The 113,603-nt window shown below is 43.4% G+C and overlaps 1 protein-coding gene and 1 long non-coding RNA gene across 7 annotated transcripts; both read left to right on the top strand.

Moving 5' to 3' along the window:
* The first annotated feature begins 11,046 nt into the window (after positions 1-11,046).
* Positions 11,047-91,116, top strand: AKAP10 (A-kinase anchoring protein 10). Of its 6 annotated transcripts, none has more exons than XM_065532885.2 (15): positions 11,047-11,196; positions 21,811-21,858; positions 27,534-27,685; positions 33,098-33,655; positions 47,496-47,594; positions 53,882-53,966; positions 54,779-54,902; positions 55,912-56,048; positions 59,401-59,545; positions 64,125-64,298; positions 69,507-69,616; positions 74,196-74,278; positions 85,575-85,627; positions 86,279-86,374; positions 89,354-90,156. In XM_065532885.2, exons 3-15 carry the CDS (start codon positions 27,604-27,606, stop codon positions 89,357-89,359), a joined length of 1,752 nt encoding a protein of 583 aa, XP_065388957.1. In that variant the 5' UTR covers positions 11,047-11,196; positions 21,811-21,858; positions 27,534-27,603; the 3' UTR covers positions 89,360-90,156. The 6 variants fall into 6 exon arrangements, 4 of the variants coding, with proteins under 4 accessions (XP_065388957.1, XP_065388956.1, XP_045231157.1 ...); XM_065532884.2 differs by having other exon boundaries at positions 27,503-27,685; XR_012425369.1 differs by lacking the exon at positions 11,047-11,196 and adding an exon at positions 11,844-12,082 and having other exon boundaries at positions 27,503-27,685; positions 54,779-54,873.
* Positions 23,226-24,794, top strand: LOC141408763 (uncharacterized). The gene is made up of 2 exons (XR_012425371.1): positions 23,226-23,689; positions 24,036-24,794. It is a non-coding gene; the product is annotated as an uncharacterized lncRNA (long non-coding RNA).
* Positions 91,117-113,603: the final 22,487 nt, after the last annotated feature.

Here is a 113,603-nt window from a genome sequence, read left to right as displayed (position 1 = left end):
TTCTGTCAAAGATAGAGCCCAAAAACTTACCAACCAAGCAAGTAATTACGCTGAACCCCCTTGGGCACTCTCTAATTGGATGTCCTGGGTCCTCCCAATTCTTAGTCCTTTAATACCTATTTTTCTTTTTTTTTTTTTTTTTTTTTTTTTGAGACGGAGTCTCACTCTGTCGCCCGGGCTGGAGTACAGTGGCCGGATCTCAGCTCACTGCAAGCTCCGCCTCCCGGGTTTATGTCATTCTCCTGCCTCAGCCTCCCGAGTAGCTGGGACTATAGGCGCCCGCCACCTCGCCCGGCTAGTTTTTTGTATTTTTTTAGTAGAGACGGGGCTTCACTGTGTTAGCCAGGATGGTCTCGATCTCCTGGCCTCGTGATCCGCCCGTCTCGGCCTCCCAAAGTGCTGGGATTACAGGCTTGAGCCACCGCGCCCGGCCTAATACCTATTTTTCTTATTCAGACCTTGTGTCTTCCATTTAGTTTCTCAATTCATCCAAAACTGTATCCAGGCCATCACTAATCATTCTAGTTGACAAACACTCCTTCTTTTTTTTTTTTTTTTTTTTTTGAGACGGAGTCTCACGCTGTTGCCCAGGCTGGAGTGCAGTGGCGCGATCTCGGCTCACTGCAAGCTCCGCCTCCCGGGTTCCCGCCATTCTCCTGCCTCAGCCTCCTGAGTAGCTGGGACTACAGGCGCCCGCCACCGCGCCCGGCTAATTTTTTGTATTTTTAGTAGAGACGGGGTTTCACTGTGGTCTCGATCTCCTGACCTTGTGATCCGCCCGCCTCGGCCTCCCAAAGTGCTGGGATTACAGGCTTGAGCCACCGCGCCCGGCCGACAAACACTCCTTCTAACAACCCCACAGAATCACCCCTTACCACAAAATCTTCCTTCAGCTTAATCTCTCCTACTGTAGGTTCCCATGCCACCCCTAAATCCGCTCAAAGCAGCCCCGAGAAACATCGCCCATTATCTCTCCATACCACCCCCAGAAATTTTTGCTGCCTCAACACTTTACCACTATTTCGTTTTATTTTTCTTATTAATATAAGAAGACAGGAATGTCAGGCCTCTAAGCCCAAGCTAAGCCATCATGTCCCCTGTGACCTGCACGTATACATCCAGATCGCCTGAAGCAACTGAAGATCCACAAAAGAAGTGAAAATAGCCTTAACTGATGACATTCCACCATTGTGATTTGTTTCTGCCCCACCCTAACCGATCAATGTACTTTGTAATCTCCCCCACCCTCAAGAAGGTTCTTTGTAATTCTCCCCACCCTTCAGAATGTACTGTGTGAGAGTGTGAGATCCACCCTCTACCCGCAAATCATTGCTCCTAACTCCACTGCCTATCCCCAAACCTTTAAGAACTAATGATAACCCCACCACCCTTTGCTGACTCTCTTTTCGGACTCAGCCCACCTGCACCCGGGTGAAACAAACAGCCTTGTTGCTCACACAAAGCTTGTTTGGTGGTCTCTTCACAAAGAGACATGAGACATCCAGAGTTTCCTAGGACTGTGCAATACGGGATCTGGGATATAAAATGATTAAAACCAGAGGACTCAAAATGTCATGTGCTCTTGTGCTTAAAATGAAGTCATGTGGAGTCTGGACCCGAGTCCAGCCTGCAGTGGGCCCAGTGAGTCTTCAGATCCACTCTGTGGTGATTGCTTCATCCCCAAAGCAGGAACTGGGATAATGTAACAGACACTGTATAATCAATATGAAAATACTAATGTGGTATTCCACATTCTTTTTTCATACCAAGTCTTTGAAATCTGAACCGTGGTTGTTAGTTCTCTGGCACTTCCAGCCTCCTTGGTGCACAGGCCAGGAGCACACCAGCTGCTAAAGAAAGCACAGACAGTCCACGCACCGTGGCTCACGCCTGTAATCCCAGCACTTTGGGAGGCTGAGGTACGCAGATCACAAGGTCAAGAGATTGAGACCATCCTGGCCAACATGGTGAAATCCCATCTCTACTAAAAATACAACATTATCCGGGTTTGGTGGTGTGCACCTGTAGTCCCAGCTACTCGGGAGGCTGAGGCATGAGAATCACTTGAACCTTGGAAGTGGAGGTTGTAGTGAGCGGAGATTGCACTACTGCACTCCAGCCTGGTGACAGAGTGAAACTCTGTCTAAAAAAAAAAAATATCACGCCTGTAATCCCAGCACTTTGGGAGGCCGAGACAGGTGGATCACAAGGTCAGGAGATCAAGACCATCCTGACTAACACGGTGAAACCCCGTCTCTACTAAAAATACAAAAATTAGCCGGGTGTGGTGGTGGGCGCCTGTAGTCCCAGCTACTCGGGAGGCTGAGGCAGGAGAATGGCGTGAACCCAGGAGGCAGAGCTTGCAGTGAGTGGAGATCACGCCACTGCACTCCAGCCTGGGCGACAGAGCGAGACTCCATCTGAAAAAAAAAAAATAATAATAATAATAATAATAATTAGCTGGGCGAGGTGGCGTGTGCCTGTAATACCAACTACTAAGGAGGCTGAGGCACAAGATTTGCTTGAACCCAGGAGGTGGAGGTTGCAGTGAGCTGAGATCTCGACACTGCACTCCAGCCTGGTGACACAGTGAGAATCTGTCTCAAAAAAAAAAAAAAAAAGAGCACAGACAGAGTCACAGGTATTTGCAGTAGAAAGCTGTCAGGTTAGAGTGCATGGAAATAGAAAGTATATTTTACACTCACAGCACATCTTTGTTTGATTAGCCACATTTAAAATACTGAATAGCAACATGTGGCTATTTAGTATTCACCAAAATTTTGGACAGTGCAAGTCTAAAGAATCGTTGATCGGCCAGGCATAGTGGCTCACACCTGTAATCCCAGCACTTTGGGAGGCCAAGGCGGACAGATCATTTGAGGTCAGGAGTTCAAGACCAGCCTGGCCAACATGGTGAAACCTCTACTAATAATACAAAAAAAATTAGCCAGGCATGGTGGCGCATGCCTGTAATCCCAGGTACTTGGGAGGCTGAGGCAGGAGAATAGCTTGAATCCAGGAGGCATTGCAGTGACCCAAGATCATGCCACACCACTACTGCACTCTAACCTGGGCGACAGAGTGAGACTGTCTCAAAAATAAATAAATAAATAAATGCCGAGTGCGGTGGCTTACGCCTGTAATCCCAGCACTTTGGGAGGCCAAGAGGGGGTGGATCACCTGGAGTCAGAGTTCGAGACCAGCCTGACCAACATAGTGAAACCCCATCTCTACTAAAAATAGAAAAATTAGCTGGGCGTGGTGTTGGGCACCTGTAATCCCAGCTACTCAGGAGACTGAGGCAGGAGAATTGCTTGAACCCAGGAGGCAGAGGTTGCAGTGAGCCAAGATCACGCCACTGCACTCCAGCCTGGGTGGCAGAGCAAGACTCCATCTCAAAAAAAAAGAATGCTTGATTGTCTGGACATTCTGCAGAACATCACACTGAGACACTATATTGATGACATCATGCCGATTGTAAGCAAGAAATGGCAAGTGTTCCAGAAACACAAGCAAGACACATACATGCCAGAAGGTGAGATGTAAACTGTACCAAGATTCAGTGGCCTGCCACACTGGTGACATTTTTAAACCTGCTAGATGTTTGTGTAGAAAAGAACTTAACCTTGCCCAGAGAGGGGTCTGGCCTTTGTCCCCAGCTACTGGGAGGTAATCTCTTTAAACTCTTGAAATAGCATTCCTGATAAAAGTATTTTTGTTTTGACTGGGGGCCTTGATAGCAACAATGTGATCTAGGCTGGGGGCTTTGGGTCAGGTGGCATCAGTGTGACCTCCTGAGTGGCTAGAGACTGGAATCAACCACACGGGCAGTCAACCCAGCTTACATGATGGAATCCCAATAAAGACTTTGGACAGGTCAGGCATGGTAGCTCACGCCTGTAATCCCAGCACTTTGGGAGGCCGAGGTGGGCGGATCAGGAGGTCAGGAGATTGAGACCATCTTGCCTAACACGGTGAAACCTCATCTCTACTAAAAATACAAAAAATTAGCTGGGCATGGTGGCGGGCTCCCACAGTCGCAGCTATTTGGGAGGCTGAGGCAGGAGAATGGCGTGAACCCGGGAGGCGGAGCTTGCAGTGAGCCAAAATCACGCCACTGCCCTCCAGCCTGGGTGACAGAGCAAGACTCCATCTCAAAAAAAAAAGACTTTGGACACAAGGGCTTGGGTAAGCTTTCCTGGTTGGCAATGCTCTATACTGGGAAACTAACCCCATCCTGACTCCACAGGGAGAGGACAACTGGATATTCTCATTTGGTACCTCCCTGGGCTTTGCCCTGCACACTTTTTCCTTGGCTGATTATTATTATTATTATGAGATGGAATCTCACTCTGTCACCCAGGCTGGAGTGCAGTGGAACGATCTCGGCTCACTGCAACCTCCACCTCCCCAGTTCAAGAGATTTACCTGTCTCAGCCTCCCGAGTAGCTGAGACTACAGTCGCATAGCACCACACCTGGCTAATTTTTGTATTTTTAGTAGAGACGGGGTTTCATCATGTTAGCCAGGAAGGTCACGATCTCCTGACCTCATGATCTGCCCACCTCAATCTCCCAAAGTGCTGGGAATACATGTGTGACTCACAGCGCCCAGCCCCCTTGGCTGATTCTTAAAGTGTATCCTTGAGCTGTAGTAAATTATAACTGTGAATATAACAGCTTTCAATGAGTTTTGTGAGCACTTCTAGCAAATTATCGAACCTAAGGATAGCCTTGGGGACCCCTGAACTTGCAACTGGTGTCAGAAGTAAGGGTGCTCATGTGTGGACCATGCCCTCTAACTTTGTAGTTGATTAACTTTCACACCTTTATCATTACTGCTTACACTCAATGTTTATTCACATTTATCCACATACCACTTAACTTTCTTATTTCTAGTGCCTTGCATCAAAGACTTTCTATCTCATGTACTTTATTCTGCTTGAAGTAAATCCTTTAGGATCTTTTTTTTTTTAACTTTGTACATACTTAATTTTATTTTTTATTTATTTTTAATTTTGTTATTTTTGTGGGTATATAGTAGGTATATGTATTTATGGAGTACATGAGGTGTTTTGATACAGGCATGCAATGTGAAATAAGCACTTCATGGAGAATGGGGTACAAACAATCCAATTACACTCTTTAAGTTATTTTAAATGTACAATTAATTTTTTATTGACTAGAGTCACTCTGTTGTGCTATCAAATATATATATATATATATATATATATATATATATATATATTTTTGAGACAGAGTCTCACTCTGTGGCCCAGGCTGAAGTGCAGTGGCGCAAGCTCAGCTCACTTCAACCTCTGCCTCCCTGGTTCAAGCGAATCTCCTGCCTCAGTCTCCCACGTAGCTGGGATTACAGGCACGCACCACCACGCCCAGCTAACTTTTGTAATTTTTTGGTAGAGACCAGTTTTCACCATGTTGGCCAGGTTGGTCTTAAACTCCTGGCCTCAAGTGATCTGACCACCTCAGCCTCCGAAAGTGCTGGGATTACAAGCATGAGCCACCGCACCTGGCCAAAACAGAATATTCTTTAGTGAGGTCTGCTGGTGCCTTTTTTTTTTTTTTTTTTTTTTAGACTGAGTCTCGCTGTTGTTGGTTCAGGCTGGAGTGCAATGGCGCAATCTCGCCTCACTGCAACCTCCTACCTCCCGGATTCCAGCAATGCTCCTGCCTCAGCCTCCTGAGTAGCTAAGATTACAGGCACCCACCACCACATCTGGCTAATTTTTCTATTTTTAGTAGAGACGGGGTTTCACTATGTTGGCCAGGCTGGTCTCGAACTCCTGACCTCAGGTGATCCACACACCTTGGCCTCCCAAAGTATTGGGATTACAGACATGAGCCACCATGCCCGGCCAATTTTTTCTGTTTTTGTCTGAAAATCTTATTTAGTGTCATCTTCGAAATATATTTTTGATGGGTACAGAATTGTAGGTTGATAGTTATTATCATTATTGTTATTATTTTGAGACAGGGTCTCATTCTGTTGCCTATGCTGGAGTGCAGTAACGTGATCTTGGTTCACTGCAGCCTTGACCTCCCAGGGCTCAGGTGATCCTCCCACCTCAGCCTCCCCAGTAGCTGGGACTACAGATGCATGCCACCATGCTCAACTAATTTTTTCTACTTATTGTAGAGATGGGGCTTCACCAGGTTGCCCAGGCTGGTCTCTAACTCCTGAGCTCTAGCAATCCACCCACCTTGGCCTTCCAAAGTGCTGGGCCATGCCCAGCCAGTAGTTACTTTTTATAGCATATTGAAGATTTAATATCAATCTCCTGGCATCCATTGTAACTGTTAAAAAATCAGCTATTTACTTGGCACTCCTTTTTTTAGATGGAGTCTCACTCTGTCATCTAGGCTGGTGTGCAGTGACGCGATCTCAGCTCAGTGCAACCTCTGTCTCCCAGGTTCAAGCAATTCTGCCTCAGCCTCCCAAGTAGCTGGGATCACAGGTGTGTACCATCACATCTGGCTAATTTTTGTATTTTTGGCAGAGACAGGGTTTCACCATGTTGGACAGGCTGGTCTTGAACTCCTGACCTCAGGTGATTCCCCCACCCCGGCCTCCCAATCCATGCCGGGATTACAGGCATGAGCCACCACACCCAGCCAAGTGGCACTCCTTTGAATGAAATCTACTTCCTCTACCCCTAGCAATTTTTAATACTTTTTCTTCATTTTTATTTCCTGAAGTTTTGTTATTAATAATCTGTGTGCAGATTTCCTTGTATTTCTTTTGCTTGCAGTTCATAGTGATTCTTGAATTAGTGTGTTGGTTTCTGTTATCACCACAGGAAAATTGTCAGCCAGTAGCTTTTCAAATACTTCCTTGCTAAATTCTCTCTTCTCCCCTTTTGGTACAATTGATTTGATTAAAATGAAAACCAGGGCCGGGTGCAGTGACTCACGCCTGTAATCCCAACACCTTGAGAGGCCTAGGCAGGTGGATCACCTGAGGTCAGGAGTTCAAGACCAGCCTCGCCAATATGGTGAAACCTTGTCTCTACTAAAAATACAAAAATTAGCTAGGCATGGTGGCCCACATCTGTAGCCCCAGCTACTCAGGAGGCTGAGGCAGGAGAATTGCTTGAACCCAGGAGGTGGAGGTTGCAGTGAGCCGAGATCCCACCACTGCAATCTGGCCTGGGCAACAGAGTGAGATTAGAATCTGTCTCAAAAAAAAGGTTATGAATGTTTGATAAACTATATTTGTTGGAATATTTGTTGTAGAATACTATTCATTGATTTTTAAACAATGTTAGATTAAATCATTCACTGGATTTGTGATAATTAACTTACTGATTTTACCTCACTGGTTTGTTGTAATTAATACAACTGGTATAAAAAGACTGTGAGGAGGCCAGGCGCGGTGGCTCACGCCTGTAATCCCAGCCCTTTGGGAGGCTGAGGTGGGCGGATCACCTGAGGTCAGGAGTTCAAGACCAGCCTGACTAACATGGTGAAACCCCATCTTTACTAAAAACACAAAATTAGCTGGGCATGGTGATGCATGCCTGTAATCCCAACTCCTCGGAAGGCTGTGGCAGGAGATTCGCTTGAACCCGGGAGGCAGAGGTTGCGGTGAGCCGAGATCGCGCCATTGCACTCCAGCCTGGGCAACAAGAGCAAAACTCCGTCTAAAAAATATATATATATATATACTGTAACGATTCCCAAAAATTAGGAGCACAATTAAAGGAACTCCTGATAAAAATTAATTTTATCTTACATGTAAACTAAAATGACTGTATCAAGTTTATTCAGAAATATAATGCAAGGTATTAACTTGCCACAACTGCGTATTTAGGCTAATGTAATATTGTTATTATTTTTAAATTATTCTTTTAACTTTACTCATATGTGGATCATCAAATTTCAAAAGATTAAATGACAATACTCTTAGCAGCAAGCTTCCCTAAGCATATAAACATTTTAATGGGTGATGATTCAGTAGGTACCCGAATAATCTGTACTGCCAGATATCATTCATCCCCATATACCTGCCCGACAGATACCCCTTTTTGGGACACTGGATGAATGGGTGGGTGGACAGATAGGAGAAAGTGGTATAAGCAAATGGCTTTGGAGTCTGATTGACAGCGATTAAAATCCTGTCTCTACCTCTTACCAGCCTCATGATCCTGCATAAGTTACCCTAAGCCTCAGGGCCACATCTGTAAATTGGGGGTTGTGATGTGATCTCACAGGGTCTTTTTTCGGGGAATGGCAGGAATTATGGATTAAGTGAGCTAGTAATTGTAAAGCACTTAACACAAGGAAGGCGCATAATAAGTACTCCATAAAGAATGACGGCCATTATCATGACTGAGGTGTATGCGGCTGTCGGGGAATTTCTGGTGGGCGGGGCTCAAAGGCAGCAAATCACACTGGAAGTGGAGATGAGGCACTGCTTCTGCATTGACTGCTTAGCAGGAGAGAATGAGGAAGGGTTAGAGGAGATTAAGAGGAATTTAAGAGTCCTCCGCCTCCAACTCTGTCGGATCTGCCCCCGTGCCAAAGATATTCAGGGGATTTCTCGCACTCTCCCTTCCCCTGCGTCCCTCCCGTCCCATCCGATTAATCACACAACACATACAAAATAGGCCCTGCGAGGTTCTGCACGCTGGAAGGGAACGAGAGAAAGGCGCTGCGCTTTCTTGCTGACGCCCTGTACTTGGGCCCCTGGTAGACAGTCACGTGCCCCTCAGCCTGCAGGGAAATCCCACCTAGACCGCGCCCGGGTCCTTGGCTTAGGCCAATCTCCCTTTCGTGGGGGTAGGATGCAGGATCCACAGTTTTATTGGCTACAGACAGCGGGGTGTGGTCCGCCCAGAACACAGACTGGCTTCCGAGGGCATCTCGGATCCCTGGGTGGGGCGCCGCTCAGACTCCCGGTGCAGGCCCCGCCAAGGCCAGCAGGAAGCGGCCAGACCGCGTCCGTTCGGCGCCAGCTCACTCCGGACGTCCGGAGCCGTAGCCAGCGCTGCTTCCGTCCAGTGCGCCTGGACGCACTCTCCTTACCTGGAGAGAGGCTTGACCTTGAAATCTAGGCTTCATCCCTAGTGTGTGACCTTGAGCAGTTGACTTTATTTTTCAGTGCCTAGTTTTCCAGATACCAGGACTGACTCCAAGGACTGTTACTCATCTGGAGGGTTTAGCACAGTACTGGCGCATAGTAAATTTTCCATGTCAGTTTTGGTTATCTTTCGTGCACTTGCAAACATGCCATGCTCCGAAACGAAATAGGCGAATCTTTTTTTTTTTTTTTTTGAGGCGTCTTCCTCTCGCCCAGGCTGGAGTGCAGTGGCGCGATCTCGGCTCACTGTGACCTTTACCTCCCGTGTACGAGATTCTCCTGCCTCAGCCTCCTGATTAGCTGGGACTATAGGCGCGCCACACGCCCCGCTAATTTTTGTATTTTTAGTAGAGATGGGGTTTCGCCATCTTGGCCAGGCTGGTCTAACTCCTAACCTCAGGTGATCTGACCGCCTCGGCCTCTCAAAGTGTTGGGATTACAGGCATGAGCCACCGCGCCTGGCCAGAAATGAAATAAGCAAATTTTTTTTTTTTTTTTTTTTTTTTTTTTTTAGACAGAGTCTTGCTCTGTCGCCCAGGCTGGAGCGCAGTGGCCAGATCTCGGCTCACTGCAAGCTCCGCCTCCCGGGTTTACGCCATTCTCCTGCCTCAGCCTCCCGAGTAGCTGGGACTACAGGCGCCCGCCACCTCGCCCGGCTAGTTTTTTGTATTTTTTAGTAGAGACGGGGTTTCACTGTGTTAGCCAGGATGGTCTCGATCTCCTGACCTCGTGATCCGCCCGTCTCGGCCTCCCAAAGTGCTGGGATTACAGGCTTGAGCCACCGCGCCCGGCCAGCAAATCTTTTAACCTGCTCTAATAATATAGTGAAAAGACCATATTAGAGCAGGTTAAGGGATTTTCCTTTTTCGGGTTCTAGTTATAGTCTTTTTTTTTTTTTTTTTTTTTTTTGAGACGGAGTCTCGCTCTGTCACCCAGGCTGGAGTGCAGTGGCCGGATCTCAGCTCACTGCAAGCTCCGCCTCCCGGGTTTACGCCATTCTCCTGCCTCAGCCTCCTGAGTAGCTGGGACTACAGGCACCCACCACCTGGCCCAGCTAGTTCTTTGTATTTTTTTTAGTAGAGACGGGGTTTCACCGTGTTAGCCAGGGTGGTCTTGATCTCCTGACCTCGTGATCTGCCCATCTCGGCCTCCCAAAGTGCTGGGATTACAGGCTTGAGCCACCGCACCCGGCCTCTAGTTATAGTCTTAAACTTGGACATTCTTGTAGAATATAAAGTTTCCTCTTCAAAGTTCCCCTTCCTGTTAAAGACTACATCATAAGTGTAATAAGTAATAGTTTCTCTTAAAGACTTTCTTCAAACCTCCTTGCTTTGTGCTAATAACTCTTTGTTAAGCCCTATCCTATGTAACTGTTGGACATGCTCATAGGCACATTCCAGCTCACAGCCTATCCCCCTTCCTTATTTGGAAATGTTATTGCTTCCTTAAACCTTTCGGTAAGCAACTTCCTTTCTTTCTTCGTTCTTCGTTGCACTTACCTATTTAGGAAAGTTTTACGCTATTAGCAAACAGGGTATCAGTTTAAGAGTGTGAGGTCCCGCTCCAGCCAATGGATGCAGGACACAGCAGTGAGGACGACCCAAATGTGTAAGGGATAAATATGTCTGCTTTTCCGTTGTTCAGGTGTGCTCTCGACATTGTCCCATCTGCAATTGACCACACTTTCTGCAGAAACTAACGATTGCCTTGCTGAGAGATCTTTTGTCTCCGTGCTGACTTTTCTTCACGGCACTGATTATCTATTTCTAACAATTTTGGTATTTCTAACATTCTGAACCATCTTGGGCTAGTTGTCTCTTCTGGGCCTGTTTTCCCATCCGTCACATGATAAAATTCATTGGTTAAAAAACCCCAGCGAACATTTATTGAGTTACTATTACCTTCCTGCCCTCCCCAACCCCAACCCCAGGGAGCAGTTACAACCTCAGCCGCTGAGCGCACTCGCGGGGTGTAAGAAGCACCAAAGACAGGGAGGCTTGATTCATTTTGCTTTGGGAGTAGAGGAAGGGTCAGAAGATTCACAGGAAAATGGCATTTGAGCAAGGATGATTCACTGGAGCTTGCTTTTAAATACTGGTGAGGTTTTATGTTTCAGTCCCTTACAAAGTTGAGCATTCGCAGGGATTGCACTCCGAAATAAGCCCGCTTCCCCTTTTCCTTCGCGAATGACCGAGGGAGCTGCTGGTTCCCATGCAGCAGGTTGTGCCCTTTCCTTATCAGGGTTCTGCATCGCCTCGAACCCGCAGGCCGTGGTGGGCTGCTCTCCTGGGGAAGCAGGGGCTGGGGTGCAGGGTGAAGCTGCTCGTGTCGGCCAGCGCCTGTGAGCAAACCTCAAACGGAGGAGCAGGAGAGGTCGAGCCGGAGCGTGGCAGGGTTGGCCCTGCCTTTTAGAAGGGCACAATTTGAAGGGTGCCCAGGGGCCGGAAGCCGGGGACCTAAGGCCCGCCCCGTCCCAGCTGCTGGGAAGGCTCCCGCTCCACGGAGGTTAGTTTTGCAGAGACTGGGTCTGCAGCGCTCCACCGGGGGCCGGCGGCAGACGCCACAAAACAGCTGCAGGAACGGTGGCTTGCTCCAGGCACCCAGGGCCCGGGAAACAGGCGCGGGTCGCACGCGCGGATCACGCGGGCGATGCGGGCGTGCGCCCCTGCACCCGCGGGAGGCGGTGGGGGAAAGGGGCGGGGCCGGCGCTTGACCTCCCGTGAAGCCTAGCGCGGGGAAGGACCGGAACTCCGGGCGGGCGGCTTGTTGATAATATGGCGGCTGGAGCTGCCTGGGCATCCCGAGGAGGCGGTGGGGCCCACTCCCGGAAGAAGGGTCCCTTTTCGCGCTAGTGCGGCTGGCCCTCTGGACCCGGAAGTCCGGGCCGGTTGCTGAATGAGGGGAGCCGGGCCCTCCCCGCGCCAGTCCCCCCGCACCCTCCGCCCCGACCCGGGCCCCGCCATGTCCTTCTTCCGGCGGAAAGGTAGCTGAGGGGGCGCCGGCGGGGAGTCAGGCCGGGCCTTAGGGGCGGCGGTGGGGCAGGTGGGCCTGCGAGGGCTTTCTCCAGGGCGGCAGCAAGGCCTTCAGCGAGCTTCGGCCTCGGCGCAGATGCCCTCTGAGTGCCTTGCTGTGCTCCGAGACTCTTCTGGGAGGGAGAAGGTGGTCTTCTTGCGCGAGGTCAGAGGAGAATTGTCGCGCTGGTTCAGAAGCGATTGCTAAAGCCCACAGAAGTTCCTGCTTGTTTGGTTAAGAACAGTTCTTAGGTGGTGGTTAGTTTTTTTGTGTTTCTTTGAGGACCGTGGATCAAGATCAAGGAAATCTCTTTAGAACCTTATTATGGAAGTCTGAATTTTCCAAATAGTGAGGATTTTATGTCTAAAAGCAACACGTGAAAAAATTGTTTTCTTCACCCAGTGCTGTCTTACAATTTCCTCTTGGGGGGAGGGGTAGTTACTGCTGTTACTAAAATAAAATTACTTACTGCTAAAGTTCCCCAAGAGGAAGACCACTACTTTTGATGACTTTGCAAGTTTACTAGCTACTGGAAGCCTAACTTTATAAACGAACTACTTACATTTTTGATTTTCAGTTGTATTACCTGCCCAATATTTACGTAGAAGCAGCTTGGTTTTGATTTTGGGTAAGGTTGTTGTACTTCATTAAAAATACATATCCGAAGTGAGCAAGTGTGGATCTGTGGACAGCAGCGATATTTCCTGTCAATTCCTGTTGCTTCAGATAAAATGTACCAGACAGAGGCCGGGCGCGGTGGCTCACGCCTGTAATCCCAGCACTTTGGGAGGCCGAGGTGGGTGGATCACCTGAGGTCAGAGTTCAAGACCAGCCTGACCAACATGGGGAAACCCCGTCTCTACTAAAAATACAAAATTAGCCAGAGTGGTGGCGCATGCCTGTAATCCCAGCTACTCGAGGCTGAGGCAGGAGAATTGCTTGAACCTGGGAGGCGGACGTTGCGGTGAGCCGAGATTGCACCGTTGCACTCCAGCCTGGGCAAAAAGGGCTAAACTCCGTCTCAAAAAAAAAAAAAAAAAAAAACAGTACCAAACAATAATGAGTTTTGTTTTCTTTTTTTGTTTTGAGACGGAGTTTCGCTCTTGTCGCCCGGGCTGGAGTGCGATAGCGCGATCTCGATCTCGGCTCACTGCAACCTCCACCTCCCAGGTTCAATCGATTCTCCTGCCTCAGCCTCCCAAGTAGCTGGGATTACCCATGCCCCACCATGCCTGGCTAATTTTTGTATTTTTAGTGAAAACGGGGTTTTACCATGTTGGTCAGGCTGGTCTTGAACCCCTGACTTCAAGTGAGCCTCCCACCGCGGCTGGCCAGAAATGGGTTTTGGAAAAAGCACTAAACAAAAATCAGGACCTTGGATTCATATGACAGCTCTGCTACTAACTGTAACGGGGGACAGACCAGTTAACCTACTTTTCTGTCTTCTATCAGCTGAGAATTAGATGATTCCCAAAGGCCCATTGAACTCTGAATGACATTAAATACTTCTTAAGTAGGTACACGGTTTTGGTAACTGATGCTAGGTGATGAATGAATGAAAGTGCTGAATGAATGAAACAGGTAAAATAGGAGGAGGAATCTTTATTGGTAAGGCAGGGGTATACTTAATAGGTCTCTAATTTGTTGGCATTGCAGTGGTTACCTTTTGTTTTATTAAGGGGGGAAAAGCATTCTAAGAATAATGAGGCAAACTGCTTATTGCACAAGAGACTGTTGTCTCTATTCAACGAATATCTTAACGAATATCTTTTGAGTGTCCACAGTCTGCCAGGCACTGTGCTAGGTCCTCACGATTGGGTAGTGAACCAGACAATGTCCCTGCACCCATGGAGTTTATTGTCTCCTGGGGTAGACAGATAATAAATAAGCAAACAAATCTCTTCCTCTCTTCTCCCACCCGCTCCATGTAAGTGTGTGTGTATAGGTGTATACTTAACAAATTGAGTAAAGTGTTTTGAAAGATTAAGAGGAGAAACACATTTTGGTTAGATGTTAGAGAGAGGACTCAGCAGGTGACCTTGAAGCTTAGAGCTGAAGGATCAGTAGGAGGTAACTAGAGAGGCCAGGGAATAGCATGTTCAAAGGTCAGGAGGCAAGAAAGAGCATGGTGCCCTTCAAGAGAGGAAAGAAGGCCACTGTGACTGGGGCATAGATGTAGGCAAGTGTCAGGTGATTGAGAGCTTTACAGGCCATGGTTAGGTTTTATTCCTAATGCCGAGATGCCAAACATGGTGGGTTCATATCTGTAATCCCAGTACTTTAGGAGGCTGAGGCAGAAGTATAGCTTGAACCCAGGAGTTCAAGACCAACCTGAGCAAGGTGAGACCTGTACAAAACAAAAAATTTGCTGGGTGTGATGGTGCTCACCTGTGGTCCCAGCTACTCAGGGGGCTGAGGCAGAAGGATCACTTGAGCCTAGGAGGTGGAAGCTACAGTGAGCCATATTTGAGTCACTACACTCCAGCCTGGATGACAAAGTGAGACCCTGTGTCAAACAAAATACAGAGAGAACGTTAATTTAAAATTTTGAAAGAGGAGTGATCTGAACTTATATCTTAAAAAGATCATTTTAGGGCACGGTGGCTCATGCCTGTAATCAAGTGCTTTGGGAGGCTGAGACAGGAGGATCACCTCAGGCCAGTTCGAGATCAACCTGTACAACATAGAGAGACTTCATCTCTATAAAAAGAAAAAGTAAATAGCTGGGCATTGTGAGCTATTCAGGATGCTGAAGCAGAAACATCACTTGAGCCCAGGAGTTTGAGGCTGCAGTAAGCTGTGATCCCACCACTGCAATACAGTGAGATCCTGTCTCAAAGAAAAAAAAAAATCATTTTAGAAGCTTTTTGGAGACTGGATGTGGTAAGAGTAGAAGCTGGAGATGTTCTGTTAGGGATTCGATTCAGACTTTAAATACCACCAATGCGTTGAGTCCCAAATTGACATCGCTACCTTGGATCCTTGCCCCTGAATCCAGATTGGTATATCCAACTTTAGGTTCACTTTATATCTCTACCTGACTAATACAGAGGTGTCCATTATTTTGGCTTCCTAGGCCACATTGGAAGAAGAATTGTCTTGAGCCACACATAAAATACACTAATGCTAACAATAGCTGATGAGCTTAAAAAAAAAAATTGCAAAACTCATAATGTTTGAAGAAAGTTTACGAATGTTGGGCTCATTCAAAGCCGTCCTGGGCCACATGAGGCCCATAGGCTGCAGGTTGGACAAGCTTAATCCAGTAGATACTTTCAACTTACGCTATCTAAAATTTTATGCCAGATTTAGTCCTTTTAAACCCGCTCATCAGTTTTTCTCAGTAAGTAGTATTTTTGGCTTTTTTTTTTTTCTTTTTTTTGTGATGGAGTTTCGCTCTTATTGTTCAGGCTGGAATGCAGTGGCGGATCTTGGCTCACTGCAACCTCCGCCTCCTGGGTTCAAGTGATTCTCCTGCCTCAGCCTCCCAAGTAGCTGGAATTACAGGCATGCGCCACCAAGACCAGCTAATTTTTGGAGACAGGGTTTCACCATGTTGGTCAGGCTGGTTTTGTACTCCTGACCTGAGGTGATCCACCCGCCTCGGCCTCCCAAAGTGCTGGGGTTACAGGCGTGAGCCACCGCTCGTGGCTGCACTTTTGGATTTTTAATTGCTCAGCCCAAAACTTTAGTACATCCTTGAACCTCTTCTTTCCTCCTACTCTGTATCTTATCCATCAGCAAATCTGTTAGGTCTACCTCACACATATCTAAATCCTACCACTTCTCACCATCTGTGACAATTAACACCCTGGTCTAAGCAGTCATCTCTGTTAAGATTGAGTGGTTAAAGATGTCCTCTAAGGAGATGACATTCAAATCTGAGCTTAAATGTCAAGAGGGAGCTGGTTTTATAAAGATTGAGGAGGCAGCATTATTTTGCTATAGGCTTCCACTTGGTTTCCATTCCATTCTTGATACTTATGGTATATGTTCAAAACAAATGCACAGAAACAGACGCAGGTATATATGGGAATTTTGGATATAAAAAGAGTTCCTAGTTGGGAAAAGATAGACTGATCTGTAAATGATGCCAATTATCCATCATCTGGCAAAAAATAATTTCCTGCCTCCTCTCATACATATCAGATCAATAGACTTTTTCTGTTAAGGGCCAAATAGTAAATATTTTAGGCTTTCCAGACCATATGGTTTCTGTCACACTCCTCTATCCTTGAAGCCACAGATAATATGTAAACAAATGGGCATGGCTGTGCTACAATAAAACTTTACTTCCAAAAACCTGTAGTGGGCCAGTTTAGGCATGGCCAGCACTTTGGGAGGCTGAGGCGGATGGATCACTTGGGGTCAGGAGTTTGAGACCAGCCTGGCCAACATGGTGAAACCCCGTCTCTACTAAAAATACAAAACTTAGCTGGGCGTGGTGGTGCGTGTCTATAATTCTAGCTACTCTGGAGGATGAGACACAAGAATCACTTGAACCCAGAAGGCAGAGGTTGCAGTGAGCCAAGATAGCGCCACTGCACTCCAGCCAGGGTGATGGAATCTTAAAGCAAAACGAAACAAAAGGTAGTGGGTTGGATTTGGCCCATGGGCTGTAGTTTGCCAATCCCTGATACAGAAACAAATTCCAGGTAGATAGGAGCCCAGAATGTTAAAAAAACAAAACTTAAAATCGTATAGAAGAACAGGTAGGGGGAAAAATCCTGATCTCGGGATAGGAAGGGATATTGTTTAACATAAGACACAGGAAAATATGTTGTGTAAATTTGACTACATTAAAACTTAAAATTTTCACCGGGCACGGTGGCTCACGCCTGTAATCCCAGTACTTTGGGAGGCCGAGGTGGGAGGATCATGAGGTCAAGAGATCGAGACCATCCTGGCTAACATGGTGAAACCCTGTCTGTACTAAAAATACAAAAAATTAGCTGGGTATGGTGGTGGGTGCCTGTAGTCCCAGCTACTCGGGAGGCTGAGGCAGGAGAATGGCGTGAACCCAGGAGGTGAAGCTTGCAGTGAGCTGAGATTGCGCCACTACACTCCAGCCTAAGCGACAGAGCAAGACTCCGTCTCAAAAAAACAAAACAAAACAAAAAACCTAAAACTTTCACACAATAAAATACACCTAAGATACTTACAGAAGAGAAGATTTGCATCTAGGACATGTATGGAATTTCTACAATTTCTATAAGTAATAAGTAAAAGACAAAGGACATGAAGAGGCAGTTATAAAAGAGGAAACCAAAATGACCAATAAACATGAAAGGATGTTTTAACCTCAGAGGAAACAAGGAAATGAATTTAAAACATCAAATGCCATTTCAAAACTAATAAGTTGGCAAAATTAAAAATACCAAGGATGAGACTATGAAGCGTGGCTATCTGAGTGCATGGAACTGGTACAGTCACTTTCATTTAAAATGCACATAATTTGTTTTTTATTTATTTTTTTGAAACAGAGTCTCTGTCGCCCAGGCTGAAATGCAGTGGCATGATCTCGGCTCACTACAACCTCTGCCTCCTGGGCTCAAGCAATTCTCCTGCCTCAGCTTCCTGAGTAGCTGGGATTACAGGCGTGTGCCACCATGCCCATCTAATTTTTTTATTTTTAGTAGAGACAGGGTTTTGCCATGTTGGCCAGGCTGGTCTCGAACTCCTGACCTCAGATGAGCTGCTTCCCAAAGTGCTAGGATTACAGGTGTGATCCAACGCTCCTGGCCAAAAAAAAATGCACATAATTTGTTACCTAGCAATTCTGTTTCTAGAGATTTATTCTAGAGAAATTCTTGCTCATGTGCATAGGAACACGTGTACTAGAATGTTCATCAGTTGAATAATTAAGTGATTATTAGGAAATAAAGTAAATGTTCACTAACAGGAAAATGAGTAAATAAAGGTATATTTATAAAAGAATTAAGTAGCTAAAATGAATAAACTAGAGCTGCATGAATGAACTAGAACTGCATCAATAGTCATGTCAGATTATTGAATGAATACAGGTCAGATATGTATGGAATGCCATTTGTGTAATTAATTTTTTTTTTTTTTTTTGAGACAGTCTTACTCTGTCGCCCCAGGGTGGAGTGCAGTGGTGTGATGTCACTTACTGCAACCTCCACTTCCTGGGTTAAAGTGATTCTCCTGCCTCAGCCTCCCGAGTAGTTGGGGTTACGGGCATGCGCTACCATGCCCAGCTCATTTTTATATTTTTAGTAGACACGGGGTTTCACCGTGTTGGCCAGGCTGGTCTTGAACTCCTGACCTCAAGTGATCCACACAACTCGGCCTCCCAAAGTGCTAGGATTACAGGCGTGAGCCACTGTGCTTAGCCATTCACGTAATTTTTAAAGATGTGCAGAATAATGCTATTAAAAAATATATATACATTTGGCTGGGTGTGATGGCTCACACCTGTAATCCCAGCACTTTGGGAGGCTGAGGCAGGAGGATCACTTGAGCCCAGGAGTACAAGACTAGCCTGGGCAAGATAGCAAAACCCCATCTCAACAACAGAAAGGATAATTAGGCATGGTGGCATGAGAGAATCACTTGAGCCCAGGAGTTCAAGTATTATGAGGCCACTGCACTCTAGCCTGGACAACAGAGCAAGACCCTGTCTCAAAAAAATAAAAATTAAAAAAAGTATTTGGATGCAGTCATAGTCAAAAAACAGACATGGAAGGAAAACATCTAATTTATTTATTTATTTTTTAAGACAGAGTCTTGCTCTGTCGCCCAGGCTGGGGTACAGTGGTGTAATCTCAGCTCACCGCAATCTCCGTCTCCTGGGTTCAAGCGATTCTCCCGCCTTAGCCTTCTAAGTAACTGGGACTACAGATACCGGCCACCACACCCTGCTAATTTTTGTGTTTTCAGTAGAGATGGGGTTTCACCATGTTGGCAAGGCTGGTCTTGAACTCCTGACCTCAAGTAAGCCACCCGCCTTGGCCTCCCAAAGTCCTGGGATTACAGGCGTGAGCCACCGCTCCCAGCCAGAAAATATCTAATTTAGTATAGTATTTATATCTGGGAAAGGAAGGGTCAGGTGGTGATTCATGGGAACTCTATGTATAATACTTAGGGGGACAGAAGGAAATGAAGCAAAATGCTGATATTTGATTGTTGAGTTGTGTGTATGTTAGAAGTATAACATAGGAGATCTGATTGTTAGTAGGAGAATGTTTTTAGGGTGGTAAAAGTGGAACCGTGGCGGTTTATTTTAGCAGTGGAATCAGTTGGTCATAGTTTGTATGTGGAAGGTAATAAACAGACCGTGTTAAGGATGACTTCCAGAATTTTGGTCTGAGTAGTGGGTGGATGACAGTGTCATTCATGAGGGAAGATGAAGACTGAGATAGGAACAGTTTTGAGAGAAGATGACATGTTCCCTTTTAGACAAGTGGAATTATGGAAGATGGCAGGTAGGTGGTTAGCTATATGAGTTTGAGATAAAAGATTTAGGATGGAGATACAAATTTAGGAGTAACAGCATATCTATGGTATTGTAAGCCTTAAGAATGGGTAGAAACAGCCAGGGAATACAGATGTATATGCAGAAGAGAGGAGTCAAGGAAGCCAAGACACGTTAATGTTTCAAGTGAGTGATGTAGTCCATGGGCAGATGCTGCTGAGAGGGCTGCAAACACCAGTCACCCTACAACATTTTTAAATGTTGTCTTCCTGATAGCAGTGATGAGTACCTGCAACGATCTTATTTATTTTTTTCATGTTAGTCTCCACACACTTGAATGTAGACTTTTTGAAGGCAAAATCACTGCCTTTTCTGAGCTGGGAGCGTGTCTGGCACATACTAAGCACTCAACAGTTGATGTATCGACTTCAACCAGATACTCTGGGGGCGAGTTATTTCCTGCTACTAGCCTTTCACCTTTCAGTGTTTAAGAGCACAAATAAAGAGATGGGCACGTTTTGGCATTTCTTATTTTGATAACCTTTTCCTAGTAAGATTTTTTAAAGTTTAATGTTAAAAAAAAAGAAGGGGGTTTAAAATAGTCTTATGTCAGATCCTATAATAGAATTCACACTTGGCTTAAGCTGCTGGGCACCTTCTTATCTTGGATGTCATATTAGCTTATCTACAGCAGAATTTTTTTTTTTTTTTTTTTTTTGAGACGGAGTCTCGCTCTGTAGCCCAGGCTGGAGTGCAGTGGCCGGATCTCAGCTCACTGCAAGCTCCGCCTCCCGGGTTCACGCCATTCTCCGGCCTCAGCCTCCAGAGTAGCTGGGACTATAGGCGCCCGCCACCTCGCCCGGCTAGTTTTTTGTATTTTTTAGTAGAGACGGGGTTTCACCGTGTTAGCCAGGATGGTCTCGATCTCCTGACCTCGTGATCCGCCCGTCTCGGCCTCCCAGAGTGCTGGGATTACAGGCTTGAGCCACTGCGCCCGGCCTACAGCAGAATTTTTACTGTTTTATGTAATAAAGAAGCAATTATATGATTATTTTACAGACAAATTTTTTTTATCTTTTTTTTTTTAGATGGAGCCTCCCTTTGTCACTCAGGCTGGAGTACAGTGGCGTGATCTTGGCGCACTGCAACCTCCGCCTCCCGGGTTCAAGCAGTTCTCTGCCTCAGCCTCCCAAGTAGCTGGGCTTACAGGTGCCCGCCACCATGCCCAACTCATTTTTTTGTATTTGTAGTAGAGATGGTGTTTCACCATGTTGGCCAGGCTGATCTTGAACTACTGACCTCAGGTGATCCACCCGCCTTGGCCTCCCAAAGTGCTGGGATTACAGGCGTGAGCCACCGTGCCTGGCCCAGACAAATTATTATACTTTGAGTGTTAGAGGTTTAGGATGTTTTTACTTGATGCTATGGGAAGAATAAGAAGTAATATGTGATACACTACCAGAGAACTTTCTTCACTATGCTTCTAGTAGCTAGTACTCTGGATGACGCGTGGTAATAATATTGGTTAACATTTGTCCTAAATTTACTGTGCTAGTCACCCTTCTAAGCCCCTTACAGGTATTTTTTTTTTTCATCAATAACCCTCTAAGGTAGTTTTTATTATTGACCTAATTTTATAAATCAAGAAAATTAAGACCCAGAGAAGTAAAGTAACTTGTCCAAGATCATGTGGCTTATAAGTGGTAGAGCCCGGCCGGGCGCGGTGGCTCAAGCCTGTAATCCCAGCACTTTGGGAGGCCGAGACGGGCGGATCACGAGGTCAGGAGATCGAGACCATCCTGGCTAACACGGTGAAACCCCGTCTCTGCTAAAAAAATACAAAAATCTAGCTGGGCGCGGTGGCGGGCGCCTGTAGTCCCAACTACTCGGGAGGCTGAGGCAGGAGAATGGCGTGAACCCGGGAGGCGGAGCGTGCAGTGAGCTGAGATCTGGCCACTGCACTCCAGCCTGGGCGGCAGAGCCAGACTCTGTCTCAAAAAAAAAAAAAAAAAAAAAGTGGTAGAGCCCGTGACTACATTGTTTCTCCATAAGCAGGTTCAACTCTTTTGACTGGATGCTGTTTCAAGGTCACTTCCTTAGAGAAGCTTTTGCTGACAACTGCCCTCCTGTGCTGTCCTCCAAGGCTGTCCATTGTTGTAGAACTTTGAATACTCATCTTAGAATAAAGCTGGTCTAATTTTTACAATATTATTGAGTGGATCTCTGACTGCAAAATTGGTCATAATTATCTTTTTATATTCTAGTGAAAGGCAAAGAACAAGAGAAGACCTCAGATGTCAAGTCTATTAAAGGTAAGTTCTGCCCTTTGCAATCCACTGCGTTAGAAAGTGATGTGCTTTGCATTTGTGGACTCTTTAATCCTGTTATCTTCTCTCTTTTGGCATTAATCATTTCTGCCTTATTTTATAATTAGTTATGATTTTGATTTATTTCCCTCTTTAACCTGTATAACGCTTTAACACCTAGCATATAATAAGTAGGTTTTTTTACTTTAATTATTTTTTTGAGATAGAGTTTTGCTCTTATCGCCCAGGCTGGAGTACGGTGGTGCCATCTCGGCTCACTACAACATCCACCTCCCGGGTTCAAGCGATTCTTCTGCCTCAGCCTCCCGAGTAGCTGGGATTACAGGTGCCCACCACCATGCCCAGCTAATTTTTGTATTTTTAGTGGAGACAGGGTTTTACCATGTTGACCAGGCCAGTCTCGAACTGCTGACCTCAAGTGATCCACTCACCTCGGCCTCCCAAACTCCTGGGATTACAGGTGTGAGCCACCACGCTCAGCCATAAGTAGGCTTTTACTGAGCCTTCTGTGTATTGGCTATCCTAGTGATTACAGTGAACCAGTGCCCTTCTTATTAATCACACATTTAATTGTTCCCTAAAAGTGATTAGTTGACTTTAGTAAGACGAAAAATGAAGAATACTCTTAACTGAGCAGTCTGTTAACTGCAGGAAAGCACTGGCGCTATTTATCCAGAAGTATGGTAGATTACAGTTTTTGCTTTTTTATTTGAATGAACAAACTTAATTTAAAATATATTAGTTTTGTTTATTTTTTGTTGGGATTGATACATTGTCGTTGTTTATAGATTAGAGCATACTTTTTAAAGATGCTATATTATTCACTGATTTTATTTGTCCAGTGTACAGAGATTGAAATGGGAAAATTATAATGGAAATTGTTTCCATAGTCATTACATATTAATTTCATCAGTTTATTTCTGTAAAATCTGTAGATTGGTGCTTATTTAGATTTTTCTTTCAAATATGTTTATGTTGCATTGCTCGCATTGAGTATTCTATATGCTCAATTTGCTGGAGAAGAAGACTAATTATAACCTAGGAAAGTTGTAAAATTAGGGGAAAAAAATAAGGTACTTTACAGCCTACTTTACTTATTTCTCATTTAAAGCCAGTTGGATTCCACATTAGTTCAAACTGCCTTCTTTGAGCAAAATTTGATTGGCAGTGATAAAGGCTTAAAGCCCTTCTCAAGCAGAGACCTGTAAAGACCAGATCTGATTGTAGTAGAAGGAAGGAACTTAGACGTCTCAGGCAGTGAGAACACCAGTCTTTCACTCTAAATTTTGCCACTAACAGTATGACCTTGGGAAGTTGTAGCTTTCTTCAGATTCTTTATTTGTTGAATGAGGGAATTGGCCTAGTTAATTTCTAAATCTCTACCGGGCTAAAAAATTCTATGCTCATACTCTGATTATGATAGTACATAACGTGTGCTTAACATTCACTGACTTAACCTTAGGATAATACAGAAGCAGTACAAGAAACAGCCCCTCAAGACGTTTGCAGTCTCATTAGAAAGACAAACTTATATACAGAACAGTAGCAAATAAACCAAAATAATAATAGCTGCCATTTATAGAACACTTCTTCTATGCTGGGCATTAGACAAAAACTGACTGTAACGGTGAACAAAAAAGACTTAGGTCCTGCCCTCATTGAACTTCCAGATTAGTAGGGGAGAGGAACATTAATCAAGTAATTCCACAGATGGCTTGGCCTAGATTGGTAGTGATGGAAGTAAAGAGATCTGAACGGACTTGAAAAAACATTAGGAGGCAAAATGGATAGAAGTTTATTATTGATTAAATATGAGGTGTGAGAGAGAGGAATATTTAAGGCCGGGCGCGGTGGCTCAAGCCTGTAATCCCAGCACTTTGGGAGGCCGAGACGGGCGGATCACGAGGTCAGGAGTTCGAGACCATCCTGGCTAACACGGTGAAACCCCGTCTCTACTAAAAAATACAAAAAACTAGCCGGGCGAGGTGGCGGGCGCCTGTAGTCCCGGCTACTCGGGAGGCTGAGGCAGGAGAATGGCGTAAAAACCCGGGAGGCAGAGCTTGCAGTGAGCTGAGATCCGGCCACTGCACTCCAGCCTGGGCGACAGAGCAAGACTCCATCTCAAAAAAAAAAAAATAAATAAATAAATAAATAAATATGAGGTGTGAGAGAGAGGAATATTTAAGATTGATACCTACCTTCTGACTTGCCTGACAGAACCAAGCCAGGAAATTATATGTTCAGTTTTGTTATGTTGGGTGGGAGGTGCTTTTGAGTCATTCATTTACATATGTTACATATGTTATTTTATATGCACAGTAATTTTAAGGTCTGAATTTTAAACCACAGGTTAGAGAGTGATTTTTTTAGAGTCTAGCAAACCTAGGTTGAAATCCTGCCTGTTGAAATGGCTGTTTACTAGCTCATTAACCTAGGGCAAAGTATTCAACTTGTTTTCATTTTTGTCTTCACCTCTAAAATAAGGAAAATATGGTTTTACAAGATTGTCATGAGAGATAGATGAAATAATACCCAAAAAAAAAGATACATAGAGAAACTAGTATAGTGCCTGGTATATAATAGGTCCTCCATTGGTAGCTATCATTATCTAGTTTTAACATAGCCTTCAATTTGTTGAATTCGTCAAACTAAGTGAAGCATTACAAGGAGTTCAGAGGAATTTGAGGTCAGCAAATGATTTCTGAAGTTTAGGGAAGACTTCATGGAAATGACACTTACCTTGTATAAAAGTTGAAGATTAAGAAAGATTTGAATGAGAGATTCTTTCTCTTTTCTCCCTACCAGCCCAACTTCTTATTTGAGGATATATTGGGCAGAGGGGCCTTCAGACAAGTAAAGGGAGATTTTTACAGAAAGATTGAGATGAAGGTATAGAAGGCTGTAAAGACCAGAAAAGAGAATTGAGACAGGAAGCAGGAAGCCACTGTAGGTTTTTGAGCAAGATACTGATGCTGTAAGTGTGGTGTTTATGAAAGGTTAGTCTGGAAGAGATTTGCAGGATGGAGACCCCAGACAGACTTGCACTGAGGGTGTGGTGTTAAAAATAAACAGGTAAGTAATGTTTAAACATCTTGAAGGAAAAGTCAACAAATCTTGGCAAGTAAACAGATACAGTGAAAAACAATGGGACCAAGATTTTGAGTTTTGGAGACTGGTGGATTGAACAGACAGGGAAATTGAGAGGAGAATCAGACGATGATGTTTTAAGTTGATATATTTTTTTTTTTTTTTTTTGAGACGGAGTCTTGCTCTGTGCCCCAGGCTGGAGTGCAGTGGCGCAATCTCGGCTCACTGCAAGCTCCGCCCCCCCGGGTTCACGCCATTCTCCTGCCTCAGCCTCCCGAGTAGCTGGGACTACAGGCGCCTGCCACCTCGCCCGGCTAATTTTCTTGTATTTTTTTAGTAGAGACGGGGTTTCACCGTGTTAGCCAGGATGGTCTCGATCTCCTGACCTCGTGATCCGCCCGTCTCGGCCTCCCAAAGTGCTAGGATTAAAGGCTTGAGCCACCGCGCCCGGCCTTAAGTTGATATTTAGATAGATTGTGCTGAAGATGGTAAAGTCAGCGTGGGTGGGAATGCCTAGTAGCGGTAATCAGTGATACAAGACCAAAGTCCAGGTCAAAGACAATTCACAGATAGAGATCAGGGATTTCTCATCTGCTCTACAGAGGTGTACCCCAGGAGCTGTTGCAAAGAGTCCATGTGGAGGGTGTGAGTAAGATGTTCCCCTTGAATTTGCCAGAATTACTTTTTTTTTTTTTCCTGAGACAGATTCTCGCTCTGTCGCCCAGGCTGGAGGGCAGTGGTGAGATCTTGGCTCACTGCAACCTCCGCCTCCCGGGTTCAAGCGATTCTCCTGCCTCAGCCTCCCAAGTAGCTGGGATTGCAGGCACGTGCCACCATGCCCAGCTAATTTTTTTTTGTATTTTTAGTAGAGATGGGGTTCCACCATGTTGGCCAGGCTGGTCTCAAACTCCTGACCTCGTGATCGCCCGCCTCGGCCTCCAAAGGTTCTGGGATTACAGGCATGAACCACTGTGCCCGACCCCTTGTTAAGTTTATTTTGGGGGTAAGCAAAGGAGGTTGCAGCTTTAAAAAAGTTTGAAAAGTATTGCTCTAGTAATAAAGATTTGAGAGTAAATACGCTTTCTAGCAGAAAGAATAAAAAAAGAGCAGATAGCCTCAAGAAGAGGAGCCAAAGAAGCAGGCCATATCTGACACACTGGGCATTGATAAATGGGTATTAAAAGAATGAGAGGAATGAGCAGATAGAAGAGGAAATTAGGAGAGTATAATACCATGGAGACCAAGAAAGACAGACTATGAGGAAGGAGTGGTAAAAATAAGTTACTAGTTCTAACAGAGATGTTAAGAGGGACCAGGGAAAGCCTTGTACAAATGAGTTAATAGCATTTTATATTATATACATCTAATTAAGAAACAATGCAAGAGTCTCACCATTCCTATAGATTCATACTTGTCTGAACACGAAAACTGGCTTTTGTTTATAAATAAGCTAAAAATTATTTTGCTCCTTCCAATTTCTCATGAAAATAAAAATAAACCTTCCTTTAAAATTGAAAAAATAGTTTGAAGACAGTCACTCTTCATTTTGTAATTCCCACAACTATTATTGAATGACTGAAATTATCTTTATTCTGAAGCCAAATGAGTGATATTGATATTTCTTCAGACTACTAAAAATATATTTTATGAATTTTGAGTGTGCTTTATCTTCTTTTTTTTTTTGATATGGAATTTCACTCTTGTTGCTCAGGCTAGAGTGCGGTGGTGCGATCTCAGCTCACTGCAACCTCCGCCTCCCAGGTTCAAGCAATTCTTCTGCCTCGGCCTCCCAAATAGCTGGGATTACAGGCACCTGCCCCCACACCCGGCTAATTTTTTGTATTTTTAGTAGAGACAGGGTGTCACCATGTTGGTCAGGCTGGTCTCAAACTCCTGACCTCAGGTGACCCACCTTCCTTGGCCTCCCAAAGTACTGCCATTACAGGCAGAGCCACCACGCCCGGCCTAAGGAATGTTTTTCTAGGTTTCCTCCCACCCTAAGCATTTATTCTGCAATTTTAATTTTGTTCCTAAAGCAAGCAAGGTTTAAGGATTTTAAAATAATCCATATTTTAGAATGCTTTCTGGCTTTGTTACTCTTTATACACAATAGAAGTTCTCAGAGAAAGATCTCGCTCTTTTAACTTTTTGGCACAGTATTTTGAGAATTACAAATAATACTAGAATGTTTTCTGGCTGGGTGTGGTGGCTCATGCCTGTAATCCCAGCCACTTGGGAGGCTGAGGCAGGAGAATCACTTGAACCTGGGAGGCGGAGGTTGTCGTGAGCCGAGATCGTGCCACTGCACTTCAGCCTGGGTGACAGAGCAACTGTCTGAAAAGAAAAAAAGAAAGAGTGTTTTCTTCCCAATTTTCTGCCACTTGATTAAGTTACTTTTCCTGTAAAGTATTTTTTGCTGAGTATGCTGACTTAAGAGTAATGTTACAAAATTTAATTTTTAAAGTTCTCTGAAAGCCCCCTTATGAGAATTTTAGGCTATCAAATTGTGTTTAATTCTTAACAATTTTTTGAAAAATTATAGCTTCAATATCCGTACATTCCCCACAAAAAAGCACTAAAAATCATGCCTTGCTGGAGGCTGCAGGACCAAGTCATGTTGCAATCAATGCCATTTCTGCCAACATGGACTCCTTTTCAAGTAGCAGGACAGCCACACTTAAGAAGCAGCCAAGCCACATGGAGGCCGCTCATTTTGGTGACCTGGGTAAGTAACTATCATTTTTTGTTAACTTGCAATAGAAGGATTTGAGTACAATATGTGAAACTTCTGTCATAGGATACAGAACTATATAACTGGAAGATGCTTTGGAAAAAATGTATTTAAAATAACAACTACAAGTATAATGGTTAGCACTGTGTTGTGTTCCTGTAAGTATGGAATATAAAGCATGCCCAGTAGAAAAACAAGCATTTCCAGAAGAAATATATCGGACCACTAAATATAAATATATGAAAAAGATGCCTCACTTTATTACTGAGGGAAGTGCAAATTAAAATAATCAGTTAATGTTCCCTAACATATTAGCATATATATATATATGCTCTGTCGCCCAGGCTGGAATGCAGTGGCGGCATCTCGGCTCACTGCAAGCTCCGCCTCCCAGGTTCACGCCATTCTCCTGCCTCAGCCTTCTGAGTAACTGGGACTACAGGCGCCCTCCACAATACAAACAATACAATTGTTTGTATTTTTAGTGGAGATGGGCTGAGTTAGTCAGGATGGTCTCAATCTGACCTCATGATCCTCCCGCCTCGGCCTCCCAAAGTACTGGGATTAGCCTGACCCACATTAGCATATCTTTAAAGTTTGACAATTTGAATGTTAGTGAAGATGCAGGGAAATACCCCTCCTATTTAGTGATAATGTAATTCATTGAAGACTCTTTGGAAAGCAATTTGGAAATCAGTATAAAATATGCATGTCATTTAGGCCACTCTTTCTAAGACCTAGCCCTCAGATATGCTTATTCATATGTAAATGTATGTATGTATGTTTAAAGCTATTCATTGTAGTATTGTTTGTGATAGCAAAAAATTATGGACAACATAAATATATCTGTTAGAGGGAAATAACCAAACTGTGGTATACGCATTGCTCTGGCTTATAGTGTAGCCATTTGTTTCTATTTATTTATTTTTTGGGGACAGGATCTTACTCTGTTGCCCAGGCTGGAGTGCAGTGGTATGATCATGGTTCACTGCAGCCTTCACCTCCTAGGCACAAGCTATTCTCTTGCCTCAGCCTCCAGAGTTACTAGGACTACAGGCATGTGTCACCACACCCAGATAATTTTTTTTTTTTTTTTTTTTTTTTTTTTTTTGAGACAGAGTCTCGCTGTGTCGCCCAGGCTGGAGTGCAGTGGCCGGATCTCAGCTCACTGCAAGCTCTGCCTCCCGGGTTTTTACGCCATTCTCCTGCCTCAGCCTCCCGAGTAGCCGGGACTACAGGCGCCCGCCACCTCGCCTGGCTAGTTTTTTGTATTTTTTAGTAGAGACGGGGTTTCACCGTGTTCGCCAGGATGGTCTCGAACTCCTGACCTCGTGATCCGCCCGTCTCGGCCTCCCAAAGTGCTGGGATTACAGGCTTGAGCCACCGCGCCTGGCCTAATTTTTTAATTTTTTCGTAGAGATGGGGTCTCACTGTGTTGCCCAGGCTGGTCTCAAACTTCTGGCCTCAAGCAATTCTCCCACGTAGGCCTTCCAAAGTGCTTGGATTACAGACGTGAGCCACCACACCTGGCTCAGTGTAGCCATTTAGAAGTCTAAAAAAGACGTGGGAAGGCCGGGCGTGGTGGCTCACGCCTGTAATCCCAGCACTTTGGGAGGCCGAGACGGGTGGATCACGAGGTCAGGAGATCGAGACCATCCTGGCTAACACGGTGAAACCCCATCTCTACTAAAAAATACAAAAAACTAGCCGGGCGAGGTGGCGGGCGCCTGTAGTCCCAGCTACTCTGGAGGCTGAGGCAGGAGAATGGCGTGAACCCGGGAGGCGGAGCTTGCAGTGAGCTGAGATCCGGCCACTGCACTCCAGCCTGGGCGACACAGCGAGACTCCGTCTCAAAAAAAAAAAAAAAAAAGACGTGGGAAAATGTCTAAGGCATGTTTGAAAGTGAGAAGCAAACCACAGTATGTATGGTAAAATCCTTTATATTAAAATAAGTTCTTCCAAAACAAAAACATATGCAGGATACCTTTATTTTCTCAGTATTTGTTAACCAAAAATTTTCACTTAGAAAATTGCATGTCATGTTGTCATAAGTTGCAAAAAGGTCCATGAACAAATAGACTTCTAATAAAATCAGTCCTTCTTTTGACATCTCTCTCTACTTTTGTGTATATTCAAACCAGTGTCAATGTGTTTGTGGGTCACACTTAGCAATAATACATAGCAAACAAAATGCACATAGCTCACAGAGTAAAATTGTAAGTTTTGCTGGATCACTCATAAGTTGCTGATGAGAATTTGAAATGGTACAGACACTCTGGAAAACGGCAGTTTCTTTCTTTTTCTTTTCTTTTTTTTTTTTTGAGACAGGGTCTCACTCTGTTGCCCAGGCTGGAGTACAGTGGCGTGATTACAACTCACTGCAGCCTCAGCCTCCTCAGGTTCAGGTGATCCTCCCACCTCACTCTCCTGAGTAGCTGGAACTACAGGCATATACCACCACGCCTGGCTAATTTTTGTATTTTTGTAGAGACAGGGTTTCGCCATGTTTCACAAGCTGGTCTCAAACTCCTGGACTCAAACGATCCACTCGTGTGGGCCTCCCAAAGTGCTGGGATTACAGGCGTGAGCTACTATGCCTGACCTAGGCAGGTTTTTTTTGTTTGTTTGTTTGTTTTAATTTATTTGTAGACGAGTCTCTCAGACTGGAGTGCAGTGGCCCAATTTTGTCTCACTGCATCCTCCGCCTTCCGGGTTCAAGTGATTCTCCTGCCTCAGCCTCCTGAGTAGCTGGGATGACAGGTGCCTGCCATCATGCCAGGCTGATTTTTTATTTTTAGTAGAGATGGAGTTTCACCATGTTGGTCAGGCTGGTTTTGAACTCCTGACCTCAGGTGATCAGCCTGCCCCAGCCTCCCAAAGTGCTGGGATTACAGGTGTGAACTATCATGCTTGGCTGGTGGTTTCTTATGAGGTGAAACATGCAATTACCAAATGACCTAGCAGTTGCACTCTGCATTTTTCCTAGAGAAATGAAAACTTACCTTCCTACAAAAACCTGTGCACAAATGTTCATAGCAGCTTAATATCAAAAAACTGGATGTTCTTCAGCAGGTGAATGAACTGGTTCATTCATACCATGGAATACCACTCAGCAATAAAAAGGAACAAACTGTTGATACATGCAACCACTTGGATGAATATCAAGGGAATTTTGCTGTCAGACAAAAGCCAATCCCTAAAGGCTACATACAGTATGATTCCATTTGGATACTATTCTTGAAATAGAGAAATTAGAGAAATGAAAAGATGAGTGTTTGCCAGATGTTAGAGACAGGGAGGTGAGAGGGGTAAGTGGGTGTAGTTATAAAAGTGCAACATGAGAGATCCTTGTGATGTTGAAATTGTATCTTGGCAGTGGATGCAGAAATCTCAATGTGATAAAATTACAAAGAACTAAAAACAGGAATGAGTACAGGTAAAACTGCAGAAATCTGAATAAGTTAGAGTGTTGTATCACTGTCAGTATCTTAGAGTGATATTGTACAATAGCTTTGCAAGATGTTACCGTGGGAGAAACTAAAGTGTACAAGGGATCTCCAGGTATTATTATTTTTTTAGAGATGGGGTTTCACCATGTTGCCCAGGCTGGTCTCGAACTCCTGGGCTCAAGTGATCCACCCACCCCAGCCTCCCAAAGTACTGGGATTACAGGCATGAGCAACCACGCCTGGCCCTTTCAGTATTTTATCTTACAACTTCATGTGAATCTAGCATTATCTCATAGAATTTAATTAAAAGAAATTGTAAATCTTGCAAAAGATCAGAATTTCCTCAAGTTGTGATGTTGACAAAGATGAACTAGTTGACATTGACAGTAAGATGGATGATGATGACACGACGTACTTCAACAAAATGATTTGAGTATCAATGGATTAAGAAAAGCTCTTTTGACAAATGGATGAAACCCTCAGTCAGTTTTATAAGAATAACCATCTTTATGATCTTGCTATGAAAGCCAATTAAAAAAAAATTTTTTTGTTTTTCCTAACAATTAGCTTGTGGTTATAATTATAACTTAAATTTAGTTAAATATAAGATAAATGATTTTTTATTAAGTTTAGTTTTGTTTTTCAGGGTACAATCTCAAAGCTACTCTTTAACCTACTATGAATGAATAATGCTGAGTTCATAACATCTTTGTAGATATATCCACAATTTTCCCTCAGGATAAGTGCCTACAAGTATAATTACTGAATTGAAAATCATGCAGTTTGCTAAGACTTTGCTATCTATTCCTGAATGCTCCTCCAAAATGGTTTTGCCAGTTACATCCCCATGACCAGTGAATGAGAGTGTTGCCTGTTTTCCTGTGCCCTTGTTACTGCTTAATAATTTTTGAAAAAAATCTAATTTGACAGCAAAAATGCATTTTATGTTAATTTGCTTTTCTGGAATTTTTAATGAGGTTGAGTATAGTTTTTAATATTTTTTTTTTTTTTTTTTTTTTTTTGAGACGGAGTCTCACTGTGTCTCCCAGGCTGGAGTGCAGTGGCGTGATCTCGGCTCACTGCGAGCTCCGCCTCCCGGGTTCACGCCATTCTCCCACCTCAGCCTCCCAAGTAGCTGAGACTACAGGCGCCCGCCACCATGCCCGGCTAGTTTTTTGTATTTTTAGTAGAGACGGAGTTTCACCATGTTAGCCAGGATGGTCTCGATCTCCTGACCTCGTGATCCACCCGCCTCGGCCTCCCAAAGTGCTGGGATTACAGGCTTGAGCCACCGCGCCCGGCCAGTTTTTAATATTTTTATTGGCCCCTTTTCTTTGGAACTAGTATCATAAGTTTTTTTTCTTAAGAATTTATGTGGTCTGGGCTGGGTGCGGTGGCTCACGCCTGCAATCCCGGCACTTAGGGAGGCTGAGGCGGATGGATTGCCGAAGGTCAGGAGTTTGAGACCAGCCTGACCAGCATGGTGAAACCCCGTCTCTATTGAAAGTACAAAAACTAGCTGGGCGTGGTGGCGGGTGCCTGTAATCCCAGCTACTCAGGAGGCTGAGTCAAGAGAATCGCTTGAACCCGGGAGGTGGAGGTTGCATTGAGCCGAGATTGTGCTATTGCACTCCAGCCTAGGCAACAAAAGTGAAGAGTCTCAAAAAAAAAAAAAAAAAAAAAATTTTTTTGCATGATCTGAATTGCCATTAAAAGAGATATGAGAATTATTGAGTTACAAAGAACTTTTTAATAATTTAGGCAAGTTTTGGAGGATTGTACTTTGTTTAGAATCCAAAAGCATAGTATTTGTAGTTTTTTAAATTTATTTTAGTTGGTAGGAAGTAAACTTTATTCAAGGTCTCTGGTACCAGTTATTGCTAAAAGTGATTGACTAATCTGTCAATCTGAAATTATTTGTTGCCGAACTGCTAATTCTTTTGCTTCTATCTTTTAGGCAGATCTTGTCTGGACTACCAGACTCAAGAGACCAAATCAAGCCTTTCTAAGACCCTTGAACAAGTCTTGCACGACACTGTTGTCCTCCCTTACTTCATTCAATTCATGGAACTTCGGCGAATGGAGCATTTGGTGAAATTTTGGTTAGAGGCTGAAAGTTTTCACTCAACAACTTGGTCGCGAATAAGAGCACACAGTCTAAACACAGTGAAGCAGAGCTCACTGGCTGAGCCTGTCTCTCCATCTAAACAGCACGAAACTACAGCAGCTTTTTTAACTGATTCTCTTGACAAGAGATTGGAGGATTCCGGCTCAGCACAGTTGTTTATGACTCATTCAGAAGGAATTGAACTGAATAATAGAACTAACAGTACTCAGAATCACTTGCTGCTTTCCCAGGAATATGACAGTGCCCATTCTCTCCATCTTGAAAGGGCCAGAGCAGGAACTCATCAAGTTTCCATGGAAACCCAAGAATCTTCCTCTACACTTACAGTAGCCAGTAGAAATAGTCCTGCTTCTCCGCTAAAAGAATTGTCAGGAAAACTAATGAAAAGTGAGTATGTGATTTTCTTGTGTGTACGTGTGTGTCTCACTTTCTTTTTTTAATTTACAAAGCAGAACTTCAGATGAGGAATAAAATGATTGGAATCTTTTTTTTCCTCCTCTAACTACTTGTAAATTTGGGAGAATTTGGAGAGTGTAGTAGAGTCAGATCAGTGTATGGAAAAGGAGCAGGAGGGATATCTGGAGTGACTGGACCTTCTAAGAAGTGTGTTACCAGAATTAGTAAATGAAGAAGGGTCAAATGTCCTACTTTTCTCCTCCACTGATTTTGAAATCAAACCATTATCCACATAGCCTTATTTCCTCCCTCAGTCTTAATTTTATTAATATTTTACTGCAATTTGCAGATAAAATTTTTAAAAATTATTTTTAAAATGGCCAATAAATGACATTTATTAAGTTCTGTGCTTAGGGCTGGGCGCGGTGGCTCAGGCCTGTAATCCCAGCACTTTGGGAGGCTGAGGCAGGTGTATCACAAGGTCAGGAGATCGAGACCATCCTGGCTAACACGGTGAAACCCCATCTCTACTAAAAATACAAAAAACTTAGCCGGGCGTGGTGGCGGGCGTCTGTAGTCCCAGCTACTTGGGAGACGAGGCAGGAGAATGGCATGAACCCAGGAGGCAGAGCTTGCAGTGAGCCGAGATCGCGCCACTGCACTCCAGCCTGGGTAACAGCAAGACTGCGTCTCAAAAGAAAAAAAAAAGTTCTGTGCTTAGTGTATATTTGGATTTTATTTATTAGTCACAAGACCTCTGTGCAGGTAATAGGCATGATTATCTTATTTACACATGAGAAAACCAGGGCTTAGAAAGGTTTGATAACTTTCCCCTAGGTTGTACAGTAAATGTGGACCTAGAAGCATTTTGACAAGAGCACCTGTTTTTTTTCTTCTCTATTAGTTTAGAAATTCTATACTCTTAATTATTACCTGGGATTTTGATTAGACAGCCTTCATGTTCTTCTTTTTCATCTTAAGGGTTCTTTGTGTCTCAAAGGGCTAAGTGATTTCAGATGTTTAGTTCGCTCATTCTCAGTGAACTAAAATGAGGTCTAATCTGCTACTGAATCAAGTTTTCAGTGTGTTATTTCCTGCCTCCCTCCCTCCATCCTTCCTTCCCTCCCTCCCTCCCTCCTTCCTTCCCTCAACCAGGCTCCTGAGGAGCCGGGATTACAGGCGCCCACCACCACACCTGGCTAATTTTTATATTTTTAGTAGAGATGGGGTTTCACCATGTTGGTCAGGCTGGTCTTGAACTCCTGACCTCAAGTGATCCACCTGCCTCGGCCTCCCAAAGTGCTGGGATTACAGGTATCAGTCACTACACCTGGCCGCATGTTATTTTCATCACAAAGTTATTGTAAACTGGGTGAAGCGGCACACACTTGTACTCCCAGCTACTCAGGAAGCTTAAGGTGAGAAGATTGCTTGAGCCCAGGAGTTTTGAGACCAGCCTGGGCAACAAGCAAGACCCCAGCTCAAACAAAGAAAAAAAAGTTGGCCGGGCGCGGTGGCTCAAGCCTGTAATCCCAGCACTTTGGGAGGCCGAGACAGGTGGATCATGAGGTCAGGAGATCGAGACCATCCTGGCTAATATGGTGAAACCCCGTCTCTACTAAAAATACAAAAAACTAGCCGGGCGAGGTGGTGGGCGCCTGTAGTCCCAGCTACTCGGGAGGCTGAGGCAGGAGAATGGCGTAAACCCGGGAGGCGGAGCTTGCAGTGAGCTGAGATCCGGCCACTGCACTCCAGCCTGGGCAACAAAGCGAGACTCCGTCTCAAAAAAAAAAAAAAAGAAAAAAAGTTACTGAATTTTTTATTTCTATGGATCATTTTTTGTAGTTTCTTTTTCCTTTCACACTTCATCCCACTTTTGATCCTATCTTTTATTTCCTTAGTTTTATTAAATGTGTATTTATTGTCTGATAATTCTACTGTCTACAGTTTTTGTGGACCTGATTCAGCATTTCTTTGTTTCCTCAGATTCAGACTCTTGGTGGCTTGTGATTTTAGTGATTTTTGGCCGTGAACATGTTTCTTGGACTTTTATCTGTGGGAATTCTCTATGTACTCTGTATAAATTAGGTTATTTCAGGTGTTTTGCATTCTCTTTTGCCATGCAGCTGGGGCCTGTGTCACTACCCTTCTGGTACCACTTAAAACTGAATTTTTGTCTTGGGTGCTCGTACTAATCCTATATGAGTGCAAGTTTGTACTTATTGCAGAAATATGATGGTTTTTGATTATGGGGTATTGTCCCAGGTAGGTGCTAGAGTGTTAATTAATATGCTTTCTGTTAATGTGTTGTCCCTGTAAAACCTTCCAAAATTCTGAATTCCAGAATACTACTGGCCCCAAATGTTTCAGATAAGGGAACTGCCTGTATTTGTTTCTGGCTCCCACTGTTTTCCTTACTTTAACACAAACTCATCTTTTTAAAAAACATTTTGAGGGAATTCAGTATTGGAAAACGTTTCTTTTTTTTTTTTTTTTTTTTTGAGACGGAGTCTCGCTCTGTCGCCCAGGCTGGAGCGCAGTGGCTGGATCTCAGCTCACTGCAAGCTCCGCCTCCTGGGTTCACGCCATTCTCCTGCCTCAGCCTCCGGAGTAGCTGGGACTGCAGGCGCCCGCCATCTCTCTCGGCTAGTTTTTTATATTTTTTTTAGTAGAGACGGGGTTTCACCGTGTTAGCCAGGCTGGTCTCGATCTCCTGACCTCGTGATCCGCCCGTCTCGGCCTCCCAAAGTGCTGGGATTACAGGCTTGAGCCACCGCGCCCGGCCTGGAAAACGTTTCTAACCTGTTTCTGGAAATGGAAGTCCAAAGTCTGTTTCTGTAATTGTTATTTTTTTGAGATGGAGTCTCACTTTGTTACCCAGGCTGGAGTGCAGTGGTGTACTCTCGGCTCACTTCAACCTCCACCTCCTGGGTTCAAGCGATTCTCTTGCCTTAGCCCCTTAAGTAGCTGATATTACAGGTGCCCACCTCCATGCCTGGCTGATTTTTGTGTTTTTAGAAGAGATGGGGTTTCGTCATGTTGGCCAGGCCAGTCTTGAACCCCTGACCTCATGATCTGCCCATCTCGACCTCCCAAAGTGCTGGGATTATGTTTCTGTTTGTAATATATTTATTGTTTTTGGAAACGGTCTTTGCTTTGGTGGTAATTTTCAATAAAAATAGAAATAGCAGTGGAGTTATTGAAAGACCATTAGTTACATTTGGCCCTTTTTCATTATCTTCACATGTTATATATAGTAAGTTTGACCTTTTTAAAACATATACTTGTGTCAGTTTTAACACATAGATTCCTGTAACTGTCACCACTATAAGGGTAAAGAACAGTTAGTTCCTTCACCTTTCAAGTCAAACCCCACCTCTGTCCCAACACTTGGCAACCACTGATCTGTTCTCCATCTCAATAGCTTGCCTTTTCTCTTTTTTTTTTCTTTTTATTTATTTATTTATTTATTTTTTGAGACAGCTTCTTGGTCTGTCGCCCAGGCTGGAGTGCAGTGTGGCAATCTCGGCTCACTGCAACCTCCGCCTCCTGGGTTCAAGCAATTCTCCTGCCTTAGCCTCCCTCGTAGCTGGGATTATAGGCATGCACCATCATGCCTGGCTAATTTTTTTGTACTTTTAGTAGAAACGGGGTTTCACCCTGTTGGCCAGGCTGATCTCGAACTCTTGACCTCAAGTGATCCACCGGCCTCGGCCTCCCAAAGTGCTGGGATTACAGGCATGAGCCACTGCGCACGGTCAGGACTTTTTTTTTTTTAATTTACATTCAACTTGTCATTTTTTTCCTTGTATGGATTGTGCCTTCGGAGTCATACCTGATCAAGGGTCATGAAGATTTTCTCATATGTTTCCTTATAAAAGTATTGTGGTTGGCCTGGCGCGGTGGTTCATGCCTGTAATCCCAGCACTTTGAGAGGCCCAGGCGGGCAGATTACGAGGTCAGGAGACCAAGACCATCTTGGCTAATGCGGTGAAACCCCGTCTCTACTAAAAATACAAAAATAAATAAATAAATTAGCTGGCTTGGTGGCAGTCACCTGTAGTCCCAGCTACTCTGGAGGCTGAGGCAGGAGAATAGCGTGAACCCGGGAGGCGGAGCTTGCAGTGAGCTAAGTGAGCTAAGATCGCACCACTGCACTCCAGCCTGGGCGACAAAGCTAGACTCCACTTCGAAAAAAAATATATTATGGTTTCACACTTTACATTTAGATATATATCTTCTTTGAGTTAATGTAAGTGTGAGGGCTAGGCCAAGTTTTTTGTTTATTTTTACATAAAAATATAGTCGTATAGTCGTTCTAATACCATTTGTTGAAAAGACAACCTTTACTCCTTTGAATTGCCTTTGTACTTTAGCCATATTTTCTAGGCCTGTTTTTGGACTCCTTTTTCTGTTTCAAGATGTGTGTGTCTATTCCTTGGTTAATACCACATGGTCTTTTTTTTTTTTTTTTTTTTGAGACGGAGTCTCGCTGTGTCTCCCAGGCTGGAGTGCAGTGGCCTGATCTCGGCTCACTGCAAACTCCGCCTCCCGGGTTCACGCCATTCTCCTGCCTCAGCCTCCCAAGTAGCTGAGACTACAGGCGCCCGCCACCACGCCCGGCTAGTTTTTTGTATTTTTAGTAGAGACGGGGTTTCACCATGTTAGCCAGGATGGTCTCGATCTCCTGACCTCGTGATCCACCTGCCTTGGCCTCCCAAAGTGCTGGGATTACAGGCTTGAGCCACCGCGCCCGGCCCCACATGGTCTTAATTACTGTATAGTAAGTCTTTTTTTTTTTTTTTTTTTTTTTGAGACAGAGTCTCGCTCTGTCGCCCAGGCTGGAGTGCAGTGCCCGGATCTCAGCTCACTGCAAGCTCCGCCTCCCGGGTTTACGCCATTCTCCTGCCTCAGCCTCCCGAGTAGCTGGGACTACAGGCGCCCGCCACCTCGCCCGGCTAGTTGTTTTTTTTTTTTGTTTTTTTTTTTTTTTTTTAGTGGAGACGGGGTTTCACCGTGTTAGCCAGGATGGTCTCGATCTCCTGACCTCGTGATCCTCCCGTCTCGGCCTCCCAAAGTGCTGGGATCACAGGCTTGAGAGTAAGTCTTAAAACTGGGTAATGGTGGCCTTATAAAATGAATTGGTAAGTTTTTATTTTTACTCTTATTTCCATTTTCTAGAAGAGATTGTATAGAATTGGTGTCATTTCTTCTTTAGATATTTGGTTGAATTGGGAAGTGATGCCATCTGGGCCTAGGGTTTTGTTTTTTGTGTGTGAGACAGAGTCTCACTCTGTCACCCAGGCTGGAGTGCAGTGGTGAGATCTTGGCTTACTGCAACCTCTGCCTCCTAGGTTCAAGTTACCCTCCCGCCTCAGCCTCCCAAGTACCTGGGATTACAAGCGTGTGCCACTATGCCCGACTAATTTTTGTATTTTCAGTGCAGACAGGGTTTCACCATGTTGACCAAGCTGCTCTTGAACTTGTGACCTCAAGTGATTCGCCTACCTTGGCCTCCCAAAGTGTTAGGATTATAGATGTGGGCTACGGTACCTGGCAGGGACCTAGGGTTTTCTTTCTCAGAGTATTTTAAACTATGAATTCAGGTTATTTAATAGATATAGGAGCCGGGCGCAGTGGCTCACGCCTGTAATCCCAGCACTTTGGGAGGCCTAGGCTGGCGGATCACGAGGTCAGGAGATCGAGACCATCCTGGCTAACACGGTGAAACCCCTTCTCTACTAAAAATACAAAAACTTAGCCGGGCGTGGTGGCGGGAGCCTGTAGTCCCAGCTACTCGGGAGGCTGAGGCAAGAGAATGGCGTGAACCCGGGAGGCAGAGCTTGCAGTGAGCCGAGATTGCGCCACTGCACTCCAGCCTGGGCGACAGAGCGAGACTCCATCTCAAAAAAAAAAAAAAAAAAAAAAAGATATAGGAATATTTAAGTTATCTACTTCTTCTTGAGTGAATTTTTACTGTACTTTATGGCCTTTGAGCAATTAATTGTATTGAATTGTTGAATTTATGGGCATGTAGTTATTTATAGCATTTTGGGTTTGTAGTGGTATCCCTCTTTTATTCCTAGTGTTGGCTATTGTGTCTTGTTTTTCTTTGTCAGATTGTATAGGGATTTATTAGTGTTTTCAAAGAACTAGTTTTGTTTTCATTTTTCTGTTGTTTTTGTTTTCAATTTCATTGATTTTCTGCTCTTTATTATTTCTTTTTCTCCTGCTTGCTTTGGGTTTATTTTACTCTTTTTTTTTTTTTCTCCCAAGTTACTTAAAGTAGAAACTTAGATTTCTGGTTTGAGACCTTTCTTTTCTAAGATAAGCATTTAATACTGTAAATTTCCTTCTAACCACTGCTTTAGCTATACCCCCACAAATTCTGTTATTTTGAACTGAGCACAAATGAAATGTTCTAATTTCCCTTGAGTCTTCTTCTTTTACCCATGAATTATTTAGAAATATGTTATTTAGTTTGCAAGCAATTGGAGACTTTTTTCCTGTTATTTTTCTACCATTTATTTCTCATTTCACTATATTATGGTCAGAGAACATATTTTGAATGATTTCATTTATTAAGTTTTAAAAATAACATTAAAAAAATGTTAATGGGAGTGTACCACATACAGTATGAAGAATGTACATTCTGTTTTTGGACAGTTTTCTGTAAATGTCAAGTTGATTTAGTTGGTTAATGATGGTATTCAGTTTGTCTTTATACTTGCTGATATTTTGTATGCGATTATATTACTTTATTACTCAGAAGAGTGTTGAACTTTCCAACTACAATTGTTTTTCCAATTTTACTTTCAGCTCTATCTGGTTTTGCTTCACGTATTTTGAGGCTCTGTTGTTAGGTGTGTACATATTTAGGATCGTATCTTCTGGGTGAATTGCATGTTTTATCGTTATGTAATTCCCTCTTTATGGTAATTTTCCTTGTTCTGAGATCAGACATATCTGTTGTCCAATTTATGTAGACACTGAAGCTTTCATTTGATTAGTGCTTGCATGGCATATCTTTTTCCATATTTTTCCTTTTGACCTACCTTTATAATTCTATTTAAAGGGGGCTTCTTGTAGGCAGCATATAGTTGGGTTGCGTTGTTTATTTATTTATTTTTTGAGACGGAATTTTGCTCTTGTTGCTCAAGATGGAGTGCAGTGGTGCAATCCTGGCTCACCGCAACCTCCACCTCCTGGGTTGAAGCGATTTTCCTGCCTCAGTCTCCCGAGTAGCTGGGATTACAGGCACGTGCACTACCCCTGGCTAATTTTTTGTATTTTTAGTAGAAACAGGTTTTCACCATGTTAGCCAGGCTGGTCTTGAACTCCTGACCTCAGGTGATCCACCTGCTTTGACCTCCCAAAGTGCTGGGATTACAGGCGTGAGCCACTGCACCCGGCCGAGTCATGTTATTTTTAATCTTTTCTCACAATATGGGGGTTTTGTTGGTAAATTTAATTATTTTAATATACATTTTAGTATAATTATTTACATTAAATGTAACTGTTGCAATGGGAGTATTTATAATGTGTAAATATAATTATTGGTATTAATATAATTTATATTACCCATAATAATATTAATGTCTTTGGATTTAGATTACCAGTTTAGTATATGTTTTATGTTTATTTTCTCTGTTTCCCCCTCCTTGATTTCCCCTTTTTTGCTTTCTTTTGGATTATTTGAATTTTTCCTTAAATTTATTTATTTTACTTATTTGTTTTTCTGAGTGATTCTCCTGCCACAGCTCCCAAGTAGCTGGGACTGCAGGCATGTGCCACTACACCCAGCTAATTTTTTTGTATTTTTAGTCCAGACAGGGTTTCGCCATATTGGCCAGGCTGGTCTTGAACTCTTGACCTCAGGTGATCCACCTGCCTCGGCCTCCCAAAGTGCTGGGATTGCAGGCATGAGCCACCATGCCCTGCCTTTTTCCAGAATTTATATGTTGAGTTATTGATTGTATCTTTATGTAGGCTTTTTAGTGGCTTCTCTTTTTTTTTTTTTTTGAGACGGAGTCTCGCTCTGTCGCCCAGGCTGGAGTGCAGTGGCCGGATCTCAGCTCACTGCAAGCTCCGCCTCCCGGGTTCACGCCATTCTCCTGCCTCAGCCTCCCGAGTAGCTGGGACTACAGGCGCCTGCCACCTCGCCCGGCTAGTTTTTTGTATTTTTTAAGTAGAGACGGGGTTTCACCGTGTTAGCCAGGATGGTCTCGATATCCCGACCTCGTGATCCGCCCGTCTCGGCCTCCCAAAGTGCTGGGATTACAGGCTTGAGCCACCGCGCCCGGCCCTTTAGTGGCTTCTCTAGGAATTACAATATACATATTTTTCACGGTGTACTCACATTTACTATTTTATAACTTCAAGTGGAATGTAGAAAACTTCACCACCATAAAAATAGAGCTAGGGATGAGGTTAAAAAAGAGAGAGAAAAGAAATATAATAAAAATATTTAATAATACTTTTTTTTTTTTTTTTTTGAGATGGAATCTCTCGTTCTGTTACCAGGCTGGAGTGCAGTGGCGTGATCTTGGCTCGCTGCAGCCTCCACCCCCTGAGTTCAAGCAGTTCTGCCTCAGCCTCCTGACTTGCTGGGATTACAGGTGTGCACCAATACAAAATAAGCCCAGCTAATTTTTGTATTTTTAGTAGAGATGGAGTTTCATTATGTTGGCCAGTCTGGTCTCGATCTCTTGACCTCATGATCCCCCCTCCTCGGCCTCCCAAAGTGCTGGGATTACAGGCGTGATCCACCGCGCCCGGCTAAGTCTTTAAATATTTTTTTTTGACATTGCACTTTTTCTCTTTTCCTTCTAGGATTTTAGTAACCCAAATGTTAGTTTTGTTATTGTTTGGCAGGTTCTTTTGGCCTTATTTACTTCTTTAAATTCTTTTTTCCTGTTGTTCAACTTTGAAAGTTTCTATTCATCTGTCTTCAAAGTCACTGGTTCTTTCCCCTGTCATTTCCATTCTGTTATTGAGTCTTTGTAGTGAATTTTAAATTTTGTTTATTATGTTTTTTAGTTCTAAAATTTCTTTTTTTGTGTATGTCTTTTACTCTCCTCTTGAAACTCTTATCATTTGTTTCAAGAGTGACTTTATTTCTTAGAGCATGGTTTTAGTAGCTACTTAAAATTTGTTTTATAATCCCACCATATGTGTCCTCTTGATTGTCTTTTCTCTTGTGAGATAATGGGATTTTCTGGTTCTTTGTATGACAATTAATTTTGGTTTGTATCTTGGACAGTTTGACTTATGTTACATGATTCTGAATCTTATTTAAATCCTGTGGAAAATACTGAAGTTTTTGCTTTAACAAGCAGTTGACTTACTTAGGTTCAGGCCACAAATTCCAACCAGCATTCTGTAGGCTCTGGTTCCATCATCAGTTCAGTTTTGTATCTTATCTGCTTATATGCCTTTTTGTGTCCAGTCTGGGACCTGGCCAATGGGCAGGTCCCAAAGCCTTTGTATACTCTTAGAAGCAGGGCCATGCACACCCAGCTCACGAGTGGCCCCAGGAGTGCACATACAACTATACGTTTTCACGGGCTCCTTCTTTTCTGTAATGTCCCTGACACTTTCTGCCTCCTGAGAACCTCCCTTTATCCCTTTCCTGTTGTCTGGCTAGAAAGTCAGGGCTTTAGATTCCCTGTACTTCAGCACACTTCCTGTAGTTATGTCACCCTCTGTGGCCAAGACTTCTCTTCTTCCTCTTGGGACTGCAGTTTCTCTTGTCAGAAAGTAGGGTTCTTGGAGCTGCTGTCATTGCTGCTATGGCTGCTCTGATACTGCCTGGGAGTCAAAGGAGAAAGGAACAAAACACAACCACCCAGGGGATTTCCTCCACTCTCTTTAATCCGTGAGAACCCTCTTTCCTGTTCCTCAGACCAGAAATAGAGGGCCTCTCTTGGAACTTCTTCTTTGTGCATCTAGTATGCAGTTACAGCTTTTGAGTCCAGGCCAGGAGGTGCTGGACAAACTTGTCAGGAGTATGGAGGTACTGCGAGTTCTGGTTACTTTTCTCAGTCCACCTGATTCCAAGTCCTTGGATACATTTGTCCACTGTTGTTAGTTGCATTCCATGGGAGAGACAGAAGAGTGTGCTTATTTCGTCTTGACCTACTTATTAGGATTTCAAATCAAATCAAAGGATGATATTCTCTATATTAATTTACTGTTTTCCCTTTAGCAAGCACATTAGGAAGATAATACTTTTAACACCGCCTGTGGTGGTTTCTGTCGTAATTGTTAATACTTACTTTTTTTTTTTGGAGACGGAGTCTCGCACTGTCGCCCAGGCTGGAGTACAGTGATGCCATCTCGGCTGACTGCAAGCTCTGCCTCCCGGGTTCATGCCATTCTCCTGGCCTCAGCCTCCCAAGTAGCTGGGACTGCAGGCTCCTGCCACCACGCCCAGCTAATGTTTTTTAGCAGAGGTGGGGTTTCACCGTGTTAGCCAGGATGGTCTCGATCTCCTGACCTCATGATCCACCCGTCTCGGCCTCCCAAAGTGCTGGGATTACAGGTGTGAGCCACCGCGCCCAGCCAATTATTAATACTTTCATTGTATTAAAACCTCTTGAACTCCAGAAGATAGCTTTATAGTAACATCTCTTATATTTGCATATAAAATTTGTCTGGAGCCTAGAAATTCTTACTCTCTCTTCTCCTGGTAGTTCTAGCTCCCGTTTTTCATAGAGAATAGATAATCTCTTTCTTGAATAAACCTTTTCATATTTGCATATATCACTACTCTTGGATGGCCTAGAATTTCTTGAATATGTCCTTGTTACTCCTTTTACCAATGAACAGATTTGTAATGGCCTACTACTTTTGTAACTGAAAATCAATACAAAGAACTCAAAAGCAGTGTATAATTTCTTTTGACTAAATTCTTTAGGATACAGTGATGCTTTGTACTTGGTATTTGAATAGATACTAAGCTTAATTTTAGGGTCTTGCTTTATGCAGAGATGTGGAAGTTAACAAAATAATTTCTTCTGTACTGACTTTGATAAATTTACTAATCTTGCATTTTGCCTAGAACACATACTCCTTCATAGCCCCTTACCTGACTGCCTGATGGTCTTTTAGGAATAGGCCTGCCCATTGTGTCTTCAGGTGGAGCCCCACTCCCATTGCTTATCTTCTCTGCTTTAAGCTGTCTTTATCTTCAGACATCTTCCCTCTGCCTAAGGAGAATTCCTGACCTCAAAATTTTTCATAAAGATATTGCTAACAATTTAAGATAACAGGAAAACATGTGGTAATATATGTAGTAAATTCATTCTTTCAACAGGTCTTTGTGGTAAGTTCATTCTTTTAGCAAATGTTTATTAAGCACTTTTTTTATATGCCGAGACACCAGCGGTACAGTAATAAATGGAATAATCACAAGCTGAGCATTCAGCAAAATTTTTGTCCATTGCATGAATTTATAGTCTAAAGAATTTTTTACCTTCAATACTTTAATTGTTCTGACAGATTTATACTTCAAACTGTTACTTCCTGTGCCCTGAAATTGTCATACCACGGCTTGACAAATCGGTGATCTAAAATATATCCATTTTGGGCCGGGCACAGTGGCTCCTGCCTGTAATCCCCAGCACTTTGGGAGGCCGAGGCAGGCAGATCACTTGAGGTCAAGAGTTCCAGACCAGCCTGGCCAAAATGGCAAAACCTGGTCTCTGCTAAAAATACAAAAAAATTAGCCAGTCATTGTGGTGCATGCCTGTAATTCCAGGTACTTCGGAGGCTAAGGCAGGAGAATTGCTTGAACCTGGGAGACCAGGTTGCAGTGAGTCGGGATCGCGCCACTGTACTTCAGCCTGGCTGACAGAGCGAGATTCTGTCTCAAAAAATAACATAGATCCATTCAAATAGATCATTCTAGTTGTCTGACCTCACAGTTTCCTAAAAGGCACTTTTTTTTTTTTTTTTTTTTTAACAGGATGTTTTAAGCAATTTCTCTATAGAGTATTGTAGGAATTGGGCTGGGCACAGTGGCTCATGCCTGTAATCCCAGCACTTTGGGAGGCCGAGGCGGGCGGATCACGAGGTCAGGAGATCGAGACCATCCTGGCTAACGTGGTGAAACCCCGTCTCTACTAAAAGTACAAAAAAATTAGCCTGGTGTGGTGGCGGGCACCTGTAATCCCAGCTATTCGGGAGGCTGAGGCAGGAGAATGGCGTGACCCCAGGAGGCAGAGCTGGCAGTGAGTCGAGATTGTGCCACTGCACTCCAGCCTGGGCAACAGAGCAAGACTCCATCTCAAAAAAAAAAAAAAGAAAAAGAGTATTGTAGGAAGTGGACCCAAAGCATTTATTTTAATCTAGTATTTATTGAGTTAATTTTTAAAATGTATTTTATTATTTTTAAAATGTTTTAAAATGTTTTAATGTTCTTTTATTCTTAAACAAATGAAAACTTTCTATATCTGAAAGAAGGATGTGACCTAGTTCTGTTTCTGAAATATAGTTAATGTGTTATTTAAGAGTATTAATACTTCTTCCAATGGTTTTAATCCCCAGAAAATAAATATGCATTAATATCTAGATAAATTCTTACTGCATTTATCTGGGATTGGCAGGTGTTTTTGACTAAATGGGAAAGCAAGCATTTACAAACAACCAGGTTCTGATTTTAAAGCTTTTGGGCAGACATTTTTTGCTTAGTAATTTGCTCATAATAGCCATACAATAAATATTTGTGGCCGGGCATGGGGGCTCACTCCTGAAATCCCTTCCCTTTGGGAGGCCAAGGTGGGCAGATCACTTGTGGCTAGGAGTTTGAGGCCAGCCTGGCCAACGTGATGAAACCCCGTCTCTACTAAAAATATAAAAATTAGCAAGTGTGTGTCGTCTCAGCTACTCGGGAGACAGAGGCAGGAATATTGAGATATCTGTGGTGTTATCTATTTCTGCTGATAATTGTTGATCCTCTTCAAATAGGACACAAACAAGATCAATTTTTTTTACTCGTAAATTGATGTGGATAGTCTGCTGCTGCCGACTTCATGTACCTTATCCCTCTTAAACCGCTGATTCCTTTGAGGCATTGTCCCCATAAACTTTTGGTAAAGCATCAATAATTTTATCATTCATCCACCCAAGCTTCACTGTAAATTTGATGTTTATTCTTCTATTTTAGCAGAATTCATGTTGCTCCAATAGGGGCTGTCTTCAAACTGGTGTTTTCTCCTTCTTAGTGCCTCAAAGTAGATCCTGTTCAGATATAACAGGTTAATATGAGTTTATTTTGGTGTAAAAGTACTTTGAAATTCATGCATAGTTTTTTCATCATATGCATTTTCCATAGCTTTGAACATCCCCATGTAACTCTCCTCTTCCACAAACCAAACAATGAAAAAGCACCTCCGTGATGGAAGTTCATTTTGCAATAGGAACTCACAGTGATCTAAGCCCTGCTATTCATGAATATAATTCATTACTGGAGGCCGGGCGCGGTGGCTCATGCCTGTAATCCCAGCACTTTGGGAGACTGAGGCGGGTGAATCACGAGGTCAGGAGATCGAGACCATCCTGGCTAATACGGTGAAAACCCATCTCTACTAAAAGATACAAAAAATTAGCTGGGCCTGGTGGCGGGCACCTGTAGTCCCAGCTACTCAGGAGGCTGAGGCAGGAGAATGGCGTGAACCCGGGAGGCGGCGCTTACAGTGAGTCCAGATCGCGCCACTGTACTCCAACCTGGGTGACAGAGCGAGACTCTGTCTCAAAAAAAAAAAAAAAAATTTCATTACTGGAGTCTAAGTGGCTTTTTGATTTTTGAAATTCTCTTCTCCCCTTGCAGGTATAGAACAAGATGCAGTGAATACTTTTACCAAATATATATCTCCAGATGCTGCTAAACCAATACCAATTACAGAAGCAATGAGAAATGACATCATAGGTAAGCAATGCTTGAAACTGTGGCAAGAAAAAAAAAAACAAAAAAAACAAAAAATGCACAGAACTGACAATTTTGGTTACTAATTTTTTCTTAACATGGAATTTAACGGTTCCCTTCCTAATTTGTTTTCTGAGTATTTTTTATGTCAGATTATAGCTCACTTTAAAAGTTTCTCGGCTGCAGTTGGCGCCAGGGTTTTTGCCTGGGCCAGGAGGGCTGCAGTGTAGTGGGTGCTCTGGCCTGGCCACTGCTGAGCAGCCGGGCCGGCGGGCGGCTACGCACACTGGCACAGACCACCAGACGGACTGGCTGGCAGCCCCACACCCGTGCACAAAGCGGGCGGGACAGAAACTTCCGGGGTTGGAAGTCCAGTGAGGCTAAAGGCCAGTGCCAAAGTCTCCAGGCATCAGGGCTGCAGCCCAGGAGTCTCAAGACCAGCGGACAACTGGATGGCCAGACAGTTGTCTCAGTGGTGGCCTCTCTGTCTCAGGGCTTCATCCCACTCCTCAGTGGGCCTGACCTCCTGTCTACCTGCGTTAGCCAGAGCCATCACATGGCCCGTGACTTGCCATTTTTTGCCAGTTGATTGTGCCACACACAATGTCATTTCTGTGTCATTTGGCACAGCTGGAGGTGCAAGGAGGAGGGCAGCCTCATGTCCAGTCCCAGTTTCAAGTAACTTTATTCTTCTGAATAAAGACAATTTGCTAACTTTACAAAAAAAAAAAAAAAAGTTTTTCTTGTATGTTGGACCCAAATTCTTAGACTTTGACCTAAATAACAATGACAGCAAGAACAATAAATAGTACACATTTATTGAACACTCACTGTGTCCCAGACAATATTCCAAGCACTTTCTGTGGATAAACTCTTTAACTTCTAAAGAACTTTGTGGGATAAATACAGTTATTTTATAGATGAAGAAACTGAAGCACAGAGAAGTTAAGTACTCTGTCCAAGGTAACAGCTCAGACATGGCGGAGTCAGGGTTTGAAACTAGACCCTCACATACCTTAACTGCTGTGCTGTGGCAGTGTTTTTCACACTGTAGGTTGGGACCGACCTTCTCCTATGCCCTCACCCCCTACCAAAATAAACATATATATATATGTTAGTGTATATAGATATGTTAGTGTATATATATGTTAGTATATATATATGTTAGTGTGTATATATGTGTATATACACACTAGAATAAAAAAATCAAAGTGTCTCAGAGTAGTAAGGACAAACATCATTTCAGAAAAATGTTTTCATTATATATACATGTATGTATGTGTATGCTGATTCAACAAATATATTTCTGTATAAGTTATAGCAAAATAGTTTGAAAGCTTTTACTGTGTTTTATCAGGAAGACCTTAGGCGAACATATATTCACAGATAAAAGAGGTTTATTTATTCGTTCAATAAATATTACATTCTCATAAGTCCTAATATTATGTATTTTTATTTTTCAAAAGAGTTAGTATTTGTGATTTATGTAACAAAACTTGTTCTTGCACTTCTAGCAGGTCTGTCCCAATGTGGGGCTTCTTTAATCTTACTGTGGGTACTTTGCACTCACTCACTACTGGAGACAGCAAGACCCCTGTTAGTCTCAGCTGTGTTTCTTAAATTGGCCCACTGTACCTTCCAGTTAGCTATTGTGGGGTCCATCTCATGTTGCCTCCATTTTCCTTTTCTTTCTCCCAGACAGATACCTATAACAGCTGTAACATAGGCCTGGTGGCTGTTGGTGGCTTATCCCTATCTGCTTGTATTTAAGGGGTGGTGTTTCACTGAGTTTTGCTGACAGATGTTGTCATGAGATTTGAGTTTTTCTGTGTTGTTGCTCTGTTTTTATGTGAGAATTTGCTGCTACCATTGTCGCTAGACCAGCTTTTCTTAGTAATACAACAGGGATGTTCTGACTGATTAGAGTTTGCCTGTTTGAAGAATTGGTTGGCTAGTGACTTTTTTGAGGGGAGTCTGTACCAGTTAATAGCCTCACTGGTGTGAGGATGAAAAGGAAAGAGTTTCAAGTCAAATAAAACACTTAAAAATGAAACCACACTGCAACTCTCTTTCTTTTACTTAAGCTTAATCAGATTAATGATGATGTAATCCCATGAAGGAAAAGTCTGCTTAAGGATCAAGTTGATAACATTTTGTGATCAAGGGATTTGAGAAAACCTCTATCCCAGTGTCTATCATTATATATTTTAGGATGTTAATTACCTGTATGGCTTTAGGCAAGTCATTTTTCCTCCTTGAGCCTCATTCTTAATCCTGTCCAAATTATTGGTCTCCTCTTGCTGCAGTTGTACTATTTGAATATAGCTGTCCTTCAAGTGAGTTTTATTCAAAGGAGCCTTCACTTCAGCACTTACTGTGTATCCAACTTGCATAGTCTTTTTTAAAATGTTATCCTTGGGTTTTTGGCTTTGCTTTCTAATTACTGTTTTTATGTGAGGATTTAGAGTGATCCAGAAGCTATACTTCCACTACCTCCTTCATCTTCCACAAATCTTTAAAGTGGCAGAATTTTAAAAAACTTTGAAGGTACAGCTGACAGAATTTGCTAATGGTTTGGAAGTGAGTAGTATGAGAGGGAAAAAAAGGAATAAAGCATGACTGCATTTTTTTTGTTTGTTTAAGCGATTCCCCTGCCTCAGCCTCCCAAGTAGCTGGGACTATAGGCTCTTGCCACCACCCCCAGCTAATTTTTTTTTTTTTTTTTTTGTATTTTAGTAGAAACGGAGTTTCACCGTGTTGGCCAGGATGGTCTCCATCTCGTGACCTCGTAATCCACCCACCTGGGCCTCCCAAAGTGCTGAGGTTACAGGCATGAGCCACCCCACCTGACTGCCTGACTCCATTTTTTAAAAAACTGAATACCTGGAATTGTAGGGTTGTCATTTATAAGATGAAAAGACTGTAGGAGTAATGGCTTATGAGGAAAATCAGGAGTTTGGTTTTAGACATCCAAATGGTGAATGTCAAGTAGGTAATTGGACACCTACATTAGGATTTTATGGCAGTGGCCCGGGTTGGAGACACGTGTTTGGAAGTCATTAGCATATAGATGGATTTAGAGCTGCAATACTAGATAACATTACCATGGGAGTAAGTGTAATGAGGGAAGATGAGGTCTAAGGACTGAGCCCTGACATTCTGTCAGATGGAGAAGAACTAGCAAAGGACACTTAGGCCCTCTTATGACAATGGTATATCAAGAAGTAGTTTTCTTCAGGAAGCCAAGTAAGAAAACTGTTTCTGGGAGGAAATGAAGCTGAGATAAGTAAGACGAATACTGGAATTGAATGGATTTGACAACCCATTGTACACTAGTTATCTTAATTACAGTGGGCCATTTTAGACGAAACTTAATTGGAGGAGTCTTAAGAGAGAATAGGAGGAGTGGAACCAGCGAGTATTGACAACTCTTATGTGGCATGTTCCTCTAAAGTTGAGCTGGAAGGTGATGTTAATCAAGTGTGCATTGGGGGCAGTGGTGCACACCTGTAATTTCAGCACTTTGGCAGGCCAGGGAGGTTGAATCACTTGAACCCAGGAGTTTGAGACTAGCCTGGGCAACATAGTGAAACCCCATCTCTACCAAAAAAATAATAATACTACAAAAATTTTTCAGGCATGGTGGTGCATACCTGTAGTCTAAGCTATTAGGAAGGCTGAGGTGGCAGGATCACTTGAGCCCCAGGAGGTCATGGCTGCAGTGAGCCAAGATCATGCCACTGCACTTCAGCCTGGGTGACAGAGCCAGACCCTGTCTCAAAAAAAAAGGCGGGGGGGGGGCAATGGTTTTTAATTTTGTTTTTAAGGTAAGATGTATTATAAGCATGTAAGGTGTGTTACAGCATACGAACAGGTATACATGTATAACATGCAGTCCACACAGCTGATAGGAATGAGGCAGTAGTGAAGGAGAAGTTGATGTAGGAGAGGGGACAGTTGTTACAGGAAAGAAGTCTGGAGGCAAAAGGGATGAATTCTAGTGCTCACATAAAATATTACTTAGATGGGAGCAAGGACAGTTTATCTGGAGTCACAGGAAAGAATGCAGTACATGGGTAGAGATGCAGGTGAGTTGAAAGATGTGAGAGATGATGGAAATAATTTTCTGATTGCTTCTATATTCTCACTGAAGCAGGAAGCAAAGTTCTCAGCAAAGAGAACAGGAGAAAGAGGTGTTGAATATTTGAGAAAGGAGATGTACTGTAGAAAAACAAAACAAAACAAAACTCCTGAACTCTCACAAAACAGAACCTTTCCATGACCCTAGTTGTGTGGGGGTTTTCCCCGTCAACTATCAATTCTGCAGATGATTCTCCAGTGACCCCTCCAACTGGGTGTCCTCTAAGTCAGTTCAGTTCTCACACGATCTACCTGGAGATAGCATCAGATCCCACAGATTGAGGACTCTGTCCCACAAGACTGCCCCCACTTCAGATGCCAGTCTGAAGCCCAAGTTGTGGCCTGTGCTTCTGACCGGCCTTCTATAAATTGGAGTTCCCACAGTCCCCTCCTTGGGTTCAATAAATTTGCTAGAGCAGCTGTCAGAACTCAGGGAAATGCTTCACTTATATTTACCCGTTTATTATAAAGGATATTACAAAGGATACAGATTGAACAGGCAGATGGAAGAGATGCATGGGCAAGGTATGGGAGAGGGGGCACAGCTTCCATGCCCTCTCCAGGTCATACCACCCTCCAAGAACCTCTACAGATTTAGCTATTCAGAAGCCCCCCTCCCCATTCTGTCCTTTTGGTTTTTTTGTGGAGACTTCATTATATAGGCATAATTGATCGTTGGCTATTGGTGATCAGCTCAACCTTCAGTCCCCTCCTTCTGGGAGGTTGGTGGGTAGGGCTGAAAGTCCCAACCCTGTAATTCTGCCTTGGTCTTTCTGGTGATTAGCCCTCATCCTAAAGCTCTTTAGAGGCCACCTGCCATTAGTCATCTCATTAGCATTCAAAAGAATCCAGAGATTTCATGAATTTTAGGAGCTGTATGCTAAGAAACTGGCTAAAAAGGCCAGTTGCAATGGCTCAGGCCTGTAATCCCAGCACTTTGGGAGGCTGAGGTAGGGGGATCATTTGAGGCCATGAGATCAAAACCAGCCTGGTCAACATAGTGAGACCCCCTTACAAAATACTTAAAAATTGGCCAGGCGTGGTAGCTCTTGTCTGTAGTCCCAGCTACTCAGAAGGCTGAGGATCACTGAGCCCGGGAGTTCAAGGCAGCAGTGAGCCATGATCGTGCCACTGACTCCAGCTTGTCTCAGAAGAAAAGGGGGAGAAAAAAAAAACTGGGCAAAGAGTAAATAACATATTTCACAATATCACAGATTTGTATTGTCTAGGAAAGTGCATGTGAACAGACCATGACACTAGTATGATCCCTGGGTTTCATGAAGGTCCCACTAAAGTCATGAACACACAGTGAGACTAGGCATCATGTTATATGGTTTTTCCAGCCATGTTTAACAGTTAGCCAAACAGCTTATTGTTTTGCTGCAGTTTATTTAGGCAGTTCCTTATTTTAGCACATTTCATGTTTTAAAATTTCTACCAATAACATTTTGATAAACTTTTTTACAGATGACTTCACAAATACATAATTTTTTAAGCTACAATCCTAGAAATAGAATTGCTCATTGAAAGGGTATGTTCGTTTTTAAAGCTATGCTAGAAACTGCCAAATTGCCTTCAGAAAAAGGTGTTTATATCCCCACTAACACTAGTGTCAGTTTTCCTGTGCCCTTGCTCAAGTATGCATATTATTAAAAACAATGTTGTACCAGTTTACTAGACAAAAGGTGCAGTGCCTCCTTATTCTGATCTGATTACTAGTGAGTATGTGTATCTTTTCACGTTGATCATTTTATGTTTGTTCCTTTGTGGGTTGTCGTGTCCTTTGCTCATTTTTCTTTTGGGACATTTCTTAGTAGTTTATAAGAGCTCTTGGTATTTTAATGATAGTAATCTTTTAACTGTCATGCATGCTGCAAATCTTTTTTCTGTTTGTTTGCCTTTGTATTTTGTTTTTGGAGTGTTTCAATGTCTAGGAAATAATTTTATGTTGTTAAATCTTTTGATCTCTGCTTTTGCATATGTACTTCAAAAGACTTTCTACTTCAAGGTCAAGTGTTACCTGTATTTTCTATTAGTTCTATTTAAAACCTCTTAATTTACATGCCTATGCTGTTAACTCCCAAGTTGATTCACAAGTGTGTATAGTTTGAATTTAGTGGCAATTTAATTATTTACGACTTCTTTTACAGCAAAGATTTGTGGAGAAGATGGACAGGTGGATCCCAACTGTTTCGTTTTGGCACAGTCCATAGTCTTTAGTGCAATGGAGCAAGAGTAAGTTAGTTCATATTTTCACATTGTGCATCCTAGGGAATTTGGGTTCATTGTTAGGAATGGGCTTCACTTAGCTAAAAACGAAGTATTTTTGAGGATTTAAATATTTTGGATATTTACGGGAACATATAAGGCATACTCTATCTTGATTAATAGTTTCTTTTAAATATAAATTATGTGAACTCTTAAAATTTTAATTTTCATTTTCAATGTTAGTATTTCCTAAGTTAAAATAATTTGTTTTCAGTTATGAAATCATTTGGGGAGTGATTGAGGCCGTAGTGATTATGACTGTTAGAATTGGTTTATTTATTGAAATAATGCATGTCTTCAGATGGCTCTCCTAATTTGTTAGGCTTTAAGCTAAATCGATGCTATATAACTAAATCCACATAGATTTGTTGAAATGGCTCCAGAGGTTTTTTAGATTTATTACTGCTGTGTGCCCTTAAAAAAAAATCTATTCATTCTTTCACTTAACATTTATCAAAAGAGTGCTCTGTGTAAGACATGGTTAGGCATAGTACCAGTCTTGAAGGAAGTTACAACCTAATAAAAGACATAGGGCATGTTCTTTGGTTACTGTAATATGAAGTGGCATGTGTTAAATGTCAGGGGAGAACTACAAAGTCATAAAAAGGTGGGAGAGATTACATACAGGTAAAGGAATCAGGAATGACACCGTGGGGAGTGAGATAGTGTTGACCTAGGCCTTTAAGATACAATGGGGACAGTATGGAAAGAGTATATTTTTCCCACTTAAACTCTTTCCTTGGTCGTTCCCTCAAATTTTCCCTTTTGTCCATGTGCAGGCACTTTAGTGAGTTTCTGCGAAGTCACCATTTCTGTAAATACCAGATTGAAGTGCTGACCAGTGGAACTGTTTACCTGGCTGACATTCTCTTCTGTGAGTCAGCCCTCTTTTATTTCTCTGAGGTAAAGTCTGCATTTCCTTTCACACTCTGTTCGAGCATTCCAGCCTCTAACTATCAATGCTGGGGCCCTGTCTATAGGAAATAACCCAGAAGAGCCAAGTCATTTCCAAAAAGATTTATCGTTGTTTCAAGTTGTTTCTGATAGCAAGAGTAATTTAATAACATATTAGAGAGAACATGAAAACTCAATGTGTTAAATAACTCTAATTTTGAAAAACCTGATTAAGCTACTGCATGCCAGAGAGTGCATGTTTTTAATTGTTTGGAGCTATTTTAAAACCACAGAATTTGAAACTTCCAGGGCATAAATTGCAGACCAGACTTCAGAAGAGAAAAAGAAAAGTAGTAAATTTTTTCTTATGCTCATCATGTTTACTTTAGCCAGTTGATAGGATTGCCCAGTGAAGAAGCATTTGCAACAGACAATGAGTGTATTAATCTTTTTGAGGCATACAGTTTAGTATAATGCTCTTTGTTAGGCTTCAACAAGTGAAATTATTTTGTCAGAAAGCAGAAAGAGGATTCCTGGTCTCACAAAGCAGTAATTTAGACACTTGATTCCGCCTCTTTGCAAGAATACAGGTACTCAGTTGATCTGTTTTTCCACTGCCTTTCTTTGCTATAAGTTTAAACCAACAATTTGTTTAGGCTAATATGTCCTCATGGAATGGTGGAAATGATCAGATATAAAATATTTGGTTAGTTTACTTTTTATATGTTTGCTGGTAAGGAACCACAAATCCAATTTAGTATAATTTTTACTCTAGTTCACTAAAAGTTTGCATCCAGTTGTGTAGTGTTTGTTTCTTGTTAATTTTTTTTTTCCTCTAAATACTTTAAAACTTTTTAATCTCAAATGACTGTAACTTGCTGACAGGTGTTAACTGAAGAAGTCGATCTTTTTGTTTTTTGCTTATGACCTGTATTTTAATATTTGAGCTTATAGATTAGAGATGGTGAGAGAAATCTGTTTATAGTCTTATTTTCCCTTGTGTATTATTTCTTCCTAGTACATGGAAAAAGAGGATGCAGTGAATATCTTACAATTCTGGTTGGCAGCAGATAACTTCCAGTCTCAGCTTGCTGCCAAAAAGGGCCAATACGATGGACAGGAGGCACAGAATGATGCCATGATTTTATATGACAAGTGAGTTATATTGATAGATGCATTCAGCAGATACTTATTGAGCATGTGATATGTTTTGTGGAAATAAAGATGCAAAAACTCAGTCTCTGTTGTCAAGGAGTTCACAGGAGGCAGCATAAAAGCTACTTTTTGTATGGTGTTTGTAAAGCTTTGGGGGTTCTTAGAACAAAAGTTTCTGCTGGGAAAGGGGAGGTGTGTGTGGGGCAAACAGGATGGCAGTGGTAGTGTTCAAGCAGTGTTTCCCAGAAGAGAGATTTTGTTTGGATCCTAAAGAATGAATTGAATTTTGCTACCCAGAGAAGGCAGGAAACAACATTCTAGGCAAAGGCATTGGCACAGAAGCCATGGAGACTTGGCGGAAGGTGGCACTTTCAAGAAACTTGAGTTGAGATAATCAAAGGGTTGGGGAATACATGTGAGGATGCTGGTACTAATTGGAATAGATTGTAAGGGACCTTGAATGCCTCTTTATGGGTATAGTATACTTTCTGTATAAATCTGCCTTGCCACGTTATTAAATGAATTAGTTTTTTTATTAGTTTTCACTGAAAATGAGAGGATAGAAAAATCATACAGTGAACAAGATTGAAAATATCTGATCAGGCAAGTGATGAGCTTGTGGCCAGCTCTGTAACGTATGGTATTCTTTTCATTTAACTTTTCTTACTCTGTAAAAAAAATAATTTGTGGTTGGGCACGGTGGCTCACACCTGTAATCCCAACACTTTGAGAGGCAGAAGCGGATGAATTGCTTGAGCCCAGGAATTTGAGACCAGCCTGGGCAACATGGCAAAACCCCGCCTTTACTAAAAATACAAAAATTAGCTGAGCGTGGTGGCGTGCGCCTTTTGTCCTAGCTACTTAGGAGCCTGAGGCAGGAGCATCACCTGAGCCTTGGGAGGTCAACGCTGCAGTGAGCTGTGATCCACTGTACTCCACCCTGTGCAGGGCAGCAGAGTGAGACCCTTTCTCAAAAAAAAAAAAAAAAAAAAAAAGTAATTTGTTATTTGTATCCTTAAGCAAATGGTAAAGGGGTAACTTGGGGATAGAGAAAAGTCCATAAATGTTAGGGTTTGAAGACAGCCAATAGCATCTAGGCCAATGGTTCTTGAACACTGGTCTGCAGGCTCTTGCTGGGCTGTCTGCATAGGAATCACCTGAGAGCTCGTTAAAAATAGGTTTTCAGGCCGGGTGTGGTGACTCCTGCCTGTAATACCAGCACTTTGGGAGGCCGAAGCGGGCAGATTACCTGAGGACAGGCATTCAAGACCAGCCTGGCCAACATGGTAAAAGCCCATCTCTACTAAAAACACAAGAATTAGCCAGGCATGGTGGCACACACCTGTAATCCCAGGTACTCGGGAGGCTGAGGCAGGAGAATTGCTTGAGCCCGGGAGGCGGAGGTTGCAGTGAGCCGAGATCATGCCACTGCACTCCAGCCTAGCTGACAGAGCGAGACTCTGTCTCAGAAAAAAAAAAAAAAATTTAAGTTTTCAATCTGGGCATGGTGGCTCACACCTGTAATCGCAGCATTTTGGAAGGCCAAGGCAGGCAGATCACTTGAGGTCAGGAGTTCAAGACCCACCTGGCCAACATAGTGAAACCTGTCTCTACTGAAAACTACCAAAATTAGCTGGCATTTTGACGGGTGCCTGTAATCCCAGCTACTAGGGAGGCTGAGGCAGGAGAATTGCTTGAATCCAGGAGGCAGAGGTTGCAATGAGCTGACATCGTGCCACTGCACTGGAGCCTGGGTGACAGAGGGAGACTCCATCTCAAAAAAAAAAAAAAGTTTCCAGTCCCCCACCCACCCAGTCTCAGAAATTCTGATTCCACAGGTTTGAGGTGTGACCAGGAATCTTTATTTTTAGAAAACATACCAGATAATTCTGATAAATAGCCAGATTAGGGATGTAGTCTGATTTTCCTATTTTGCAAGTAAGGAAAATAAGGCCCAGAGAGGTAATGATTTTCTCAGAGTCACAGAACAAGTTAGTGGCAGCACTTGGACTGGAATGCAGTTCTTAATGTTCTGTCCAGTGTTTATTTTGACAAATATGTTTGTAGACGATACTAGATAAGAAACATTGCTATATAGATATTGAGATAAGAAGGGTTTACATTTAGAAATTTGGTGTAAAGTGCCTGAACATTCAAGTCGTGGAGGAGTATTGACCAACTTATTCAATACAACATAGGAGATTCACATTTTGTTACAAAAATGCTGATTTAAAAGGAGAGTTTTCTTTTTTTTTTCTTTTTTATTTTTTGAAATGGAGTCTTGCTGTGTCACCCAGGCTGGAGTGCAGTGACACGATCTCAACTCACTGCAACCTCCGCCTCCTGGGTTCAAGCGATTCTCCTGCCTCAGCCTCCCAAAGTGCTGGGATTACAGGTGCAGGCTACCATGCCCAGCTAATTTTTGTATTTTTAGTAGAGACAGGTTTCACCATGTTGGCCAGGCCGGTCTTGAACACCTGACCTCAAATGATCCACCCACCTTGGCCTCCCAAAGTGCTGGGATTACAGGGGTGAGCCACTGTGCCCGGCATACTTGTTTTTGTATCATATATATGCATCATCATAGTCATGCCTTATCAGCCTTTGTATTTCTGTCAGGAGATAGGAGATAGAAGCCATTAGAGTGCTTGGAAGAGAACTTTTTTTTTTTCCTCGCATTTAATGCTTTTTTTGGTATTCGTTTCATAATCAGCTTACCAAAACATTAGCTGCATTATACCCTATCAAGGTAGAAATCTTTGTGTTCCCAATATTAGTTACTCCCTTTCCTTTCCACACTGAGTCATCAGTAAGTCCTGTTCTATCCAAGTAGATCATATCCATCCAGCTCACCCTCAGTGCCATTTTGTTTTGAATTTGTACATGTTTACTGCTGATGCCGCATAGTTATGATGATGTGTTCTTATTTTATTCTGTGCATACAAGTTCTCAGCTTGATTTTTAGGGGAAATGACCATGTCTTCCTTTCCTATAAATTCATTTCTGTCTATCAAGTCCTGAACAGAGAATAGGTACCCATAAATATGTGACTGTTAATTTCTTTGCCCCAGTTGTAGTCTGCTCCTTACAGCTTTTAAACAACAGTAGAGTTCACCGTCAAGAACTAAGGATGGTTGGCAGACAGATAGAAAGGTAGCAAGTTGACCCAACTATCTGTGGGGAAGTGGGAATAAAGAAAGGTTGCATCAGTACTGTCGTCACATAGCTCTATGGTTCTAGGCCTGCAGACTGAATCAAGTAGCCTTGTAGAAGATTCTCTGGAGGAGGCGCCAAAAGTTGCTTATACTTGCTATGGAATTTGATTTTACTTTGGATATCTTTTTTACCATAGATACTTCTCCCTCCAAGCCACACATCCTCTTGGATTTGATGATGTCGTACGATTAGAAATTGAATCCAATATCTGCAGGGAAGGTGGGCCACTCCCCAACTGTTTCACAACTCCATTACGTCAGGCCTGGACAACCATGGAGAAGGTAACCAAGAACTTCAAATGTATTAAACTACAAGAAGTTTTATTGGTAGAACTCATAAAATATAAGGTGGGAAAACCAAGCAGAATAGCACAGTGGAAATTGAAGCAGTCCAGCACAGTGATTAAGAGCAGAGGCCTTGAGTCTGGCCTGGTATGTACAGTCACATGCCACATAACATTTTAGTCAACAGTGGGCTGCATGTACAATGGTCCTGTATGATTATAATGGATCAGAGCTGGCAGTGTAATAATAACAAAGGTTAGAAAAAACAAATTTTAATGAATAAAAAAGAAAAAAGAAAAACTAAAAAGATAAAGAATAAACAAGAACAAAACCAAAAAAATTAATGGAACTGAAAAATCTCTGTTGCCTCATATTTACTGTACTATAATTTTAATCATTATTTTAGAGTGCTCCTTCTTATTAAAAAAAAAAAAGTTAACTGTAAAACAGCTTCAGACAGGTCCTTCACAAGGTTTCCAGAAGGAGGCTTTGTTATCAAAGGAGATGATGGCCCCATGCGTGTTACTGCCCCTGAAGACCTTCCAGTGGGACAAGATGTGGAGGTGAAGGAAAGTGATGATGATGATCCTGACCTGTGTAGGCTTAGGCTAATGTGGGTGTTTGTCTTCGTTTTTAACAAACAAATTTAAAAAGAAAAAAAAATTAAAAATAGAAAAAAGCTTATAAAATAAGGATATAATGAAAATATTTTTGTACAGCTGTATATGTTTGTGTTTTAAGCTGTTATGACAACAGAGTTAAAAAGTTAAAAAAAGGTGGCCGGGCGCGGTGGCTCAAGCCTGTAATCCCAGCACTTTGGGAGGCCGAGACGGGCGGATCACGAGGTCAGGAGATCGAGACCATCCTGGCTAACATGGTGAAACCCCGTCTCTACTAAAAAAAAAAAAATACAAAAAACTAGCCGGGCGAGGTGGCGGGCGCCTGTAGTCCCAGCTACTCGGGAGGCTGAGGCAGGAGAATGGCGTGAACCCAGGAGGCGGAGCTTGCAGTGAGCTGAGATCCGGCCACTGCACTCCAGCCTGGGCGACAGAGCGAGACTCCGTCTCAAAAAAAAAAACAAAAAAAACAAAAAGTTAAAAAAAGGTGAAACTTACAGAGTTAAAAAGTTACAGTAAGCTAATTTATTATTAAAGAAAAAAATTTTAAGTAAATTTAGTGTAGCCTAAGTGTATAGTGTAAGTCTACAGTAGTGTATAGTAATGTGCTAGGCCTTCACATTCACTCACCACTCACTCACTGACTCCCCCAGAGCAACTTCCAGTCCTGCAAGCTCCATTCATGGTAAGTGCCTTATACAGATGTACCTTTTTTTATCTTTTAAACTGTATTTTTACTGTGCCTTTTCTGTGTTTGTGTTTAAATACACAAATCCTTACCACTGTAATAGTAGCCTGCACTATTTGTTATAGTAACATGTGATAAAGGTTTGTAGCCCAAAAGCAATAGGTTGTACCATATAGCCAAGGGGTATAGTAGGCCATACCATCTAGGTTTGTATAAGTACACTCTGTGATGTTAGCACAATGGCAAATAGAAATTCGATTGATTGATTGATTGAGACAGAATCTCACTCTGTTGTCCAGGCTGGAGTGCAGTGGCACAATCTTGGCACACTGCAACTTCTGCCTCCCAGGTTCGAGCAATTCTCCTGTCTCATCCTCCCACGTAGCTGGGATTACAGGCAGGCACCACCACGCCTGGCTAATTTTCGTATTTTAGTAGAGACGGGGTTTCACCATGTTGGCCAGGCTGTTCTCGAACTCCTGACCTTAAGTGATCTGCCTGCTTTGGCCTCCGAAAGTGCTGGGATTACAGGCAAGAGCCACCATGTCTGGGCAGTAACTGAAATTCTCTAATGCCATTTTCCTTATCTGTAAAATGACGATAATATGCATATTTACCTCAAAGTTACTTTGAGGATTAAAATAAGGTAATGTATATAAAAATACATATTAACATAGTACCTGATAACATGGTAAGCATCAAAAAATGTTAACTACTGTTATTACTATTATTATTACATATTTTTAAATAATTAGAAAGCATTATCAAAAATTAGCTGGGCGTAGTGGCACACACCTGTAGTTCCAGCTACTCAGGAGGCTGAAGCTGAAGGATTGCTTGAGCCTGGGAGTTCAAGGCTGCAGTGAGCCGTGTTCATGCCCCTGCACTCCAGCCTTGGTGACAGAGCAAGACCCTGTCTCCAAAAATTGAAGAAGACATTATGGGGCAGAGTTAGCTTAGTAATGATCCAAATATTTCACCAGTATCTGTCACAGGATTGGAATACTAGTTTTCGGTATTATGATCACTAGGTATTACTAATAGCTTATTAATAATAAAGTATTGACCGGGCGCAGTGACTCATGCCTGTAATCCCAGCACTTTGGGAGGCTGAGGCGGGTGGATCACCTGAGGTCAGGAGTTTGAGACCAGCCTGACCAACATGGAGAAACCCCATTTCTACTAAAAACACAAAATTAGTTGGGCGTGGTGGTGCATGCCTGTAATCCCAGCTACTTAGGAGGCTGAGGTGGGAGAATTGCTTGAATCCAGGAGGCGGAGGTTGCAGTGAGCTGAGATTGCGACATTGCACTCCAGCCTGGGCAACAAGAGCAAAACTCTATCTCAAAAAAATAATGATAATAAATAAATAAAAGTAAAGTTTTGATGTTTGTGAATGGTTTATTCTTCTAATGAACTAGAGGAGATTTTTCCAGGAATTGTAGAGCCCATGAGGTTAATGTTGTTTATATGTGTCATGTGTATCCAGGTGAAAAAACTTAATTAAGTGCTATTATATAATACTATACACAAAAACTGAATTTTAGGAATACTGAAGAATTACATATAGAAGTCAAATCATTAAATAGCTAGTAGTAAACAGAATAGAGTGTCAACTGTTACCCAATGATAATAATATTTTCACAATTAAAATTAAACCTTTTCCGATTTTAAAGGAAAAGTTCAGATCTGTGTGATATAAAGAATGTAAGTTTTCAGGGTAATAAAATTAAAATGCAGAGAGAAAATGCAAAAGTAGTTCTTACTAGATATGTGTATGTAAGGAACTTAGACTAATTTTAAGAACACTATCAAGACCCTGGTAGTTAAGTAGGAAAAAAGACATGAATGATTCATTCACCAAAAAGTGTCATGGTGGTAAACAAAAGAAATGTGTTTCTGCCATCCTGGAGCTTAGTCTACAAAAAAGGCACATATTGGCTGGGCATGGTGGCTCGCACCTCTAATCCCAGCACTTTGGGAGATTGAGATGGGTGGATCACCTGAGGTCAGGAGTTCAAGAGCAACTTGGCCAACATGGCGAAACCCCATCTCTACTAAAAATACAAAAATTAACTGGATGTGGTCTTGGGCACCTGTAATCCCAGCTACTCGGGAGGCTGAGGCAGGAGAATCACTTGATCCTGGGAGGCAGAGGTTCCAGTGAGTCGAGATCACACCACTGCATTCCAGCCTTGGCGACAAGAGCGAAACTCCATCTCAAAAAACCAAAAACAAACAAAAAAGGTGCATATTAAATATGAACATAAATATTTACAAATTATACTGAATAAGTTCTCATGTTTGTTATTTGCATGTCCAGTTACAAACTTTTCCTTTATAGAATTAGAAATACAAGTAATAAACATGAGAACTCATTCAGTATAATTAATAATTATTAAATATAAAGAAAAACATCTATGTAAAATTAGGTATTTAATAATTATTTGGAAAAAAAAAAAAACATACAACCCAGTGTTAGAAAACCTATGTGGAAACAGATATTTTGATATATTGCTAGTGATTCAAATTGATAATGTTTCTTTGAAGGGTAAGCTGACCATATATATCAAAGTTAAAATTTAACTCAGCAATCACACGCCTGGTGAGTTATCTTAAGGAAATCAGTTTGAAAGTAAAATCAATATATGCACAAAGACTTTAATATTTATCATAAACCAGAAAACTGGAGTTTATGTAAATATCAGGTTTATGTAATACTTTCATGACAAATGTTTTGGGGGAGAAAACCCAACAAAATTACATGCATTGTAATTTTTTTTTTTTTTTTTTTTTTGAGACATAGTCTCGCACTGGCATCCAGGCTGGGGTGCAAGTGGCACAATCTCGGCTCACTGCAACCTCTGCCACCCGGGTTTAAGCAATTCTCCTGTCTCAGCCTCCCGAGTACCTGTGATTATAGGTGCTCACCACCATGCCTGGCTAATTTTTATAGTTTTTAGTAGAGATAGGGTTTCATCATGTTGGCCAAGCTGTTCTTAAATTCCTGGCCTCAAGTGATCTGTCTGCCATGGCCTCCCAGAGTGCTGAGATTACAGGTGTGAGCCACTGCACCCAGCCTCATGCATTACAATTTTAATTTGTAAACTGTACAAAGGAATAATACTTGTAGTAAAACAAGAAGGAAAAACATTTGTTATAGATAGTTAACGTTTATAACCAGTAAAATTATACTTAAAGTTTATTTATTTAAAATAGTTTTAGTTGGATTTGATTTCAACTTTGAAATAATGCTTTTCCTCTCTATCAGGTCTTTTTGCCTGGCTTTTTGTCCAGCAATCTTTATTATAAATATTTGAATGATCTCATCCATTCGGTTCGAGGAGATGAATTTCTGGGTGGGAACGTTTCGATGACTGCTCCTGGCTCTGTTGGCCCTCCTGATGAGTCTCACCCAGGGAGTTCTGACAGCTCTGCGTCTCAGGTATTGACTGATTGCATCTGCCATTAGGGAGAAAAGCATACACATCCTTTCCTTCACATCCCAGTAACAGATCCTGTTTGTAAATTTTAAGTTGCAGAAACAAAAGATAAATAAAAGCCGGGTGCGGTGGTTTGTGCCTGTAATCCCAGCACTATGGAAGGCTGCAGTGGGCAGATCTCATGAGGTCAGGAATTCAAGACCAGCCTGGCCGACATGGTGAAACCCATCTCTACTAAAAATACAAAAATTAGCCGGGCATGGTGGCAGGCACCTGTAATCCCAGCTACTTGGGAGGCTGAGGCAGGAGAATCCCTTGAACCCAGGAGTCAGAGGTTGCAATTAGGCGAAATCGCGCCACTGCACTCCAGTCTGGGTGAGAGAGTGAGACTGTCTCAAAAAAAAAAAAAATGAGAGAGAGAAATAAAATTAGCTTACTTACTATCTTCTAATTAAAGCATTTGTGGTGACTTACAATATACTGTATTGTAAAGTATCATGCTGTTTCATTTAGGCCATTATTCTGTTTGAATCTGTGGCTATTTCTCTTAATAAATCAAGTAATATGGAATATATTCATAGCCTCTGAAGAGCTCTGTATGTAAGTATTTAGGATACTTTTTATTTTTTTTATTTTTTATTTTTTTAGGATACTTTTAATAAAATAATTGAGTGAATTCTTAGGTCTCCTTTTTTTTCTTTTTCTTTTTCTTTTTTTTTTTTTTTTTTTTTTTTTTTTTTTGAGACAGGGTCTCCTCACTGTAGCCTGGAAATTCTGGGCTCAAATAATCCACCCACCACAACCTCCTGAGTAGCTGGGACTAGAGGCATGCCCCACCACGCCTGACTAATTTGCAGATTTTTTTTGGCCAGGCGTGGTGGCTCACACCTGTAATCCCAGCACTTTGGGAGACTGAGGTGGGCAGATCAGGAGGTCAGGAGGTCAGGAGATCAAGACCATCCTGGCCAACGTGGTGAAACCCCGTCTCTACTAAAAATACAAAAATTAGCTGGGTATAGTGGTCGCACTCCTGTAATCTCAGCTACTTGGGAGGCTGAGGCAGGAGAATGGCTTGAACCAGGGGGTCGGAGTTTGCAGTGAGCCGAGATCACGCCACTGCACTCCAGCCTGGCAACAGAAGAGACTCCTTCTCAAAAAACAAAAAAAAATGTATACGTGACCATATAAAAACCACTGAAATGTATGATGTGAATGTGAATTAGCACAATAAAGCTGTACAAAAAAAGAATACACGGTATGGTTTTATTTATAAAATGACAAGAACAGGTAACGCTAATCTACGCTAACATTTCAGGTATTTGCCAGCACGCCTGGCAGATTTTTCTATTTTTACTAGAGACGGGGTTTCAATGTGTTAGCCAGGCTGGTCACGAACTCCTGACCTCAGGTGATCTGCCTGCCTAGGCCTCCCAGAGTGCTGGGATTACAGGCGTGAGCCATTGGGCCTGGCCTAAATTTTCTTTTTTCTTTTTTTTTTGGGGGGGGGACAGAGTCTTGCTCTTGTTGCCCAGGCTGGAGTGCAATGGCTCAATCACTGCAATCTCTGCCTCCTGGGTTCAAGTGATTCTCCTGCCTCAGCCTCCCCAGTAGCTGGGATTACAGGCGCCCACCACCACACCCAGCTAACTTTTGTATTTTTTTTAGAGACAGGGTTTCACCATGTTGGCCAGGCTGGTCTCGAACTCCTGACCTCAGGTGATCCAGCTGCATTGGCTTCCCAAAGTGCTGGGATTACAGGCGTGAGCTACCATGCCCAGCCAGTTTTCTCATTATATTGCTCAGGCTGGTGTCAAACTCCTGGGTTCAAGTGATCCTCCTGCCTTGGCCTCCCAAAGTGTGGGGATTACAGGCGTGAGCCACCTTGCTCAGGCCCTTTGCCCATTTTTAAATTAGATTGCCTTTTTATATTGAGTTTTAGGAGTCCTTTATATATTACAGATAAATGTTCCTTATCAAATTATATTATTTCCAGGTATTTTCTTCATTTTGTGAGTTGTCTTTCCTCTACCTTTTAAAAAAGGGTTTTTTTTGTTTTGTTTTGTTTTTGTTGTTTGTTTTTTGAGATAAGGTCTCATTCTGTTGCCCAGGCTGGAATACAGTGGCACAATCACAGCTCACTGCCACCTCGACCTCCTGGGCCGAAGTGATCCTCTCACTTCAGCCTCCTGAATAGCTAAGGCCATAGATACGCACTCTCCCAGCCAGCTATTTTTTTCTGTTTGTAGAGACAGATCTTACTGGGTTGCCCAGGCTGGTCTCAAACTCTAGGCTCAAAGTGATTCTCCCACCTCTGCCTCCCAGAGTGCTGGGATTACAGATGTCAGCCACATGCAACCTGTCTTTTCACTATTAATAGTGTCTTCCTGCCTCAGCCTCCCGAGTAGCTGGGATTACAGGCACCCACCACCATGCCTGGCTAATTTTTTTGTATTTTTGGTAAAGACAGCGTTTCACCATGTTCACCCAGCTGGTCTTGAACTCCTGAATTCAGGTGATCCACCTGCCATGGCCTCCCAAAGTGCTGGGATTACAGGCGTGAGCCACTGCACCCAGCCGAAATATTGCCATCTTAGCAATATTGTCTTCTAATTTGTGAACATAGATGTATCTTCATGTATTTATGTGTTCTTTAATTTCAGCAGAATTTTGTAGTTTTCAGAGTAGAAGCCTTTCACCCCCTTGGGTCATTTATTCCTATGTTTAAATTCTTTTCGATTCCATTATAAATAGAATTGTTTTCTTAATTTCATTTTCAGATTGTTTGATGAGAGAGCATAGAAATACAAGTGATTTTGGCTGGGCACGGTGGCTCACTTTGGGAGGCTGAGATGGGTGGATCACGAGGTCAGGAGTTCCAGACCATCCTGGCTAACACAGTGAAACCCCGTCTCTACTAAAAATAAAAAAAATTAGCCAGGCGTGGTGGCAGGCACCTGTAGTCCCAGCTACTCAGGAGGCTGAGGCAGGAGAATGGTGTGAATCCCGGAGGTGGAGCTTGCAGTGGGTCAAGATCGTGCCACTGCACTCCAGCCTTGGTGACAGAGCGAGACTCCATCTCAAAAAAAAGAAAGAAATACAAGTGATTTTTACATGTTGATGCAAGTGCAATTTCAACTTTACTAAATCTGATTGTTAGCTCTAATAGTTTTCTTGTGGATTCTTTAGGATTTTCATTATATAAGATCATGTCATTTATGGATACAGATAGTTTATTTCTGGCTAGAACTTACAGAACAATGATGAGTAAAAGTGGCAAAAGCAAAAATCTTTGTCTTGTTTCCTATCCGACAGGGAATGCTTTCAGTTTCATCATTTAATATGATATTAGGTCTGGGTTTTCAATAAATGCCTTTTTTCAGGTTGAGGAATTTCCCTATCATTCCTAATTTTTTAATGCTTTTTTTTTTTTTTTTTTTTAAATCATGAAACAGTGTTGAATATTGTCATGTTCTTCCTGTATCAGTATAAATGATCATATGGGTTTTGGGTTGTATTCTATTGATGTGAAATATTAATTGATTTTCAGTGTTAAACCAACCATGCATGCCTGAGATCAATCTCACTTGGTCATGGTGTGTAATCTTTTCAATATGCTGCTGGATTCTATTTACTGGTATTTTGTTGAAGATTTTGTATCTGAACGCTTAAGATAACATTTATACTCCATCACAAATCAATTGACCATAAATGTGAGGGTGTATTTGTGGTTCTTAATTCTCTTCCATTCCAAAGATAAGACATCCATCCATCTGTATGGTCTGTCTTTATGCCAGTACCATACTCTCTTGATTACTATTGCTGTGTAATAAGTTTTGAAATCAGAAAGTAAGAGTGAGATTTTGGTATCTGAGTAACAGTCGTCATAGAATTAGTTGGGAAGTATTCCCTCTTCTTTACTCTGGTCCCTCTTTCTTTTTTATTTAACTGTGTATCTTGGAGATTGTTCCTTCTCAACACATAATGAGAGCCCCTTTCCCTACCCTCCCACCCCCGCTATAGAGAGTTCTATAAGTGTCTGTTCAATTATTTTATTTGCTTAACCTATTACTTAGTCAGGGACATTAAGCTTGTTTATGTCTTTTATTTTAAAGAATGCTGCAATGAATACTCTTGTATATAAGTCATTTTCCATCAATATGAGTCTGTCACTGAATTTTTAGAAGTGGAATTTCTAGGTCAACCTATGGCTCTGTATTTCACAAAAATACCAATTCTGACTTTTCTTGTGGAGGTGGGGAGTAGGAGGTAGAATGCTGGATGGTAACATGCTGTACTCAGCTAGCTAGTCATTTTAGAAAGGGTTTCCTTAGCTTCTTTTTGTCATATGGCCTCACCAAGAATCAAACACCCTGTAAATAAACATTCCTATTTACCCTGTAAACATGGGGTTTTACTACCCAGGATACATATTTCTGTATGGATGAGAGCTTTTCACACTGAGGAATAATGCTGTGAGTACAGCACATTTGTTGGAACTTAGGTCATTAAGAATGTTTTATAAATTCATATATTACACATTTTATTTTATTTTATTTTTTAGTTTTTAAGACAAAGTCTTCCTCTGTTGCCCAGGTCGGAGAGCAGTGGTGCAATCTGGGCTCACTATGACCTCCACCTCCTGGGCTCAAGTGATTCTCATGTCTCAGCCTCCAGAGTAGCTAGGATTACAGGCATGCACCACCATGCCCGACTAATTTTTGTATTTTTAGTAGAAACGGGGTTTCACCATGTTGACCATGCTGGCCTCGAACTCTTGGCCTGAAGTGATTGGCCCACCTTAGCCTCCAAAAGTGCTGGGATCCTTGTATTGGGTAAAAGATGAATATTGAGGGCTGCATGGTAGCTGATACCTGTAACCCCAGCACTTTGTGAGACAGACGGGAGGAGTGCTGGAGCCCAGGAGATTGAGGCTGCAGTGAGTTGTGATCGCGCCATCACACTTCGACCTAGGGATTACAGGCTTCAGTCACTGTGCCTGACCTGTACATTTTAATATTGTGCTTTCCTCTTTTAGCTATAGTATGAGGTTACATTTCAGAGTCATTGTTGTTAAGCATCTTAATAGTGATGAGGTTGAGTGAAAGTTACTTCTATTTCAAACACTGAAGAAAATTTTGTACAAATCTGTCACATTCCAAGCCCAGGACTGATTGTTTCATATACTTCTAATTTTACAATTTCTATTGTAGTCCAGTGTGAAAAAAGCCAGTATTAAAATACTGAAAAATTTTGATGAAGCGATAATTGTGGATGCGGCAAGTCTGGATCCAGAATCTTTGTATCAACGGACATATGCCGGGTAAGCTTAGCTCATGTGTAGAATTTTTACAAGTGTAAATAACTGCATCTTTTAAAAATTTTAAATTAAGTTTTACATTTTTTTCTAATCTATTATTATATGCCCAGAACTTTCACTTAGAGTGTGCAGTATAATGTGGTGGTTAAGTGTAAAGGCTCTGGAGTGACTTCCTGGGTTTTAATCTTGGCTCTGCTGCCGTTTATTGGCAAGCTGCTAACCTCTTGGTATCTCGGCTTTTTCATCTGTAAAATAAGAATAATAAAGTGAAAAGATGCCAACATCATTTACTCTGGGCTGCATAACTCATACTTGGAAAAATTATTTCTTTGAATTTAAGAATTAACTCGGGCTGGGCGCGGTGGCTCAAGCCTGTAATCCCAGCACTTTGGGAGGCTGAGACGGGCGGATCACGAGGTCAGGAGATCAAGACCATCCTGGCTAACACGGTGAAACCCCGTCTCTACTAAAAAAAATACAAAAAACTAGCCGGGCGAGGTGGCGGGCGCCTGTAGTCCCAGCTACTCGGGAGGCTGAGGCAGGAGAATGGCGTAAACCCGGGAGGTGGAGCTTGCAGTGAGCTGAGATCCGGCCACTGCACTCCAGGCTGGGCGACAGAGCGAGACTCCGTCTCAAAAAAAAAAAAAAAAAAAAAAAAAGAATTAACTCGGTTGTTCATTTTAGCTTGTGATCAAAAGATAGTGATTTATAGGACATGCCACTTACTAAAATTTACCACAGATCCAATCAGAAAATCACTTTCTCTTCCCTAAAGGTGGCTTGATTAACATGTAAAGGTGTGTAAAGACTTGATTACCCTACCCTGACCCATTCCCTAGTTCCCAGCAGTACCATGAAAAAGTGATTTCAAGATACTTAATTGCTTTCAGTAGAAAGTAACAGTGGTAGGCGAGGCGCAGTGGGTCATGCCTGTAATCCCAGCACTTTGGGAGGCTGAGGCAGGCAGATCACGAGGTCAGGAGATCGAGACCATCCTGGCTAACATGGTGAAACCCCGTCTCTACTAAAAAGACAAAAAGCCGGGCGTGGTGGCAGGCACCTGTAGTTCCCGCTACTTGGGAGACTGAGGCAGGAGAATGGCATGAACCCGGGAGGCAGAGCTTGCAGTGAGCAGAGATTGCGCCACTGCACTGCAGCCTGGGTGACAGAGCGAGACTCTGTCTCAAAAAAAAAAAAAAAAAAAGAAAGTAACAATGGTTACTTTCTGGAGACTGAGGAGCCTGGAAAGTACTTGAAGGAAATAAAAGATTTGTTTGACCACACTGTATTTGGAAAGCCAGCTTCTTCAGCTGTGTTGCTTTGTATAGTGATCTTTAGTTCTTCTTTTAGAAAATAATGGACAAGGCCAGGCACAGTGGCTCACGCCTGTAATCCCACCACTTTGGGAGGCCGAGGCGGGTGGATTACCTGAGCTCTGGAGTTAGAGACCAGCCTAGGCAACATGGTGAAACCCCATGTCTACTAAAATACAAAAAGCCGGGCGTGGCAGCGTGTGCCAATAGTCCCAGCTACTCAGGAGGCTGAGGCAGGAGAATTGCTAGAACCCGGGAGGCGGAGGTTGCAGTGAGCTGAGATCACGCCACTGCACTCCAGCCTGGGCGAGAGAGCAAGACTCTGTCTCAAAAATAATAATAATAAAATAAAAAATAATGGACAGTAAACCTAAATGAGTTCATTCCCAAAGATGATGTTATTCTTAAGGAATGTTTCATTTATTTAAGACCTTACATAAAGTCTATCCATTGTGTGATGTTTCACTTCTGTAATTGTGTATGTGTGTAATGTAAATATATATGTTTTTGTTTTGTTTTTTTGAGACAGAGTCTCGCTCTGTCACCCAGGCTGGAATGCAGTGGTGCAGTCTCATTCTCTGCAACCTCTGTCACCCCAGGTTCAAGCGTTTCTCCTGCCTCAGCCTCCCAAGTAGCTGGGACTACATGCGTGTGCCACCACACCCGGCTAATTTCTTGTATTTTTAGTAGAGACAGGGTTTCACCGTTCTAGCCAGGATGGTCTCGATCTCCTGACCTCATGATTCACTTGCCTTGGCCTCCCAAGGTGCTGCTATTACAGGCGTGAGCCATCACGCCCAACATGTATTTTTTAAATGTATAAAATGAAGCAGAAAAGAGAAGTGATCATTTTTCTTTATCTTTAAAGATTACCTTCGCCAGGCACAGTGGCTCACACTTGTAATCCCAGCACTTTGGGAGGCTGAGGCAGGCAGATCACTTGAGGTCAGGAGTTCAAAACCAGCCTGGCCAACATGGTGAAACCCTGTCTTTACTAAAAATAAATAAATAAAGGTGGTTTTTAATATTTGTTTTAGTTTTGTGATTTTAGCATCTTCCTGAAATTTTTCTCAAGGCAAGTAAATTGTATCAGTTGGTATATCAGCACCCATATATGAAATAACTTATTAGGAGGGTATCTTTAAAATAAGATCTACTTTGCCTGAAATAAACTGATATATTGATGTTCACAGAATTTTTCTTTTAACCAACTTGACAAATGCATTATTCTTGACCTCAAGTGATCCACCTTCCTCAGCCTCCCAAAGTGCTGGGATTACAGGCATGAGCCACCGCACCTGGCATTATTCTTATAAAAAATTAAATTTATAGTTAAGTTTAGTGTCCCCTTTGTTCATGTACCATTGCTTATTTTCTTCCATTCCTACTCACAGTAATCATTCTTATGGTATGCATTTTTGTTTGCTTGTTTTTATATAATTGATATTACGCTCCATTCTGTACGTTGTACTTTCATTCACAGTGAGTTTTGGGCATTCCTATGTTCGTCTATACAGACTTACCTCATTTTAACTATACTGTAGTATTCCGTATATAATATTTATTATAATTCATAACTGTAGCAGAGTATCTCACAGTGTATGTGTTACTGTTTTGCCATTTTAGTATCAATGAGTATTTAAGTCATTTGCAGTTTTTCCCTCTTATACCCAGTATCACAAAGGATCTCCTTTTATATGCTTCTTTCTACCAGGAAGCAGATTAAAAAAATTTTTTTTTTTTTAATTTTTGAAAAAAAATGAAATGAAGTCTCACTATGTTGCCCAGGCTGGTCTCAAACTCCTAGGCTCAAGCAGTCCTTCCATCTTGGCCTTCCAAAGCACTGGGGTTACAGGCATGAACCACCATGCCTGGCCCAGATTTTAAAATTTGATAGCTCTTACAATTTACTTTTTAAAGTATCTACATCATTTTATGTTCTCACCAGTCATTAATGAGAATACTTGAGACTTTTGGCTGGACACAGTGGCTCACGCCTGTAATCCCAGCACTTTGGGAGGCCAAGGCAGGTGGATCAAGGGATCAAGACCACCCTGGCCAACATGGTGAAACCCTGTCTCTACTAAAAATACAAAAATTAGCTGAGCATAGTGGCGCACGCCCGTAGTCCTAGCTACTTGGGAGGCTGAGGCAGGAGAATCACTTGAACCCAGGAGGCAGAGGTTGCAGTGAACTGAGATCGCACCACTGCACTCCAGCCTAGCAACAGAGTGAGATTCCGTCTCAGAAAAAAACAAAAAACAAAAAAACTTCAGACTTAATTTTTTTTCCAGTCTTAGGTTGAGATTAGGTTTCTTTTGGTATATCTCTTGATTGTTCAGGTTTTTTCCTCTATGAATGGACTATTCATCTCCTTTTCACATTATTTCTGTTGCATGATTTTATTAGTGACTTGTTAAAATTCTGTATATTTCTTCAGCATGACACTTCATTATTCAAAAAAAAAATTCTGTACATGTTTCTCAATACTAATCATTGGTTGGTAATATCTTAAAAATAAGAACCTTACTGTATTTTTTGCTTTTTTTTTTTTTTGGAGACAGAGTCTTACTCTGTTGCCCAGGCTGGAGTGCAATGGTGTGATCTCGGCTCTCAGCTCACTGCAACTGCAACCTCTACCTTCCTGGTTCAAGTGATTCTCCTGCCTTAGCCTCCTGAGTAGCTGGGATTACAGGCACCCACCACCACTCCCGGCTAATTTTTATATTTTTAGTAGAGACAGCATTTCACCATGTTGGCTAGGTCTCAAACTGCTGGCCTCAAGTGATCCGCCTGCCCTGGCCTCCCAAAGTACTGGGATTATAGGCATGAGCCACCACGCCCGGCTGCTTTTTGCTTTTTACCTTTGTTTTATAGTACTATAGTTTTAGTATAAACAAACATATATACACACAACTATGGCTTTATAATATATTTCAGTCATTGTTAGAGCAAGGCCTACCTTTTGGCTGCTGCTTTGACAAAATTGTCTTGGCTATTCTTGTGCCTTTTTTCTTCTTTGTGAGTTTTAGAATTGTGAATTACCTGTTGACTCACCATGTTTTGTAAACCGTTTGAGGATTTCTAATGGAATTGCACTCAAAGGTTATCTTGCTTTCTGTGCAGCAACGTTTTATTTCAAATAAGCCCTACTTTAAGTTACATAGGATGGCTGTAAATTGTGTTTCTGGCTTTCTAGATTTAGATGAATTCTTCTAAATTTAAAACTGATTGTTAGCGGTTATAGTCTTCTGTTCATCCTTGTTTAGGAAGATGACATTTGGAAGAGTCAGTGACTTGGGGCAATTCATCCGAGAATCTGAGCCTGAACCTGATGTAAAGAAATCAAAAGGTTTGTGATGTTTTTATACTTCATATTAAGCCTTTACTCACATTGACTGTAAGTCATTTGACTGTAACTCAAAGACCACTGAAGGTTTAAACTGTTTATTTTGTAAAATAACCACTGTATCTTTCACCTTGTGTTTATGGTCACAAGTAAGTACAAGGGCTTCATGTAGTCACATCTTTATGCAATTTCCTCTGAATCAAAAGTTAGTGAACTTGCTTTGCCACTCCAGAAGGCACATGAATATGAAAAAGCATTGTCTATTTTTTTATTTTATGGCAAAATACCCAACCTAAGTTGGACTTAATGTTTGAGACCCTTTATTTTATTAAATTGTTATATTTTTTCTTTTCTTTTTTTCCTTTTTTTTTTATAATTTTTTGGGACAGTTCTTGCTCTGTCACCCAGATTGGAGTGCAGTGGTCTGATCTCACCTCACTGCAACCTCTGCTTCCTAGGTTCTAGCGATTTTCCTGCCTCAGCCTCCTGAGTAGCTGGGACTACAGGTGCACATCACCACACCTGGCTGATTTTTGTATTTTTAGCAGTGATGGGGTTTCACTACGTTGGCTAGGTTGGTCTCGTACTCCTGACCTCAAGCAATCCACCCGCCTTGGCGTCCCAAAGTGCTGGAATTACAGGTGTGAGCCACTGTGCCTGGCCTTATTAAATTATTTTTATTAAATTTCCTCAAGATTGATGAAAGTAATGAAATATACATAGAAAATAGACTGGATTAAGAAAATGTGGTACATATACACCATAGACTACTATGCAGCCATAAAGAAGGATGAGTTCATGTCCTTTGTAAGGACATGGATGAAGCTGGAAACCATCATTCTGAGCAAACTATCGCAAGGACAGAAAACCTAACACCGCATATTCTCACTCATAGGTGGGAATTGAACAATGAGAACACTTGGACACAGGGTGGGGAACATCACACACCGGGGACTGTTGTGGGGTTGGGGGAGAGGGGAGGGATAGCATTAGGAGATATACCTAATGTAAATGATGAGTTAATGGTTGCAGCACACCAACCAACATGGCACATGTATACATATGTAACAAAGCTGCACGTTGTGCACATGTACCCTGGAACTTAAAGTATAATAAATAAATAAATAAGAAATATATGTGGAAAATATTAATAGGTCAAAATTCAAATTGTTCATTTCATCACAAGAGTAGCTTAGTCAAATCCAAGGGTTAGACACAGAAATCTTTTTTGTCAAGTGCATTCTTTGTGACTGATTTCAGTTTCTTCCTGGTTTACACAGGAAGATTTCAGAAACAAATGTGGATCCGCGAAAGATGATATCTAGAAGTTTTCAGTTTGGTTGAATTGACAGTATTGTCTTTAATTTTTGTAAGAAGAAAATACTCAATTTTGATAAGTACGTTTAAGATTAAGAGCTGTTGGCTGGACGCTGTGGCTCACGCCTGTAATCCCAGCACTTTGAGAAGCCAAGGCAGGTGGATCACGAGGTCAAGAGATCGTGACCATCCTGACCAACACGGTGAAACCCCATCTGTACTGAAAACACAGAAATTAGCCAGACTTGGTGGCATGTGCCTGTGCAACCGTCTCCGGGTTTAAGCAATTCTGTTTTAGGCTCCCGAGTAGCTGGGATTATAGGCGCCATGGCTAATTTTTGCATTTTTAGTAGAGACAGGGTTTCACTACGTTGACCAGGCTGGTCTGGTCTCAAACTCCTGACCTCAGGTGATCCGCCTGCCTGGACCTCCCAAAGTGCTGGGATTATAGGCGTGATCCCCCATGTCTGGCCATTTATCTTATTTTCTTTTTTTTTTTTCCTGAGATGGAGTCTTGCTCTGTTGACCAGCGTTGGAGTGCAGTGGCATGATCTCAGCTCACTGTAACCTCTGCCTCCTGGGTTCAAGCAATTGTCCTGCCTCGGCCTTCCAAGTAGCTTGGATTACAGGCGCGCGCCACCACACCTGGCTAATTTTTGTATTTTTAGTGGAGACAGGGATTCATTATGTTGGCCAGGCTGGTCTCGAACTCCTAACCTCGTTATCTGTGCCCACCTCAGCCTCCCAAAGTGCTGAGGTTACAGGTGTGAGCCATTGCGCCCAGCCATCTTATTTTCTTTCTTCTTCTTTTTTTTTTTTTTTGGCATGGGGGACAGAGTCTAGCTCTGTTGCCAGGCTGGAGTGTAGAGGCATGGTCTTGGCTCAGTGCAACCTCCACCTCCTGGGTTCAAGTGATTCTCCTGTAATCTCAGCCTCCCAAGTAGCTGGGATTACAGGTATGCACCACCAGGCCCAGCTAATTTTTGTATTTTTAGCAGAGATGGGGTTTCATCATGTTGACCAGGATGATCTCCATCTCCTGACCTCGTGATCCACCCACCTTGGCCTCCCAAAGTGCTGGGATTATAGGTGTGAGTCACCACACCTGGCCCATTTTATTTCCTTAATGCAATTATTATTTAGGTAATTAATTGCATCTCTTCATTTTGATGAATGATCTACTTTTTGGTCAGATATAAATTTGACAGAGTAAGCAAAAAATGCAACAATTATTGAAGTAATTTAAACCAAAAAAGGGCCTATTACCTAGTTGACTTTATCCAAATAATTACTTTTATTTCCTGTTTTGTCAGAGAAGTCTTAGGTACACTGTTGGGAAGAATCTTAAGACTGAAGGAAAATCTACACAGTTCATTCAGTAAATAATGTTTTGCTTTTCCTGAGTTAAGGAAAGGGAAAAAAATTGTGTATATGTTTTAAGTAAATGATTTTGAGTGCCTCTTTGTGTACTTGTATTCACACAGCAGGTTAGAAGATTCAGATCTTGCTTTCAAAAATTTGACAGTCTAGTAGTTATGTGCCTTTCTTTTTCTTTTTTTTTTTTTTTTTTTTTTGGAGACAGAGTCTTGCTCTGTTGCCCAGGCTGGAGTGCAATGGCGCGATCACGACTCACTGCAACCTCTGCTCCCCGGGTTCTAGCAATTATTCTGCGTCAGCCTCCCATGTAGCTGGGATTATAGGCACCTGCCACCACGCCTGGCTAATTTTTTGTATTTTTAGTAGAGATGGGGTTTTGCCATGTTGACCCTGCTGGCCTCAAGTGATCTGCCCGCCTTGGCCTCCCAAAGTGCTGGGCTTACAGGCATGAGCTTGTATTGGATAAAAGAAGAATATTGGGGGCTGCATGATGGTTCATACCTGTAATCCCAGCACTTTGTGAGACTAAGACGGGAGAAGTGTTGGAGCCCAGGAAGGTGAGGTTGCAGTGAATTGTGATCATGCCATCACACTTCCACCTAAGTAATGGAGCAAGACCCTGTCTCTAAAAAACAAAACAAAATTTTTTTAAGGAATACTAGGAAGAGGTCAGCGGCAGTTTCAGAACAGAGGAAGTGCCAGATGACCTTTGTGAGGCATTGGCCAGGAAGAACTCTACAGTGTCTTTAGGCAGCTTCTGTCTATAAGGATAATGGAGTCTCCTCCCCGGTATTAATAGAAAATCTCTGAGCTGTCTTTTTTTTCCCCCCTGAGACGGAGTCTTGCTCTGTCGCCCAGGCTGGAGTGCTATGGCGCAATCTTGGCTCACTGCAAGCTCCGCCTCCTGGTTTCACGCCATGCTCCTGCCTCAGCCTCCCGAATAGCTGGCACTACAGGCATCGGCCACCACGCCCAGCTAATTTTTTTGTTACTTTTAGTAGAGACGGGGTTTCACCATGTCAGCCAGGATGGTCTCAATCTCCTGACCTCGTAATCTGCCCACCTCGGCCTCCCAAAGTGCTGGAATTACAGGCGTGAGCCACCGTGCCCGGCCGGTTTTGTTTTTTTTTTTTTTTTTTTTTTTTAATCTGGTTTCATACCTCTGATAGCTCATGAAGAAGTGTTCCTGCTTCATACATATATGTGTTAGGTATAGCATAGGTGTTTGGTGTTCTGTTTGTTTTATATGAATTAAGGTGTATTATGAGCAGTTGAAGATAAACAGGAAATTTTTTCCCAAACGACTATATCTGCTCGTTCTATTCATTCAGTCTCTTTATGTTATTCCTTCATTCATTCATTCTATAGAACAATGGAGTGCCTACTATATGCATCTACTGTTCTGGGTCCTGGGGAAGAAAGCAAAGTTCCTGCTTTCATGGAACTTACATTATATTGGTAGAGACAGTAACAGATAAACAAATGCAGCCTGTGTACGTGTGTTACATGAAAAGCAGGGTAGGGGGCTGGGAGAGAGTAGTAGGGAGTGCTGTTTTCAAGGTGGTTGTCGGGAAAGGCCTCACTGAGGAGGTGGCATTTTTAGTAGACCAGAGCGCATTGGGGGCATAAGCCCAGGCAGCAAGTGGAGGAAGAGTGTTCATGATGGAAGGAACAAGGATAGAGGCCCGAAGCTAGAGAGCTCAGCATGATCAAGGAACAGCAAGCCCCGTGTGGCTGGAATGGAGTGAGCAAAGGAAGGAGCAGTAGAAGGTGAATGAGTTGGGAGGTCACCAGAGACCATGGCAAGGACTGGAAAGTGTCAGGGACACATTGGAATTTGGAGCAGGGAGATGATGGGATTTATGTTTTTAAGGGATTGCTGTATCAGCTATTTGGAAAATTAAGTGTAGGGCTTCAAGAATAGAAGCAGAGAAACAACATTCTTGCCGTAATCGTAGTCTAAGTAAGGGATGATGGTGGTGTGGATTAGGCTGGTAGTGGAAGACCAGTCCAGTTCGGGTTGTATTTGAAGGTAGAGGCAAAAACATTGTATTTCTACCAGCAAGCCCATCTATGAAGTTATTTGTATTATAATTTGATTGAGATACACCCACATAAACTAATGAATAGGAATGTCTGCAGTTGGGTTAAACACCCCCATATATCTTTCTTTTAATTCTTTTAATTGTCCAGACGTCTCTTTAAGTCAAAGCATTTTTTGGTGGTGTAGGAGCCTAGGGATTGAATTATTCACTCAGAAGGCATTTGAGTGATTACTGTGTGCCAGGCACTATGCTGAATGCCAAGGATGTAAATAAGAGGGCATAGTCTCAGTCTGTTTTACTCCAGCTTGGTTCCTTTTTAATGACCCTGACTTGTTAAGCGCATATCAGTTAACCTACAGAATGTTTAATCTTCTGAAATTTCCTGGTTGTTATTTAGCTTATTTCTGTCTCCTTGACATTTCTTGTAAACTGGAAGTTACACCTATAGTCTTGATGATTCGTGTTACACATTTTAGATTAGAACACGTGGGTGTGTTGTATATGGTGTTTTTGAAAGGCTTTCTGTATATTGGTCTGTACATTAAAATATTGCCTGAATGGATACACGTAAAATTTAACAGTGATTATATTAGAGATGAGAAGAGGTGCCTTTTACTTTTCAATATACCCTTTTCCTCTGCTTTTTGAATTTTCTTGCCTTATGCATACTTTATTGCTTAATCATCCACCTCATCTCTTCCCCTGTGGCTTCCTGTTGCACTTGGAATGAAATCTAGACTCTTTGCTGTGACCTGTGAATGTCCCTTGCTGGCCTCTATCACCTTACTTTGAACCACTCCTTTCATGGACTGAGCTCTCATTGGACTATCTTTTATTCTTTTGCTGAAGCTTCTTCCCTTTGAGGGCCTCTGCAGTTGCTGTTTCATGACTGTGGCAAGCCCTGCCATGGCTTTCATGCAAGGATTGTTTCTCCTTCTTATCTCAATATTATCTCTTCAGAGAGGGACCTTTCCAACTCACATGATCTAAAATCCGTTGTATGTACCACTCACTACCACTTCTTTCTTTTCTTTTTCTTTTCCTTTTTTCTTTCTTTTTTTTTTTTTTTTTTTTCTGAGACAGGGTCTTGCCCAGGCTGGAGTCACGACTCACTGCAGCCCCAACTTCTTGGGCTCAGATGATCCTTTCACCTCAGCCTCTCGAGTAGCTGGAACTGCAGGCACACACCACCACGCTTGGCTTATTATTTTACTTTTTGTAGAGACAGGGATTTGCCAAGGCTGGTCTCAAACTCCTACCTCAAGCAATGCACATCTCTCGGCCTCCCAAAGTGCTGGGATTACAGGAGTGAGCCACCACGCCCGGCCTATTTTCTTATTCACTGTCTGAAATTATCTTGTTCATTTATTTATATACTTGTTTATCAGCTGGACATGGTGCCTCACACCTATAATCCCAATACTTTGGGAGGCTAGTTTGGAGAATTGGTTGAGCCCAGGACTTCAAGACCAGCCTGGGCAACAAAGTGAGACCCTGTCTATAAAAAATTGTTTAAAAATTAGCTGGGCGTGGTGGCACATGCCTGTAGTCACAGCTACTTGGGAGGCTGAGGTGGGAGAATCACTTGGGCCCAGGAGGTCGAGGCGACAGTGAGCCTTAATCGTGCCACTGCACTCTAGCCTAGTGACAAAGTGAGACCCTGTGTCTAAAAAGTAAATAAAAGTAGTTTCTCTTTCATGACTAGAATATTACCTCTATAAGAGCAGTGAGTTTGTCTGTATTATTTGGCACTATATTTCCTGATTCCGAAATTATGCCTAGCACATGGTAAGTACTCCTTAAATATTTATTGATTGAATTAATTAATACTTAAGAACTTCATTTGGGATTTTCTGAGTGATAAGATTATGGATTATATTTATGTAAGAAAAAAATCATTTTTTAAACTTGGTTGCCCTTTGCCACACTGACATAGACACTATGTTTTCTTAGCCGGATTACTTGTGAGGATACTCACAGAGGCCATTCTCTTCTCAGTTCCCAAATAATTGATATTTCTTAGCATTTTCAAGCTCATGCAATTCTTAGATGATGTATCTGTGTATATCATCTCCTCATTCTACAAATATAGAAATTGAAGGCTGGGCACAGTGGCTCACGCCTGTAATCTCAGCACTTTGCTAGACCAAGGCGAGAGGATCACTGAGGTCAGGAGTTCAAGACCAGCGTGGCCAACATGGTGAAGCCTCGCCTCTATTAAAAATACAAAAATTGGCCGGGCGCGGTGGCTCAAGCCTGTAATCCCAGCACTTTGGGAGGCCGAGACGGGCGGATCACGAGGTCAGGAGATCGAGACCATCCTGGCTAACACGGTGAAACCCCGTCTCTACTAAAAAAAATACAAAAAACTAGCCAGGCGAGGTGGCGGGCGCCTGTAGTCCCAGCTACTCGGGAGGCTGAGGCAGGAGAATGGCGTAAACCCAGGAGGCGGAGCTTGCAGTGAGCTGAGATCCGGCCACTGCACTCCAGCCTGGGCGACAGAGCGAGACTCCGTCTCAAAAAAAAAAAAAAAAAACCAAAAAAACAGAAATTAGGGCCAGGTGCGGTGGCTCACGCCTGTAATCCCAGCACTTTGGGAGGCCAAGGTGGGCGGATCACGAGGTCAGGAGTTCGAGACCATCCTGGCTAACCCCGTCTCTACTAAAAATACAAAAAATTAGCCAGGCATGGTGGCAGGTGCCTGTAGTCCCAACTACTTGGGAGGCTGAGGCAGGAGAATCCCTTGAACCTGGGAGGCAGAGGTTGCAGTGAGCTGAGATTGCATCACTGAACTCCAGCCTGGGTGACGGAGCGAGATTCTGTCTCCAAAAAAAAAAAAAAAAAAAAAAGCCAGACGTGGTGGCGGGTACCTGTGATCCCAGCTACTAGGGAGGGTGAGTGAGGGAGGAGAATGGCTTGAACCCAGGAGGTAGAGTTTGCAGTGAGCTGATAATGCACCACTACATTCCAGCCTGGGCAACAGAGTGAGACTCCGTCTTAAAAAAAAAAAAAAGAAAGAAATTGAGGAATGGGGAGATTGTGATTTGTGATTTGTTAGGAGTCACACAGCAGGTTAGTAGCAACTACAGGGCTTTGGTTCAGAATACCACCTTGACAACAGTTTGTTTACAGTTTGACCCCCCTTCCTCTGCCTCTCTCTCCTTCCTTATTGGGGGCAGCTGGAAAGAATTTTCATCATTTACTAGCCTATAGTTTTAATCTGAGTTTTGAAACCTTGATAATAGAGCACAGAGGAAAAGACTGAGTTTCCTTTTTTTGAGACAGTCTCGCTCCATGGCCCAGGCTGGAGTGCAGTAACACCACCTCAGCTCGTTGCAACCTCTGCCTCCCAGGTTCAAGCAATTCTGCCTCTGCCTCTCGAGTAGCTGAGCTTACAGGCACGTGCCACCACGCCCAGCTAATTTTCTGTGTTTTTGTTTCATTTTGTTTTTTTCTGAGATGGAGTCTTGCTCTGTCATCCATGCTGGAGTGCAGTGGCACGATCTTGGCTCACTCCAAGCTCTGTCTCCTGGATTCAAGCAATTCTTCTGCCTCAGCCTCCCTAGTAGCTGGGACTACAGGTGTGTGCTACCATCCCCAGTTCATTTTTGTATGTTTAGTAGAGACGGGGTTTCACTATGTTGACCAGGCTGATCTCGAACTCCTGATCTCAGGTTATCTGCCCGCCTCGGCCTCCCAAAGTGCTGGGATTATAGGCATGCGCCACCACACCTGACCATTTTTGTATTTTTAGTAGAGAGGGGGTTCCACCATGTTGGTTAGACTGATCTCAAACTCCTGACCTCAAGTGATTTGTCCACCCCAGCCTCCCAAAGTGCTGGGATTACAGGCGTGAGCCACCGTGCCAGCCAAGATTGAGTTTTGAAAAGAGACTTCTGAGATTATGAGAAGGGCAAGCAAGGTAACTTAAGTTACATTAACATCATCTAGGAGACAGTGTAACAAGAAGGAATTGTAAAAGGATGTTATGAGCCTGTGCCCATGTAGTGGCAATCCCTTGTGCTTGGATACAGTGGCAGGAGACAAAACTGTACTTAAATTGATAAATCCCTTACATGTCATTTTAAGGATCTTAGACTCGCATCATGTAGACATCAGAGATTTCTAAACAAAGTACTAACCAGATGTTTTCCTTGTCAGTAGAATGAGAATGAATTGGAGTTGGGAGAAACTGGCATCAGGGACACCAGTCAGCCAGTGGAATTAGCTAGTAATGTAGATAGGAGAAGAAAAAGATTCAAAGTTAGGTAGTGGTAGCAAGAATTAGAGGGAAGGTCAGATTTATGATATGTCCAAGGTTGAATTCTAAGGTGAAATTTGGTAACCAGATTTCATGTTTAAATTGGGAAGGTAGATTGAGATTTTTTTAACATGGGTTCTCTAGATGAAAATGTGTGACGTTAACTGAGACACACAACACAGAAGAAGAGTAGGTGGGAGATAGATTAGTTCAGTTTGAAATAGGTTCAGTTTGAGATGCCTTTGGACAATTTGGAACTATAGATTTGACACTCAAGGGGTTTCTAAGTTATCTGCAGATCAAAGGAAGTTAAATCCACACAAGGGAATGAGATGCCCAAAGAGAATGTGTTGAAGATGAAAGGAAAGCTGGCAGTTGGATCCTGGAGAAGCTCCATGTTAAAGGAGGACGGAATGCACAGAGGAAGAGTCTAAGATGTGGGTTTGGAGGAAAAAGTATCAGTCAATAAGAGGGAGACTGTCAATAGAGTGATTCTGCAGGGTGGCCTGAAAAGAGAACAGTGCATGGGATGATTCAACAGCCAGTTGAGCCTTCAGGCAGAGCATTTAACACTGTGGCTCTGTAGACTCTGGTTGGCAGTAAAATTTGAATAAACCAATATTTAAACCCTTAGGTAATAATAAAAATTGAGGGAAAAGGATCCAGGTTTTGTATTTTTTATGAATTCAGTTATTGAATGAATCAGGACCTCGCCTCAAGAAATAATCTACCAACAATTAACTTGGTTTAAAGCAAAGTTAGCAAGTAAGAGTGTTCAAATTATTAAATAACAAAGTAAGCTGTGTATTTCATTTGTAGAAATAGAGGCTGGCCTACTTCAGATGATTCTCAGCATGTGATTACAGATGTGGGCTTACACATCCTAGGAAGTTAAGGTGTACTCTAGCTTGGATGGAGTATGACTCTTTGAAACTCTTCTTTCACCCAGCTAGTTTATATAGACCAGTGAACTAGAATGTAGTGGCATACTCTGTCCTAGAAACCATTTTATATAGGATCTGGTCTGGAAGGTTTGAAAACATAACAAATGTGTTGATGTCTCCCAATGTATTGCTAGATTCTTACCCAAGAGCAATATCCTGGTTAGGGTTTTGTTTTGTTTTTTAATGTTTGCTGCAAACTAACACTAGATATTAGTTTCTTTCATCAAGTGAGGAGAGTAGAAGAAAAGTCCAGAACTCTGAAACACCTTTTCAAAAGTTTGTCAAGCCATGATGTTTGCAAGTTAAATACTCTGTTATGGAAGCAATATAATCAGTTTTTATTAATGCAACATTCCTTAGTGTTTTGGATGGTATCACATAAGAATATCCATGTCTGGAAGCAACAGCTTTTAAAAGAGCATTTTGTTGTTGGTGGTGGTGATGTTGGGTTTTTGTTTTTGAAATGGAGTCTCACTCTGTCGCCCAGGGTGGAGTACAATGGTGTAATCTGGGCTCACTGCAACCTCCGCCTCCCGGGTTCCAGCGATTCTCCTGCCTCAGCCTCCCAAGTAGCTGGGATTATAGGTGCCTGCTACCTGGCTAAATTTTTTTTTATTATTTACATTTTTAGTAGTGACATGGTTTCATCATGTTGGCCAGGCTGGTCTCAAACTCCTGACCTCAGGTGATCCACCCACCTTGGCCTCCCCAAAAGTGCTAGGATTACAGGAGTGAACCACCGTGCCCAGCTTTTTTTGCAGCCTCCACTCCTGGGTTCAAGCAATTCTCCTGCCTCAGCCTCCTGAGTAGCTGGGATTATAGGTGCCTGCCACCATGCCCGGCTGATTTTTGTTATTTTAGTAGAGACAGGGGTTTCACCATGTTGGCCAGGCTGGTCTCGAATGCCTAACCTCAGGTGAACCACCCACCTCAGCCTCCCAAAGTGCTATGATTACAGGTGTGAACCACCACGGCCAGCCAAATAAGAGCTTTTTTTTTTTTTTTTTTTTTTTTGAGATGAAGTCTCGCTCTTGTCCCCTAGGCTGCAGTGCAATGGTGCGATCTTGGCTCACCGCAACCTCCGCCTCCCAGGTTCAAGCAATCCTTCTGCCTCAGCCTCCCGAGTAGCTGGGATTACAGGCGCACACCACCATGCCTGGCTAATTTTTGTATTTTTAGTAGAGACAGAGTTTCACCATGTTGGCCAGGCTGGTCTCGAACCCCTGACCTCAGGTGATCCGCCCGCCTCGGCCTCCCAAAGTGCTAGGATTACAGGCGTGAGCCACTGTGCCCAGTGCATTTTTAATGTAAGATTATGCATGAAATGTACATTCAATTTTGTTTTTGTTTACTAGGATCCATGTTCTCACAAGCTATGAAGAAATGGGTGCAAGGAAATACTGATGAGGTAAATTCTACTTTTAGGATAAAGAGATTTCTGTTTATAAGTGCCATCCTTGTGTAAGTAAGGTTTTAAATTTTCTTTTTCTTTAGTTCCCATGTTTAAGCAGCATGGCACATTTATGCTCTCTTATCCACAATGTACCAAGAAAGGGTGGTCCCTTCTTAACATATAACAATTGCCTGATAGTAGCAGTGAAAGTATCTTCAGTCCAGAGGCTAGGACCACTGAAGGATATACATGCTTTCAAGTTTCCATCAGCCAGCAGGCATCAGTAATCAATGTATAGATCAAAAGCTCAAATGTTTCCCTCCCCGCCATCAGTTTTACTTGAAGTAGTGGAGGCTTGCTTTTTTAATAGTTAAGAACATTGAGAGATGGGAGGTGAAAAAAGGAAAGTGTTTTATTTTGACCATCTAACCTGAAAGTAGTTCCAGTGCTAGGTATCCAGTAGTTGACACTGGAAGACAGGGAATGACATGTTAATATTCATAGCCAGAGGGTGGCCCAGGTTTTTTCGTATGTGGGAATGAAATTCTTATCCAAATAAGTAGAAATGATGTGCATAATTATGCCATTTGTTAAGAGCACGGAGTATGTGCATCTCGATCCATCTAATGAATAACTGTTATCACCAGTTTAAATTATTTTTTTTAGGCCCAGGAAGAGCTAGCTTGGAAGATTGCTAAAATGATAGTCAGTGATGTTATGCAGCAGGCACAGTATGATCAGCCATTAGAGAAATCTACAAAGGTAAGGATGACTTTGTTTTGTGTAGACTAAAAAGTATTATTTTCCAGGTATAAAAATATAAAAGGACATAAGGGGTTTCTTTGCCTTTGGAGGATTAACTGCTATGGGGATTACCTTCTTATCATAAGCAACTAGAAAACAGACAAACTAAATGAAACAACTGTTTCCATATATTGGACAATGGGCAATACAGGGAAACCATTGAAACCAAACAGAGCCCAGTCTTGCTGAACGAAAGAGTTAAAAGTCAAAGTTCAGGCCAGGTGCAGTGGCTCACGCCTGTAATCCCAGCACTTTGGGAAGCCAAGGTGGGTGAATCACTTGAGATCAGGAGTTCAGGACCAGCCTGGCCAACATGGTGAAACCCCGTCTCCACTAAAAATACATAAATTAGCTGGGTGTGGTGGCAGGCGCCAGTAATCCCAACTATTTGGGAGGCTGAGGCAGGAGAATCGCTTGAGCCAGGGAGGTGGAGGTTGCAGTAAGCTGAGATCACGCCACTGCACTCCGGCCTGGGCAACAAGAGCGAAACTCCATCTCAAACAAACAAACAAACAAAAAATCAAAGTTCAGAGAGACCAATTTGAGTAGAAGTTGTAGGATAAGGTACCAGAAAAGAGGAAGCTGCCCAGAAAGAAAGCTGTAGAGATATTTAGAGAGGTTTCCTTGGATCCTTGGCCTAGGTTATCTATATATGTGTGGGGTGAAAATGCATCTGTCCAGGTAAAGAACCCCCTAGAAATTAGTAGGCTGAACATAGGGCTAAGAAAAGTTCGTGGCCAGAAGCATCTGGCCAGAGTAGAGAGACTTTGTGATACACAAGGCATTGGGTGGGGTCTTCACAAAGGTTATGCCTTACTACTGAAGATAAATTAGGTCTAGAGTACAACCACCTGAACCAAGTTTGAAAGCAAATTTTTAAAGGATCAAATTACTCTAACAACTGCATGCCAAAACAAAGGGCTAACCCTCTTTACAGTAACACAACAAAATTCAGCACCTCACAGTGTAAAGTTAGAATGTCTAATGTCCAGGCTGGGCGCAGTGGCTCATGCCTGTAATCCCAGCACTTTGGAAGGCTGAGGCAGGTGATGACCTGAGGTTAGGAGTTCAAGATCAGCCTGGCTAACATGGTGCAACCCTGTCTCTATGAAAAATAGAAAAAATTAGCCAGGCGTGGTGGCGGGCGCCTGTGATCCCAGCTACTCGGGAGGCTGAGGCAAGAGAATTGCCTGAACCCAGGAGGTGGAGGTTGCAGTGAGCCGAGATCACACCACTGCACTCCAGCCTAGGCAAAAAGAGCAAAACTCAGACAATGAGACGAGACGAGACAAGGAGATGAGATGAAAATTCTGACATCAATCACAAATTACCAAGTATGACATGAAGTTAATCTATAACCAGGAGAAAACTCAATCTATAGAAACAGACCCAGATATGAGAAAGATGGTGAATTTAAATATTAAAAATATGCTCAAGTGACCAGGCGCGGTGGCTCATGCCTGTAATCTCAGCATTTTGGGAGGCCGACATGGGTAGATCACGTGAGGTCAGGAGTTCAAGACCAGCTTGGCCAATATGGTGAAACCCCTTCTCTACTAAAAATACAAAAAAAAATAGCTGGGCATGGCGGCAGGCGCCTGTAGTCCCAGCTACATGGGAGGCTGAGGCACAAGAATCACTTGAACCCGGGAGGCGAAGGTTGCAGTAAGCCGAGATTGCGCCACTTGTACTTCAGCCTAGACAACAGAGTAAGACTCCATCTCAAAAAAAAAAAAAAAAAGTTCAAGAATATCAAGGAAAACAAGAGTATAATGAGAAAAATGCAAAATAGTTTTAAAAGAACCAAATTGAATTTCTTGAAATAAAAAATTCCAGAAATGGGGGCCAGGCACGGTGGCTCACGTCTATAATCCCAGCACTTTGGGGGAGCCGAGGCAGGCAGATCACCTGCGATTGGGAGTTCGAGACAGCCTGACCAACATGGAGAAACCTCGTCTCTACTAAAAATACAAAATTAGCTGGGTGTGGGGGCGCATGCCTGTAATCCCAGCTACTTGGGAGGCTGAGGCAGGAGAATCGCTTGAACCCCAGAGGCAGAGGTTGCGGTGAGCTGAGATCGCACCAGTGCACTCCAGCCTGGGCCACAAGAGTGAAACTCCATCTCAAAAAAAAAAAAAAAAACAGTAGACTCAAAGAACTAGCTGAGTTTTTCTTTACTTTAGGTAGTAGCTGTGACCTTTTGCAGGTGACTACTTTAGTTCCTCATGTCCTCATTAGTAGATCAGAGAAATTCAACACCAAAACCCCAAAAGAAAAACCCCTTCTAATCCTCATTCCATGATTTTATGAATGCATGAAGTCCTAGGGCTGTGAAGGAATACCCAGTCTCTTTATCCTGTGTTGATCCTCTCTCTTCAACCTCCAACTCGACATTTGCCTATAGGATGTACTTGGACATTCAGCATAAACTACCTCACACCATTACTGAATTGCTTCATGTGCACATGTCCCATGCCACAATACCGGGGACCCAGTGATATTTGTCCCCAGTGCTGTGAGTACAGGAGGGAGTCAGTGAATGTGTGCATGTGTGTCTTTACCATCCCTCTTGAATATGCTGTAGGGTTAATTCCTAGAAGTAGACTTACTCTGTTGAAAATTGGCAGTATTTTTCATTCTAATATCTATTGCCAACATGGGAAAGCAAGTCTGGATGCCAGTCCTTGTTAAATGACCCTTGGGTAAGTTACCTAACCTCTTTAAGCTTCTGTTCACTCATATGTTAAAACAAGGAAAATTACAATATCTTACCTCACAAAATTGTAGTTAGCTTCTGGCTGTCATAAACTCTGGTATATAGTAAACACTAAGTGTTGGTGTCCATCCTTAATTTGTAATAAGGATGTTACAAATAAAAATCTCTAACACTTGTTAGAGAAATGCACCTTACCATTTTCTTTTCTTTTCTTTTTTCAGTTATGACTCAAAACTTGAGATAAAGGAAATCTGCTTGTGAAAAATAAGAGAACTTTTTTCCCTTGGTTGAATTCTTCAACACAGCCAATGAAAACAGCACTGTATTTCTGATCTGTCACTGTTGTTTCCAGGAGAGAATGGGAGACAATCCTAGACTTCCACCATAATGCAGTTACCTGTAGGCATAATTGATGCACATGACGTTGACACAGTGAGAGTCTTAAAGATACAAAATGGTATTGTTTACATTCCTAGAAAATTATTAGTTTTCCAACGGCAATAACCCATTTATGAGAGTCTTTTAGCCTACTGGAATAGACAGGGACCACATCCTCTGGGAAGCAGATAAGCATAGAACCGATACTTGATGCACACTCGTAGCAGTAACTCATCCCTAACAGCATCATAAAGCAGGTGCCAGAGGTGCTTTGCTTTGTCCTTCCAAAGCAGGTGAGTCAGCCCCACCGAGAGCCAGGCAGCTCTGAGTGGCAGCGTGGTGCTAGCAGCTTCAGTGGAACAGGGTGAGAGTAAATTATGCAGTCTTCCTTGACAGCAGCATTAATTTGGAAGGAAGCTGACAAGTCATGGGTCAAGTTTCAGTGACTTCTTCCTTCCTTTGATGGCAGTATACAGTTTTCACATTTAATTCCTCCTCCTGAGATGCAGTATACTTAAAACCATTCTCTCTCCTGCTAACAGAAGGGTGTGAATCTGGTTTACTTTGAGCATTAGGATTTGCCCCTTTGGAATTCTGCACTCCAGTACTTAACTTTCCCTTCAGAATACATGTGGAAAGAAAGAAATCATAGCGATGACTCCAATTTTGCCCCTGTGGCACCTTGAACAAAACAGTTATTCCCAAATTACACTTTTTTTTTTTTTTAACATAAGATGAGCAGGATGATTGGGGAGAGAGAAACATTCGACTTTGTTTGACTGCCTCCCCCATTCTTTGCTGTGAGCTGGGAAGTGTGCAGTTGGTGGTCTTTCTTCTCCTTTCTTTAGGACAGTAAGAGACTCACTCACTGCACTTCTGCTCAGTTGGCTTCTGCATCGGGACCGCACAGCCATCAGCAGGGCTGCCCAGTTGGTGAGCACACTCCATTGACCACGTGGCGCCAGTGCTTCCTCAATGCACATGATTGTTTGAGAAGAAAGAAAGTTCTCTTAGATGTTACTGCTTTTGCTCAGACTTTGCAAAAAAAAAATATATATATATGTATAAATATATAATTATTAATCACTTTTGTCCTTGAGAAAGTCTTGAATGAACAGAGAATTTATTCCATTGCAATATTTGATTGTATAGAGGCACACTGTTTCATCGACAGAAGAAGCAAAAAGGCTTTGTGTAAGTTTTTGGTACTATGTACCACCTCTGTTATTCTTTTAAAGCTGAAGTATTCATGTACTTAAACCATATTATATTTAATTGTGTTTGATTTTAAAATATATATATGAGAATTCTATTTAAAATTGTGTCAACTTTCTGCTTTCAGGGTATTTATGGCTCTTCTGTTGAAATATATTGATCTTTCTAAATATTTCCATTTGCTTTCTAAAAACTCAGAACATGAGCCACTACTGGACTTTGCCTTGTTTTTGGAGTGTATGGCATAAACCCAAGGTTTTTATTCGGCATCTATGCTATGATTAATTCATTTTGTTCTTTTAACAAAATATTTCCATCCATTTCACATTGCTTCAATCTTTAACAGAAAAGCAATATAAAGGTCATAGAATAAAATGTGGTTTTGGGCGACTCTTGCTGCCTCTGCATGTTTTGGAATAACAATTTCTACAAGACTCTAGGCTGTTTAAACTAGTGCTTTCAGTTAAGATAATTTCTGATCATTTCTTTGTAAATACAATTTGTGCCTCTGAGCTAGAGATGCCAAGTAGTTGTAAACGGCTTATAAAGAGAATAGCAGCAAATCTGACACTTGGCTACCTTTTTCTGCTCCACCTGCTTTGAGACACAGAAGCGGAGTGTGACCCGAAATTATTAGCCAGATGTAATATTTGATCTAAAGTAGATCCTTGTACTGATTTTAAAGTTGGAATTCGATTCCTCCAATATTGAGCACCCACCATGTTCCAGGCTCTGTGCATTGTGCTCATAAAATTAGATTCCCTGGTGGAGTTTTCATAGGTTCAAATAATCAGTTGAACACCCTTCATCTTTATCATGTTGTTGACATTGACACAAATTGTTTAAAAAAAAGATATTAGAGAGAAAGTGATACATTTTGTAACTTGATGTGTCTTCATCACTCTGCAAGATTTGATGAAAGTAAAAAGCAAATGTCAGCCAAATCCAGTGAACTGCAATAAAACAGGGAGCGACTTTCTATAACTTTTCTACTTGGGTTTCAACATTCAGTAGAGCTTTTTGAAATTTAAGTAGTTTACAATACGGGAGCTTTGACTAGTTCAGTAGGAATTTGGAGGGGAAGGTCATTCTGAATTGTAGAAAAATACAAACTTCTTTGCTGTTTTATTTAAGTATTGAGAGCTAAGCACCTGATGAAGTGACTGACCTCTCTCCAGTGACACTATTTGGGTACCTGCCTGACTTCAGGAGTGGGGTTTGTTTCTACACAGTGAACTTTTCTCTCACCCTCTCCTCCCTCTTCCCCACATAGCAGTCGATTGGACCTGGGTTGAACTCCTGATCCAAATTTTGGGGCTGGGCACAGTGGCTCACACCTGTAATCCCAGCACTTTGGGAGGCCGAGACAGGCGGATCACTTGAGGTCAGGAGTTTGAGGCCAGCCTGGCCAACACGGTGAAACCCTGTCTCTACTAAAAATACAAAAATTAGCTGGGCGTGGTGGCACACGCCTGTAATCCCAGCTATGTGGGTGGCTGAGGCAGGAGAATTGCTTGAACCTGGAGGCGGAGGTTGTGCAATGAGCCGAGACTGCGTCACTGCATTCCAGCCTGGGTGACAGAGGGAGACTCTGTCTCCAAAAAAAAAAAAAAAAAGGGAAAAGAATTTTGGGCACGGTGACTCACTCACGCCTGTAATTACAGCATTTTGGAAGGCCCAAGATGGGCAGATCACTTGAGGACAGGAGTTCGAGACCAGCCTGGCCAACACAGTGAAACTCAGTCTCTACTAAAAAGACAAAAATTAGCCAGATGTGGTAGCGGGCATCTATAATCCTAGCTGCTCGGAAGGCTGGGGCAGGAGAATCACTTGAACCCAGGAAGCAGAGGTTTCAGTGAGCCAAGATCGCACCACTGCACTCCAGCCTGGGCAAGAGAGCAAGACTCTGTCTAAAAAAAAAAAAAAACTTCCCCGGGCGCGGTGGCTCATGCCTGTAATACCAGCACTTTGGGAGGCCAAGGCGGGCAGATCACAAGGTCAGGAGATCGAGACCATCCTGGCTAACATGGTGAAACCCCATCGCTATTAAAAATACAAAAAAAATAGCCAGGCATGTTGGCGGGCACCCTGTAGTCCAGCTACTAGGGAGGCTGAGGCAGGGGAAGGGCGTGAACCTGGGAGGTGGAGCTTGCAGTGAGCCAAGATCGCGCCACTGCCCTCCAGCCTGGGCCACAGAGTGAGACTCCATCTCAAAAAAAAAGAATTTTGACTGGGTGCTGTGGCACATGCCTGTAATCCCAGCACTTTGGGAGGCCAAGGTGGATGGATTACCTGAGGTCAGGAGTTCAAGACCAGTCTGGCAAATATGGTGAAACCCTGTCTGTTACTTAAAAAAAAAATACAAAAATTAGCCAGGCATGGTGGCAGGCGCCTGGGGAGGCTGAGGCAGAGAGAATTGCTTGAATCTGGGAGGCAGAGGTTGCAGTGAGCCGAGATCGCACCACTGCGCTCCAGCCTGGGTGACAGAGCGAGACTCTGTCTCAAAAAAAAAAAAAAAAGAATTTTGCATGGGGAAAGAGAGATACTGATCACCATGTGGGATGGTGCTTGGATGTGGCACTTACAAAATCAGGAGCCAGCACTGCGTGGACAAACAGAAGCATGTGGGCCTGAGATAGCAGCTATCGTGATAACACTGAAGACAGCCCTGGTTTCTGCATCTAGTCCTGCATTACTGCATTGGACTTCATTAATCTGTCAGTTATCCTTATAATGATTTTTGATTTTTTTAATTATTTATTTATTTATTTATTTATTTTGTGAGGTGGAGTTTCGCTCTTGTTGCCCAGGCTGGAGTGCAATGGCGCAATCTCGGCTCACGGCAACTTCCACCTCCCAGTTTCAAGTGATTCTCCTGCCTCAGCCTCCTGAGTAGCTGGGATTACAGGCATGTGCCACCACGCCTGGCTAATTTTTTATTTTTAGTAAAGACGGGGTTTCTCCCATGTTGGTCAGGGTGGTCTCAAACTCCCAACCTCAGGTGATCCGGCCGCCTTGGCCTCCCAAAGTGCTGGGATTACAGGTGTGAGCCATGGCACCCGGTCTGTTTTTTGATTTTTTTTTTTTTTTTTTTTTTTTTTTTTTTTTTTTTGAGACGGAGTCTCGCTCTGCCGCCCAGGCTGGAGTGCAGTGGCCGGATCTCAGCTCACTGCAAGCTCCGCCTCCCGGGTTCACGCCATTCTCCTGCCTCAGCCTCCGGAGTAGCTGGGACTACAGGCGCCCGCCACCGCGCCCGGCTAGTTTTTTGTATTTTTTAGTAGAGACGGGGTTTCACCATGTTAGCCAGGATGGTCTCGATCTCCTGACCTCGTGATCCGCCCATCTCGGCCTCCCAAAGTGCTGGGATTACAGGCTTGAGCCACCGCGCCCGGCCTGTTTTTTGATTTTTTGAAACCAGTCTGAAGTGAGTTTTTTTAATTACGTGCAACCAAAAGGATTTGGCTAAAATACTGCCAGACTGCTCTAATTCCTAATGATTACGTATGCTCAGCATGTCTGCAAAGTACTGCTGATTTCTGGAGAATAATTTTTCTTTAGTAAACTTTACTTAGTCATCATGTGTATTCTCTCAAAGTGGTGTCCTAACCTAATGCACCTACACGACACCTCTTTCTTTTATAAGAAGCAGTTACTGAGGCCCAGGAAAGGGAGAAGTCCCTGGCTTGTGAGATGATCACCATTAGAACTCAGGCCTAGGCCAGTGCCTTTTCATGCTTCTCAGATCCTTCCAAAGACTAATGAGGATTATGACCACTTTTAGCAATTGTAATAAACCCAGAAATAGAAAGTTTTTTGGTTAGAGTACTGGTAGAAGTTTGGCAGGAGAGATAATTTTTACAAAATTTGTAAATACCTGCCGATTTAGGCAAGGTCTCTGGCCTTTGCTGGAACCATACAGTGGGAAGAAAGCCCAGTAAAATCCCTCAAGCTTACAACTTGGGTGGCCCACACTGATAGTTACCCACTGAGGCCCTCTCCGGGTTAACATTGAGCACTAAAGAAAGCCCTTCTGCTTGGGCAGGACTGGGAATGGGGCAGAGTAGGACCAGTGATACTGTGGATTCTGGGCAGGTGGAGATGGCCAGTGATGTCCAATAAAGGACATTGGAGGGAGCAGTTTGAGTAAAGGCCCCGAGGGCATTCATATTCAGGGAGGGTTGCTGCCCACTGGCTTGCTTGGCACACAAGAGGGTGGGTATTCCTGCCTTAGTAACTTTATGTAAACAAGTATTTCCTCAGTCTGTTCCTCTCAGACTGCCTGCTCTGGCACATCCAGGATGTCACAGCTCACCTGGATGCGTTCAGCCCCTTGCCTAAAGGTGATAGTGCATCTCCTTCCCCACCCCACCCCCTGTACCACTGAAGCACCTGTTGGACTGGCCCAGTCTGTGGGCAAGGAGCCTAGAGAGAGGGCTTAGTTTCAGCTTGAAAGGAGCTGGGATGGCTGGGCGCGGTGGCTCAAGCCTGTAATCCCAGCACTTTGGGAGGCCAAGACGGGCGGATCACGAGGTCAGGAGATCGAGACCATCCTGGCTAACACGGTGAAACCCCGTCTCTACTAAAAATACAAAAACTTAGCCGGGCGAGGTGGCAGGCGCCTGTAGTCCCAGCTACTCGGGAGGCTGAGGCAGGAGAATGGCGTGAACCCGGGAGGCGGAGCTTGCAGTGAGCTGAGATCCGGCCACTGCACTCCAGCCTGGGTGACAGAGCGAGACTCCGTCTCAAAAAAAAAAAAAAAAAGAAAGGAGCTGGGATTTACCAAGAAGCAAATGAGAGACGATGATTGCAACAACTGTGCCATTTCCCCAGCTTCAGCTGAGTCCTGTATATTGACTGTGCCTTCAGACTCATCCCTAAGTGACCCCAAGCTGGCCTCTCCCACATCACAGTAAGAATTCCACACACCATACAACTTGGAAAGAGGCTCCAGCTGAAGGAAGCACCACACTTCTTTCAAGTTTTTCTTAGTTTTCTCTTGGCAAAGAGTATCTTTTGTTTCTTCTAATTACGTAACTGTTGGTTTAGTAAATTCACCCATTCAGTCACCCTGTAAGTGCCAGGCACTGTTGACAGGGACACAGGAAGGAATAAAACTTGCAGACACCTTGGAGCTTGCATTCTACTGAAGAGGTGATGGAAGTTGGGATAGCGGCTAAACTGTGCTGGCATTTTTGATTCAAGATGGTCTTTTGAGCCCTTGATTTAGCTCTCTTACCCACCAGGGTCTACTGGAAATCATCAGGCTCTCCTGCTATAGACCCATAGGGAGAGCTGCAGCCGAGAGGGGGAGCCTGAAGAGAGGTCCCCCTTCTGTGTCCTGTCAGCCTCATCTTTCCACAAGGACCAGTTGCTGTGCCACTCCGTTCACTTCCTGCAAGACTGGAGGTTTTTTTCCTCAGGTGTTGAGCCCCTGGTTGACAATACGTCAGCATCTTGATGCCTGAGACCATCAAGGCAAGTCTCTGAACAGGGCTTACCTTAGAGTAAGGCTTAGAAGAGGCCTAAAGTCAGTCTCAGCTCCATGGCTCTGCAGAGCTTTGGGACATGTGAATTCTTAAAAACAAGACTACTGTACAGTTACTATATGCATGCAGTGTAAAATCACAACCTTGGAAAATCCTAGCTAGCTGTTGAGCTAATTCTGTTAAGTAATCAGCTCCCCAGTTCTGCAGTGGTAATAATAATCAGAATAATGAGTAAACACTGTGTGCCAGGCAGCGTCTCATTTGATCCTTGTGATAATCTTGTAAGTACTGATTTTCTCCCGTCTTTTTTTTTTTTTTTTGAGACGGAGGCTCACTCTGTTGCCCAGACTGGAGTGCAGTGGCGCAGTCTCAGCTCACTGCAAGCTCCGCCTCCCGGGTTCATGCCATTCTCCTGCCTCAGCCTCCCGAGTAGCTGGGACTACAGGCACCCACCACCTCGCCTGGCTAATTTTTTGTATTTTTAGTAGAGATGGGGTTTCACCATGTGAGCCAGGATGGTCTCGGTCTCCTGACCTCATGATCCACCCACCTCGGCCTCCCAAAGTGCTGGGATGACAGGCGTGAGCCACCATGCCCGGCCGATTTTCTCCCTCCTTTAAACAATCTTTTAGAGAGAGGGTCTCACTATGTTGCCCAGGCTAGTTTTGAATTCCTGGCCTCAAGCACTCTTCCCATCTCAGCCTCCCAAAGTGCTGGGATTATAGGTGTGAGCCACCATGCCTGGCCATTTTTTCCCTTCTTACAAAGGAGAAGACAGTCTTAAGAGGTAAAGGAATTTCTCCAGGGTCTCGGCCAGGGGAGACTGCCCTCTTACTCACAACTATGCTATCCTGCAAATGTTCTCTTCCTTCTCTCATTTTGCGCTTATTGGTACTCACCACAGACAAGTATAGAAGATATCAAAAACTTCAGAAAAAATTAGAGGGATTCACTTTAAAATGGAAAACATTCCATCTATCTACCTTAAAGCAGTGGTTCTTAAATTTTCACATGCATCAGGATCCCCGATGACTTGTGAAAATTTGCATTGTTGGGCCTAACCCCCAAAGTTTCTAATTTAGTAGGTCTGGAATGGTGCAAGAATTTGCCTTTTTTTTTTTTTTTTTTTTCTTTTGAGACAGAGTCTCACTCTGTCACCCAGTCTGGAGTGCATTGGCGCAATCTCGGCTCACTGCAACCTCTGCCTCCCGGGTTCAAGCAGTTCTCTGTCTCAGCCTCCTGAGTAGCTGGGATTACAGGCGCCCGCCACCATGCCCGGCTAATTTTTTTGTTTTTAATAGAGACGGGGTTTCACCATTTTGGCCAAGCTGGTCGTGAACTCCTGACCTCATGATCTACCCACCTCAGCCTCCCAAAGTGCTGGGATTGCAGGCAAGAATTTGCATTTTTAACAAATTCCCAGATGCCGCTGCTCTGGAGACCACACTTTCAAGAACCACTGCCTTAAAATCTTTCCTGTGAGTTGGGAAATGCATATTTTCATTCCCTTTTATTGGGAATGACCATGCTACACAGAAATGTAGTTTGAGATCTGTTATTTATGAGTCACCCAAACAAGCACATAAATCCTTTACTATTATTCAGATGTTTATCAAAGCTGAGAACACCCAAACAGTTTTTCAGTCTCTGGGAGCCTGGGCAGATCTAAGGCTATCAAAGCAAGTTGCTTGCTGGGATGAGGCTTAGAAGAGACCATAGACCGGTTTCAGCCCCATAGTCATCAGCTCCCAGCCTCTTTGCTGGGAACAGCGCCCTTGACAGTCTGGGCTGAGACTCGCGGCTGTTGGAATCATACCCAAGATCCCAGTGGAACTTTTCACACAAATCCTGTCTGGTTCATTTTCTTTCCGTTTGTACCTCAGGTCCTCCGTTCCCTCTGAGGTCCTGACCATGCCTTTCCTGGCCTATCTCTCCTTCATTGACCTTCTTTTCACGTCCCTCCCAGAGTATGCTCATACCTTAGTCGTTTCTTTCCCTCTTCCTTCCTCCCTCTGTTTCTTCATCAGGTATGTATTTCCTGAGGGCCTGCTATATGCCTGTTGTAGTTGCTGGGGATACAGCAGTATCCAGGACAAACACTGCCTGCCCTCCTTGCAGTCCAGAAAGCAAGCAATGACCACTCAATGGGATGAGTGCTACTAGACAGTAAGGGACCTGCCGGGGGCAGTTTAGGTGCCCTCCCTCAACCCTGCAGTTTACAGACTTTGTGACCACCTCACTCTTTCTCTAGGACCTGCCCATTCTGCAAGTCTCAAGACACCATTTCTTCCCAGTCCTGACTCCCTACCCCACACCTCATCATCATTGTCCGTAGCACCCGCTTCCGGCCAGTGCTGCTTCCACAGCCTTGCTCCCCGTCCTCCACAGCCTTGCCACCCGAAACTGCCCTTTCACTTCTGCCATCTGCTCGGCTCCAGGCCACTCCTACCTGTTTCTCCAGGTCTTCCATCTACCACTCCCAGGTGTCTTCACTTCATTCCCAACCCAGGAACATCACTGTCCATGATGGCAGAGTCTGTCCAGCAATCTGGCCTGTTCCCAACACTGGCGTTTCACTCTTCGGTTGCACCCGTATCCAAACTCGGTGATCCCCTGCAACTGCTCTACCTCCGGTTTCTCCTCACACACTACCCACAACAGCCTCAAACAATAATATTTTGCACCATTATAGAGTCCTCCTATTGGAGTGGATTAGAGGGGAAGGAAAAATAAGTGATTTTGTCGTAAGGATTACAAATACACCTACATGATAAATTGGGGGTTGGGGAGGGTGGTCCTAATGTGGTGACTTGGGTCAAACTTTCCAGTGAGTCAGACATGTATTTGAGAAGCGCTGCACCTCAGACAGCTTAGAGGCAAGTGAAGGAGATACACTTTGAGCCATGGACTCTAGGTATCAGGAAGATGTTGATGTCCAAGATGCATGTAGAGAGTGGATAAAATTGTTACTTGAAATGTGAGAATGGGAAAAAAGCAATATTTTGTATTAATGTATTATATATATAATGTTATTTTAAATATGCATGTGTAACTAAAGTAATAAATTAGATATTATAACTAGACATGTGCCTATTTCATCAGCATTCCTAGAAGTTTAAGTACTCTGGGTACTTTAAATGATTTTGTTATTAGGGAAATAGGGATTTGTATTAAATGTAGAAATCACCTGTATGTTTCATGAAGTTCTTATTGTCCACTGAATAAAGTCCAGAGTCTCACTTTGTTGCCCAGGCTGAAGTGCAGTGGCGCAATCTCAGCTTACTGCAACCTCCACCTCCTGAGTTCAAGCGATTCTCCTGCCTCAGCCTCCTGAGTAGCTGGGATTACAGGAGCACCCAGCTAATTTTTGTAGCTAGGATTATACCACACCAAGCTAATTTTTGTATTTTTAGTAGAGATGGGGTCTCACCATGTTGGCCAGGCTGGTTTCGAACTCCTGACCTCGGCCGGGCGTGGTGGCTCAAGCCTGTAATCCCAGCACTTTGGGAGGCCGAGACGGGCGGATCACAAGGTCAGGAGATCGAGACCATCCTGGCTAACCCGGTGAAACCCCGTCTTTACTAAAAAAATACAAAAAACTAGCTGGGCGAGGTGGCAGGCGCCTGTAGTCCCAGCTACTCGGGAGGCTGAGGCAGGAGAATGGCGTAAACCTGGGAGGCGGAGCTTGCAGCGAGCTGAGATCCGGCCACTGCACTCCAGCCTGGGCGACAGAGCAAGACTCCATCTCAAAAAAAAAAAAAAAAAAAAACCGAACTCCTGACCTCAGATGATCCACCTGCCTAAGCCTACCAAAGTGCTGGGATTACAGGCATGAGCCACTTCACCCAGCCGGAACACCACTACTTGAACTACACATCTCCTCTCTCCTCGGTGGGTTTCACACTTCAGAACTGGTACCTATCCTCAAGCAATGCCCACAATTTAAAATGTCTTCCCCCACATTCTGCCCAAAGAAGTCCTTCTTTTTTCTCAAGACTGACCACTTTCTCCTCCACATCCTCCCAAAGCCTTTCCCGATGCCAAGCCTGTCCTCACATAGCATCCAGTTTGGCATCACTGACGGTTCGGTTCTGGGTCTCTATGCCATCAAATGTGAGTGAGCTCTTCCCAGGAAAGACGGGTTTGTCCCCAGGAAACATGACCCAGGAGATGCAGGGGGAAATAAGTTTGCTATAAATGGACCAGGCCCAGCTAATGGCCCTGTTGGGCCCGTCTGCCTGAAAAACACCCTGTCTGCCCCTACAAAGAGGCTGACGTGAAGATGTCTGTCTCTAGTGCTAGTCCAGCAGTTCACAAGACATCATCCCACAGGTGCCCGAGGGTCCCTGAGACCCTTTCTGGAGGTCTGCGAGGTCAAAACTTCATAATCAGACTAAGATGGGGTGTCACCATGTGAATGCACGGATGATGCAAAAGCAAGGATAGACGAAACGCATCTCAGTGGAAATCTGGACAGTGACGCTGACCTGGGCCACTCATTATTGAAATCTTCACCACCATGCACTCACCATAAAAAAAGAAAAAGCCTGCCAGGCGCGATGGCTCATGCCTGTAATCCCAACATTTTGGGAGGCCGAGGTGGGTGGGTCCATCTGAGGTCAGGAGTTCAAGACCAGCCTGGCCAACATGCCAAAACCTTGTCTCTACTAAAAAATATAAAAATTAGCTGGGCGTGGTGGCAGTTGCCTGTAATCCCAGTACCCAGGAGGCTGAGGCAGGGATAAGTGCTTGAACTCGGGAGGTGGGGATTGCAGTGAGCTGAGATCACGCCACTGCACTCCAGCCTGGGCAACAGAGCAAGACTCCATCTCAAAAAAAAAAAAAAAAAAAAAACATTTCCCATAGGAATATTATTGGGGAAGGATAGCAATTGGTAATTTCATTAAATATCAACCCTCGAGTACATGTATTTTAATGTGCGTAACAAATGGGAAGTCTGCATAAAGCACTTCTGCGCAGTGCAGTGTGATGGCTGTCCCCAGGAAAAGCACTGTGCAGTTGTCTGGATGGTCAGCTGACTTAGCCACCATTTTCATGGAATTCCATCTTTGCTTTAAAGAACAACTGACCAGTTGACTATTGGGTTTTTAAAAGACATGTTATTTTCTTCATTTTTAAGATAGGGTCTTACTCAGTCACCCAGGCTGGAGTGCAGTGGTCTGATCATGGCTCACTGCAGCCTCAAACTCCCATGCTCAAGTGATCCTCTCACCTCAGCCTCCCTCGTAGCTGGGACCACCAGTGTGTGCCACCGTGATTTTTTTGTGGAGAAGAGGTCTTGCTATGTTGCCCAGGCTGGTCTCCAACTCCTGGGCTCAAGTGATCTACCTTGGCCTCCCAAAGTGCTGGGGTTACAGCTGTGAGTCACCACACCGGCAAACAAATGTGATTTGTAAAATGCTGTATAATAAAATGTGCCAATATTTGGAAGATCTGCATTATCCAGTCCAATTTTGTTTGTTTTTTGAAACCCAGTCTTGCTCTGTCACTGAGGCTGGAGTGCAGTGGCGCAATCTTGGCTCACCGCAACTTCTACCTCCCAGGTTCAAGCAATTCTCCTGCCTCAGCCTCCCAAGTAGCTGAGATTACAGGTGTGCACCACCACACCTGACTAATTTTTTTAGTAGAGATGGGCTTTCACCATGTTGTTAATTCCTGACCTCAGGTGATGCACCCACCTCGGCCTTCCAAAGTGCTGGGATTACAGGCGTGAGCCACCATGCCTAGCCCACTCCAATTGTTTTTTGAGATGGAGGTCTTACTGTGTTGCCCAGGCTGGTCTCAAACTCCTAACCTCCAGTGATGCTCCCACCTCAGCCTCTTAAAGCGTTGGTATTATAGGCATGAGCCACCAAACCTGGCCAAGCCAATATTTTCCAAATGACCAGTGCATGCTATAAAAAATCATGTTTAGGTGACAGATCAAAGTGCAAGAGCCAGCAATAGATTTCAATATAACAGACTATGAACAGTTCATTGATATGGTTCAGACTCTACGTTGTAACTAACGTTTAAGAAAAAAACACGAGGCTGGGCGCGGTGGCTCATGCCTGTAATCCCAGCACTTTGGGAGGTTGAGGCAGGTGGATCACCTGAGGTCGGAAGTTCAAGACCAACCTGACCAACATGGAGAAACTCTGTCTCTACTAAAAATACAAAATTAGCCAGGTGTGGTGGTACATGCCTGTAATTCCAGCTACTTGGGAGGCCGAGGCAGCAGAATCGCTTAAATCCAGGAGGCGGAGGTTACAGTGAGCCGAAATTGCACCATTGCACTCCAGCCTGGAGACAAGAGCAAGACTCTGTCAAAAAAAAAAAAAAAAAAAAAAAAAAAAAAGCCGGGCGCGGTGGCTCAAGCCTGTAATCCCAGCACTTTGGGAGGCTGAGATGGGCGGATCACGAGGTCAGGAGATCGAGACCATCCTGGCTAACACGGTGAAACCCCGTCTGTACTAAAAAATACAAAAAACTAGCCGGGCGAGGTGGCGGGCGCTCCGTCTCGGAAAAAAAAAAAAAAAAAAAAAAAAAATGGCTGATTCCTTTTTCGGACTCAACCCGCCTGCACCCAAGTGAAATAAACAGCTTTGTTGCTCACACAAAGCCTGTTTGGTGTTCTTCTCTTCACGTGGACACGCGTTACATTTGGTGCCGACGACCCGGGACAGGAGGACTCCTTCAGGACACCAGTCCCCTGTCCTCGCCCTCATTCCGTGAGGAGATCCACCTACGACCAAGGGTCCTCAGACCAACCAGCCCAAGGAACATCTCACCAATTTCAAATTGGGTAAGCAGTCTTTTCACTCTCTTCTCCAGTCTCTCTCGCTACCCTTCAGTCTTCCTCTCTTGCTACCCTCCAATCTCCCTGTCCTTCCAATTCCAGTTCTTTTTCCTCTCTAGTAGAGACAAGGAGACACATTTGATCCATGGACCCAAAACTCTGGCGCCGGTCACGGACTCGGGAAGACAGCCTTCCCTTGGTGTTTAATCACTGCAGGGACACCTGCCTGGTTATTCACCCACACTCCATTGGTATCTGATCACTGCGGGGACGCCTGCCTTGGTCATTCACCCACATTCCCTTGGTGGCAAGTCAATTGCGGGGACGCCTGCTTTGACTGTTCACGCCCCGCCCCCCTTCTCTGTGTCTCTACTTTTCTCTTTAAACTTACCTCCTTCAGTATGGGCAACCTTCCGCCCTCCATTTCCCCTTCTTCTCCCTTAGCCTGGGTTCTTTTTTTTTTTTTTTTTTTTTTTTTTTTTTTTTGAGACGGAATCTGGCTCTGTCGCCCAGGCTGGAGTGCAGTGACCGGATCTCAGCTCACTGCAAGCTCCGCCTCCCGGGTTTACGCCATTCTCCTGCCTCAGCCTCCCGAGTAGCTGGGACTACAGGCGCCGGTCACCTCGCCCGGCTAGTTTTTTTGTGTATTTTTTTAGTAGAGACGGGGTTTCACCGTGAGGTTTCAGCCTCACCAACATGGAGAAATCCCATCTCTACTAAAAGTACAAAATCAGCCAGGCATGGTGGCGCATACCTGTAATCCCAGCTACTCGAGAGGCTGAGGCAGGAGAATCGTTTGAACCCGGGAGGCGGAAGTTGCGGTGAGCCGAGATTGTGCCATTGCACATCAGCCCGGGCAACAAGAGCAAAACTCTGTCTCAAAAATAAATAAATAAATAAATAAATAAATAAATAAATAAATATTAAAAATAAATAAGATATTTATTCCAACAAATTACTATATATATACTTCCTAATAAAGCTGTTGGATACATTTTTTAAATCTCTGACATTATTACAAGGATTAAGAAGATTCAGAGACATGAACAATATTGTTAATATTGAAACATTCTCTAGGTATTAAGAATACAGGCCAGGCCGGGCATGGTGGCTCACGCCTGTAATCCCAGCACATTGGGAGGCTGAGGTGGGCAGATCATGAGGTCAGGAGATAGAAACCATCCTGGCTAACACAGTGAAACCCCGTCTCTACTAAAAATACAAAAAAAAAAAAAAAAAAAAAAAAAATTAGCCGGGCATGGTGGTGGACACCTGTAGTCCCAGCTACTTGGGAGGCTGAGGTAGAAGAATGGCATGAACTGGGAGGCGGAGATTGCAGTGAGCCCAGATCACACCACTGCACTCCAACCTGGGCGACAGAGCGAGACTCCATCTCTTAAAAAAAAAAAAAAAAAAATACAGGCCAGTTAGTGACTTTAAATCTAGTGGGGAAGTCATGAGAAGAGTTTGATATAGTTCACTGTTGTTAAACCATGGTTCAGATGAGCCCTCATTTAACTAGGGAGAGCCACATCAGACAAATGAACACTCAACAGCTTCAAAATATTGATAAATAATTTAGAAATCCTCAAAGTAATTTAATCAATAATGTATGCTACATCTTCAATGGCATGTATGTATTTATGGCATGTGTTATTTGGCTTATTCAAAAAGTAAAATGTTAAATTTTGTATGTTAGCATATAATGTTGTTAAATGTTGCCTATACTGTTTATATTAAATATTGTTAAACATATTTAACACCCCAAATACAAGAAAGATTTGGTTCCTTCCTCAGTAGCCCCTCAAGGATGAACATTGTTTCAGTAATCTATTGCTGTTTTACAAAACTTAGTCACTTAAACCAAAAAGCTTTTTTTCTTGAGACGGCATCTTGCTCTGTCACCCAGGCTGGAGTGCAATGGCACGATATCGGCCCATTGCAACCTCTGCCTCCCGGGTTCAAGCTATTCTCCTGCCTCAGCCTCCTGAGTAGCTGGGATTACAGACACCCGCCATCATGCCCGGCTAATTTTTGCATTTTTGCGGAGACGAGGTTTCACCATGTTGGCCAGGCTGGTCTTTTTTTTTTTTTTTTTTTTTTTTTTTTTTTTTTTTTTTTTTTTTTTTTGAGACGGAGTCTCACGCTGTTGCCCAGGCTGGAGTGCAGTGGCGCGATCTCGGCTCACTGCAAGCTCCGCCTCCCGGGTTCCCGCCATTCTCCTGCCTCAGCCTCCTGAGTAGCTGGGACTACAGGCGCCCGCCACCGCGCCCGGCTAATTTTTTGTATTTTTAGTAGAGACGGGGTTTCACTGTGGTCTCGATCTCCTGACCTTGTGATCCGCCCGCCTCGGCCTCCCAAAGTGCTGGGATTACAGGCTTGAGCCACCGCGCCCGGCCAGGCTGGTCTTAAACTCCTGACCTCAGGTGATCTGCCTGCCTCGGCCTTCCAAAGTGCTGGGATTATAGGTGTGAGCCACCGTGCCTGGCCAACATTTTTAAAAAACTGTTCACAGACTGGGCACGATGGCTCATGCCTGTAATCCCAGCACTTTCAGAGGCCAAGGTGGGAGGATCATTTGATCCCAGGAGTTTAAGACCAGCCTGGGCAACCAAGCAAGATCCTATCTCTTAAAAAAATAATTAACTAATTAATTAATTAAGGGTTCACAATTGTGTAGGTCAGGAATTCTGGTAGGGCCATCAGGGATGGTTCATCTCTGCCCCACGTGGTTTTGCCTGTGGTGACTCAACTGGGGCTATAGGATCTGGGTCACTGGAGCTAGCTGAGAGTGCTGGGCCTCTTCGTATAGAATGAGCTGGATTCACTCATTTTTCCGGAAACCCAGTTCCCCCGTCACAGACCCTGTCATCCTCCCATCCAACCACTGTACTCCAAAAGGTAACACTATCGCAACCTCTAGATTTAGTTTTGTGTGGTTTGTGTCTGCTTTCTTTCACTCAGCGTCATGCATGTAAGAGTCATCCGTAGACAGCTTGTGGTCCTTCACTCATTCTCATTGCTATTCAGTATCACATGGTACGCATAAACCACGAATGCCAAGTTTATGTCTCCTGCAAACAGTGCTGTTACAAACACTCTAGATGGTGAATTCAGGTGAACGTATGTCTACATTTCTGTTTGTATACCTAGCAATGGAACTGCTGGATCATAGACAATGCACGTACTCAACATTGACAGATACTAATAAAGTGTCTTCCAAAGAGTTTGTACTGGCCGGGCGCGGTGGCTCAAGCCTGTAATCCCAGCACTTTGGGAGGCCGAGACGGGCGGATCGCGAGGTCAGGAGATCGAGACCATCCTGGCTAACACGGTGAAACCCCGTCTCTACTAAAAAATACGAAAAACTAGCCGGGCGAGGTGGCGGGCGCCTGTAGTCCCAGCTACTCGGGAGGCTGAGGCAGGAGAATGGCGTGAACCCGGGAGGCGGAGCTTGCAGTGAGCTGAGATCCGGCCACTGCACTCCAGCCTGGGCAACAGAGTGAGACTCCGTCTCAAAAAAAAAAAAAAAAGAGTTTGTGCTGTTAACTTTTTAAAAACCACAATATGTAAACGTAGAAAAAGGGAAGAGACTTGATTTTTTATAGAAGGGTTACAGCCCCCAAGGTGGCCATCCCACAGGCTGGAAACCATGCCTCTGACCAAGACTAGAGATAGGCACTTCAGAGGAGGAAGGGTTAGGGTAGAAGTTATGCTGGACACGTTGGCTAAGCATACATATTAAACATGTTACAGGAGGAGCTATGCTATGAATATTCATGAGGCAGTCCTGACGTGTACTGAGCAAACATACCTGTAACATACAACCCGTGTTCACTTTGGGGTAGAGACTTAACATTTCAATGTATTACAGTTAGGCCCTATATGTCAAAAGATCTTTTCAGGACCTGAAGGAATGAAAATACGAAACCTTTGTAAACCCACAAGAGCCAGTCCGCGATCAGAGGTCTTTTTTATTTTTCTTTTTTTTTTTTTGAGATGGAGTCTCACTCATGTCGCCCAGGCTGGAGTGCAGTGGCGCTATCCCTGCTCACTGCAACCTCCACCTTCTGGGTTCAAGCGATTCTGCTGCCTCAGCCTCCTGAGTAGCTGGGATTACAGGTGCTCGCCACCACACCCAGCTAATTTTTGTATTTTAAAAATTTTATTATTTATTTATTTATTTATTTATTTATTTTTAGACGGAGTTTCACTCTGTCACCCAGGCTGGAGTGCAGTGGTGCAAACTCAGCTCACTGCAAGCTCCACCTCCCGGGTTCATGCCATTCTCCTGCCTCAGCCTCCTGAGTAGCTGGGACTACAGGCACCCGCCACCATGCCCAGCTAATTTTTTTTTTTTTTTGTATTTTTAGTACAGACGGGGTTTCACCATGTTAGCCAGGATGGTCTCGATCTCCTGACCTCATGATCCGCCAAGTTTTGTATTTTTTTAGTAGAGACAGCGTTTCACCATGTTGACCAGGCTGGTCTTGAACTCCTGACCTCAACTGATCCGCCCACCTTGGCCTCCCAAAAGTGGTCTTCTTGTCAGGAGAAAGTTACTGAAATCAGTCTCTTGACGAATCAAAGCTATAGCTATAGCTGGTGGAGCAAGGGTTCAGTTAGTCAGCATCTGTGAGCTGAATGAGTTGTCACGGTTTTAATATTGCTTATTTGAGGCCACACTTTGTTTAGTTGCCAGAGTTGCTCTCAGCACTTTGGGAAGCTGAGATGGCAGGATCACTTGAGCCCAGTAGCTCAAGGATGCAGTGAGCTATGATCGCGTCAGTGTGCTCCAGCCTGGGTAAGAGAGCAAGGCTCTGTCTCTAAAAAAAATTTTTTTTTTTAGTTGGAGTTTTGCTCTTGTTGCCCAGGCTGGAGTGCAATGGCATGATCTCGGCTCACTACAACCTCCACCTCCTAGGATCAAGCAGTTCTCCTGCTTCAGCCTCCCAAGTCGCTGGGATTACAGGCACCTGCTACTACACCTAGCTAATTTTTTTTTTGTTTTTGAGACAGAGTCTTGCACTGTCGCCCAGGCTGGAGTGCAGTGGCGTGATCCAGCTCACTGCAACCTCTGCCTCCTGGGTTCCAACGATTCTCCTGCCTCAGCTTCCCGAGTAGCTGGGATTACAGGCATCTGCCACCATGCCCAGCCAATTTTTGTATTTTTAGTAGAGACAGGGCTTCACCATGTTGATCAGGCTGGTCTGGAACTCCTGACCTCTTGTGATCCAACTGCCTCAGCCTCCCCAAGTGCTGGGATTACAGGCATGAGCCACCACACCAGGCCAAATTTTTTCTTTTTCTTTTTTTTTTTTTTTTTTGAGATGGAGTTTAACTCTTTTTTTTTTTTTTTTTTTTTTTTTTTGAGAAGGAGTCTCACGCTGTTGCCCAGGCTGGAGTGCAGTGGCGCGATCTCGGCTCACTGCAAGCTCCGCCTCCCGGGTTCCCGCCATTCTCCTGCCTCAGCCTCCTGAGTAGCTGGGACTACAGGCGCCCGCCACCGCGCCCGGCTAATTTTTTGTATTTTTAGTAGAGACGGGGTTTCACTGTGGTCTCGATCTCCTGACCTTGTGATCCGCCCGCCTCGGCCTCCCAAAGTGCTGGGATTACAGGCTTGAGCCGCCGCGCCCGGCCGAGATGGAGTTTAACTCTTATTGCCCAGGCTGGAGTGCAATGGTGCAATCTTGGCTCACTGCAACCTCCACCTCCCAGGTTTAAGAGATTCTCCTGCTGCGGCCTTCCAAATAGCTGGGATTACAGGCACATGCCACCACTCCTGGCTAATTTTTTGTATTTAGTAGAGACAGGGTTTCACCATGTTGGTCAGACTGGTCTCGAACTCCTGACCTCACCGGTGATCCACCCGCTTCAGCCTCCCAAAGTGCTGGGATTACAGCTGTGAGCCATTAAATTTTTTTTAATGGCGCTAGGTCAGACATTAAGACTCTCATGATGGAGGCATGGATAATAGATGTTTCCCAGGAGAGCTATGTGGATAGGAGGTTGGTTCTGACAGAGTTCAAGATCAGCAAAAAATAACTCACAGCAGAGGTTATGTGAGATGTCTTAGAGAAATAATTTAATGCCAAGGCAGCAAGAGCGTTTTTGTTTTTTGTTTTATTTTTTGCTGAGACAGAGTCCTGCTCTGTCACCCCGGCTGGAGTGCCGTGGTGCAATCACGGCTCACCGTAATCTCTGCCACCCAGATTCAACGAATTCTTGTGTCTCTGCCTCCCAAGTAGCTGAGATTACAGATATGCGCCGCCACGCTCAGCTAATTTTTTGTACTTTTAGTAGAGATGGGGTTTCACCATGTTGGCTAGGCTGGTCTTGAACTCCTGGCCTCAAGCAATCCACCCACCTCAGCCTCCCAAAGTGCTGGGATTAAAGGCATAAGCCACCATGCCTGGCAGCAAGACTTTTAAATTGAGCATATCTTAAGAAAGAGTGAGGGCCAGGCACGGTAGCTCACACCTGTAATCCTACCTAGCACTTTGGGAGGCCAAGGCAGGCAGATCACCTGAGGTCAGGGGTTCAAGACCAGCCTGGCCAACATGGCAAAACCCCGTCTCTGCTAAAAATACAAAAATTAGCTTAGCATGGTGGTGCATGCCTGTAATCCTAGTTACTTGGGAGGCTGAGGCGGGAGAATCACTTGAACCCAGGAGGTGGAGGTTGCAGTGAGCCTAGATCATGCCAGTGCACTCCAACCTGGGTAAGACAGTGAGACGCTGTCTCAAAAAAAAAAAAAAAAGAATGAAAGAGTGTGCTGGCCAGACGCGGTGGTGCACACCTGTAATCCCAGTGTTTTGGGAGGCTGAGGCAGGTGGATTTCTTGAGCCCAGCAGTTGGAGGCTGTAGTGAGCTATGATCACACCACTGCACTCCAGCCTGGACAACAGATGAGACCCTTTCGAAAGAAAGGAAGAAAAAACTGAAAGGAAGCAAGGGGGAAAAGAGGGAGGTGGGGGAGTAAAGAGTGTACTAATTAGAAAGGGGCTGAGAGCCCTGGAAGAATGAAAAGGCAGTGTCAAGGAGAAAATATGGGGGAGAGGGAGTATTGCCTTGCCAAGGATGATGCCTTCAACGGCATTGCCCAAGGTCAGCAGACACCCTGGGCTCAGATTCCAGCTTACTCAGTACCCCTGAAGCTATGGCTTCCCAGGTGGCTTTGCAGAGCTGAGGGTATGTGAGGAGCTACTGTTACCAGCATTTTAGCCCACCAGATAGTTCATCTGTTCATTCATTCAGCAAGTATTTAGGAGTGAACAAAATTGACAAAGTAGCCAGGTTGCAATGGTTTGAGCCTGTAATCCTGGCACCCTTTGGGAAGAGAAGGCAGTAGGATCACTTGAGTTCAGAGCCTGGGCAACAGAGTGAGACCCTCTTTCTGAAATACATATACATATATATAATATATGTATTTTATATTCATATTTACATTTTTAATATATATATTAAAATAATAATAGAAATAACTGACAAAACCCCTGTTCTCAAGACGTTTATTCTCTAGTGGAGGAAGCTGGCTGACCATCAAAGAAACAAACTAGGTAGGATGTTAGCTGGTGATGGGTACGAAGGAGAAAACGAAACCTGGGAAGGGAGATAGGAATTGTAGAGGGAGGAATACGACTTGAGAAAAGGAGGCTAGGGATAGCCTCACTGAGCAGGTGACAGCTCAGTAAAGACCTGAAGGAAGTGAGGGCGTGATCCTTGCAGATAGAGTGAGAACATTCCCAGAGGAAGAAACAGCACGTTCAGGAGCCCTGAAGCAGGAGGCTGCATGTAGCCCAGTGTGACTGGGGCCAGGCAAGGCGGGGGAAGGTGACGTGAGATGTGGACAAACGGGAAACAGGCCAGATAGTGAAAGTTCTCGCAGGTTATTATAAGGACTTTAGGTTCCCTTGATTGGGTGAGAGGACTCTGTAGGGTTTTTAACAAAGAACAACATAATCTGGGTTACTCTTTTCCTTTTAAAGACTTTATTTTTATCTTTTTAGTTACCTTTATTTTGATTTGTGCAAATGTATTGAGTACACGTGCAATTGTGTTACATGCATAGATTGCGTAGTGGTCAAGTCAGGGCTCTCAGTGCACCCACCATGTACATTGTACCCACTAACTAATTTCTCATCATCCACCCTCCCATCCCCCCAGCCCCTCACCCTTCTGAGTCTCCATTGTGTAGCGTTCTACTCTACCTCCATGTGCACACATTTCTTAGTATCCACTTATGAGTGAGAACATGCAGTATTTTATTTTCTGCACCTGGCTCGTTTCACTTAAGATAATGACTGACCTCCATTTCCATCCATGATGCCGCCAAAAACATAATTTCATTCTTTTTTTTTTTTTTTTTTGAGACGGAGACTCCCTCTGTCACCCATGCTAGAGTGCAGTGACTCGCTCTCTGCTCACTGCAACCTCCACCTCCCGGGTTCAAGCGATTCTCCTGCCTCAGTCTCCTGAGTAGCTGGGATTTCAGGTGCGCAACACCACGCCTGGCGATTGTTTTTTTTTTTTTTTTTGTATTTTTAGAAGAGATGGGGTTTTACCATGTTGGTCAGGCTGGTCTCGAACTCCTAACCTTGTGATCCGCCTGCCTCAGCCTCACAAAGTGTTGGGATTACAGGGGTGAGCCACCACACCCGGCCAATAATTTTATTCTTCTTATGGCTGAATGATATTCCATTGTGTATATGCACCACACTTTCTTTATTCATTCACCTGTTGAAGGATACTTAGGTCGATTTTATATCTTTGCTATTGTGAATAATGCTGCGATAAACATACAAGTGCAGGTATCCCTTTGATGCACTAATTTCTTTTTGTTTGGGTAGATACCCATAGAGGGATTGCTGGATCAAAAGACAGGATGGTTCTATTTTCAGTTTTTGAGAGATCTTCACACTGTTTTCCACAGAGGCTGTACTGATTTACATTCCTACCAGCAGCATATAAAGAGTTCCCTTTTCTCAGCAGCCTCACCAACATCTGTTATTTTTTGTCCGTTTAATAATAGCCATTCTGACTGGTGTGAGATGATATCTCATTGTGCTTTTTTTTTTTTTTTTTTTTTTTTTTTTTTTTTTTTTGAGACGGAGTCTCGCTGTGTCGCCCAGGCTGGAGTGCAGTGGCCTGATCTCAGCTCACTGCAAGCTCCGCCTCCCGGGTTTTTACGCCATTCTCCTGCCTCAGCCTCCCGAGTAGCCGGGACTACAGGCGCCCGCCACCTCGCCCGGCTAGTTTTTTTTTTTTGTATTTTTTAGTAGAGACGGGGTTTCACCGTGTTAGCCAGGATGGTCTCGAACTCCTGACCTCGTGATCCGCCCGTCTCGGCCTCCCAAAGTGCTGGGATTACAGGCTTGAGCCACCGCGCCCGGCCTCATTGTGCTTTTAATGGGCATTTTGTTGATGATTAGCGGTGCTGAGCATTTTTTAGGACTTTACTTTTTTTTTTTTTTTTTTTTGAGACGAAGTCTCGCTGTGTCTCCCAGGCTGGAGTGCAGTGGCGTGATCTCGGCTCACTGCAAGCTCCGCCTCCCGGGTTCACGCCATTCTCCGGCCTCAGCCTCCCAAGTAGCTGAGACTACAGGCGCCCGCCACCACGCCCGGCTAGTTTTTTGTATTTTTAGTAGAGACGGGGTTTCACCATGTTAGCCAGGATAGTCTCGATCTCCTGACCTCGTGATCCACCTGCCTTGGCCTCCCAAAGTGCTGGGATTACAGGCTTGAGCCACCGCGCCCGGCCAGGACTTTACTTTTTAAAGCAGTTTTAGGTTTACGGCAAAATTGAGCAGAAAGTCCAGCGAGTTCCCACACCCCCCCTGCCCCCACTGCATGCACAGCCTTCCCCACTGTCAACATCCCCCACCACAGTGCTTCATTGGTCACAATCCATCGGGCTGCACTGGCACACTCTAATCACCTGAAGTCCACTGTTTACAGGAGGGTTTTTACATTAGTGTCTACTCTTGGTGATAGATGTACTATGGGTTTGGACAAATGCCAAAGTTGGGAGAAGTTCACTTCTATTCCTAGTTTGCTAGGAGTTTTTTTATTTTGTTTTGTTTTAATCAGAAATGAATGTTGGCCGGGCGCGGTGGCTCAAGCCTGTAATCCCAGCACTTTGGGAGGCCGAGACGGGCGGATCACGAGTTCAGGAGATCGAGACCATCCTGGCTAACACGGTGAAACCCCGTCTCTACTAAAAATACAAAAAAAATTAGCCGGGCGAGGTGGCGGGCGCCTGTACTCCCAGCTACTCGGGAGGCTGAGGCAGGAGAATGGCGTGAACCCGGGAGGCGGGGCTTGCAGTGAGCTGAGATCCGGCCACTGCACTCCAGCCTGGGCAACAGAGCTAGACTCCGTCTCAAAAAAAAAAAAAAAAAAAGAAATGAATGTTGGATTTTGTCAAGTGCTTTTTCTGGTTTACTTTTTAACAGTTGGATCTTTCCCTCACAAATCAATACATTCAGCTTCTGGGGTAAATGTCACAGCCTCTAGGATTGTGATTAACATGAACTCCTCTTGAGAGAGACTCTCACCCCGATCTCTGGGTGCTCATGAAATCAGGTTCGCGGA

This window comes from Macaca fascicularis, chromosome 16 (assembly GCF_037993035.2).
Source record: "Macaca fascicularis isolate 582-1 chromosome 16, T2T-MFA8v1.1".
In the NCBI taxonomy this organism is placed as follows: domain Eukaryota; kingdom Metazoa; phylum Chordata; class Mammalia; order Primates; family Cercopithecidae; genus Macaca; species Macaca fascicularis.
Note: the sequence above shows the minus strand (reverse complement) of the source record. Positions and strands in the feature narration are given on the sequence as shown.

Bases quoted from the DNA above. Each gene is read 5' to 3' on its own strand.
- AKAP10 (XM_045375222.3), top strand. From the start codon at position 11,995: ATGAGGGGAGCCGGGCCCTCCCCGCGCCAGTCCCCCCGCACCCTCCGC. The intron at 47,595-53,881 runs GTAAGCAATGCT...CTTCTTTTACAG, and splicing joins AATGAGAAATGACATCATAG to CAAAGATTTGTGGAGAAGAT. The intron at 59,546-64,124 runs GTAACCAAGAAC...CCTCTCTATCAG, and splicing joins CCTGGACAACCATGGAGAAG to GTCTTTTTGCCTGGCTTTTT.